The sequence below is a fragment of the Gallinula chloropus genome (assembly GCF_964237585.1).
Source record: "Gallinula chloropus genome assembly, chromosome: Z".
Classification (NCBI taxonomy): domain Eukaryota; kingdom Metazoa; phylum Chordata; class Aves; order Gruiformes; family Rallidae; genus Gallinula; species Gallinula chloropus.
Window position 1 is genome coordinate 55,678,410 of NC_140089.1, and position 129,154 is coordinate 55,807,563.

A 129,154-nucleotide genomic window follows, 5' to 3' on the forward strand; every position below is an offset into this window, starting at 1 on the left:
AGAAGTTTGCCCAGGTAACACTTTGCTATACACCGAATTCTCAACAAAAGCCAGGTGTAGTTTGCAAATGCTGCATGAAAAAGCATAAAAATAATAAGGTGAAGGAAAAAGATGAGAGATGGAAAGAGAAAATTCACAAGAGAAAAGCAAAACTATGATAGGTGTAATTGGAAGCAAATAGCTCATCATCTTGAAAGAATCTAGAACTGCTGACAATTAAAATTGATCCTACAGGACATGTGGTTAAATACTTTCATCTGAGCGGCCTATCTGAAACCACTTACACGGAAGAAAACAGAAAGCACTGGGCTGAAAGAACATGGAAGGCAAAGAACCCAACCAACCCACGGACTTTTAAACAATGTTCAGGCCTCAGCAAAGTTTCCAGTGAACGTTTCTACCTTCCCCTACGGGAGATCCAGGGAAAAAGCTCCCCAGTAAGATCAGCCTGCAAATCCTCAATGACTGATGGGTAGGGAAGTGGCTGCTCTTTTCAGTGACTTAAAAAAACCAGTAATAGATAATTCTCCACTGTCCAAGCCACAAACACAACATTTGCAGCAACTCCTGCTGAAATCCAGCCTAATTTCATAAGGAAGTGACTTCTATGTCCTCCTGCCAAGTAGAACGCTTTGTATTACTGCACTGAAAACACAAAGGAAACTCTGAGACAGCCCAGTGCAAACAGGCACTTTCGGTGACAGCAACTGCGGCACTGCCATCTAGCGATTTGTGAGCATCAGCTGATCTCACAAATTTCATCCCCCTGCCACATTTAGCTAGAAGGCAATCTCGGTTTAGGCTTACATGGAAGTAAAAAAGAAGGGATATGGAAAAAAGAAATACAGAAAACCACAAGGGGTGAGGGGGAAGGGAGGGGAGCGGGGGACACGGACGGGACGGGACACACACCACATTCCCAACACATCACGCTTAAATTTATTATCAAGTCGTTACGTTTCCGCTAATATTTTGCAATAATCTGGACAACATGACCATACTTCAAATGCATTTTTCAGGTTGTGACTCCAAAATATAGAAATTCACAGCCAACTATAACCTACAAATGCAGATGACCAAATTCCACATGGAAAAACACATTATCTAGAACGTGGTGGTATGTCAGAGTTTAGAAAAAGGAACTCTTTTCAGTCACCCTTAAATAACTGCTGCTTGTAGTGCAGTAGATGCTCCTGCTAATAAAGTCCTGTCCCCCCAATATACTTCATAACCCCAGGAGGAAAAACTGGTCTCTAAACAGAGCCTCAAACAAAACAAACAGTTGGAATATTAAATTCAAATGCCATTAAAATGCTATTCTTGCCTGTAAGCGTAATATTGACTATTCTAATTGTGTGGAACAATACTGATTACATACATTGTTAATATCTAAGCACAAGTCAACAACTGTCCAGAAGAGAGAGCTGTCATTTATTTATTTATTTAACTAAACAAATCGATTGCTTTGAGCCATTCCCAGCGCAAAAACCTCTCTAAATAAGATATTGCATCCCGGGTTGCATTACCTGATAGAGAGATTCCTAGGCACATACTTGGAGTCAACAGGAGAGAAGACAAAAGGAAAACCTTCAGTTGTTAAAGACAGAGTGAAGCTGACACAAAATAAAAAGACAACACTTCAGAAAACACCCCAAAACAACAGAGCTGAGCTGTTCCTATATCAAAGTTTCATCTGAAAAGTCCCTCACCCTACTTTATTCCATTTCAGACAGGCAGGGACAAAACTTCCTTCAGACTGGGGCCTGGTCAATACAGCCAGATCCCAGGGGACATGCAAAGCCTCGCTCTAGCCAAAGCAAGGGCACGGAGGGATCTCCAATGTAATCACCTTGGGTCAAACGACTTGTTCTAACACCTGCTGAATAGTCACAGCATAATGTTAATCACAACTCCCACATTAAAAAAGAAAAAAAAAAGGAAATGTTTACCAAGCAGAAACCACTTTGCCTCAGACCTAATGCTGTACCAATAGCTTGAAACACCAGGCATGACAGAATGGTTTAGCCTCATCCTACGACTTCTGCAGACAGTTACTGTAGTGCACAGATAGCACAAAACCCAGGCAGTTTTTCTAAGAGTTTCCTAGTGCCTGAGAATTATTTTGTTTCCCACATTCTTAGTGCCATTGTCAACCTTTGGGATTCGTTGCACACCCTTACTGTTGTTATTTTGAAATCATAGAGGGCTTACATAGCTCCACAAGCCACTGATGACCACAGAGAACTGTTGGTCTAGTATACAGTGTTATCTACATGGGACTACGTAAACCCAAAGACACAGCTACACAGAACCACATGCATTCAACCAGTTTGTACCAACTGACGTAGGGTAAATGTCATGATGCAACAGCTCCAGCACTTGCAGACGATTTTGCCCAAAAGAAACGTTTGTTTTTCACGGCACTATAAACGAACTAGAAAGGGCAAAGCACTGCAACAAGGTATCCTCCAGAAACAGACTTCCTGAAGCATCACTTCTATCCTATGCTAAGTGATCCCCAAGGGTAAGGATTTCTACTGCCAATCATGCTAATTCCAGCTAAAACCACAAGGGATCTAGCACTTCCAGCCTGAGCTGCAACGCTGGAGCACAGGGCCCTGAGAGCAGGCATCTGAACACTACCCAGTGCCGGGAGAAAGCCTGGTCACCAGGAGGGTGACTCGCAGGAGCAGATCACTATACAGGACCTAGCAAGCTATCAGGAGCTGGAAGTTCCGTGAAGTGCTGGTGGTTTCCAATACCACTGCCAGTCATCACTGAGGCCGCAAGGGGTCTTGCTCTGTAGCTTCATCTGCCTCACAACCCACAACCGTAACGCTGCAAGAAGCCCCAGAGCCTGCCAGCAAGGAGGACTGGGGCCAGTGCAGCCTTTCTTTAGAAGGACAAGACGGTTCAGAGTAAGGGCAACAAGACAGACTGCCTACACCAGAATCAGTCTGGTGAGGGGCAGACACCGTGCAGTCGCAGGTGTGCTGCCCAAGGGGGGAAAGTCGCCCCGACGGGACGGCTGCCGGAGCTCGTCCCGGGGCGGACCCCGCCGACATTCCTCACACACACAGCCCGGGCAAAGACCTCAGCGACCCTCCGCCCCACCTGGCACAACCTCCCGCGCTGCCCCCAGGACCGCGTCTTAACATCCGGACCTGCCTACAGGGCCCCAACGGCCCCAGACGGCACCCGGGACCGGGGGACACCCACCGCTCGCTCCGGGATGCCGCCCACCGCCCAGCCTCACCCGCCCAAAGCCTTCCAGACGCTCCCTCCCCGCCGCCGCCGCGGACGACGGGTGCCAAGGCGTGCCCTCCTCCCGCCGCGACACGGGGCCTCACCGAGCCCATCCTCCAGAGCCCACCGCCTCCTCCCGCTGCGCACCGCCCAGACATTCTGGCCCAGCCAGAAGGCCGCGGCCCCGAGCACCTCCGGGTGGCCCCGCCTCCCAGGAAAAGGCTCCTTCGGGCTCGGCCGCAGGAGCAGCACAGCTCCCCCGCCACGCTCGCAGCGGACCTCGCGTCACGTGGGGGTGCCGGTCCCGCAACCTGCCCCCCACCCCCCTCCCGGCCCGCTGCGTGCCGCCTCAGGCTGCGCAAGTCGGCAGCTGCCCAGCTACCCGTAACCCTCGTGCCTTCATCCTCTGCCAGCCGGAGAGAAAACATTTACTTCAGTTTTACAGCCTTTACAAAGCACCAGGCAACCCTCCCAGCTGCCCAGGGTTTCCCCCACAACTCACCTCTGCTGCTGCCAGTGCACTTCCTGGGTCCAGTGAAGGTGGTGGACAGCGCTGGGGTGGCGAGTGATGGGGGTGTGCCCCAGCTGCTGGACCGGCTCTGGTGTTGGCAGCTCCTGGGCCCAGGTCTAGTTTTCCTGGGAGGGTGGCCTCTTGGGGGGCTGGGAAGAGTCCTGGGAGCCGCTGGCCCTCCTCTTTGCTGCTCGTCTTGGTCTCCCAGGGGCACGGTCCCTGCCCTGGCTGGCACTGGAGGGACCTGCCACAGCCTGCCCCAGACCCGCCGCCGGCTCTTCACGCTCCCCGTGGATGGGAGAGGGGGCGTGGTGTGGGCTGGTGGGATGCCCAGCAAGAGCAGCGGCCGAGGTGCTGGGGCGCTCCTCTTCCCGAGCCCCTGCTGGGCTGCTGGAGGGGGCTGGTCCAGGGGCAGGAGAGCCGGCTCTGGAGGCAGCAGGATGGGGGGCAGAGGTGGGCCTGCCCTCCCGCGCCTCGGCTGCAGGGCCATCCTCCAGGCCCAGGAGACGTCGGGCCTCCCTGCGGCAGCGCCGCACGGCGACACTGATGAGCCGGCGCACGAACGACACTGCGCGCTCCTGCAGGCTGGGCTGCAGCAGCCGGACCAGCACGTCTTCATCCAGCCCGTATAAGCCCAGGACGGCCCGGATGAGGTCCTCCAACACATCTGCTGTGGAAGGCTGCCGTTGAAATGTGGCCCTCAGGTGTTGTTGTAGCCACGGCAGAAAGCGTTGGAGGAGGGCTGGGTGCTCATCGAAGAGAGATGCCCAGGTGTCTGGCTGCAGGCCACCCACTGTAGCCCTGGGCACCGTCTCCACCGCTGGCGGCTGGGCAGCTAGCGGGCGAGGGGGGCTGTCAGTCCCCGGATGTGCGGGCGCTCCTCCAGCTGCAGGTATGGCAGGCCATGTTGAGTCCTCTTGTGGTGGTCTGATGTGGACCTCTTCAAATTCATGGTCTGCCCGCACCGAGTGCAAGATGGATTGTACTCCCCTCTTGCAGAGGGGGCACTCAGGTTTGCTGTTAGCCCACCGCAGGATGCAGGCGTAGCAGAACTGGTGGAGGCATGGCATCACGAAGGCGGCGTTGTCAATGCTGTCCAGGCAGACTGGACAGCGGTGTTCCACCTCCGTGGCCATGCTGTTCTGGCTGCGGTGGGCTGGGAGGAGCTGCGGGTGGTGAACTGCTTCCTCCAAACGGCGCTGCAGCAGCTGGAAGCTGCGCTCGAAGATGCGCCGCGTGTGCCCTGGACACACCCTTCAGTATCTCTGGGATACTGCACTGGAAAACCGTCCTGGATAAGGCAGCAGCACCAAGCCTCGCTCAGCACTCCAGCCTCGCTGGCTGCTCAGCTGGAGTCTGCGCTTGAGGCCGTTGGGCACCCCTGTGTGCTGGGTTACAGGGCTGGGTGACGTCACGCTTGTCCGTTGGTGACCAGTAAACATGGCACTCAGGCAGCTTCCAGAAGCTGCCATGTCAGATGACTACTTTTTGGTGGTCTTCTGGCTTTCACAAACCTTGACGGACAATAAAACACAACAGAACAGAACTGTCCCTGGTGGAAGGAACTCCAACAATCTTCTAGTCCGACTGCCCGACCACTCCAGGGCTGACCAAAAGTTCAAGCCTGTTGTTAAGGGCATTGTCCAAATGCCTCTGAAACGGATGGGCACGGGGCATGGGCCATCCCTTGAGGAAGGCTGTTGCAGTGTTTGATCACCCTCTTGATACAGAAATTGATCCTGAGCTCAAGTCTGAACCTGCCTTGACACAGCTTTGAGCGCTCAGTCACATGCTCTGGCTTGGCCGGCCCTGTGTGGAGCCAAGAGTTGCACTTGATGATCCTTGTGCATCTCTTCCCACTCAGGATATTCTGTTATTCTGTGAATTTATACTTGTGCCTGGCACCCACCCACCCAAGGTGCAGAAGCCAATAGTTTGTCTTGTTAAATTTCATGCCCTTGATGACTGCCCCATGCTCCAGTGTATCTACAGCCCACTGCAAGGCCTGTTCTTGCTCAAGAGACTTAACAGCGGCTGCCGGTTTAGTAGCATCAGTAAACTTGCTAACGGTGCATCCAACCCCTGCCCCCGGATCACTGATAAAAGGATTGACTGGAACTGGCCCTAGAACTGAGCCCTGAGGAACAAGCCCGAAGCACTTGGCTCACTCTTGTGGGTTTTCTCCTGCCTTTCTCTCCTTCCATTATGCCAAATCTCATCCTTGATCAAACTCTAACTAAATTGGAATAATATTTAAAGCAATAAATAAATAGAACTAAAATAAATAACAATTTCCCACACATCTGCCTGTAACCAGTGTTTGAAATGAATCGTTGGCGGTCAGAGTTACAAAGGGGAAACTGCCATATGCTCTGCCCCTTTATGCTGCGTTTGTACGTTGTTACTGGCTCCTTAGTCATTAATCCAAGGCGATCATTGTTATTATTATTATTAATTTATTAAAGGGAAAATATCTTGCTTTTGTGAAGTCAACTTCCCATCTTTCTCAAGGGTAAAGGGATAAATTGAAGAGACTGGCTTGGAAGAATTTCCCTACTTCTGGACGTGGCTCCTCCAGGAACAGGCAGAACATCACAGAAGTTCAGGAGCTCAAAATCAGCCTTGATTTCTGTCAGAGTTTTGCGTGGCTGGGTCCTGGTGGAAAAGGGGGCGGGGGGCTGCAGAAAATGGCTGCTGCAAGAAGCAGCCAGAAGCTCTCTGCAGGCCCGAGAGAGTAAACATGGGCTAATTCAAGGCCAGAGTTGCTGCTGAACAAGGCCGAGCCAATCGTCCAATGTCACAGCGCCTCAGGGAATCACATTTAGGAGAATAAAAACGCAGGCAGGTGCATTTTCCCACCAAAGAGGGGAGTGAGAAGTTGTAAGGAGCTGTGCAGGCAGCAAGGCCGGGGAGGGCGGGAGAGGAGGCCTCGCCCTGCTGCTGGAGAGAATGATGCCCCTGCAGCCTGTGGAGAAAGCCATGGTGGAGCGGGTGTCCCCCCAGAGCCCATGGAAAAGGCTGAGACCCCACCTGCAGCCCCTGGAGAGGCTCCACGCTAGATGAAGCAGGTGGAGACATAGAGGAGATGCTGTGACCCACGTTAGAGCAAGCCCCTCCCTGTGCCACAATGCAGGGGAAGAAGGGAGTGAAATCATGACCAAAGTGAAGTCTGAAGTGATAGAGCGGCTTTGGTGGGCGTCTGGCCTCCAGCCAGGACCAAACCACCACAATTTATGACAAAGCATCTCAGGAATTACTTGCTGTCTCTAAGAGAGAGACTTGTATGCCATCAAATACATGACTTGGTTGTCCAGCATGGGTAAGTGTAACATGTTTTATAGTTCCTGCGCTATTTCTAGACCCACCCTCAGCAAAAGAAAGGGAAAGGAAAAAACGTCACAGCATTCACATCTTTCATTAGAAACTTTATTCCATCAGCCTCCAGGTACATGAAGTGAAATAAATGGTAGTGAAGGGCAGAAGGACCAACAGCAGTCATCTTTGGAAAACAGAAACATTTTCACAACAAAACACCTTTTTGTTACAGCGAAGAAAAAAAGCCAGGCACACTTGATAGCTTTTCTTTAAAGATGTATTACAGTTCAGTCACACCAAAGTGAAACCTTGTGGGCTAAAACTGGGAAGTTCTGTGCTTTAGCACTAGTACAAGCCTACCAAACCACACGATTTTCTGGGCAGCAATTAAGAAACATGCATCTTTCTGTCAAAATTTCTGTCCAAATGAGCTGTGTATTCTTCAGTCTGGACTTCAGAGCTTCAGTATAAGGATCATTAGTTGGATACCTACGTAAAGAAACAAATTCAATCATGGTCACGGTACTTGGAAAATCCAACAGATCTTAACTGACACCTTGGCCACTTTGGAGTTTGTTTTATTCTGTATTCCCTTCAATATGAACTCAGCTTTGCAGATTGTCTCAGCAGAAAGTATGAATGCACTGAAATCTTCTTTCCCCTAATCTGCATGCGCATCTCCAATTAAAATTTATGTGACTTCTCTGGGTACATCAAAATAAGGACAAACTTCATGTGTGACTGTGTTGTGATTAAAATCTTTGCTTAAAAGCCTTTAAGCGTTTTAAAAAGCCTTGAGGTTCATGGTGTTTCTCCATGACCACCATTAGTACACCTACATTATGGAAAACCTTAGGTTTCTACTTACTACCTCAATTAAAGTCAGCTACACACTTTGTGCATCGTTTTGCACTTCAGTAAACTGGTACTAAGTTGCTCCCTTTTCAGTGTGACATTTCTCACTCTTGTAATGTGACTGTTTAGCAGCAAAGCTTCTCTTGCCGTCCCTGTCCCTGGTGAAGGCCTTTCTCTTAGTAGACAGTACTTGCTGAAATTACTCGTCAGCTTACTCGTTAAATTCCCACCACAATATAGTATCTCTGTTTGGATTTAAATTCTCTAAAGAGCATACTGTGATCTACAGAAAGGGCTAGATGACAAGCATGAAGATTAAGTTGGGGGGGTGGTCTCTCAAATTGACAGATGAGTGTCCTTCAGTGGAAGCCTCCTGGGGCACAGAGGGGACAGTGGGATTGCCAACGCCAGTCCCACGGGCTTTTGTCCTGTGGCTGTCATTTGACAAAACTATGTGAGCCCTGCAGGTAATCTGTTCAGAGTGTCTACCAGCGATCCTTCGCTGAAATAAATTCAGGGAGGACTCGTGCTTCCCGCTGTATGCCGTACGATGCAACTGCCTACCCCTTTTACCTGGGCACAGAGCAAATGTTGGGACACGCTGCTCCCAAGAAGCTGGAGAGCTACTGCCAGAAGAGGGTGGAGGAGCCTGCTGGGGCTCCGTTACAAGCATGTTTTCCGGCACCATCACCAGCAGCAGCAGCTAGAAACAGTCCTGCCGCACCTGATGCAGGGTTCTAGAGGTAACTTGGCACTGACACAGAATGTCCGGTCTGGATCAACCATTTTATTTCCAGCTGAGATGTTTGGGGAACAATTCTGCTCCAATGCATCGCTACCTTGGCAGATTTCACAGTTCCCAACAGGCTGTTCTGGAGGGAGAGAAAGGAGCCTGTTGGAAAGGTGCTCTCCATGCAGAGCCAACAGAATAAGCTAAACTTTAAGGAGGGACTGGTTTGGACTTTCCTTCTGCTTCCTCGTTACTAGCCTTGACAACACCACCTTGATGTTTTTTCCCAATGAAGTAGGTTAAAGTGTTATGTATTAGGTAACCACCTCTGACAGACATGGTGACGACACGAATTCTGCCTTCAATCCTCTCCCTCTGCCCAGAGGTTCCTTCAGCCGGACAAAATAAAGGCCAGTTGGCCAAAATGCCAAAGAAACGCACACACGGTAGAATATTTTTGCAATTACAACTAGATGGCTAGAACACAGACACACAGCATAGAAATGGAGACAGGAGTTAATAAAGAATGGGGGGTACATGTGTCACATTATCAGCGATGCAAAAGACCAGCTTAAGCACGTGTTTCTCTACGTCAGCTATAAAAAAGAAAAGGTGCCTTTTTAGCAAGTATGCACAGAGATTGCTCAGTTATTTCTAAGAAAAAAAATACACAGAACACTTTACTATTTTTATCCTCTATTACAGACATTATTACTACCTGTTTATAAAATGTAAACCTTTCCTCGCAGTTAAGATTTACAGCAGTCATCACCTTTGTCCACTCCTTACATAATCAGTCCCTGGTGACAAAAATAAACTGATGTAGCACACACCTTTTCTGAAGTAATTACTGATATGTGATGGAGCATTAGTTGTGTAGTGGCAGAAGTAGTGGTCAGAACTGCAACGTATGGAGCTGAATGGCAGCAAAAGACTTGTTGAAGGCTGGTGCTGGGTCTGGAATACCAGGAGTTTCTCGAGGCATCCATCGTAGCATACTGAGGTACGCAATGCTTTTAACTCCCAAACTATGCAAGCAAGGTATGCCCACCACCAGTAATGGACAAGAAAAACCTGGTCATGGATTCCCCAAGCTTCCTTATCACCATCAGATCATGTCTTGAGATCAGAATGGAAGGTAAAATTTGGCCAAGCGCCTTTTCTTCTACAGAACTAGTGAATCAAATCACCTGTATAAAGTGGTATTTGGTAAACTGCACTGTCCTGGGAGGACACGAAGTCTATATTTAAAGTGTCTGAAATGGGATGTTATAAAAACTGATCTGCAAGCTAGTATTTTTAAGCCAGTATATTACAGTATAAATGTGCTGCATACCTGCGTCTATAAAATTAACTGCCATGAAAAAAGAACAACCAGGATCCCCAGAGTGTGGCATTTGTCCATCTGTCACTTGTAGACACAATACAAACCTCACATTGAGATTCTGTTTCAGGTACAGCAGCTGTCTGCTGGACAGATTTGGAACCAAATCTGATGGGAAGGAAACTAGAGGAAGGAGCACAGTCCTGCCACTTTGCCCCGGGAGAGTCCCACTGTGCTACACATCAGCTTTTGGGGTCATTCACTGCCGACCTCTTTCGGTGAGGATGTGGGGCTGTCTCGAACTGGTAGCAAGTCATAATGACATGGAATGTGGCTGTTTTTTGGCAGATCATACGGATCCTGGCTGAAACGTCCGGTGCTGCTGAGTGCTCCCTGGACAACACTCAACGTAGGTTCTGTGATAAAAGAGAGAAGATGCATTCAACACTAGAAGCAGCAAACAGAAACAAACGCGGGGTTACACTTCAGTTTGCATTACAAAAGATCCTCTCTTCTCTGCTTCAGTATTCCTTGTCACAAGGCAGGTGTGGGAACAAAGAGGGATATTATGGTGCTTTGGCTTTACACTAAGTTACACCTGTGGGTTTGCAGCAGGGCCCTGCCACAAGTACATTTCCTGACAGAAGCAAGTGTGCTTTGTCTGTGCATAAACAAAACCAACCAAACAAACCCCCCCAACAATAAACACAAAATTAAAAAACCCACCCACCAAACTAATTTTGGGATTTTAATTAGTTTCATAACGAATTTTTAATTAGTTTTTATAAAAATCCTTAGAAATGTGGGGAGAACTGGTGGGTTTTGGAGGAATGTCTAACTGGGGACAGAAAAGGCAAATGGTATCCTATGACAGAAGACATAGACTTTATTCCAGCCTAGAGAGCATTGGGATAAGGAGGATTCTACCAGACCCCCAAGTTTTCTGGAACTACACCAGCCACAGTAGCGCAGGAACTCGATAGGGCCCATGTCAGTGAAATACAGCCTCTGGGAGGGAAGATGCTGGTTTTCATGTCAAGAAGAGGAAAGATTCTTTCTATCCCTCCCATAAACTTACTCCAGCTGTGTTCAGTACTTAACTGCTGCTGTGGGTCTGCATGGCCAAACCAGCTCAAGGACCGATCCGCCGCTGACCAAGGCCGAGCCCATCAGCACCGGTCACAGCCCCTCTGTGGTCACATTTTTAAGAGGAAAAAACCCACCAGTGGAAGCTTTTGCCACCAGAGGAGGGAGTGAGAAAATGGAAGAAACTTTGCAGACACCAAGGTCAGTGAAGAAGGGGAGGAGGAGGCGCTCCGGGCACCACAGGAGAGATTCCCCTGCAGCCTGTGAAGAGCATGGGGAACAGGTTGTCCCCTTGCCACCCACTGAAGATGATGGGGAGCAGAGATGCTTCCTGCAGCCCGTGGAGAGGCCCCCAGGCTGGAGTGGGGAGACACACGTTGAAGATGTAGTGACCTGTGTTGGAGCAAGCTCCTGGCAGGACCTGCAGCCTATGCAGAGACAGGCCCCAGGCCACAGCATGTTTTCTGGGGGGACTTGTGACTCTGTGGGGGACCAGGATGGAGCAGTGTGGGCCTGAGAGACTCAGAGACATTCTATGATTTTATGACTGTACTCCATAGCAGTGACCCACACTGGGACAGCTGGTGAAGAGATGGAGCCCCGTGGGAAAAGACTGATGTTGAAGAAGTTTGTGGAGGACCCCATGCTGGAGGAGGGGAAGAGTGTAAGGAATGCCCACCCCCCCCTTTCCCGCTAAGAAGGAAGATTACTTATGAGGAACTGATGGAAACCCCCATTCCGCCACCCCCCTGTGACACCTCAGCGAGGAGGAAGGGAGAGAAATAATGAATAAAGTTGAGTCTTTGAAGAAGGGAGAGGCAGGGACAGGCCTTTTAGGATTTGGTTGCACTTCTCATTATTCTACCCTGGTTTCTGTGCATGTGAGTGTGGTAAGATGGGTTTTTTCAATTCCCTGTTGAGTCTGTTCTGCCTGTGACGCTGATTGCGGAATGATCTCTCCCTGTCCTTATCTCCACTCCTAAGCCTCTCAAGAGGTATTTTCTCCCCCAGCTGAAAAGGGGAGTGAGAAGAGTGTCTTTGCTAGGAACCCGGCCTCCAGTCAAGGTGCAACCACCACAACAGCCTAAAATAGAGTGCGATCAAATGCTTAGCTTACGCTGTTGTTTAAAGACAGGCCTTCAAACCAGGGAAATTGAGCGCTCTCTCTAGGTTAGAGATCAGAGCTGAAGGTATTTAAAGCTCTGTCCTTGTGAACTCTACCACTTCCCTGGAAAAGACGTTGTGAGATGGGTGGAGCAGAAACCAGAACCTGAACGTATCGCTTTTTTAGCTGATTTTTAATGTGTTTTGATTAACCTGGCTCAAAGGAAAAAGTCCTGTGCTCTTTGTTCTTAACCTTCAACATCGAGAAGTACATTTTGCACTTACCAACTTCATAAACGTTCCTATTGGCTGAAGCAGAGCCAGCGATCTCAGCATACGGGGAGTCCCCGCGTGCCGGGGACTTCATTTCCACATAGCCGCATTCTGAACTTCTGGGGACAAGAGCTGGTGGGTCTTTTATAGTAGCGTAGGGGTTCTCAGAACTACTTAACGAGCAATTACTTAAATTATATTCGGAGTTCTTCACTAGATCTGCAACAAGAAAAACACGTGTTTCTCTCAAGCATGCTAGTAGTATGGACATCAATGCTACACAGGGTGTTGAGTTCTAACAAGTCGCTCCCCAACAAATATTTAAATGGAAACCAGTCATAGCACTTCCAAATGGTTAGACAGTCCTTAATGAATCCACTTCTACTGCTATTCTTGTTTATGGCCCTTGGTCTTGTCATCAGCAAATTCCTGTTGCAGTCTGAGAACTGTCAATTCTGGTTAGAATAGTAGCTGGCATTCAATACAGATAATCCCAGAGTGGTTGGGGTTGGAAGGGACCTCAAAGCACATCTAGTTCCAGCGCCCTGTCGTGGACAGGGACACCCTCCACTAGACCAGGTTGCCCAAAGCCCCATCCAGCCTGGCCCTGAACAATGCCAGGGAGGGGGCAGCCACCGCTTCTCTGGGCAGCCTGTGACGGGGCCTCACCACCCCAACAGAGAAGAATTCCATCCTAACACCTGATCTAAATCTAACCTCTTTCAGGTTAAGGCCATTACATTTTGTCCTTTCACTATATGCCCTTGTAAACAGCCCCTCTCCAGATTTCTGGTAGCCCGCTCCCGGTTAGGTAGTGAAAGGCTGCTACAGAATCTCCCCAGAGCCTTCTCTTCCCCAGGTGGAACAAGCACAACTCTCTCAGCCTGTCTTTGTAGGAGAGGTGCTCCAGCCCTGCAGTGACCTTTGTAGCCCTCCCCTGGCCTCACTTCAGCTGCTCAGTGTCTTTTACTGGGGAGCTCAGAGCTGGACACTGCACTTCACGTGCTTTCACTTTCTGTGCCTTGGGCACTGTGGCTTGAGCACTTGCCAGAAAAGACTGAGGCAAAAAGTCATGAAGTACCTCAGCCTTCTCCAGATCCTGGGTAACTGCATCTCCTGTTTCCTTCTGGAGACAAGCCCAATTTTTCCTCTCACCCTCATTTTGTCACTGATGGAGCTATAGAAGCTTTTGATGTTGCCCTTGATGTCTCAGGGCAGATTTAGTTCTGTCAGCACTTTAGCTTTCTTAACCTGGTCCCTGGCTGTTGGAACAGTTTCTCGTTATTCCCCCTAGACTACCTGCCCATGCTTCTACCCTCTGTAGGCTTCCTTTCTCTGTCTGAGTTTGCCCAGGAGCGCCTTGTTCATCCAGGCAGGCCTCCTGGCACATTTGTTGGGCTGCATCTCTCCAGAGCTTGAAGGAGGCAGTCCTTGAATACTAACCATCTGTCTTGGGCCCCTGGTCCTTCCAGGGCTTCGTTCCATGGTACTCTACTGAGCAGGTCCCTGAAGAGGCCGAAGTATGTTCTGCTGCAGTCCAGGGTAGTGAGCTTGCTGTGCACCCTCCTTACTTCCCTGAGGATCTAGAACTCCAACATTTCATGGTCACTGCAACCAAGATTGCATCATGGTACTCTGTTACAAGCATTACAGCAGTCTAAAGGAACTTTCTCTAGACAGTCTCTCTCTAAACAAAATACACAGTTTCCAAGAACAAAATTAGGTTATTTGAGAAGACCTAAACCAACTAAATTTATTCCTACTCCATCTTTATTTACTAGGTCTCATGTCAGCTGTCCTGCTGTTTTTGCCAAGCCTGACACCCAGGTCACAAGCCTAGAGCTACCCAAGCAATCCCATTGCACCTTCTAGAAACCAGGCATAACATCAGCATTCCTCCAGTCTTCCAGAATCTCCCCATGCAGTGGGGTAGCCACAGCTGGGATCTCTCAGAAGTCCCAAGTGCTGGTACATCTGCTCTAAGAAAATGTAAAGCTGAACTCTGAGCGTTAAACTGTTTTCTTAAAAACCCCGCGTCTCAGCCGGAGCTGTTGTTAGACCAAGGCTGGGGATGGGCAGGGAAAAATCCTGCTGCAGACTGCTTCTGATGCTGCACCTGATCCCCAGAACCTGACAGTGAGAAGGACTAGAAATGAAGGTAATTAAATCATCTAAAGAATAATGGCACTCAGAGTCCCTTCTAAGGCTTTCACTGGGCAGAGACATGAGGAGTGTGATCCAGCCTTTTTGGGATGCTTGAGATTGGGAAAGGATGAAGCGACAACAGGATACAGAAATTCTCACCCCTTCTCAGGAATTTTCTTTTGAGGGACAATGTGCTGTGTTTCAGCAGACAGGAGGCTTAGCTGGGAAGATGCTGCTACAATTTACATCTGCAGCAGCCCAGATGATGAGAAACTACTTCAAAAAGCATTGATTCTGTGTGGTGGGGATTAAAGAAAAGGATTCACCCAACCCCACACCTATTTAATCAAAGTAATTTTGCCAAAGCAGATCCTTATTTACAACACCCATTGATTTATGAAAGTAGTTAGTATGAAAATAGTTGTATGACAATATGATGAGAGTTTTGCATATCATGTCTGCACTGGGCATCAGGTGGATTCACCGCTCCTCACAAGGAGTCACTTTTTTGTCTCCTTGAAGAAAGGTCGAACCCATAACCCTGAACCTCACGCACAGCCAGACCACCTTGGCATTACCCTGAGCGGAGAACCAGGAAAAATTCCCTGCTTCCCTCTCTATCCCAAACACAGTGAATCCCATTCACCCTCTCCTCCTCCTCCTTCTTCCTTCTTACCAAGCTCCTTGAGGTAGCCACCATGTTTCCAGTCTGCAGGCAATGTTCCCGCGTAGTCCATGACAGTTCCTCGTTTTCCAGGTTCCACGTTTTTAAGGTTCACAAACAGCTGATTGGTTTTGGCCTAATTCAAAGGAAGACAGATAACAGAAACTGAAACTGATGGGAAGTTATAGGATTTCCAGGTGCTAATCAGGCAAAGTGGTTTGGGTTTGCGTGGCCAGGTTTTGGTAGCGGTGGGGGGCCAGGAGTGGCTTCTGCAAGAAGCTCCTAGAAGCTTCCCCTACATCCAACAGAGTAAATACCCAACGGCTCAAGGATGGACCCACCGCTGGCCGGCGATGAGCCCATCAGCGATGGTGGCAGCACCTCTGTGATAGGATGTTTCAGAAGGAAAAAACCCCACAGATAGACACTTCTTGCTGCCAGAGAAGGGAGTGAGAAGATGAAGAAACTCTGCAGACACCAAGGCCAGGGAAGAAGGAGGGGGAGGAAGCGCTCCAGGCACCAGAGGGGAGATTCCCGAGCAGCCCATGGAGAAGACCATGGTGAAGCAGGCAGTCCTGCTGCAGCCCAGGAGGAAGATGATGCCGAGTAGAGATCCCAGCTGCAGCTCCATGCTGGAGCGGGTGGACACACCTGAAGGAGGCAGTGACCCCATGGGAAACCTGCATTAGAGCAAGCTCCTGGCAGGACCTGCAGCCCGTGGACAGAGGAGGCCATGCCACAGCAGGTTTCCCTGGGGCAGCCTGTGGCTCTGTGGGGAAGCAGGCTGGAGCAGTCTTCTCCTGGAGGTCTGAGCCCCACGGAAGCCACGCCGGGGCAGTTGGTGAAGAGCTGTAGCCCCCATGGTAAGGATTCATGTTGGAGAAGTTCATGGAGGATTGTCTGATGTGGGAAAGACCCCACACTGGAGCAGGGGAAGCATGTGAGGAGTCCTCTGCCCGAACAGGAAGGAGCAGCAAAGACAACGTGTGATTAACTGGCCACAGTCCCTATTCTGCCCCCTCCTGTGCCGCTCGGGGGCAGGTGGCAGAGAATTTGTGAATGAAGTTGAGGCCAGGAAGAAGGGAGAGGTGAGGGGAGGTGTTTGAACATTTGGTTTTATACTTCATTATCCCAGTCTCTTTTGATTTGGTAAGAAATTAGATGCATTTTATTCCGCATTGCGGCTGTTTTGCCCATGATGTTATCTGCAGAATGATCTCTCCCTGCTCTTATCTCAACTCATAAGCTTTTGGTTATATCTTCTCTCCCCTGTCCAGCTGTGGAGGGGAGTTATAGAGCGGCTTTGCTGGGCACCTGGCCTCCAGCCAGGGTCAACCCACCACAAAAAGAAACCAAACCTGAAACATGATGGAACCAAATGAAATAAACTAGAAGCTAATTGACAGAGGAGCACTGAGATTTTGATGCTCTACCTTTGCCAGGGTCAGTCTGTCCATGTTGTTGACATGAGGTGGGGTAGCGCACTGAGTCAGAGTATGATAACTGGGGTTAGAGAAATAGTGACTGTTGGAATTTCCACCGGTACTGTGAGGGATGGCTTCTGAAAAGAAAAGAAAATCAACAACTATCAATAACATGGCATTTCTTTCTGAGGAGATGTTTTTTACAGCTCTGCACTCATTCCAAAACCTAATGGAGAGTTTCTGGAAAATATCTACCTAGGAAATTGCCATTCATTTGACGGATTTAGGGACACAGAGCAGGAACTGACAGGTCACTTGAAGCAAGAGCATGTTACTTGCTAACTTACTTCTCTCCTGAGGTTCCTTGCTCTCTTTTGCCTCTGCAGTCACTGTCCCAATTACAGAGAATTTTAACCACCAAGTTCATAGCAACACTCTCTAGTGCCTCAAGAGCACCCCCACCTTTGCTGACAGCTCTTTCTTGGCTCTGAAAACTCTTTCTGCCACCTTCTTCACCTGCTGCCTGCCTTAACAGCTGCGTGCAGAAGACAGCAGTGCCTGAAGTTTCACGTACCCGTTGAGTCACTCCCGGGTTTGCTCTTTGCCTTCACTTGTTTCAGACTCGAGCCTCTCTGCTCCCTGCCTCTCCAGGAGATCTTGCCACAGCTCCTGTGAAATCCTGACTGGCCACAGCTACAGGAGCCGCCTTGTGCAGTCCAGCTGTTGGCACGGAACTAAATTCTCAGTAGAAACTGTATTTTGCCCGTTTCCAATCCTGTTTTTAAGTAGCCACAGAGGAATAGAAAAGTCCATGCTTCCTCTGAACTGGGCTGAACTGTCTCTGACAGCTGAAAGGTAAGCACGTACATCTGCCATCACACCCCACTGGTCCCCTGTGCCAGTTCACCGGCACGGCTACCAGGGTGGTCTCTCCCCCCCGTGAAAGGCAACTGACAGCAGTGTCTCAGGCTGCCTCTTCCCACAGGTGGAAGCCCTCCCCTGCCTCTCCTTCCAGGAAGCCTCCCATGGCAGAACTGTAGACATCCTTTTCAAAACCACGTATGCTCCTGCTCACAGCAACCCTTGCTCATCCCAAAAGGTGAAATGGGCACTGTTAGGGGCATGTGAGAACCCTTCAGAGCTCAGCTAAAAAAGCGCAAAGTGAAGAGATGGAGAAAAACCCCCACCTTCTAAATGTCACTTACCTGGAATGGTGTAATCTGCATTGATGGCCCTCAGAGCAGGGGTGTAGGTCACTGCAGGCATATTGTTGAATGATGTTTGAAACCGATGTGAAGACATTCCTGGCCTTAAGGAGAAACATTCATGTTCTTCCTAGAAAAAGGTGTTTTCATGGACTTGAGAAAGTAACAACATTTTCTAAGCAAAAGCACAAAGCAGGTCAAGCACTCGCTCCATCAGCAATTCTGCCTTTTTGGAGAGGACAGCGCTGTAAAGGCTGTCCTGTCCTGTTCCAGACTCCCCAGGGAAGTGGTCACAGCACCCAGCTTGACTGAGTTCAAGAAGCAGCTGGACGATGCGCTCGGTCCCATGCTCTGACTTGGCTGGTCCTGTGTGGAGCCAGGAGTTGGACCCTATGATCGTTCTGGGTCCCTGCCAACTCAGAACATTCTAGGAAGGACTCTGTATTTCACACAACTACACTGATTGCTTTGCTCCAGTGAACTCTTACTGAGGCATGGAATACTTACAAAATCCACAGAATATACATCACTTAACAGGATGGACTATTTAAACCTACGAGCTTTATCAGACTAATTTAGTGAGTGATACAGAGATGGAATGTAATAGGCTAATCCAAATTTCCTATCAAACAATTAAGAGAATTTGATTGCATGGAGGCTTTACCTTGATCACATCTGGCCCCCTTCCAGCCTGGGCTGCAGTAACATGTTCCCGGGATGTGGTCACACGTTGAGTTGTTCAGACAGTCACAAATCTGCCGGCATCCATACCCGTATGTACCCTGAGGGAATTCTGCACCAAGTGTGAGAGAAAAAAGGAACTCGAATCAGTCAGAGCTTCTTAACTGTGTTGGGATTACAGATCTGCAGCACCACGGACGCTACCATTCGTTCCTAGCCCCAAGCTCTGTCTGTCCACGGCCAGCAGATGGCCAGCAGATGGCAATGTGTCACCAGTGGCAGACCCCTAGGACTTGGGCTACTCCATTCTGAGCAAATAGCCACAGGTTGGGTCTTTTCTAACTAAGGACTTCTTTTACTCTAGATATGCATATGATCAGGACTGTACCTTTATCAAGTGAACTCTTGCTGCTGTGGTTGCATTGATGAATATAGCATGTCTAAAAAACAAGTAATTATCTATAAAGCTGGAGATTTCTCACAACAAGTTCAACATGTCATGAGAAAGAATTTCACTGACTGCTTTGAAAATGTCACAGTGAATGAATCTGATACTATGTACTGCCATTAGAACGGTGAAGTGGGTCCAAAATGTTAATTACTGCTCAGAGACAGGCAAGGATAGTTTTCTTCATGATAAAATATCTCTGAATGCAGAGGGTACTCTAAGAACAGCCCCTTTCTCCTGATTAGGGGTCACATCCTGAAGTTTTTATTTGTTTCTTTACCAAAAAGAGATGGGTAATTTTAAAATGCTTTTGTGGAAAGGTATTGCATGTGTGTTTCAAGGAGAGAAGAAACAGGTCAGATATAGAAGCCTTAGCTTTAATTCTGTGTAAGTTTAAAAAGACTGTTAACTGTTTGTTGCTGTGCACTGATTTGGTTGTCCAGAGACCTGTCTGAGAGCAATAAAAATTCCTGAATCCTTTAAACGCATAAGGACTCATCTATGTGTGGGCTGCATTTTTGCAAAGTGGTGGTTTTGCCCAAATTTCACTTCATTAAGAAATATACTACATTGTAGTGACAAAAAAAAAAGTACTAAGTTTGGTTTTTCTTGTTTTCGCTTCAGTTGTGCCTTTTGATTCTTTTTGTTATTGTTTTTGTTTGAAAATAGTGGTCAGCTATGAGGGAATGTAAACCCCATACAGATGAAAGGTTAAAAGTTTTAAGAAGGTTACTGGTTCCAGAAGAAATTAATGGAATCATTATCTTCCATGTGAACAAAAGGCCTGTACACAAAGCAAAGAAACTTGCTCTGTTACAGCCCATGAGCACAGTCTAAATAGATGTTTCCATTCATATTGCTGGCACCATTTTCTTGTTATTGATTTGTGAGTAAGTCTCTCCTCCTCCTAAATCCCTATTCTTCTACTCTCCAAAATACCTACTTATTTTACCATAAAACCAGACACCTTTCTTGCTACTGGCTTCCACAGGAATCGGCTCAAGATTTATCTTGCTATGATACTTAGTTGTGCATGCCAATCACTTCACAGAATTTAGACAGCAGAGGGTTTTTTTCCAAAGTCACCAGCTGCTACATTGCACTGGTACAGAGCTAGTTAACCTGGACTAGCCAAGCCATAAATGAGTTACCATAAGTGACGTGAAACCAATGCGGGATGGTATTCGGAAATGCACCTCCCTGGAAATCAGCACAGTCTCTTTGGAATGTTGACGTATCAGGCTCTGGTGTGGCTTCTTTTATTCACAGAAATGGGTTGACTGAAACTTTGGAATACAGTGTTTCGGACCGTGTGGATTTTGGTACTTCATGGAATTGGATCTATATCTCGTGAGAATTCTGCCTCAGGTATTTCTCTCCTATTATCAGTATTTTCATAGACCTGACAAGGCATCTGGAGAATGCTGAATTATTTAATAAAAGAACTCCTATGAAACATAATGAAATTAGGGCCTAGCACTCTGAGTCAGTAACAAAGTCTTCACTGGGTTAGCATACCAAGGCAATACTCCCCAAGTGAGGTAGAATGGCAGTAAAAACGGGTATCTGCGTTGTGCTTTTATGTGGCAAGGTTCTGGTGGCGAAGGGGGGAAGCAGGGGTGGCTTCTGCAAGAAGCAGCCAGAAGCTCTCTGCAGATCCTCTACAACTCTTCTTGGGCAGTGAAAGACTGAAAATCGGTCTCTTCTCTCATATGCTCCATCCCACGTCTTAGAAAAGCCAGAGTGCAATTATGTTGCTGATAGTGCTGATAAACTGAAGAAGAAAACTTTCGGATTTCTTCCTCCTATACCACACAGTCCTCATTTCTGACTTGGACAGTGGGTTTTTTACTAAATACTAGATAATGTAAATAGCCAAACCCGGATTGATTGTTGTTAAAAGAAAGGGGAACATTCCATACTTACGTTGAGAGCAGTCACTACCAATCCAGCCAGGGTAACACTGACAGGATTTATCAATAGGATTGCACGTTCCGTTACTGATGCACGTGCATATTCCAATGCAGTTCTTGCCAAATCTGCCACTGGGACATACTGGAACAAAACACAATTAGAACTCCTTAGTAATCAGAATGGGATTACCTTTTCTTTATTTCAAGAGGAATCTTGATACTAGGATCAAGACAGGTACCGCTTAGTATAATGTTCAGTAAGGCATTAGAAATTCTGGGAAGCCCTTTATACATGCTCATTATGCAAATAATACAAATAACAATACAGTGGGTTTCATACTGTAGGATCAAATGTTCAAACAATTTAAACCTGCTTAAGATTCCTAATTTATACGCTGCAAGCACTACAACAGCAACTGCTGTTGGTTTTATGGCTTCCAAGCGACGGAAGGAAAATTGCTGAAGTGCCTGGTCTCTCTGTCCCAGAGAGTCTTTACTACAACTTGTACCTTCGTTACAGAGGGCTCTTGTAAACCCAGGTAAGCAGTCACATAAGCCAGTAATATGGTGGCAGGGACCACTGCTGTGTACACACCGGGGGCATGTCTGGCTGCAGTGGTGTCCATAAATCCCAGGGGAACAGACTGGAATCAGAAAGAACAAACCGTCATTCCTTCCTACACTTTCTATACAGCCGTGAACTACTCTTCAGAGCAATTCCTGACTCTGAATTAGCGCTGCTTTCTAAATACACAAGGCTTGCAATGGCATCCTCATTATTCGTGCAGTTCAAGGCTTTACACTCACAAATGGAGATTTGCTCGTCTTCCTCTAAGGTTCACTATATCCCAGCTCTTAATGACTTAACTGACATTCTGTTACTTGTCAGGCCATGCTGACTTGGGTTGCAGGTGAAATGCATCTCTAGTTTTTATGTTATACACATTTGGCTATACATAGTATGTCCTCTCCAACAAAAACAACTCCTAAGGCATATTTGAAGAAAAGTAATTTAAAAAGATAGACTGGATAGTTTTATCTGTAGAGGAGTATGGTCATCTTAGACCTTGACTTCTTACCTGTTTCCTAACTTGGAAAACAAATAGCCATTACTTCACTGAGAAAAACTTACCAATGTTTTCCAGTGATCCTTTAAGTACTCATGACATGATACAGCCAGCTACACATCACCTAACTTTTAGAGAACCTGAGACCAGAAATAGGAATTCACTTAATTCTTACGCGAAAGGCTGCTCTAATCCCTTCCGGTATTTTTTTCCTGATAAATTAGATTATGAGGTAGCTAAGCTACTCTAACATACTTTGTCGCACTTAGTTACTTCCTCTATTGTGACAAACCCTTTGCCTGCTACTTTACTCATTATGCATATACATATGTTCCACACCACCTTTCTTAATCCTACCTTCTAATGCTCTCTCTGCAATGTAACTTTATAGAGCAGCGATTTGAGGCCCTGTTATGAAAGTATTGCTCAGGAGTATTGCTCTGACGTGTGAAGTGTGGGAGGAGGATATTTCCAGACACTGAGCAGAAAGCAAACTATGCTCTTTATGTCATGTGTGTCTAGACATCACCAACGTGTTGAAACTAGTCCGTTACACACGCTGTTGTGATGACATCATCCCGGGACAGATATTCCATTTTTTCTAGAATCAAGCACAAAGTCTCTTTCCAGCAAAATCTTTTTCTTTTCCAAAGATGAAGATTGCACTGAAGCCAAAAGCAGTGTCTCCTTTCCAATACCTGAGGTCACGCAGTCAAGGTCTGTGCTACGCCTGAAGTCGTCATCTCCACCCAGGATAGTTCTATCACACCGGCCAGCTCATTTTTAGAACCTGTTACAAAAAGATGCTACACTTTTACTACGGACTTTCAAATCATAGAATCTACCTACTTTAACCTGGCTTCATTCGTTACCATACTTTTGGTCTCTGGAGATTTGTCTGCCCTAGTGTCTCACAAACTAGTCATCAATGGCACAATGACAATACTACTATTTTCTCATCATTCACTCCAATTACTTTTATTATTTTTGCAGCCTTGCCATTTCCCAGCGGTATCTGAGTGACTGAGGGGAGGTCACACTGCGGCTTTTGGGACGACAATAAGGCCAAGAACACTCTGGGCTCAGTTAGGTGAGTGCTGGCTGTGGCAGCCTCTCTCTCTTTCTGTGAGGACTCCTGTGGAGAGAGTCCACAGAGACTACTGACCCTTGAATACAAACAGGAAAGCTGAAGCTTGCAACGCTACAGTATCGCACGGAGACACAAAACTCCAGAACCCTCTGAGAGGGGCAAACTTAGAGCGTCAACTCCATCTTACAGAAGCTGGAAGAGTTTTCCCAACACTTACATAGACATTTAGGTGAGAACTCAAATCCCTTCCTGGAGATAAAAGGTTTGTGATAGCATGCCTTTCTGCAGAGTTTCATCATGTTTTCAAATTACCTTGCTCTTCATAGACAACAGCGTCAAACACAAATTCTAATGGATAACCAAATACAAATACTTCCTAAAACCACAAGGAAAATGCCAGAGAAACCTTGCAGAAAAGTGCAACAATTTTCATGCAGAACAAAATATGTGCAGAGACACTTGAGTTCTCAAGTTTGAAAAACCTAAGTGGAAGCACAGCTTCTGCACAACTGATCCTCTTTTTGGCTGCCAGAGCCAAGCTTTCTGGGTTCCTGCACGCAAGGCTTTACGTACCAGAGCTGCCAGCACAGCCCTGCATATTTACAGCTCTTCACCACTTCCTGAGGAATGGTTCTGTGAAGGCGCGCAAGGTTTCAGATTGACCCGTCTACTCTCCTACTCCCAGTTTGCCTGTGGATCCCACACTCAACAACATTTCCATACCTGTGAATCACGGATGGAACAAAACAGCCACAGAACTGGCCCCTGTCTCCTTCCAGCCCCACACAGTCCTCCTATAGAGCAGAGAGTTTAGTTAAAAACTGGAGCTTCTAAGAATTTCCTAGAAAACCAAACTCTATCACTGGAAAAGATGGAGCCAGTTTTTCAGAGAAAGAGTTCATGTTTTGACTACAAAATGTAATAAAAAACAGTTATGGAATAAAACAAATCAGGTTTGACTTTTACCATTTTAAAAAACTTTGAAATTAGGTATTTTGATTGCTCTCCCCAAGCACAAATTCCAATGTGCAGCAGAACTGATGCAGCAGACCTGATGCAGCAATGTCATGTCAGTGCAATGAATTCTAACTTTGCAGTTCTCAATGTCAGCGTGACGGCATCAGAGCCCTAAAAGGAAGGCAAAGACCTGTCTGTCACTGCACTCTTCGGAGTGCCTTCTCACAGCTGACTAAGAATGAAGGCAACTTCTCCGTTCATATTGTACCAGAGATAGAAGATAATTTAACTAAAATTATGTTGTTTGATGTTAAGTATCTATTTCTGGCACATTCTTTCCTCTCATAGTTTTTTCTGCTTTAACAGAAGCACTCTGGAGAGCATTTGATGCCAACGGGGAAAAATTTGGGTCTGTGTTTTTCAACAAATTCTAAAGGAGCTGGAGAAAAGTCTGAGGCTCGACTTTAAAGCATGAAAGCAGGAAGAGTTTTTCATCTGTGCATCTTAACTGTGTGTTTTCTGCACTTCAGTGTGTTGCACTGCAGAGTTCTTCCCAAAGATTTGTCGTCATGTGTCACCAATCTTCAACCCAGTTGTGTATGGGCTACCAGGAGCAGTCCTCCTTGGAGACTTATCCCCCCGACAAAATTCAGTGCAAAATCTGGTGAAATTATGAAACTACCTGGCAAGGGAATTCACATTTTTCTCCTCTCCAGCCTGGAGCACAGGTACAGGTTCCATCCAGAGCTTTCCAAGCCCCTCCGTTAAGGCACTGGCAAGTTAAGTTACAGCCAAGCCCCCAGGTACTTCTGGGACAATTTATTGAGCAATCTACACCATGCCAACCTGCCAAAAAGAAGAATTTCAAGTGACAAATTAATCCAAGTTTTCCCCCATTCCTCTCTGAGGACGTGTTTCACTCTGCCTATCAGGCAGCATCTTTCGGAGATGTGCAATCCCAGGGTACCACTAGCTACAAGCTAGTAGCAGCAGTTTCAGACGAGGACTCGTCCACGTTGGAACAAGGGTGGTGAAGGGCACCTCCTGACATCTCTGCACAGCACACATTTGCAGATGGGTGCCACCGTGCAATAGCAATTCAGGGCAGATTGGCAAGGAAAACACAGACACCTTGAAATTACACTACCAACCACCAGAGGATACTGAAGGTTTAAGGCATGGGTTGAAAAAGCAAGGACTGTATTCCCTACATTCAAGCTGCTGCTTTCATCACTCTTCCGCCAGTACTGAACAGATGGAGTTCTGCAATACAGTTTAGAAACTAAAATCCTAGACACAAAACAGAAGGAAACATAGCAGCAGTGCCTAAGTTGCATTTCTCCAAGGATACATGGAAGACCTTCTAGATCATTGCTGTACTTCCCTCCAGATGCAAAAAAGACTGTAATGGGAAATGGTTCTAAAATGCACCCTTCACTGCTGATTATGCTGGGTAGCAATGATTTGCAGACTGCACGCTGGAGGCAGAGAAATGGAAATAGATTTTTAAAAATGTGACCATCTGATACAATAGAAACGGCAGGAGACAGTCTGACGTGACCATCAGCAGTGACACAAGCCAAGGTTCTAATTTTGTACCTTGTTTACAGCAAGCCAAGGGAAAAGTAATTCTGCACTGAGCCTAATCAATAGACTGTGCAAAACACATGGATTGAAACGAAGCCGCCTCGTGCCCTGGATAGAGAACTTCACATTTAGGGGTCATTTCAGGCAAAAATCAGTCCCTGACAGAGGTGGGCAGGGACGTGCAGTTTCTGAGGGGGTACAATGTCCATCAGAATTACTGCTGGGAGGTGAGAGCCAGGCAGGGAGGTCAAGGAGCGTCAGTCTAGTCACACGAATACTGGGAGACCTAGAAAGTTTCTCACAGAAGCAGGGAACAGCGCGCAAAGGCTTGGAAGGGTCTTAGGCAAGGTTTTCTCAGAGAGCTGGTGAGGAAAAGAGCATTCAAATAGAATAAATTGCCAGTAGATACTAACATCAGTGCTAAAATGGCAGGAAGAAATCGGTGCCTCTGTGTGGCTGAGAGGGGCAAGGGTTGCAGCCAAAGGTCATGCACACCCAGGCTGAGGGAAACCCGCCTATGCATTTCGACTAGGCAGGCTGCTGTCAGACACATGGCAGGCATGCCTGTGGTACATCCAGCAGATGACAGCACTGCCACCAAGAGAGAAGTGGTGGCACACCTCAGGGTAAACACCAGTAATTCACTAAGCCGCAGCAGCCTCCAGCCCACTGAGAACACAAACATGAGGCATGTGCACTCTTCTTGGGGCAGATGGTTTCCTAGTTTTCACCTCCCAGAGCAGCAGATGCATAAATCAGCTGGTGATATGGCCTTCAGCGTGGTCTGCTTTTTATTAAGTTTCTTTCTTCTTCTCTACTTCCAAAACTCAAATTCATTTTATGATTAGGGAAAAAGGAAATTAATCTGAAGGGATGCTTACCTGCTTTGCAGGCACAAGAAACATCTACTGGTGAACAGATGGCTTCGTTTTTGCAGTTGCATACAGATGAACAGTTTATTCCATACGTCCCCAGAAGACAGGCAGTACCACAAGCAGCACCCTGAATGACACAAAAACAGAGTCTAAAAACTATTCAGACAATAGAACCAGTACATTCTGTAGACTGACTCAGGTGCTACAAAAGCCAGAGAACATGCCTGTTCCAGGCTGTCACTAAGGTATCTGAAATTTCATGGCGAGGGACTCCTTCATGCTCTTTAAGTCCACAGTAAGCATTACTTTCCTGTTAGTTGTTGGGAGAGCTCAGGTCACACAGCAAACACCACTTGGTTAGATCAATGGACAGTATCTTAAGTAATAAGGAAGCCCTTCACGAAACCAAATCTCGGTAAGACAGCAGGTTCATGGAACGTGGATGTCTACAGTATTTTTAGGAATTAATTTGACTGAAGTTTTCACAGTTGTTGTTCCTACAACAGTCACCCTGTAAATATCCAAAGCACAGGTAACCGCAAATGCATGTAAAAGCTGCAGAATAATCCATCCTGAACCGCAAAAACAAGTGTCTTGCTCTAGATTTTCTCTGAATGGAACATCAGGAGCTTCTGCAGCAAGATAATGATTGAAACCATCATTCCTCCCTTTATTTACACCTCACAAGCACATCCTCCTACTTATCACTGTCTTACAAAGTCACTATCTTTTCTTTCCTGAAATGCCTTCACTTCAGTGCTGAGAACCAATCCCAGATTTGCCTCAGAATCTTATAAAATGCCCAGTATTATTTATGTACCTAAATACCGTTACCTTTCTTTTCCTGTGGTGGAGAAAGGACACTCGGGCACCATGAAGAACTTGGCACTCAACTAAAGCCAATGGAGTTGAAAATGTACTGTGAAAGAGAGACTTATTTACCTCAAATCCGGGGGCACAGGTGCATTTTCCAGTCACACTATTGCAGTCAGCACCATTTTGGCAGCTGCGGATCTGCTGACATGACTCGCCATAGAATCCTGGAGAACACGTCTCGTTGCAGTAGAGCCCCGACCAGCCAGGCTTGCAGGAGCATTTCCCAGACACAGGGTGACAGCTGCCAGGAGGGGATGGAAGGATAAGTAATTCAGGACTAAAAATGACAATCTACAACTGAACAGTTCTTGAGATCTAAATTAGAACGTATTTATAAAACTACTAGTACTGGCATTTTAAGACATACATCACTGTCCTGTAAATAGATGTAGGAAGCTGTAATACTTTTGAAGGATTTTGATGGGTTTTCATGAAGTCAGACTAATTGGCAGTAAGATTTATACATTAAGAAAGGGAGCCTATATATATATGTATGCACATATCCCTCAGAGAAAGCAAGAGACAAAAGAAATGCCACCAGAACGTGTCCTGAAAAAACCCTAATCCCAGCCTAACTATACCAAATTAGTTGGTGATGCAGAATGACCTCCCACAGTCTTATTTACAAATGTGAAGCAGGGGTGGAAGATCACCAGAAAGAGCTTACAAGACAAAAGGAAAAACCCTTCTAGAAAAGTACGTAGCTACAGTGTGCTCTTTTTACACCAGGTGTCACGTGAGTAAAGACATGCCAAAACCAGTCTGAAATGCTGCAATTCCTACATTTTGTACATTCCTGTACAAAACAAGGCGCTAATGTTGACAAAGGCAGACAGAGGCCTTTTTTGCTTCTTCCTGCAAACTGCATCTTCAGAATGACAAGTTTCTGTAAACCCCCCAACCTGTGATGGGAAGTGGCAGGGACGTATGGATCTGCTCATACCAGGTCACAGCGCTGTTGCTGTACCCCACTGAGGAAACGGGGTTTATGTGGCCTTAGTCTCAGCCAGCCAGTGCTCACTCTCTCTTTTCTCTTGACTGTTGAGTACCAAGGGAAAAATGGATACTTTCACCTGGTCACAGAGAACAGAGGGCAGGGTTCAATACACACTCTAGCTCAAATCCTTGCATATCTACCAAAAGAGGCAATGGACAAGAACCATTTCTGAAAAAACTCTTTGCATAAGAGGCTTGTTACCTGCTGCTGCTCTCTGGACCCCTGGAAAATAGTAGAACCTCCCAGGTATACCTATATCTAACCCTTCACGAAGCATAGAGGCTGACAAGCACGAGGATTGGCTGGAGCTGCCATCAACTGACCACATCTACTGATTTCAGTTATTTTGCACTTACAGCACACCAGAACGTGCAAGGGATGTATGATCTATCCTGCCTACACACAGTGAGCAATGTAATGATCTACCCACCTGGTAAACAGAGACAAAGGTCCCACTTTGTCATAATATTTATTTGGCGGGTAAGCAACCAAATAAATACAGCAATGAATATTAAGATCACATATAGCTGCAAGCACTGTCATTGGGAAGCTCTTTTGGGCTGAGAGTTTCCTGATCCAGTTAGGGAATACCAGATTCTCTCACAAGTCCTTCGCTGCTTCAGATTGCATGAAAGTACTAGAAAAATCAGGAAATCTTTCTTTTCAGATTTCTATCTTCTCTACAGAAGAACAGGTTCAAGGGTGTAAAGCCTACCTCCAGGTAGTGGGCCTGTGCCAGGGACATCTTTTATCACATTTGAGACCATAAATTCCTTCAGGACAAAGCCTTGTTTCACACTGCTCTCCAGTGTATCCTGCTTCACAGAGACAGGCACCACCAATATGGTAGCATTTCCCACCATTCATACACTTGCAGGGCTCAGCACACTGCACCCCGTACGTCCCCACTGGACACTCCTCTTGGCACATATGAGAAAAACAAAGAAAAAAGTGGGTTAGTTCCCATCAAATACAGCTTTGGGACATTCCAGGGAAATCGAGTTTATGAGCAATCTCTATACGGCTCTAAAAAGCCTCTGAAGTGGAGCAGTGATTTATAGAAATTCATGTTTCAAGTACTTTATGTCAGAATTTGTAACTTTTAGAAGTAAAGTGGATTCTCCACTTAGCAATAGCGTGAACAGCCAGCAGATTTCTGTGCCCCTGTAGATGCTCAGGGCCTGGCAGTCCTCTGGCAATCACGCTCAGCAGTCTCTGATGAGAACCTTTTCTAACTGTGTTTTCCAAACACACTATGTTTGACACAAGGCACGGCAAAATGTAATAGAAGTCACAAGAGCCTTCTGACTGAGGTCAAAGGGGTATATGTGTTCATATCATGCCTCCGCAGTACTGGCCTCAATCCCTTACTGGTATCCAAGTGTCGAGGTATTTGCAACTCTGCCCTGAGGGGAGCAATAAAATCCCCATTACTTCAAAGGTGCAGCGTAATAATAGAGCTAATAACCCCCTACAAATGTTTCCCAGTGAAGTTACACAAATCAGCTGTGAATGGATTGTCTCCCAATGACCATCTGGAATTCCAGCACTGCAACTCCACTTACTTTTTAAACATCATCTTCATGACCTTCTGAAACACTGTCTTCCTGGTGAGGACAGTGTTGTCTCAGCCAAAAGGTTTTAGGCAAAACGGGAATTTAAAGTCGATTCTCCCAAGTTAACTCCGATCACGTAGAAATTGTTACCGATGTAGGAAAAGTTAAGGGTTCAGAGTGCAAAGTACATGACACTTCACGTACCCTTCACGGTACCTTCTGAGATTACAGTAACCAGGATGGCATCTCTTCATGGACCAAGAATTTAGAAGAAGAGGACCCTGCAAAGTATTCTGCCCCTTTTGTAAGTGCATATAACACAAATCTAGCCTTGCAATAGCATCAAGAAACGACGTCTCCTTAACTCCCCTGTACTGATTTTAATGCCGAGTTGTACCCCGCTTTGTGAATCATGCGGGTGCTAATTACAAGGCCTCACCAAGTCTCTGAACCATGAGGAAAAACACGTCTTTATGGTGACGGTGAATGAAAGGCGGGTAAGGAAGTTTCACACCACCGATCGGCTACATCTGACTGTAATAAAAAAGGCACGCTTGATGTGCTGGGTGTACGTGCTGGTGTTTTAGGCCTGGCACCCTGTTCTGACCAGAACTGAAATGAACACCTCGACTCTGCGTGTGATTAGCTCTTTTCACACCAGGGGGTTTTTGATCATGGGATGGTTTATTTGGCACTGGGATTCCTGGCGGCAGATGGGGTCCACCTGTCCCAAAGGGGAACAAGGATCCTAGCCCAGCAGTTGGCAGGGCTTGTGGAGTGGGCTTTAAACTAGGTCTGAAGGGGGAAGGGAATAAAACCAGGCTAGCGGGAAAAGAGTGTCAGAGTCAGGGGTGGGAGTCTACTGTGGACTGCCCAGCCAGAACAACAACAACATTGATGAGTTATTCTTCAAGGGACTAAGAGCCACCTCTAGATCCCCTGTCCGTGTCCTTACGGGGGTTTCAACTGGCCAGATGTTAGCTGGGAACACCACCACAGCTAATACAAACAGGTCCAGGAGAGTCCGAAAGCAACTGGATGGTAACTTCCTTGTTCAGGTATTGAGGGAGCCAACGAAGAAAGGTGCCCTCCTAGATCTCTTGCTCATCCACAAAGAAGGACTTGGGGGGAAGTAGAAGTAGGTGGACTTCTTGGCCACAGAGTAGTGGAATTCAAAATCTTTGTTGAAAGAAGGGAAACTGCCTCCAAAACTTCAACACTAGATACAGGGAGAGCAGATTTTGGACTGCTCAGGAAAGTAGCTGGTAAGGTCCCCTGGGAAACTGCTTTTGAAAGTCCATCAATGCTGGCCACTTTTTAAGTACCACCTCCTAAAAGCACAGGAATAGGCAACTCCAAAACATTAGAAATCAAGCAGGTGGGGCAGGAGGCTGAGCAGGGACGTTCCTCTAGAGCTCAGCAGAAAAAGAAAGTGGAAGCAAGATCAGGAAATGTGCGGGGATTACGGGGACACTCTTCACCTTTGCAGGGAGAAAATGTGTGTGGCCAAAGCTTAGAGAGAGCCGAGGCTGGACAATACTGTGGTAGACAGTCTGGGGTCTTCAAATACAGTAACAACAAGAGGAGGACCAGAGAGAACATTGGTCTGTTGCTAGATGAGAACGGTCACATTACTAACAGGGACACAGAGAAAGAAAAGGAGTTTAACACCTTCACTGCCTCTGTCTTCAACAGAGTCGATGGGCTTTGGGACTCCAGATGCCTCAAGTTGGAGGCCCATGACTGCAGTAAACTCCTAGCGAATTCTGACCATTCAGTGACGTGCTCTGACCTGGCTGGCCCTGTGTGCAGCCAGGACTTGGAGTTGATGATCTTCATGGGTCCCTTCCAACTCAGGAGATTGTATGATTCTGTGAGTAGTTTTTGCATAAGAACTTGGTTTTGGACTGGTTTTATAGAAGCCTAAATATCTTGCATTCAAGAAAAACCCACTCTGATTCTGGAAGAGACAGGCATAATGGGAATAAGGGTAACAACTGCTGCCCAATGACTCACTGCCACACCATGCACAACTCAACTGAAAAATGTACCAGCAACACCAGGAAAATTTAACTCTGAAAAGTATGAAAGCAAGCAGTGTTTTTCTGTTGAAGTATATACAAGCACAGTTCTCTTTCAACAGGAGAGTAGAATTTGATCTAATGCAAGTTAAAAGGCTTGCAGTTGTACTGCATGCTGTCTGTTTGCTGGTGGTTAACAACATAAATATGAAGGCTCTATGAGCTTTATTAAAGACTGAGTGGCAAGATCTCAAAATAGACACTTGTTCCTAAATGACGTGCCAGATACTTTGCTCAATTGCTAACGTGCTCACACAGACACCTCACTGGTGATGCCATTTTGTTGGCATTAGATGACACTCAAACACATCTGGGAAGTAAGCTAAAGAAAGGAAACTGAGCCTTTGGACGGGTAAGAGTGCTTACTGCACCTCCTAGGTGCACTTGCTTAGTGCATTACTTGAGCCACAAGACCTCCTTCTGCACCTAAGGAAGAGTGAGGATTCTTATCTATCTAAACATTTGTGAGTCATGGAATCAGATTGATGACAACAATTCAATAATTAAAGCTGTACTTCCTTTTCTGAGGGAGTACTTTGAGGTTATTTTTTCCTTGGTTAACTTCTTCTTGGAATATTTCTTCTTCTTTAACAAGAATTAAAATCAGCGGCTCAAGTGCCATGTACTGCAGAATGAAGACTCCCAAGGAAGAACTGCTTTTCTACAAAGGCCTGAAGATTTTTAGGCAATGCATGACTCAAAAATATTTTTGATCCTCATTTTATAAACTAAGAAATTCAAGTGTAGCTACTACCAGTAAGAGCTGACATCATAAATTAAATCTTAAATCCTAAGTCTTAATCCAACATTAATAAGAAAACAGAAAACTCGCCTGCTGAACATATTGCAAAGGCACTGGTGTTGCTTGGGTAAAAGCTTCCAGATGAATTCCATGAATTGGATCCTCGATAATCAGACATCCAATGTCAAACCACCTGCAATGACAGCCAAGTTAGAGTCTGTTGAAAAGCAACATGTTAGCCCTTGAATGATGACCGTTTTACAACCTCTAATACAACTGTAGTTAAAAATTTAACAATGACTTACATCAAGGCATCCCAGCATTTTTCAAATCAAATTTGCATGTATCAACTCATGTATATATAAAAAACTGAAGTGCCTGTGTTCCCTTGTAAAAAATTCTACGGCTCCGGTTGTTTCATATATTTTATATGTGTCTACATATAAATGACATTTTATTCTTTAAAGCACTGGAAGCAAGACCCTTTGAGTCAATGAGAAACAACCCTCTCCCCACCTCAGGGATATATTTCAAGTTCTCACTTGTCAGGAAGCAATTCCTCAATGAAGTTTTCTACCGATACAGCAGGCTGTTTTTCATGGATTACTCCAGTCCGGCGCAAGCTGTCTATTCTTTCTTGGGCTCCCTACATGGGAACATGATCTGTTAGACAACATTCTCTTTCAATCACATCATACAACACTCAGAGATGAGTGCAAAAAACCCCTCTGGAGCAGAATTTTCAAGTTAAACAGAAAACAGCGATTTAAAAAAATTACTCTTTTTATTCAACAGTAGAAAAACCAAAAAAGTCATGAAAAAGCACCATAGCCTTTCCCAAACAGGAATCTCAAACAGTAACACAAGCTATGATAAAACTCATGTTTGAAAAGCTGCACAATGAATTCCTACATACTAAATGTAAGAATGGAGCTGTTCAGGAAGATCCTTGGCAAGTGTTGATCAACCTGTCTTTCACCTACAGAATTAGTTGGGAGACAACCCAGTCTCAAAGGCTCTCTTAACTTCTGATTACATTTTTCCTATTCAATTTCTCATGTTTAGTTTTCATCCCAAAGTACTGTGCTAGTGACAGACTAAGAACAAATGCCTGATACACTTTCAAACTACAGTCATATCACAATGCATGCCAGATGTGATGGCAATCAACTGCTTTAGAAGAAAACGGACATAAACGTTCTTCACTGCTGTGACCGCGTTTGCACAAGAACCCCAAAGGCTATTCCAACAAGCAGCTTCAGAATGATCTAGTTACACCAAAAACAAGAAAAGGAGAAGTCTCCCAATGCCACAGACTGACATTCCCCTTAGGGAAAATCAGATTTTTCTGGGTCAATGCCCCATCCCTGGAAGTGCTTAAGGTCAGGCTCGATGTGGCTTTGAGCAGTGTGGTCTAGTGCAGAGAGTTTCAGCCCCCTCTGCTGAGGACAATTTGTAAGGTCACTTCCAAACCAAACCACTCTCTCATCCTACGTTTCCATTGCCCTTCTCTGTGCTGGAGGTACTTTAGTACTTACTTTTAAACCTGCAGCATAGCCCACAGGTTGTGCTTTAGTAAAACGCAAAATTGTGACTACCACAATGCTGCTCCTTCCTATTCATTTTAAAGCTCTAACTGAGATACTATGCTTTTCATTCCAGGCTCAATGCTCAGCAATACTTCACAGAATCACAGAATCCTACGGCTGGAAGAGACCTTTGTAGATCATCAACCCTTTCAGTAAACATTTCTTTCTAATATCCAATCTAAACCTCTGCTGGCGCAGCTTTGTGCCATTTCCCCTTCTCCTATCTCCTCTCACCTGGCTGAAGAGACCATTGCCCACCTCCCCACAACCTCCCTTCTGGTAGTTGAGACTTTATTAGACTGTTTTAGCCTTTTCAATGTTCTTCCCAAGTGTTTCAGGAACTGCTTCAAGTTTGCTGAGCTTCCTAAAATAGTATAAATACTGTTGGGCTAGAAAAGCAGAACAGCTGAAAGTCAGAAGAAAGCCTCAAAAGCGATGTAAACACCGTTGTGAGCACGCTTACCTTTCGGCTTGTCGACCCTCAGTGCGATACCTTACACACCGGGATTTAATCACCAGATCCAACAGAACACATACAGCATATTTTAAACTCAATTCCATATCACTCCCTCAAACAGAGAAACAGGGAGGGAAAAAAGTATGTGACTTCCAGATTACAGACAAGGACTTGTCACCGTTTTGTTCTCTGTAACTTGCTCATCTCTCACAACCTGAACTGAAGGGTATTACTATGCTACTACCTAAACTACAGCAGAATACACAAGTAAATGAACCTTAAGACGCACATAAAAAAATCAGCCTGCAGAGTGAGAGTCTCACTGGACAACGCACCTGAGAAATCACCACGTAACTGTGACAGAATTAACACACTCTCCAGATAAACTTCAAGCGCTGTTACATTAATCTAACATTCTATGCATTACTTAATGGTTTGTCACAAATACTTACTGATATATGGAACCATGCCAGGGTCCAGCGGTGTAATCATGGTCTCCACTGAATGTTTGGGTTTATCAAGAACAGACTTCACCATGGGATTCTCAGCTACACCCTAAACATAAGCAAACAGACTTCCATATTATTTTCTCGTTTTTCCCCAAGAAACTCACAATAGCACAGTTAAAACCCAACCAAACAAAACCCAAGTATTAAGCTGCTTCGTGGTCTTCTTACCACATTTACACTTTGTAATGCCTGGTGCATCTCATTCCCCAGCACAAATGCTGCAAGACGTGACTAGGAGTGCGTGACTTTTCGGATACAGCAAAGGCCAAATATCATCACCGCCATCCTCTCACGCACCAATGCAGAAACAGGCCTGCCAGTGATGGTGGGCAACACACTTGATTTCCTCCTATTCTGGGACGGGAAGTCTTGAACATTTAACAAATACTAATTACAGCTATCATCAGACTCGGTAGCTAGACTCAAACTGTGACAACTCCAACTGAAGAGCCTCTTTTTTATGACCTTACAGACAAGAGGACCTATTTTTGAATGGCCCATTACTAACAAATATTTTTACAGCTGAAATTGAGCTGAAATTCCTCAATTTATAAGTAGATTCTAAACAACGCTGAAAAAACGCGCTATCTTCTCCAGCCAAATCCCAGGTGGAGCTGCTGACAGACCTAAAAGTTCATTAAATGTAAGCACAAACACTGACAGGGTCTTGCTGGCCTATTATCTACCTTGAGGGACATCTAAAAGAATGGTGTTGGATTTCTGAAGAACAGCAGAGCAAAAAAGGTAGTTCAATCGATTTCAAGAGCAGAAACAGAGATAACTGCAGCACTGCCATGTATGCACTTCAACAGAGAATCCAGCTTGCATTTCTGCAACAACTGACAGTTAAGCCTCACAGATTCTGTCTGATGTTTAAAAACCTGACTCTGACGTGTGCTTCCACACATCCAACACTTGACAGCTTCAGTACAACTAATGATTCCTCATTCTTCCACCTAGGAAATTCTCAGAGGTCATGGAAAACACAGAGCACGTACAACATTTAATACTCCAATCAAAGAATCTACATTTGGGTTGAAGTCAATCATACACATTCTCCACAAACAGACATAGGTCACTTGCTGGATCCTACTGGTATACAGGCAACAATAACGTGGATGAGATTGGCTTTTCAACTAATTCACTACTGCCCTTTCAAACGGGCTACAAAATCATGTCACAAGGAAAACCTTCTCTTCTGGAACATTACCTTCTATCGCAAAAAAGCAAGAGGAATATGGTGACTGGAAGACATTTCTACTTGAAGACCAAAGAAGCTGTCTTTTTATGATTATAAGACACGTGCCCTAGAAAAAAGCAGCACGACAACTCTGCTCTCACCATACTGATGGACGATTAATCTTGCTCTTTAAGACTGTAGCACTGTCAAGATCACTGGAGTAAAGGGGGGCTCCCTCTGCCACATCACACACAACTCATTCTTCCAGATTTTCTTCTTCAAAAGGCTTTGAAAGCCCCTCCAAAAGTCTCCAGTCCCACTGGGACGTCAATCTTGATTCTTCCTTCCGATTTACTATCGCACAGTACAGATAGTCGTGTTGCTCCTGAAGGCAGCTCAGAGCTCACACACAGTCCCTGCATCTTTCTGCCACAGCCTTCACGACGCTACTCAGATGTAGCATGTCACAGCTCCAAAAAGGTTACAGGCTCATGAGATGCTGTCAGTTGTTGCTGCTTATTTCCTCTCTACGATCAGATCGCACCACAAGGATTATCTGTTCTGCATTATACACTCCGTGCCCTCTAGCGGAATAGAAAAATCCTACAAAATACCACAGACACCTCTTAAGAAACCCCTCCTCAGTGGAAGAAACACTTATTTGCCTCTCCCTGAGGAGACTTGTTTGGTTTAGAACAGGAAGGACTTGCATCCCCTAAAAAACCAATTCAGTTCATTAGGAAATGATAAAAAACCCCAGGATGTACAAAGAATCAAAGAGGTTCTGACATTTCCCATGATTTAAGGGCATGTGACAAAACCTCTAAGGTAGAAGGATCTCCCTGTCACGAGCACCTAGACGCCTGCATTTATGTAGTCATTCCTCTTCTGGAAAGGAAAGAAGCACAGTTTCAGCAAACGCGCCTATTAAAAACAGCCACCTGCAACTGAGCACAGAGGAAAGACAGGACCTAGAGCAACATGCACTTGAAAGTTGTATCTTGTTAGAGACAACAAAAAATGGTAGTTCCTCCTGAAAGGTAACATACAAAACCACAGAGCTTTATAAACCCCCACAGCCCTCCAGCAGGTGTTCCACCTTGGGCAGTAGCTACTCTGGGGTCTTCAAGCTCCTCAGGAAAAGTGATTGCAGAACCAGTTCCAGGAGCCAAAGGGGAAGAGAAAGTTGCTTGCTGAGTAATAGGATCTGCGAAGACACCTAGGAAGAGGGAAAAACAAGACACAAGTACTGCGTTTCATTTCTTATGCCGTAGCAACATGCAATTGTTTTACAGGAAAATGAACAGGAAGAATAGAATAATACTGGGCTGATTCCTTTCATTTCTTGAAGGCCCCAGAACAATCCTGCTTGTTAGAGTTTAGCAGAGGCAACTACTGTGAATGAGTTCAACAATATCTGCTCATAGAACCGAGCCTACCTGCACCTTATGTGTAAAATTAAACAAAGACATGTTAGCTTAAGAGTGGTGCTTTTTATTGTCTTCAAATTTCCATAGGTCTTTCTGGACAGACTGCTTAAAAGACATGTCACAAACAATGGTTAAAGCCTGGCCCAACTGCAGCTGAAGAGCTAAGTTTCCATTAGGCTAGTAGAAAATCACCTCAGTTCAGCAACTACAGCACTCGCTTGCATGGCAGGCAAGTATTTTTCACTGTCCTGATGCAATTTAGTAGCCAGAAGCAAGAAAAGAGAAGCTACTCTCATGTGACGGACGACTTCTTACAGATAGCGAGCTTCTCAGAACAAAAACTTGCCCATTAGGAGATTACAGCCTGAGATACCTTACCATTCCGTGGAAATACAATGGCTGAAATTGCCTCTGAGCTGAACAGCAGCAACACAGAAATAAATGGTCAGCTGGGCTTTCCTGGGCACATTTTAAAATACTGCTCTCAAACACTTTTCTGTGAGCCTGAGTGCTAGCAGAACTCTGTGGAAGAGGACTCTTGTCCTACACCGTGATCGTACTTCAAAGGCCATTCTCCATTCCTCCAAGCGCAGCTACTCAGTAATTAAGTGTCACAAGAATACTAAAGAAGCTGAACTTGTGGGACTCTAGCAGACTGCTGAAGTAGCCACCCAGGAGACCCCTCATCCTGTCTCACAAGCACAAAGGTCTATATACAAAAGGTTACCTGTGACGGGAGGTGCAGAGAATGATGGCATCAGTGGGCTCTGTGGTGCTCGACCAGCGTGGCCTCTGGTGATATCATATGTTGAAGACATGGAAAATCCTGAAATCGGGGGACCAGCAGGAGGTGCAGGAAGACCAGAGCCAGCAGTAGAGCTTAATGAAGGAGCTGTAGAGAACTGCGACACAGAGGTACTAGAAGACGAAGGGGCAACTGGAGGTCGGGCTGGAGTTAGAGGTGGCGCCATAGTAGAAACTGTTGCAGATGGCACAAGTGGAAAAGAAGATGAAGTCATCATAGGAGGAGGAAGTGGAGATGCTCCAGCTGCCAGAGGTGCTGAGCACTCAGGAGAAGATGACAGGCTTGGTGTAGCAAGGGGACTGGACAAAGCTAGGGGAAAAAAAGACAAATGGAATTTTAGAAACACCGAGCCTTCATCTCAGAGATTCAGGTATGTAATTGTTCAGCTAGTTTACAAGTAAGTTTTGACCAAGTCTGCTTTTCTCCTTTCAAAGGAAAAAAGTTTAGTTCTGCTTGAGTTTGCAACCACCACCAATTGCCCTCAATTTCTGGAGATAGTAGCCTGGAATCTCTTTTCTTCTCTGACCCTATTTATCACAGCTAAAAAGACGAGTCAACATTTGACTACCCATTTTGTAGCAGATGAAGTGGGCCTCAGAAATTTCCAGCTAGCACGCTTCTTCCTGCTTCATCCACAGGAATAACAAAGATGCAGGAAGTGTCCCTCTTTAGATTAAGAAATGCACTCAGGGGACCTGTGAGGCTGGGACTTACTGCAGAGGTACAGGTCTATGAGATGGGCTGAGCACCAGGCAGCCCTCTCTTCCCTGGCACCCAGCTACCCAGGCTCCTAAACCCTCTGCTTTCTGTGTTTCAGTCTGGCCCCCAGCTGATCCTTGGATAAGCCAATTAACCAAATTTAGACAGAAAATTAAGCCAGAGAAACAGAAAACACTGGTTTTTACAGCACTAAGCTGTTGGATCAGCTCAGATGTGAAACTGCACTCAGCCTAAACATTGATGACAGTCAAGTGACGTGCCAAGTTACCGTAAGGAGGTCGTTTCCAAACTTTATCACGCACACCAGTCAATAAAAAACAGAACATGCACACCCCCAACATAGCTACAAAATACTTACATGGGCCACTGTCCTAGTATATTCCATAGATTTTAAAACATACAGAACAGAAATATTAAAAGGATGAGATAAAGATCAAGAAACTCTTCTGCTCCCACTGAAAATTAGTATTTGAATAGTATATTCATAAAACAATATGTTATGTTATTAACGGTTAGCACAATATAGAATACCATTAATAATATTGTAGTGTGAGCAATGTCACTACAGAAGCCTCATCATTTTTACAATCTTGGGTTATCATCAGCAATTTGGAGGTCTGGTTCTATATTCCAATCATGGCTTTAATGGTTGTCACACCTGGAAAAGATGCCTTACAAAGACACACAGACCCAAATGATAAGGTGTTGCTGGATGTTCTTACAAAACCATGCTATTTGTTTTCGTCTCCCAGCCATCAAGTATATGAAGGCTTATCTTGAAATTCAGCTAGCAAATGTTCATCTTCCTTGATGTCATTCAATTCTTCTGGAAAAATCATCAGAAGGTGTTGCACTTTGGTATTCCTAACAAATGGGCTCAAAATCCATCCAAACTAATTCATCTGGAAGATTTCTACATAGTTCAGGAAATTCTCTTTGCCAATTTACATGTACAGAGTGGAAAGGGTTTTTTGTGTGACACTTGCAATGATTTTGGCAACAGGAATGCATTGACAACGTAAACACTTTCAAATACCACTTTTCAAAACACCTTCTCAAACGCATGACTTTCTTACAAAGAAGTAGATCACTCCTCCTTAAAACACCACCTTTATCTTGAAGGGACAAACTGTAAGTGTGTTTTGGGGTTTTTTTAAATAACTACTGGGTAGCACACTGCTGATGGCCACTTGTCATCACAGAAAATGTCAGCGAGTCTGCAAGTCTGTTTTGGTACAAGAAGAAAGCTGAAGCCATATTTAAATCCCTTGCCACAAGACAACCAGCAAACCTCTGTGCGATGCACAAAAGTTTCACGGTCACTTCCTCTACCATTACAAGGTGCAGCTAAAAACAACCCCTACTATTTAAAGAGAACTTCTATAAAATTAACCACACTGCTGGCATCCTGTAGCCCTTTGTGCACCAGCTCCACTTTCACTGCTGCAGTAACTTGCCTATGAATGAGGCGGTCAATAAATGTCATGGGTGGAAATAGATCGGTAACCTTATTCGAGAATCCATTTTTAGCCTAGTCAAAGCAATCACTCCATCAATGGTTACTCTGAGGCAGTCTTAATAAAAACATGGCTTTTATTAAAGAAATCATTCACTGTTGAGGATGCAGCTTCTCCAGCACAGCCCTCCTTCAGCATTTGACAATAAAGTTGTTCTTTCTGTATTTCATTACTGAAACAGAATTTAGCAAAAACCATAAGCAGAAACACGTTAGGAACATCTGTACAGCAAACCTTCCATACTGTGATCTGTTCTCATGCTTGTTTCTTATAATCATCAGCAATGTTTTCTATGTCTCCTTCCAACAGAATTTCCTGACAAATCCATTTGTCAACATATTGTTTGCATTTAATATTACAGACATTTTTACCATGTCAGGAAAAACAAGTGATGCCCCAAAGAATATACATTTGTCTCTTCTCTGGTGGTTTCTGAAATATATGCCAAGAAGTATATTCGATATCAGTAAAGCTTGATTTTTCTGCTTTTTTTAGATAAAAGAACTATTAAGGAATGCTCTGGTATTTTCTTCCTGCACCCAATGGATCGCCCAGCACATCCTCCTGGGGCTAAGAGCGCTCCACTCGGGAGTCCATGGCACTAGTGTGACTCAAGGTAATGTTACCAGATGTGTCAGAAAACTGAGCATTCGGTAGTCAAGCACATGGGGTTCAGACTCTGGAAAAATCAGATTCAGTGCTCTGATTACCACCCACAACAGTAAAATCCAAGTGATCGTCCACGTTTCTCACTATCCCCCACAAGACTGTAGACTTGTTTGAACTCCCTTCTGTGCTGCTCATCTCACTGTGCACTGTACTGGCCAGTATTCCCTGTCCCCACGCCCCTAAAAACCCTAAGTGCATCCACATGACTTCATCAAAATGTTTCAAGAATAAAAAAAACATTTACACTACTCTCTGTCAGATGTATGCCATACTGCCATGAGAAAGAAACAAATTCTTCCCATCAGCCTGGAGAAGAGCTCTCTAGGTTGATCCCAACACCTCTGGATGAACTGCTGTGCTTTAAAAAGACATGAATAAATATCACTGAGTTTCTGAGGAAGTTTCTGTACCTAATGACCTACCTGTAGCAGCAGTGGTAGCAGCTGTAGTCTCCCCTGCTGTGTTTGGTGGGGGCGTACCGGGTGGAGTTGTCTCTATTCCACTCTCTTCCACCATTTTCCTTCAGCTACAGAAAGCTGTAAGACAAAAAGAAAGGAAAATAAAGAAAAAGCTAAAGAAACCTCCAGACACGCCACAAGAAACCAGGGAAATTTACTTCCAACCTACCTAGAAGTACAATGACATTCATTTACACTGAACAAGTTCTCCACTGCACACAATTCCTGTAAAATCCAGGTCTCGTACTGCTCTGGTGAGTATCAGAAGTGACAGTAATTGAAAACTTTGGCTTTTCTTTTGAAGGCCACATTACATTGAAAGTATCTTTCAGCATCTTTGACTACACCTGCACAGTGCACTACTTGTGGAAAAGTAAAGCGATGTGCTTATTTAAAACCCCCTAAACTAAGAGAAAGGCCTCAGGAGATGAAAAGGAGAGGATGAAAGACTAAGATTAACACCTGGAGATTTTTGGTCTTCAGTGCAGAGGAAGTCACCTAAAACCCCCTGCTTCCTCCCAAGTCTGGTAAACCAGACCGAGATTGTTTGTACCACTCCCTGAGGTAGCAATTCCATAAGGACATTTTAATAACATAAAAACCCTACAGAAAGGAATTTATGTCTGAAAAATTGGCAGGAAAATATTTTCCATCATATCCATTACCTCAGTAGCTACTGAGGACTGACAGCTTACTACATTTAACAAGTATCAGAGGAAAAGCCTTAGGTAATGTGTTGAGTAAAAGTACTCACAGGTATTTATAAAGAACTCCACTTACAAAAATACAGGGGGGGTTCCTCTAAAAAAAAAGAAAAAACCCTCACTGCTGTTTAAAATGTGTATACAGCTATGTTTAATGTAGAGGGAAAATTACTGTTATTACCAAACTGAAAAATACAAAAAGTAGGATGCCAGTGTTAGTCTGGACAGGCTAAGGAGCATCAAAAACAAATGAAAGCATTGAAATCACAAAGGAGAAAGTGTATTTCCTCTTACAACCAGTATGTGTTGTAAGAGGAAATAAAGTAACTCAAGATTCAGCATTTGAGCCCAGACTCGGAAAGCAAGTATGGTTCCTGTGCAGCACACCTCCTAAAACCTCTGATGACCCAGGGACTGTGGGTTCTGAGTACCTTTTCAATTAACTTGAAAGCTTCTCTGCAGACAGGATGAAAGGGTCAGTAACTGCCTGGTGGGGAACAGACTGACCTTGACGAATGAGCACATCTCAGCATCCCTCAGAAAGGAGCTACACAGCCCTCCCCTAAAGTTCACTAAGCAGAAGAATTTGCAGTAAGATTTTGTCTTTTCACTCACCTACGGGAGTTCACGTTCCTCCTCGCAGAAGTATTTCTAAAGACATTCTTCTTCCAATTATACACTGCAAACAAAGAGAGAATTTCCCACTGTGCAACATCTGTAATCACTGACCAAACCCTCCCAGAAACACTTTCTTTCATCAAGGCTCCTTTCAGCTGCTGCTTGATTTCACCTCTGTCGTGGTTTCACCCCGGCTGAGAGCCGAGATCCACGCAGCTGCCTGCTCCTTAAAGGAAAAGAGCAGGGAAAAGGGAAGGGGGGGAGGGGAGGGTAAGAGGTAAGGGAAGGGAAAAGGAAGGGGCAAATAACCCCAAAACCAAGAAATAAGAGGCCCGTGGGTTGGGATAAGGAGAGTTTACTAAGATAACAGAAAGATACAGTCTAACAATGCTGACAGGACTTTAGAGCAAAAATATATGAAGCTGTTGATACACAGTGCAGTTTCTCACCAAACCCACAACTCAGGCCGTGCCACCCAGAGCCGTCCCAGAACCCGACCGTCCCCCAAGAACCGCGCGTCCCGGAGCCGCCCTCGGCCTTCCTCCCGTCAGCCCCCCGATATCCTGGGCAGGAGGTAACTGGCGTGGAATACTCTCTTTGGTCAGTTAGGTCACCTGTCCTGGCCTCGCCCCTCCTTTCTCATGAAGAGCTGAGAAAGTCCTTGACTGTCTGACAGCAATTAACAACATCAGCATTCCATCTGCTGCTACAAATGAATTTAACTCCATCCTGACCAAAACCAGGACAAGAGGGAAAATTACTGTTATTACCAAACTGAAAAGTGAAGCAAGCATTGAACAGCAATAGCAAGCCCAAACCTGCAAAAATTAGAGAAGCCTGAAGCCTAAATGCTCCCTATCATCCTTCTCCCTTTAGCTTACCCAACTCCTCACACAATCAACAATCTCCTTGTGAACTCCTGACTTGGCAGGGATGAACAAGAAGTTTGCCCAGGTAACACTTTGCTATACACCGAATTCTCAACAAAAGCCAGGTGTAGTTTGCAAATGCTGCATGAAAAAGCATAAAAATAATAAGGTGAAGGAAAAAGATGAGAGATGGAAAGAGAAAATTCACAAGAGAAAAGCAAAACTATGATAGGTGTAATTGGAAGCAAATAGCTCATCATCTTGAAAGAATCTAGAACTGCTGACAATTAAAATTGATCCTACAGGACATGTGGTTAAATACTTTCATCTGAACCGCCTATCTGAAACCACTTACACGGAAGAAAACAGAAAGCACTGGGCTGAAAGAACATGGAAGGCAAAGAACCCAACCAACCCACGGACTTTTAAACAATGTTCAGGCCTCAGCAAAGTTTCCAGTGAACGTTTCTACCTTCCCCTACGGGAGATCCAGGGAAAAAGCTCCCCAGTAAGATCAGCCTGCAAATCCTCAATGACTGATGGGTAGGGAAGTGGCTGCTCTTTTCAGTGACTTAAAAAAACCAGTAATAGATAATTCTCCACTGTCCAAGCCACAAACACAACATTTGCAGCAACTCCTGCTGAAATCCAGCCTAATTTCATAAGGAAGTGACTTCTATGTCCTCCTGCCAAGTAGAACGCTTTGTATTACTGCACTGAAAACACAAAGGAAACTCTGAGACAGCCCAGTGCAAACAGGCACTTTCGGTGACAGCAACTGCGGCACTGCCATCTAGCGATATGTGAGCATCAGCTCATCTCACAAATTTCATCCCCCTGCCACATTTAGCTAGAAGGCAATCTCGGTTTAGGCTTACATGGAAGTAAAAAAGAAGGGATATGGAAAAAAGAAATACAGAAAACCACAAGGGGTGAGGGGGAAGGGAGGGGAGCGGGGGACACGGACGGGATGGGACACACACCACATTCCCAACACATCACGCTTAAATTTATTATTAAGTCGTTACGTTTCCGCTAATATTTTGCAATAATCTGGACAACATGACCAGACTTCAAATGCATTTTTCAGGTTGTGACTCCAAAATATAGAAATTCACAGCCAACTATAACCTACAAATGCAGATGACCAAATTCCACATGGAAAAACACATTATCTAGAACGTGGTGGTATGTCAGAGTTTAGAAAAAGGAACTCTTTTCAGTCACCCTTAAATAACTGCTGCTTGTAGTGCAGTAGATGCTCCTGCTAATAAAGTCCTGTCCCCCCAATATACTTCATAACCCCAGGAAGAAAAACTGGTCTCTAAGCAGAGCCTCAAACAAAACAAACAGCTGGAATACTAAATTCAAATGCCATTAAAATGCTATACTTGCCTGTAAGCGTAATATTGACTATTCTAATTGTGTGGAACAATACTGATTACATACATTGTTAATATCTAAGCACAAGTCAACAACTGTCCAGAAGAGTGAGCTGTCATTTATTTATTTATTTAACTAAACAAATCGATTGCTTTGAGCCATTCCCAGCGCAAAAACCTCTCTAAATAAGATATTGCATCCCGGGTTGCATTACCTGATAGAGAGATTCCTAGGCACATACTTGGAGTCAACAGGAGAGAAGACAAAAGGAAAACCTTCAGTTGTTAAAGACAGAGTGAAGCTGACACAAAATAAAAAGACAACACTTCAGAAAACACCCCAAAACAACAGAGCTGAGCTGTTCCTATATCAAAGTTTCATCTGAAAAGTCCCTCACCCTACTTTATTCCATTTCAGACAGGCAGGGACAAAACTTCCTTCAGACTGGGGCCTGGTCAATACAGCCAGATCCCAGGGGACACGCAAAGCCTCGCTCTAGCCAAAGCAAGGGCACGGAGGGATCTCCAATGTAATCACCTTGGGTCAAACGACTTGTTCTAACACCTGCTGAATAGTCACAGCATAATGTTAATCACAACTCCCACATTAAAAAAGAAAAAAAAAAGGAAATGTTTACCAAGCAGAAACCACTTTGCCTCAGACCTAATGCTGTACCAATAGCTTGAAACACCAGGCATGACAGAATGGTTTAGCCTCATCCTACGACTTCTGCAGACAGTTACTGTAGTGCACAGATAGCACAAAACCCAGGCAGTTTTTCTAAGAGTTTCCTAGTGCCTGAGAATTATTTTGTTTCCCACATTCTTAGTGCCATTGTCAACCTTTGGGATTCGTTGCACACCCTTACTGTTGTTATTTTGAAATCATAGAGGGCTTACATAGCTCCACAAGCCACTGATGACCACAGAGAACTGTTGGTCTAGTATACAGTGTTATCTACATGGGACTACGTAAACCCAAAGACACAGCTACACAGAACCACATGCATTCAACCAGTTTGTACCAACTGACGTAGGGTAAATGTCATGATGCAACAGCTCCAGCACTTGCAGACGATTTTGCCCAAAAGAAACGTTTGTTTTTCACGGCACTATAAACGAACTAGAAAGGGCAAAGCACTGCAACAAGGTATCCTCCAGAAACAGACTTCCTGAAGCATCACTTCTATCCTATGCTAAGAGATCCCCAAGGGTAAGGATTTCTACTGCCAATCATGCTAATTCCAGCTAAAACCACAAGGGATCTAGCACTTCCAGCCTGAGCTGCAACGCTGGAGCACAGGGCCCTGAGAGCAGGCATCTGAACACTACCCAGTGCCGGGAGAAAGCCTGGTCACCAGGAGGGTGACTCGCAGGAGCAGATCACTATACAGGACCTAGCAAGCTATCAGGAGCTGGAAGTTCCGTGAAGTGCTGGTGGTTTCCAATACCACTGCCAGTCATCACTGAGGCCGCAAGGGGTCTTGCTCTGTAGCTTCATCTGCCTCACAACCCACAACCGTAACGCTGCAAGAAGCCCCAGAGCCTGCCAGCAAGGAGGACTGGGGCCAGTGCAGCCTTTCTTTAGAAGGACAAGACGGTTCAGAGTAAGGGCAACAAGACAGACTGCCTACACCAGAATCAGTCTGGTGAGGGGCAGACACCGTGCAGTCGCAGGTGTGCTGCCCCAGGGGGGAAAGTCGCCCCGACGGGACGGCTGCCGGAGCTCGTCCCGGGGCGGACCCCGCCGACATTCCTCACACACACAGCCCGGCAAAGACCTCAGCGACCCTCCGCCCCAACTGGCACAACCTCCCGCGCTGCCCCCAGGACCGCGTCTTAACATCCGGACCTGCCTACAGGGCCCCAACGGCCCCAGACGGCACCCGGGACCGGGGGACACCCACCGCTCGCTCCGGGATGCCGCCCACCGCCCAGCCTCACCCGCCCAAAGCCTTCCAGACGCTCCCTCCCCGCCGCCGCCGCGGACGACGGGTGCCAAGGCGTGCCCTCCTCCCGCCGCGACACGGGGCCTCACCGAGCCCATCCTCCAGAGCCCACCGCCTCCTCCCGCTGCGCACCGCCCAGACATTCTGGCCCAGCCAGAAGGCCGCGGCCCAGAGCACCTCCGGGTGGCCCCGCCTCCCAGGAAAAGGCTCCTTCGGGCTCGGCCGCAGGAGCAGCACAGCTCCCCCGCCACGCTCGCAGCGGACCTCGCGTCACGTGGGGGTGCCGGTCCCGCAACCTGCCCCCCACCCCCCTCCCGGCCCGCTGCGTGCCGCCTCAGGCTGCGCAAGTCGGCAGCTGCCCAGCTACCCGTAACCCTCGTGCCTTCATCCTCTGCCAGCTGGAGAGAAAACATTTACTTCAGTTTTACAGCCTTTACAAAGCACCAGGCAACCCTCCCAGCTGCCCAGGGTTTCCCCCACAACTCACCTCTGCTGCTGCCAGTGCACTTCCTGGGTCCAGTGAAGGTGGTGGACAGCGCTGGGGTGGCGAGTGATGGGGGTGTGCCCCAGCTGCTGGACCGGCTCTGGTGTTGGCAGCTCCTGGGCCCAGGTCTAGTTTTCCTGGGAGGGTGGCCTCTTGGGGGGCTGGGAAGAGTCCTGGGAGCCGCTGGCCCTCCTCTTTGCTGCTCGTCTTGGTCTCCCAGGGGCACGGTCCCTGCCCTGGCTGGCACTGGAGGGACCTGCCACAGCCTGCCCCAGACCCGCCGCCGGCTCTTCACGCTCCCCGTGGATGGGAGAGGGGGCGTGGTGTGGGCTGGTGGGATGCCCAGCAAGAGCAGCGGCCGAGGTGCTGGGGCGCTCCTCTTCCCGAGCCCCTGCTGGGCTGCTGGAGGGGGCTGGTCCAGGGGCAGGAGAGCCGGCTCTGGAGGCAGCAGGATGGGGGGCAGAGGTGGGCCTGCCCTCCCGCGCCTCGGCTGCAGGGCCATCCTCCAGGCCCAGGAGACGTCGGGCCTCCCTGCGGCAGCGCCGCACGGCGACACTGATGAGCCGGCGCACGAACGACACTGCGCGCTCCTGCAGGCTGGGCTGCAGCAGCCGGACCAGCACGTCTTCATCCAGCCCGTATAAGCCCAGGACGGCCCGGATGAGGTCCTCCAACACATCTGCTGTGGAAGGCTGCCGTTGAAATGTGGCCCTCAGGTGTTGTTGTAGCCACGGCAGAAAGCGTTGGAGGAGGGCTGGGTGCTCATCGAAGAGAGATGCCCAGGTGTCTGGCTGCAGGCCACCCACTGTAGCCCTGGGCACCGTCTCCACCGCTGGCGGCTGGGCAGCTAGCGGGCGAGGGGGGCTGTCGGTCCCCGGGTGTGCGGGCGCTCCTCCAGCTGCAGGTATGGCAGGCCATGTTGAGTCCTCTTGTGGTGGTCTGATGTGGACCTCTTCAAATTCATGGTCTGCCCGCACCGAGTGCAAGATGGATTGTACTCCCCTCTTGCAGAGGGGGCACTCAGGTTTGCTGTTAGCCCACCGCAGGATGCAGGCGTAGCAGAACTGGTGGAGGCATGGCATCACGAAGGCGGCGTTGTCAATGCTGTCCAGGCAGACTGGACAGCGGTGTTCCACCTCCGTGGCCATGCTGTTCTGGCTGCGGTGGGCTGGGAGGAGCTGCGGGTGGTGAACTGCTTCCTCCAAACGGCGCTGCAGCAGCTGGAAGCTGCGCTCGAAGATGCGCCGCGTGTGCCCTGGACACACCCTTCAGTATCTCTGGGATACGCACTTGAAAACCGTCCTGAGTAAGGCACCAGCACCAAGCCTTCGCTCAACACTCCAGCCTCGCTGGCTGCTCAGCTGGAGTCTGCGCTTGAGGCCGTTGGGCACCCCTGTGTGCTGGGTTACAGGGCTGGGTGACGTCACGCTTGTCCGTTGGTGACCAGTAAACATGGCACTCAGGCAGCTTCCAGAAGCTGCCATGTCAGATGACTACTTTTTGGTGGTCTTCTGGCTTTCACAAACCTTGACGGACAATAAAACACAACAGAACAGAACTGTCCCTGGTGGAAGGAACTCCAACAATCTTCTAGTCCGACTGCCCGACCACTCCAGGGCTGACCAAAAGTTCAAGCCTGTTGTTAAGGGCATTGTCCAAATGCCTCTGAAACGGATGGGCACAGGGCGTGGGCCATCCCTTGAGGAAGGCTGTTGCAGTGTTTGATCACCCTCTTGATACAGAAATTGATCCTGAGCTCAAGTCTGAACCTGCCTTGACACAGCTTTGAGCGCTCAGTCACATGATCTGGCTTGGCCGGCCCTGTGTGGAGCAAAGAGTTGCACTTGATGATCCTTGTGCATCTCTTCCCACTCAGCATATTCTGTTATTCTGTGAATTTATACTTGTGCCTGGCACCCACCCACCCAAGGTGCAGAAGCCAACAGTTTGTCTTGTTAAATTTCATGCCCTTGATGACTGCCCCATGCTCCAGTGTATCTACAGCCCACTGCAAGGCCTGTTCTTGCTCAAGAGACTTAACAGCGGCTGCCGGTTTAGTAGCATCAGTAAACTTGCTAACGGTGCATCCAACCCCTGCCCCCGGATCACTGATAAAAGGATTGACTGGAACTGGCCCTAGAACTGAGCCCTGAGGAACAAGCCCGAAGCACTTGGCTCACTCTTGTGGGTTTTCTCCTGCCTTTCTCTCCTTCCATTATGCCAAATCTCATCCTTGATCAAACTCTAACTAAATTGGAAAAATAGTTAAAGCAATAAATAAGTAGAACTAAAATAAATAACAATTTCCCACACATCTGCCTGTAACCAGTGTTTGAAATGAATCGTTGGAGGTCAGAGTTACAAAGGGGAAACTGCCATATGCTCTGCCCCTTTATGCTGCGTTTGTACGTTGTTACTGGCTCCTTAGTCATTATTCCAAGGCGATCATTGTTATTATTATTATTAATTTATTAAAGGGAAAATATCTTGCTTTTGTGAAGTCAACTTCCCATCTTTCTCAAGGGTAAAGGGATAAATTGAAGAGACTGGCTTGGAAGAATTTCCCTACTTCTGGACGTGGCTCCTCCAGGAACAGGCAGAACATCACAGAAGTTCAGGAGCTCAAAATCAGCCTTGATTTCTGTCAGAGTTTTGCGTGGCTGGGTCCTGGTGGAAAAGGGGGCGGGGGGCTGCAGAAAATGGCTGCTGCAAGAAGCAGCCAGAAGCTCTCTGCAGGCCCGAGAGAGTAAACATGGGCTAATTCAAGGCCAGAGTTGCTGCTGAACAAGGCCGAGCCAATCGTCCAATGTCACAGCGCCTCAGGGAATCACATTTAGGAGAATAAAAACGCAGGCAGGTGCATTTTCCCACCAAAGAGGGGAGTGAGAAGATGTAAGGAGCTGTGCAGGCAGCAAGGCCGGGGAGGGCGGGACAGGAGGCCTCGCCCTGCTGCTGGAGAGAATGATGCCTCTGCAGCCTGTGGAGAAAGCCATGGTGGAGCGGGTGTCCCCCCAGAGCCCATGGAAAAGGCTGAGACCCCACCTGCAGCCCCTGGAGAGGCTCCATGCTAGATGAAGCAGGTGGAGACATAGAGGAGATGCTGTGACCCACGTTAGAGCAAGCCCCTCCCTGTGCCACAATGCAGGGGAAGAAGGGAGTGAAATCATGACCAAAGTGAAGTCTGAAGTGATAGAGCGGCTTTGGTGGGCGTCTGGCCTCCAGCCAGGGCCAAACCACCACAATTTATGACAAAGCATCTCAGGAATTACTTGCTGTCTCTAAGAGAGAGACTTGTATGCCATCAAATACATGACTTGGTTGTCCAGCATGGGTAAGTGTAACATGTTTTATAGTTCCTGCGCTATTTCTAGACCCACCCTCAGCAAAAGAAAGGGAAAGGAAAAAACGTCACAGCATTTCACATCTTTCATTAGAAACTTTATTCCATCAGCCTCCAGGTACATGAAGTGAAATAAATGGTAGTGAAGGGCAGAAGGACCAACAGCAGTCATCTTTGGAAAACAGAAACATTTTCACAACAAAACACCTTTTTGTTACAGCGAAGAAAAAAAGCCAGGCACACTTGATAGCTTTTCTTTAAAGATGTATTACAGTTCAGTCACACCAAAGTGAAACCTTGTGGGCTAAAACTGGGAAGTTCTGTGGTTTAGCACTAGTACAAGCCTACCAAACCACACGATTTTCTGGGCAGCAATTAAGAAACATGCATCTTTCTGTCAAAATTTCTGTCCAAATGAGCTGTGTATTCTTCAGTCTGGACTTCAGAGCTTCAGTATAAGGATCATTAGTTGGATACCTACGTAAAGAAACAAATTCAATCATGGTCACGGTACTTGGAAAATCCAACAGATCTTAACTGACACCTTGGCCACTGTGGAGTTTGTTTTATTCTGTATTCCCTTCAATATGAACTCAGCTTTGCAGATTGTCTCAGCAGAAAGTATGAATGCACTGAAATCTTCTTTCCCCTAATCTGCATGTGCATCTCCAATTAAAATTTATGTGACTTCTCTGAGTACATCAAAATAAGGACAAACTTTATGCGTGACTGTGTTGTGATTAAAATCTTTGCTTAAAAGCCTTTAAGCCTTTTAAAAAACCTTGAGGTTCATGGTGTTTCTCCATGACCACCATTAGTACACCTACATTATGGAAAACCTTAGGTTTCTACTTACTACCTCAATTAAAGTCAGCTACACACCTTGTGCATCGTTTTGCACTTTAGTAAACTGGTACCAAGTTGCTCCCTTTTCAGTGTGACATTTCTCACTCTTGTAATGTGACTGTTTAGCAGCAAAGCTTCTCTTGCCGTCCCTGTCCCTGGTGAAGGCCTTTCTCTTAGTAGACAGTACTTGCTGAAATTACTCGTCAGCTTACTCGTTAAATTCCCACCACAATATAGTATCTCTGTTTGGATTTAAATTCTCTAAAGAGCATACTGTGATCTACAGAAAGGGCTAGATGACAAGCATGAAGATTAAGTTGGGGGGGTGGTCTCTCAAATTGACAGATGAGTGTCCTTCAGTGGAAGCCTCCTGGGGCACAGAGGGGACAGTGGGATTGCCAACGCCAGTCCCACGGGCTTTTGTCCTGTGGCTGTCATTTGACAAAACTATGTGAGCCCTGCAGGTAATCTGTTCAGAGTGTCTACCAGCGATCCTTCGCTGAAATAAATTCAGGGAGGACTCGTGCTTCCCGCTGTATGCCGTACGATGCAACTGCCTACCCCTTTTACCTGGGCACAGAGCAAATGTTGGGACACGCTGCTCCCAAGAAGCTGGAGAGCTACTGCCAGAAGAGGGTGGAGGAGCCTGCTGGGTCTCCGTTACAAGCATGTTTTCCGGCACCATCACCAGCAGCAGCAGCTAGAAACAGTCCTGCCACACCTGATGCAGGGTTCTAGAGGTAACTTGGCACTGACACAGAATGTCCGGTCTGGATCAACCATTTTATTTCCAGCTGAGATGTTTGGGGAACAATTCTGCTCCAATGCATCGCTACCTTGGCAAATTTCACAGTTCCCAACAGGCTGTTCTGGAGGGAGAGAAAGGAGCCTGTTGGAAAGGTGCTCTCCATGCAGAGCCAACAGAATAAGCTAAACTTTAAGGAGGGACTGGTTTGGACTTTCCTTCTGCTTCCTCGTTACTAGCCTTGACAACACCACCTTGATGTTTTTTCCCAATGAAATAGGTTAAAGTGTTATGTATTAGGTAACCACCTCTGACAGACATGGTGACGACACGAATTCTGCCTTCAATCCTCTCCCTCTGCCCAGAGGTTCCTTCAGCCGGACAAAATAAAGGCCAGTTGGCCAAAATGCCAAAGAAACGCACACACGGTAGAATATTTTTGCAATTACAACTAGATGGCTAGAACACAGACACACAGCATAGAAATGGAGACAGGAGTTAATAAAGAATGGGGGGTACATGTGTCACATTATCAGCGATGCAAAAGACCAGCTTAAGCACGTGTTTCTCTACATCAGCTATAAAAAAGAAAAGGTGCCTTTTTAGCAAGTATGCACAGAGATTGCTCAGTTATTTCTAAGAAAAAAAACAAAACAGAATACTTGACAATTTTTATCCTCTATTACAGACATTATTACTACCTGTTTATAAAATGTAAACCTTTCCTCGCAGTTAAGATTTACAGCAGTCATCACCTTTGTCCACTCCTTACATAATCAGTCCCTGGTGGCAAAAATAATCTGATGTAGCACACACCTTTTCTGAAGTAATTACTGATATGTTATGGAGCATTAGTTGTGTAGTGGCAGAAGTAGTGGTCAGAACTGCAACGTATGGAGCTGAATGGCAGCTCCTTAGGATAAAAATCCTTAGAAATGTTGGGAGAACTGGTGCGTTTTGGAGGAATGTCTAATTGGGAACAGAAAAGGCAAATGGTATCCTATGACAGAAGACATAGACTTTATTCCAGCCTAGAGACCATTGGGATAAGGAGGATTCTACCAGAACCCCAAGTTTTCTGGAACTACACCAGCCACAGTAACGCAGGAACTCGATAGGGCACCTGTCAGTGAAATACAGCCTCTGGGGGGGAAGATGCTGGTTTTCATGTCAAGAAGAGGAAACAGATTCTTTCTATCCCTCCCATAAACTTACTCCAGCTGTGTTCAGTACTTAACTGCTGCTGTGGGTCTGCATGGCCAAACCAGCTCAAGGACCGATCCGCCACTGACCAAGGCCAAGCCCATCAGCACCAGTCACAGCCCCTCTGTGGTCACATATTTAAGGAAAAATCCCACAAGTGGACGCTTTTTGCCACCAGAGGAGGGAGTGAGAAGATGGAAGAAACTTTGCAGACACCAAGGTCAGTGAAGAAGGGGAGGAGGAGGCGCTCCAGGTGCCACAGGAGAGATTCCCCTGCAGCCCGTGGAGAAGAGCATGGGGAACAGGTTGTCCCCTTGCCACCCACTGAAGATGATGGGGAGCAGAGATGCTTCCTGCAGCCCGTGGAGAGGCCCCAGGCTGGAGCGGGGAGACAAATGTAGAAGATGCAGTGACCTGTGTTGGAGCAAGCTCCTGGCAGGACCTGCAGCCTATGCAGAGACAGGCCCCAGGCCACAGCATGTTTTCTGGGGGGACTGGGGGGCACCAGGATGGAGCAGTGTGGGCCTGAGAGACTCAGAGACGTTCTATGATTTTATGACTGTACTCCATAGCAGTGACCCACGCTGGGACAGCTGGTGAAGAGATGGAGCCCTGTGGGAAAAGACTGACGTTGAAGAAGTTTGTGGAGGACCCCATGCTGGAGGAGGGGAAGAGTGTAAGGAATGCCCACCCCCCCCTTTCCCGCTAAGAAGGAAGATTACTTATGAGGAACTGATGGAAACCCCCATTCCGCCACCCCCCTGTGACACCTCAGCGAGGAGGAAGGGAGAGAAATAATGAATAAAGTTGAGTCTTTGAAGAAGGGAGAGGCAGGGACAGGCCTTTTAGGATTTGGTTGCACTTCTCATTATTCTACCCTGGTTTCTGTGCATGTGAGTGTGGTAAGATGGGTTTTTTCAATTCCCTGTTGAGTCTGTTCTGCCTGTGACGCTGATTGCGGAATGATCTCTCCCTGTCCTATCTCCACTCCTAAGCCTCTCAAGAGGTATTTTCTCCCCCAGCTGAAAAGGGGAGTGAGAAGAGTGTCTTTGCTAGGAACCCGGCCTCCAGTCAAGGTGCAACCACCACAACAGCCTAAAATAGAGTGCGATCAAATGCTTAGCTTACGCTGTTGTTTAAAGACAGGCCTTCAAACCAGGGAAATTGAGCGCTCTCTCTAGGTTAGAGATCAGAGCTGAAGGTATTTAAAGCTCTGTCCTTGTGATCTCTACCACTTCCCTGGAAAAGACGTTGTGAGATGGGTGGAGCAGAAACCAGAACCTGAACGTATCGCTTTTTTAGCTGATTTTTAATGTGTTTTGATTAACCTGGCTCAAAGGAAAAAGTCCTGTGCTCTTTGTTCTTAACCTTCAACATCGAGAAGTACATTTTGCACTTACCAACTTCATAAACGTTCCTATTGGCTGAAGCAGAGCCAGCGATCTCAGCATACGGGGAGTCCCCGCGTGCCGGGGACTTCATTTCCACATAGCCGCATTCTGAACTTCTGGGGACAAGAGCTGGTGGGTCTTTTATAGTAGCGTAGGGGTTCTCAGAACTACTTAACGAGCAATTACTTAAATTATATTCGGAGTTCTTCACTAGATCTGCAACAACAAAAACACGTGTTTCTCTCAAGCATGCTAGTAGTATGGACATCAATGCTACACAGGGTGTTGAGTTCTAACAACTCGCTCCCCATCAAATATTTAAATAGAAACCAGTCATAGCACTTCCAAATGGTTAGACAGTCCTTAATGAATCCACTTCTACTGCTATTCTTGTTTATGGCCCTTGGTCTTGTCATCAGCAAATTCCTGTTGCAGTCTGAGAACTGTCAATTCTGGTTAGAATAGTAGCTGGCATTCAATACAGATAATCCCAGAGTGGTTGGGGTTGGAAGGGACCTCAAAGCACATGTAGTTCCAGCGCCCTGCCGTGGGCAGAGACACCCTCCACTAGACCAGGTTGCCCAAAGCCCCATCCAGCCTGGCCCTGAACAATGCCATGGAGGGGGCAGCCACCGCTTCTCTGGGCAGCCTGTGACGGGGCCTCACCACCCCAACAGAGAAAAATTCCATCCTAACACCTGATCTAAATCTAACCTCTTTCAGGTTAAGGCCATTACATTTTGTCCTTTCACTATATGCCCTTGTAAACAGCCCCTCTCCAGATTTCTGGTAGCCCCCTCCCTGTTAGGTAGTGAAAGGCTGCTACAGAATATCCAGAGCCTTCTCTTCTCAAGGCGGAACAAGCACAACTCTCTCAGCCTGTCTTTGTAGGAGAGGTGCTCCAGCCCGGCGGTGACCTTTGTAGCCCTCCCCTGGCCTCACTTCAGCAGCTCAGTGTCTTTTACTGGGGAGCTCAGAGCTGGACACTGTACTTCACGTGCTTTCACTTTCTGTGCCTTGGGCACTGTGGCTTGAGCACTTGCCAGAAAAGACTGAGGCAAAAAGTCATGAAGTACCTCAGCCTTCTCCAGATCCTGGGTAACTGCATCTCCTGTTTCCTTCTGGAGACAAGGCCAATTTTTCCTCTCACCCTCATTTTGTCACTGACGGAGCTATAGAAGCTTTTGATGTTGCCCTTGATGTCTCAGGCCAGATTTAATTCTGTCAGCACTTTAGCTTTCTTAACCTGGTCCCTGGCTGTTGGAACAGTTTCTCGTTATTCCCCCTAGACTACCTGCCCATGCTTCTACCCTCTGTAGGCTTCCTTTCCCTGTCTGAGTTTGCCCAGGAGCGCCTTGTTCATCCAGGCAGGTCTCCTGGTGCATTTGTTGGGCTGCATCTCTCCAGAGCTTGAAGGAGGCAGTCCTTGAATACTAAACAGCTGTCCTGGGCCCCTGGTCCTTCCAGGGCTTCGTTCCATGGTACTCTACTGAGCAGGTCCCTGAAGAGGCCGAAGTATGTTCTGCTGCAGTCCAGGGTAGTGAGCTTGCTGTGCACCCTCCTTACTTCCCTGAGGATCTAGAACTCCAACATTTCATGGTCACTGCAACCAAGATTGCATCATGGTACTCTGTTAAAAGCATTACAGAAGTCTAAAGGAACTTTCTCTAGACAGTCTCTCTCTAAACAAAATACACAGTTTCCAAGAACAAAATTAGGTTATTTGAGAAGACCTAAACCAACTAAATTTATTCCTACTCCATCTTTATTTACTAGGTCTCATGTCAGCTGTCCTGCTGTTTTTGCCAAGCCTGACACCCAGGTCACAAGCCTAGAGCTACCCAAGCAATCCCACTGCACCTTCTAGAAACCAGGCATAACATCAGCATTCCTCCAGTCTTCCAGAATCTCCCCATGCAGTGGGGTAGCCACAGCCGGGATCTCTCAGAAGTCCCAAGTGCTGGTACATCTGCTCTAAGAAAATGTAAAGCTGAACTCTGAGCGTTAAACTGTTTTCTTAAAAAACCCGTGTCTTGGCCGGAGCTGTTGTTAGACCAAGGCTGGGGATGGGCAGGGAAAAATCCTGCTGCAGACTGCTTCTGATGCTGCACCTGATCCCCAGAACCTGACAGTGAGAAGGACTAGAAATGAAGGTAATTAAATCATCTAAAGAATAATGGCACTCAGAGTCCCTTCTAAGGCTTTCACTGGGCAGAGACATGAGGAGTGTGATCCAGCCTTTTTGGGATGCTTGAGATTGGGAAAGGATGAAGTGTCAATAGGATACAGAAATTCTCACCCCTTCTCAGGAATTTTCTTTTGACGGACAATGTGCTGTGTTTTAGCAGACAGGAGGCTTAGCTGGGAAGATGCTGCTACAATTTACATCTGCAGCAGCCCAGATGATGAGAAACTACTTCAAAAAGCCTTGATTCTGTGTGGTGGGGATTAGAGAAAAGGATTCACCCAACCCCACACCTATTTAATCAAAGTAATTTTGCCAAAGCAGATCCTTATTTACAACACCCATTGATTTATGAAAGTAATTAGTATGAAAATAGTTGTATGACAATATGATGAGAGTTTTGCATATCATGTCTGCACTGGGCATCAGGTGGATTCACCGCTCCTCACAAGGAGTCACTTTTTTGTCTCCTTGAAGAAAGGTTGAACCCATAACCCTGAACCTCACGCACAGCCAGACCACCTTGGCATTACCCTGAGCGGAGAACCAGGAAAAATTCCCTGCTTCCCTCTCTATCCCAAACACAGTAAATACCATTCACCCTCTCCTCCTCCTCCTTCTTCCTTCTTACCAAGCTCGTTGAGGTAGCCACCATGTTTCCAGTCTGCAGGCAATGTTCCCGCGTAGTCCATGACAGTTCCTCGTTTTCCAGGTTCCACGTTTTTAAGGTTCACAAACAGCTAATTGGTTTTGGCCTAATTCAAAGGAAGACAGATAACAGAAACTGAAACTGATGGGAAGTTACAGGATTTCCAGGTGCTAATCAGGCAAAGTGGTTTGGGTTTGCGTGGCCAGGTTTTGGTAGCGGTGGGGGGCCAGGGGTGGCTTCTGCAAGAAGCTCCTAGAAGCTTCCCCTACGTCTGACAGAGTAAATACCCGACGGCTCAAGGATGGACCCACCGCTGGCCAGTGACGAGCCCATCAGCGATGGTGGCAGCACCTCTGTGATAGGATGTTTCAGAAGGAAAAAACCCCACAGATAGACACTTCTTGCTGCCAGAGAAGGGAGTGAGAAGATGAAGAAACTCTGCAGACACCAAGGCCAGGGAAGAAGGAGGGGGAGGAAGCGCTCCAGGCACCAGAGGGGAGACTCCCCAGCAGCCCATGGAGAAGACCATGGTGAAGCAGGCAGTCCTGCTGCAGCCCAGGAGGAAGATGCCGAGTAGAGATCCCAGCTGCAGCTCCATGCTGGAGCGGGTGGACACACCTGAAGGAGGCAGTGACCTCATGGGAAGCCTGCATTAGAGCAAGCTCCTGGCAGGACCTGCAGCCTGTGGACAGAGGAGCCCACACCGCAGCAGGTTTGCCTGGGGCAAGCTGTGGCTCTGTGGGGAAGCAGGCTGGAGCAGTCTGTCTCTGGAGGTCTGAGCCACATGTAAGCCACACCGGGGCAGTTGGTGAAGAGCTGTAGCCCCCATGGTAAGGATTCATGTTGGAGAAGTTCATGGAGGATTGTCTGATGTGGGAAAGACCCCACACTGGAGCGGGGGAAGCATGTGAGGAGTCCTCTGCCTGAAGAGGAAGGAGCGGCAAAGACAATGTGTGATTAACTGGCCACAATCCCCATTCTGCCCCCGTCCTGTGCCGCTCGGGGGTAGGTGGCAGAGAATTTGTGAATAAAGTTGAGGCCAGGAAGAAGGGAGGGGTGAGGGGAGGTGTTTGAAGATTTGGTTTTATACCTCATTATCTCACTCTCTTTTGATTTGGTAGGAAATTAGATGCTTTGCCCATGATGTTACCTGCGGAATGATCTCTCCCTGCTCTTATCTCAACTCATAAGCTTTTGGTTGTATCTTCTCTCCCCTGTCCAGCTGTGGAGGGGAGTTATAGAGCGGCTTTGCTGGGCACCTGGCCTCCAGCCAGGGTCAACCCACCACAAAAAGAAACCAAACCTGAAACATGATGGAACCAAATGAAATAAACTAGAAGCTAATTGACACAGGAGCACTGAGATTTTGATGCTCTACCTTTGCCAGGGTCAGTCTGTCCATGTTGTTGACATGAGGTGCGGTAGCGCACTGAGTCAGAGTATGATAACTGGGGTTAGAGAAATAGCGACTGTTGGAATTTCCACCGGTACTGTGAGGGATGGCTTCTGAAAAGAAAAGAAAATCAACAACTATCAATAGCATGGCATTTCTTTCTGAGGAGAAGTTTTTGACAGCTCTGCACTCATTCCAAAACCTAATGGGAGAGTTTCTGGAAAGAGCTACCTAGGAAATTGCCATTCATTTGACGGATTTAGGGACACAGAGCAGGAACTGACAGGTCACTTGAAGCAAGAGCATGTTACTTGCTAACTTACTTCTCTCCTGAGGTTCCTTGCTCTCTTTTGCCTCTGCAGTCACTGTCCCAATTACAGAGAATTTTAAACACCAAGTTCATAGCAACACTCTCTAGTGCCTCAAGAGCACCCCCACCTTTGCTGACAGCTCTTTCTTGGCTCTGAAAACTCTTTCTGCCACCTTCTTCACCTGCTGCCTGCCTTAACAGCTGTGGGCAGAAGACAGCAGTGCCTGAAGTTTCACGTACCCGTTGCGTCACTCCCAGGTTTGCTCTTTGCCTTCACTTGTTTCAGACTCGAGCCTTCAGATGGAGCTTCTTAACTGTATCGGGATTACAGATCTGCAGCACCACGGACGCTACCCTTTGTTCCTAGCCCTAAACTCTGTCTGTCCATGGCCAGCAGATGGCAATGTGTCACCAGTGGCAGACCCCTACGGACAAGATTTGCTTCGAGAGGATCTCTGTGTATCTGGGAGACTATGAGAAGGGAAGAGGGAAAAGGAGAAGGGAATTGTCTCTACTTGGGATTTGGCTTTACTTGTACTGGGCCTGCCACTGAGGCCGTGAAATTAGGAAGGAACGAAAACCGAAAAAGAAGAAAAGGGTAAAAGACAATGAAGAAACAGGCAAAACAGGAACCAATTGTCCTTCTCCACCAGACTGTCAGGTCTCCCAGGCTACTCAGAGCCCCGTGCTTCAAAACCCATGCAGTTGTATGAGCGGAGCCAGACATCTGGCTGGTGTCACGTCATATGACATGTGTGCCGATGTGGGAAGACAGCAAGAGATAAGGTCTTCATAACCAATTCTGCAGGTTTTCTCTGGAAAAAGCCCAGGTCCAACTCCTGAAGCATCTACCCCATTAAGACTCCCCCTGAAGCAAAGAGGATGTATCAAAACACTGGCCAAAACAGAGACTCCCCTGACGGTTGAGTAATTGCTCTTAGGCACCAACACTTGCCATTCCTACTCACTTTGCTCACAGTGCTTCCCCATGAAGCCCGTGCGGCAGGTGCACTGCCCACTGATGTGGTCGCAGTCAGCTCCGTTCTGACACTGGCATAGCAATGCACAGTCCTTCCCGTAAAAACCCAGGGGACATCCTGCAATAGAAGGAGCGGGAAGAGAACTGGAGTGAAGCAACTGCTCCAGAACTAAAATGCAAACATCCTGGGTAAGTATATTAATGGACTACAGCCAGTACTGCACATCCGCAGGGGGAGCATCTGAATGTCAGAGTCATTCATTCTGTGTGTGCACATGACAGACTCTTCCACAGGGATGCCCAGCCGCAGCCAAAAGTTGTCTTCCTCTAAAGCAAGGCTAAAGAGGAGTTCAAATGTAGTTGCCAGCACTCTGCCAGTGCTTATGCAGCTGCCTCCCCTGCTACCGCGGAGGTAACGTGTTACATCTTCTGGGCCAAAAATGCTTAGCAGCGTGGGAAGACATCAACGACTGAAATGTGAAAACACCAAAGGAAAGTTCTGTCACTCGTTTATAGACCAAGAATGGATGACAAAAGTCACTTACTCTGTGTACAGTAAAGGCCAGTCCATCCTGGGGTACATTTGCACTCCCCATCGCAGGCACTGCAGTAAGCTCCATTATGGCAATTGCACGTGTGGATGCAGTTCGGTCCCCAGTGGGAAGGTGGGCAAGCTAAAACAACCCACAGCAATTCATTAATTGATCCCAAATGACAAAGATCAGTGATATCCACAAACAGAGCTGCTTACATTCACATAGAAGCACTGCTTCACTTGGTGTTTGTTGTTTTGCTTTTAAAGCCATTTCTTGGGCTACTCCATTCTGAGCAAATCGCCACAGGTTGGGTTTTCTCTAACTAAGGACTTCTTTTACTCTACATAAAAAGTGTTGAAAAAAATTGGAAGTGTCGAAAAAGCCAGCAATTCAAACTTGATCCTCAGTAACTAGGACACTCATACCAACTTTCTCTACACAGAAAGCCAAGTAACTTTCCTCTTTTCATTATTTTTTAATCTGCAAGCAGTTACGTTGAACACAGCCAAAGGTATAAGTCTTCTAAGCCTCAAAACTGAAGGAGTACAAATAGAGAAGGTTGAAACACATCTCACAGCCTATAGATTTAGGCTAAATATGAAGCTTAATTCTTTAATTTCTAATGTTAGAGTCTAGGTAATTACCTAAATAGAGTGCAAATGATCAGGACTGTACCTTTATCAAGTGGACTCTTGCTGCTGTGGTTGCATTGATGAATATAGTATTTTTTAAAAAAAGTAATTCCTGAATCCTTTAAATGCAAAAGGACTCATCTATGTGTGGGCTGCATTTTTGCAAAGTGGTGGTTTTGCCCAAATTTCACTTCATTAAGAAATATACTACATTGTAGGGACAAAAAAATAAACACTAAGTTTGGTTTTTCTTGTTTTTGCTTCAGTTGTGCCTTATGATTCTTTTTGTTATTGTTTTTGTTTGAAAATAGTGGTCAGCTATGAGGGAATGTAAACCCCATACAGATGAAAGGTTAAAAGTTTTAAGAAGGTTACTGGTTCCAGAAGAAATTAATGGAATCATTATCTTCCATGTGAACAAAAGGCCTGTACACAAAGCAAAGAAACTTGCTCTGTTACAGCCCATGAGCACAGTCTAAATAGATGCTTCCATTCATATTGCTGGCACCATTTTCTTGTTATTGATTTGTGAGTAAGTCTCTCCTGCTCCTAAATACCCCTATTCTTCTACTCTCCAAAATACCTACTTATTTTACCATAAAACCAGACGCCTTTCTTGCTACTGGCTTCCACAGGAATCGGCTCAAGATTTATCTTGCTATGATACTTAGTTGTGCATGCCAATCACTTCACAGAATTTAGACAGCAAAGAGTTTTTTTTCCAAAGTCACCAGCTGCTACATTGCACTGGTACAGAGCTAGTTAACCTGGACTAGCCAAGCCATAAATGAGTTACCATAAGTGACGTGAAACCAATGTGGGATGGTATTCGGAAATGCACCTCCCTGGAAATCAGCACAGTCTCTTTGGAATGTTGACGTATCAGGCTTTGGTGTGGCTTCTTTTATTCACAGAAATGGGTTGACTGAAACTTTGGAATACAGTGTTTTGGACCGTGTGGATTTTGGTACTTCATGGAATTGGATCTATTTCTCGTGAGAATTCTGCCTCAGGTATTTCTCTCCTATTATCAGTATTTTCATAGACCTGACAAGGCATCTGGAGAATGCTGAATTATTTCATAAAAGAACTCCTATGAAACATAATGAAATTAGGGCCTAGCACTCTGAGTCAGTAACAAAGTCTTCACTGGGTTAGCATACCAAGGCAATACTCCCCAAGTGAGGTAGAATGGCAGTAAAAACGGGTATCTGCGTTGTGCTTTTATGTGGCAAGGTTCTGGTGGCGAAGGGGGGAAGCAGGGGTGGCTTCTGCAAGAAGCAGCCAGAAGCTCTCTGCAGATCCTCTACAACTCTTCTTGGGCAGTGAAAGACTGAAAATTGGTCTCTTCTCTCATATGCTCCATCCCACTTCTTAGAAAAGCCAGAGTGCAATTATGTTGCTGATAGTGCTGATAAACTGAAGAAGAAAACTTTCGGATTTCTTCCTCCTATACCACACAGTCCTCATTTCTGACTTGGACAGTGGGTTTTTTACTAAATACTAGATAATGTAAATAGCCAAACCCGAATTGATTGTTGTTAAAAGAAAGGGGAACATTTCATACTTACGTTGAGAGCAGTCACTACCAATCCAGCCAGGGTAACACTGACAGGATTTATCAATAGGATTGCACGTTCCGTTATTGGTGCACGTGCATATTCCAATGCAGTTCTTGCCAAATCTGCCACTGGGACATACTGGAACAAAACACAATTAGAACTCCTTAGTAATCAGAATGGGATTACCTTTTCTTTATTTCAAGAGGAATCTTGATACTAGGATCAAGACAGGTACTGCTTAGTATAATGTTCAGTAAGGCATTAGAAATTCTGGGAAGCCCTTTATACATGCTCATTATACAAATAATACAAATAACAATACAGTGGGTTTCATACTGTAGGATCAAATGTTCAAACAGTTTAAACCTGCTTAAGATTCCTAATTTATACGCTGCAAGCACTACAACAGCAACTGCTGTTGGTTTTATGGCTTCCAAGCGACGGAAGGAAAATTGCTGAAGTGCCTGGTCTCTCTGTCCCAGAGAGTCTTTACTACAACTTGTACCTTTGTTACAGAGGGCTCCTGTAAATCCAGGTAAGCAGTCATGTAAGCCATTAATATGGTGGCAGGGACCACTGCTGTGTACACACTGGGGGCATGTCTGGCTGCAGCGGTGTCCATAAAACCCAGGGGAACAGACTGGAATCAGAAAGAACAAACCGTCATTCCTTCCTACACTTTCTATACAGCCGTGAACTACTCTTCAGAGCACTTCCTGACTCTGAATTAGCGCTGCTTTCTAAAAACACAAGGCTTGCAATGGCGTCCTCATTATTTGTGCAGTTCAAGGCTTTACACTCACAAATGGAGATTTGCTCGTCTTCCTCTAAGGTTCACTACATCCCAGCTCTTAATGACTTAACTGACATTCTGTTACTTGTCAGGCCATGCTGACTTGGGTTGCAGGTGAAATGCATCTCTAGTTTTTATGTTATACACATTTGGCTATACATAGTATGTCCTCTCCAACACAAACAACTCCTAAGGCATATTTGAAGAAAAGTCATTTAAAAAGATAGACTGGATAGTTTTATCTGTAGAGGAGTATGGTCATCTTAGACCTTGACTTCTTACCTGTTTCCTAACTTGGAAAACAAATAGCCATTACTTCACTGAGAAAAACTTACCAATGTTTTCCAGTGATCCTTTAGGTACTCATGACATGATACAGCCAGCTACACATCACCTAACTTTTAGAGAACCTGAGACCAGAAATAGGAATTCACTTAATTCTTACGCGAAAGGCACAAGTTTCTTTTAAAAAAGGAGGAAAAAAAAAGGGGGGGGCGAGGAGGACAGACAGGGAGAGGCCGTTCCATAAAATCTCCTCCTTTGCTGCTCTAATCCCTTCTGGTATTTTTTTCCTGATAAATTAGAATATTAGGTAACGCATCAAGAGAAATAGCTGTTGCACAGCAGCACAATTAGCACAATGCACAATTAGCACTCACAGAACTTAACTTGGAACCTTTCCCGTATTTTAATTTCATTCAAGATTCAGTCTTTTAATTATACACTCGATACGAGTTACATGGCTCGATCTCCCTAGAGATCCTCGCTGTTTTGGTAGGTAATACTAAACACCAAAAAATACCAAGTCTGATGGTTACTTTAACAAACCTAAAAGAAAAAAAACCCAAGCTATTCTAACATACTTTGTTGAATTTAGTTCCTTCCTCTATTGTCACAAACCCTTTTCCTGCTGCTCCACTTATTATGCATATACATATGTTCCACAACACCTTTCTTAATCCTACCTTCTGATGCTATCTCTGCAGTGTAACTTTATAGAGCAGCTATTTGAGACCGTGTTATGAAAGTATTGCTCAGGAGTATTGCTCTGACATGTGAAGCGTGGGAGGAGGATATTTCCAGACACCGAACAGAAAGCAAACTATGCTCTTTATGTCATACAGTGTGTCTAGACATCACCAACGTGTTGAAACTAGTCCGTTACACACGCTGTTGTGATGACATCATTCCAGGACAGATACTCCATTTTTTCTAGAATCACGCACAAAGTCTCTTTCTAGCAAAATCTTTTTCCTTTCCATAGATGAAGATTTCACTGAAGCTAAAAGCAGTGTCTCCTTTCCAATACCTGAGGTCACGCAGTCAAGGTCTGTGCTACGCCTGAAGTCGTCATCTCCACCCAGGATAGTTCTATCACACCGGCCAGCTCATTTTTAGAACCTGTTACAAAAAGATGCTACACTTTTACTACGGACTTTCAAATCACAGAATCTACCTACTTTAACCTGGCTTCATTCGTTACCATACTTTTGGTCTCTGGTGATTTGTCTGCCCTAGTGTCTCACAAACTACTCATCGATGGCACAATGACAATACTACTATTTTCTCATCATTCACTCCAATTACTTTTATTATTTTTGCAGCCTTGCCATTTCCCAGCGGTATCTGAGTGACTGAGGGGAGGTCGCACTGCGGCTTTTGGGACGACAATAAGGCCAAGAACACTCTGGGCTCAGTTAGGTGAGTGCTGGCTGTGGCAGCCTCCCTCTCTTTCTGTGAGGACTCCTGTGGAGAGAGTCCACAGAGACTACTGACCCTTGAATACAAACAGGAAAGCTGAAGCTTGCAACGCTACAGTATCGCACGGAGACACAAAACTCCAGAACCCTCTGAGAGGGGCATACTTAAGAGTGTCAACTCCATCTTATGGAAGCTGGAAGAGTTTTCCCAACACTTACATAGACATTTAGGTGAGAACTCAAATCCCTTCCTGGAGATAAAAGGTTTGTGATAGCATGCCTTTCTGCAGAGTTTCATCATGTTTTCAAATTACCTTGCTCTCCATAGACAACAGTGCCAAACACAAATTCTAATGGATAACCAAATACAAATACTTCCTAAAACCACAAGGAAAATGCCAGAGAAACCTTGCAGAAAAGTGCAACAATTTTCATGCAGAACAAAATATGTGCAGAGACACTTGAGTTCTCAAGTTTGAAAAACCTAAGTGGAAGCACAGCTTCTGCACAACTGATCCTCTTTTTGGCTGCCAGAGCCAAGCTTTCTGGGTTCCTGCACGCAAGGCTTTACGTACCAGAGCTGCCAGCACAGCCCTGCATATTTACAGCTCTTCACCACTTCCTGAGGAATGGTTCTGTGAAGGCGCGCAAGGTTTCAGATTGACCCGTCTACTCTCCTACTCCCAGTTTGCCTGTGGATCCCACACTCAACAACATTTCCATACCTGTGAATCACAGATGGAACAAAACAGCCACAGAACTGGCCCCTGTCTCCTTCCAGCCCCACACAGTCCTCCTGTAGAGCAGAGAATTTATTTAAAAACTGGAGTTTCTAAGAATTTCCTAGAAAACCAAACATTATCACTGGAAAAGATGGAGCCAGTTTTTCAGAGAAAGAGTTCATGTTTTGACTACAAAATGTAATAAAAAACAGTTATGGAATAAAACAAATCGGTTTTGACTTTTACCATTTTAAAACCTTTGAAATTAGATATTTTGATTGCTCTCCCCAAGCACAAATTGCAAGGTGCAGCAGAACTGATGAGGCAATGTTATGGCAGTGCAATGATTTCTAACTTTGCACTTCTCAATGTCGGCGTGACAGCGTCAGAGCCCCAAGAGGAAGGCAAAGACCTGTCTGTCACTGCACTCTTCGCAGTGCCTTCTCACAGCTGACTAAGAATGAAGGCAACTTTTCCGTTCATATTGTACCAGAGATAGAAGATAATGTAATCAAAACTAGGTTGTTTGATGTTAAGTATCTATTTCTGGCACATTCTTTCCTCTCATAGTTTTTTCTGCTTTAACAGAAGCACTCTGGAGAGCATTTGATGCCAACGGGGAAAAATTTGGGTCTGTGTTTTTCAACAAATTCTAAAGGAGCTGGAGAAAAGTCTGAGGCTCGACTTTAAAGCATGAAAGCAGGAAGAGTTTTTCATCTGTGCATCTTAACTGTGTGTTTTCTGCACTTCAGTGTGTTGCACTGCAGAGTTCTTCCCAAAGATTTGTCGTCATGTGTCACCAATCTTCAACCCAGTTGTGTATGGGCTACCAGGAGCAGTCCTCCTTGGAGACTTATCCCCCCGACAAAATTCAGTGCAAAATCTGGTGAAATTATGAAACTACCTGGCAAGGGAATTCACATTTTTCTCCTCTCCAGCCTGGAGCACAGGTACAGGTTCCATCCAGAGCTTTCCAAGCCCCTCCGTTAAGGCACTGGCAAGTTAAGTTACAGCCAAGCCCCCAGGTACTTCTGGGACAATTTATTGAGCAATCTACACCATGCCAACCTGCCAAAAAGAAGAATTTCAAGTGACAAATTAATCCAAGTTTTCCCCCATTCCTCTCTGAGGACGTGTTTCACTCTGCCTATCAGGCAGCATCTTTCGGAGATGTGCAATCCCAGGGTACCACTAGCTACAAGCTAGTAGCAGCAGTTTCAGACGAGGACTCGTCCACGTTGGAACAAGGGTGGTGAAGGGCACCTCCTGACATCTCTGCACAGCACACATTTGCAGATGGGTGCCACCGTGCAATAGCAATTCAGGGCAGATTGGCAAGGAAAACACAGACACCTTGAAATTTCACTACCAACCACCAGAGGATACTGAAGGTTTAAGGCATGGGTTGAAAAAGCAAGGACTGTATTCCCTACATTCAAGCTGCTGCTTTCATCACTCTTCCGCCAGTACTGAACAGATGGAGTTCTGCAATACAGTTTAGAAACTCAAATCCTAGACACAAAACAGAAGGAAACATAGCAGCAGTGCCTAAGTTGCATTTCTCCAAGGATACATGGAAGACCTTCTAGATCATTGCTGTACTTCCCTCCAGATGCAAAAAAGACTGTAATGGGAAATGGTTCTAAAATGCACCCTTCACTGCTGATTATGCTGGGTAGCAATGATTTGCAGACTGCACGCTGGAGGCAGAGAAATGGAAATAGATTTTTAAAAATGTGACCATCTGATACAATAGAAACGGCAGGAGACAGTCTGACGTGACCATCAGCAGTGACACAAGCCAAGGTTCTAATTTTGTACCTTGTTTACAGCAAGCCAAGGGAAAAGTAATTCTGCACTGAGCCTAATCAATAGACTGTGCAAAACACATGGATTGAAACGAAGCCGCCTCGTGCCCTGGATAGAGAACTTCACATTTAGGGGTCATTTCAGGCAAAAATCAGTCCCTGACAGAGGTGGGCAGGGACGTGCAGTTTCTGAGGGGGTACAATGTCCATCAGAATTACTGCTGGGAGGTGAGAGCCAGGCAGGGAGGTCAAGGAGCGTCAGTCTAGTCACACGAATACTGGGAGACCTAGAAAGTTTCTCACAGAAGCAGGGAACAGCGCGCAAAGGCTTGGAAGGGTCTTAGGCAAGGTTTTCTCAGAGAGCTGGTGAGGAAAAGAGCATTCAAATAGAATAAATTGCCAGTAGATACTAACATCAGTGCTAAAATGGCAGGAAGAAATCGGTGCCTCTGTGTGGCTGAGAGGGACAAGGGTTGCAGCCAAAGGTCATGCACACCCAGGCTGAGGGAAACCCGCCTATGCATTTCGACCAGACAGGCTGCTGTCAGACACATGGCAGGCATGCCTGTGGTACATCCAGCAGATGACAGCACTGCCACCAAGAGAGAAGTGGTGGCACACCTCAGGGTAAACACCAGTAATTCACTAAGCCGCAGCAGCCTCCAGCCCACTGAGAACACAAACATGAGGCATGTGCACTCTTCTTGGGGCAGATGGTTTCCTAGTTTTCACCTCCCAGAGCAGCAGAAGCATAAATCAGCTGGTGATATGGCCTTCAGCGTGGTCTGCTTTTTATTAAGTTTCTTTCTTCTTCTCTACTTCCAAAACTCAAATTCATTTTATGATTAGGGAAAAAGGAAATTAATCTGAAGGGATGCTTACCTGCTTTGCAGGCACAAGAACCATCTACTGGTGAACAGATGGCTTCGTTTTTGCAGTTGCATACAGATGAACAGTTTATTCCATACGTCCCCAGAAGACAGGCAGTACCACAAGCAGCACCCTGAATGACACAAAAACAGAGTCTAAAAACTATTCAGACAATAGAACCAGTACATTCTGTAGACTGACTCAGGTGCTACAAAAGCCAGAGAACATGCCTGTTCCAGGCTGTCACTAAGGTATCTGAAATTTCATGGCGAGGGACTCCTTCATGCTCTTTAAGTCCACAGTAAGCATTACTTTCCTGTTAGTTGTTGGGAGAGCTCAGGTCACACAGCAAACACCACTTGGTTAGATCAATGGACAGTATCTTAAGTAATAAGGAAGCCCTTCACGAAACCAAATCTCGGTAAGACAGCAGGTTCATGGAACGTGGATGTCTACAGTATTTTTAGGAATTAATTTGACTGAAGTTTTCACAGTTGTTGTTCCTACAACAGTCACCCTGTAAATATCCAAAGCACAGGTAACCGCAAATGCATGTAAAAGCTGCAGAATAATCCATCCTGAACCGCAAAAACAAGTGTCTTGCTCTAGATTTTCTCTGAATGGAACATCAGGAGCTGCTGCAGCAAGATAATGATTGAAACCATCATTCCTCCCTTTATTTACACCTCACAAGCACATCCTCCTACTTATCACTGTCTTACAAAGTCACTATCTTTTCTTTCCTGAAATGCCTTCACTTCAGTGCTGAGAACCAATCCCAGATTTGCCTCAGAATCTTATAAAATGCCCAGTATTATTTATGTACCTAAATACCGTTACCTTTCTTTTCCTGTGGTGGAGAAAGGACACTCGGGCACCATGAAGAACTTGGCACTCAACTAAAGCCAATGGAGTTGAAAATGTACTGCAAAAGAGAGACTTATTTACCTCAAATCCGGGGGCACAGGTGCATTTTCCAGTCACACTATTGCAGTCAGCACCATTTTGACAGCTGCGGATCTGCTGACATGAGTCGCCATAGAATCCTGGAGAACACGTCTCGTTGCAGTAGAGCCCCGACCAGCCAGGCTTGCAGGAGCATTCCCCAGACACAGGGTGACAGCTGCCAGGAGGGGATGGAAGGATAAGTAATTCAGGACTAAAAATGACAATCTACAACTGAACAGTTCTTGAGATCTAAATTAGAACGTATTTATAAAACTACTAGTACTGGCATTTTAAGACATACATCACTGTCCTGTAAATAGATGTAGGAAGCTGTAATACTTTTGAAGGATTTTGATGGGTTTTCATGAAGTCAGACTAATTGGCAGTAAGATTTATACATTAAGAAAGGGAGCCTATATATATATGTATGCACATATCCCTCAGAGAAAGCAAGAGACAAAAGAAATGCCACCAGAACGTGTCCTGAAAAAACCCTAATCCCAGCCTAACTATACCAAATTAGTTGGTGATGCAGAATGACCTCCCACAGTCTTATTTACAAATGTGAAGCAGGGGTGGAAGATCACCAGAAAGAGCTTACAAGACAAAAGGAAAAACCCTTGTAGAAAAGTACGTAGCTACAGTGTGCTCTTTTTACACCAGGTGTCACGTGAGTAAAGACATGCCAAAACCAGTCTGAAATGCTGCAATTCCTACATTTTGTACATTCCTGTACAAAACAAGGCGCTAATGTTGACAAAGGCAGACAGAGGCCTTTTTTGCTTCTTCCTGCAAACTGCATCTTCAGAATGACAAGTTTCTGTAAACCCCCCAACCTGTGATGGGAAGTGGCAGGGACGTATGGATCTGCTCATACCAGGTCACAGCGCTGTTGCTGTACCCCACTGAGGAAACGGGGTTTATGTGGCCTTAGTCTCAGCCAGCCAGTGCTCACTCTCTCTTTTCTCTTGACTGTTGAGTACCAAGGGAAAAATGGATACTTTCACCTGGTCACGGAGAACAGAGGGCTGGGTTCAATACACACTCCAGCTCAAATCCTTGCATATCTACCAAAAGAGGCAATGGACAAGAACCTTTTCTGAAAAAACTCTTTGCATAAGAGGCTTGTTACCTGCTGCTGCTCTCTGGACCCCTGGAAAATAGTAGAACCTCCCAGGTATACCTATATCTAACCCTTCACGAAGCATAGAGGCTGACAAGCACGAGGATTGGCTGGAGCTGCCATCAACTGACCACATCTACTGATTTCAGTTATTTTGCACTTACAGCACACCAGAACGTGCAAGGGATATATGATCTATCCTGCCTACACACAGTGAGCAATGTAATGATCTACCCACCTGGTAAACAGAGACAAAGGTCCCACTTTGTCATAATATTTATTTGGCGGGTAAGCAACCAAATAAATACAGCAATGAATATTAAGATCACATATAGCTGCAAGCACTGTCATTGGGAAGCTCTTTTGGGCTGAGAGTTTCCTGATCCAGTTAGGGAATACCAGATTCTCTCACAAGTCCTTCGCTGCTTCAGATTGCATGAAAGTACTAGAAAAATCAGGAAATCTTTCTTTTCAGATTTCTATCTTCTCTACAGAAGAACAGGTTCAAGGGTGTAAAGCCTACCTCCAGGTAGTGGGCCTGTGCCAGGGACATCTTTTATCACACTTGAGACCATAAATTCCTTCAGGACAAAGCCTTGTTTCACACTGCTCTCCAGTGTATCCTGCTTCACAGAGACAGGCACCACCAATATGGTAGCATTTCCCACCATTCATACACTTGCAGGGCTCAGCACACTGCACCCCGTACGTCCCCACTGGACACTCCTCTTGGCACATATGAGAAAAACAAAGAAAAAAGTGGGTTAGTTCCCATCAAATACAGCTTTGGGACATTCCAGGGAAATTGAGTTTATGAGCAATCTCTATACGGCTCTAAAAAGCCTCTGAAGTGGAGCAGTGATTTATAGAAATTCATGTTTCAAGTACTTTATGTCAGAATTTGTAACTTTTAGAAGTAAACTGGATTCTGCACTTAGCAATAGCGTGAACAGCCAGCAGATTTCTGTGCCCCTGTAGATGCTCAGGGCCTGGCAGTCCTCTGGCAATCACGCTCAGCAGTCTCTGATGAGAACCTTTTCTAACTGTGTTTTCCAAACACACTATGTTTGACACAAGGCACGGCAAAATGTAATAGAAGTCACAAGAGCCTTCTGACTGAGGTCAAAGGGGTATATGTGTTCATATCATGCCTCCGCAGTACTGGCCTCAATCCCTTACTGGTATCCAAGTGTCGAGGTATTTGCAACTCTGCCCTGAGGGGAGCAATAAAATCCCCATTACTTCAAAGGTGCAGCGTAATAATAGAGCTAATAACCCCCTACAAATGTTTCCCAGTGAAGTTACACAAATCAGCTGTGAATGGATTGTCTCCCAATGACCATCTGGAATTCCAGCACTGCAACTCCACTTACTTTTTAAACATCATCTTCATGACCTTCTGAAACACTGTCTTCCTGGTGAGGACAGTGTTGTCTCAGCCAAAAGGTTTTAGGCAAAACGGGAATTTCAAGTCGATTCTCCCAAGTTAACTCCGATCATGTAGAAATTGTTACCGATGTAGGAAAAGTTAAGGGTTCAGAGTGCAAAGTACATGACACTTCACGTACCCTTCACGGTACCTTCTGAGATTACAGTAACCAGGATGGCATCTCTTCATGGACCAAGAATTTAGAAGAAGAGGACCCTGCAAAGTATTCTGCCCCTTTTGTAAGTGCATATAACACAAATCTAGCCTTGCAATAGCATCAAGAAACGACGTCTCCTTAACTCCCCTGTACTGATTTTAATGCCGAGTTGTACCCCGCTTTGTGAATCATGCGGGTGCTAATTACAAGGCCTCACCAAGTCTCTGAACCATGAGGAAAAACACGTCTTTATGGTGACGGTGAATGAAAGGCGGGTAAGGAAGTTTCACACCACCGATCGGCTACATCTGACTGTAATAAAAAAGGCACGCTTGATGTGCTGGGTGTACGTGCTGGTGTTTTAGGCCTGGCACCCTGTTCTGACCAGAACTGAAATGAACACCTCGACTCTGCGTGTGATTAGCTCTTTTCACACCAGGGGGTTTTTGATCATGGGATGGTTTATTTGGCACTGGGATTCCTGGCGGCAGATGGGGTCCACCTGTCCCAAAGGGGAACAAGGATCCTAGCCCAGCAGTTGGCAGGGCTTGTGGAGTGGGCTTTAAACTAGGTCTGAAGGGGGAAGGGAATAAAACCAGGCTAGCGGGAAAAGAGTGTCAGAGTCAGGGGTGGGAGTCTACTGTGGACTGCCCAGCCAGAACAACAACAACATTGATGAGTTATTCTTCAAGGGACTAAGAGCCACCTCTAGATCCCCTGTCCGTGTCCTTACGGGGGTTTCAACTGGCCAGATGTTAGCTGGGAACACCACCACAGCTAATACAAACAGGTCCAGGAGAGTCCTAAAGCAACTAGATGCGAACTTCCTTGTTCAGGTATTGAGGGAGCCAACGAAGAAAGGTGCCCTCCTAGATCTCTTGCTCATCCACAAAGAAGGACTTGGGGGGAAGTAGAAGTAGGTGGACTTCTTGGCCACAGAGTAGTGGAATTCAAAATCTTTGTTGAAAGAAGGGAAACTGCCTCCAAAACTTCAACACTAGATACAGGGAGAGCAGATTTTGGACTGCTCAGGAAAGTAGCTGGTAAGGTCCCCTGGGAAACTGCTTTTGAAAGTCCATCAATGCTGGCCACTTTTTAAGTACCACCTCCTAAAAGCACAGGAATAGGCAACTCCAAAACATTAGAAATCAAGCAGGTGGGGCAGGAGGCTGAGCAGGGACGTTCCTCTAGAGCTCAGCAGAAAAAGAAAGTGGAAGCAAGATCAGGAAATGTGCGGGGATTACGGGGACACTCTTCACCTTTGCAGGGAGAAAATGTGTGTGGCCAAAGCTTAGAGAGAGCCGAGGCTGGACAATACTGTGGTAGACAGTCTGGGGTCTTCAAATACAGTAACAACAAGAGGAGGACCAGAGAGAACATTGGTCTGTTGCTAGATGAGAACGGTCACATTACTAACAGGGACACAGACAAAGAAAAGGAGTTTAACACCTTCACTGCCTCTGTCTTCAACAGAGTCGATGGGCTTTGGGACTCCAGATGCCTCAAGTTGGAGGCCCATGACTGCAGTAAACTCCTAGCGAATTCTGACCATTCAGTGACGTGCTCTGACCTGGCTGGCCCTGTGTGGAGCCAGGACTTGGAGTTGATGATCTTCATGGGTCCCTTCCAACTCAGGAGATTGTATGATTCTGTGAGTAGTTTTTGCATAAGAACTTGGTTTTGGACTGGTTTTATAGAAGCCTAAATATCTTGCATTCAAGAAAAACCCACTCTGATTCTGGAAGAGACAGGCATAATGGGAATAAGGGTAACAACTGCTGCCCAATGACTCACTGCCACACCATGCACAACTCAACTGAAAAATGTACCAGCAACACCAGGAAAAATTTAACTCTGAAAAGTATGAAAGCAAGCAGTGTTTTTCTGTTGAAGTATATACAAGCACAGTTCTCTTTCTACAGGAGAGTAGAATTTGATCTAATGCAAGTTAAAAGGCTTGCAGTTGTACTGCATGCTGTCTGTTTGCTGGTGGTTAACAACATAAATATGAAGGCTCTATGAGCTTTATTAAAGACTGAGTGGCAAGATCTCAAAATAGACACTTGTTCCTAAATGACGTGCCAGATACTTTGCTCAATTGCTAACGTGCTCACACAGACACCTCACTGGTGATGCCATTTTGTTGGCATTAGATGACACTCAAACACATCTGGGAAGTAAGCTAAAGAAAGGAAAATGAGCCTTTGGACGGGTAAGAGTGCTTACTGCACCTCCTAGGTGCACTTGCTTAGTGCATTACTTGAGCTACAAGACCTCCTTCTGCACCTAAGGAAGAGTGAGGATTCTTATCTATCTAAACATTTGTGAGTCATGGAATCAGATTGATGACAACAATTCAATAATTAAAGCTGTACTTCCTTTTCTGAGGGAGTACTTTGAGGTTATTTTTTCCTTGGTTAACTTCTTCTTGGAATATTTCTTCTTCTTTAACAAGAATTAAAATCAGCGGCTCAAGTGCCATGTACTGCAGAATGAAGACTCCCAAGGAAGAACTGCTTTTCTACAAAGGCCTGAAGATTTTTAGGCAATGCATGACTCAAAAATATTTTTGATCCTCATTTTATAAACTAAGAAATTCAAGTGTAGCTACTACCAGTAAGAGCTGACATCATAAATTAAATCTTAAATCCTAAGTCTTAATCCAACATTAATAAGAAAACAGAAAACTCGCCTGCTGAACATATTGCAAAGGCACTGGTGTTGCTTGGGTAAAAGCTTCCAGATGAATTCCATGAATTGGATCCTCGATAATCAGACATCCAATGTCAAACCACCTGCAATGACAGCCAAGTTAGAGTCTGTTGAAAAGCAACATGTTAGCCCTTGAATGATGACCGTTTTACAACCTCTAATACAACTGTAGTTAAAAATGTAACAATGACTTACATCAAGGCATCCCAGCATTCTTCAAATCAAATTTGCATGTATCAGTTCATGTATATACGAAAAACTGTAGTGCCTGTGTTCCCATCTAAAGAATTCTATGGTTCCTGTTGTTTCATGTATTTTATATGTGTCTACATATAAATGACATTTTATTCTTTAAAGCACTGGAAGCAAGACCCTTTGAGTCAATGAGAAACAGCCCTCTCCCCACCTCAGGGATATATTTCAAGTTCTCACTTGTCAGGAAGCAATTCCTCAATGAAGTTTTCTACCGATACAGCAGGCTGTTTTTCATGGATTACTCCAGTCCGGCGCAAGCTGTCTATTCTTTCTTGGGCTCCCTACATGGGAACATGATCTGTTAGACAACATTCTCTTTCAATCACATCATACAACACTCAGAGATGAGTGCAAAAAACCCCTGTGGAGCAGAATTTTCAAGTTAAACAGAAAACAGCAATTTAAAAAAATTACTCTTTTTATTCAACAGTAGAAAAACCAAAAAAGTCATGAAAAAGCACCATAGCCTTTCCCAAACAGGAATCTCAAACAGTAACACAAGCTATGATAAAACTCATGTTTGAAAAGCTGCACAATGAATTCCTACATACTAAATGTAAGAATGGAGCTGTTCAGGAAGATCCTTGGCAAGTGTTGATCAACCTGTCTTTCACCTACAGAATTAGTTGGGAGACAACCCAGTCTCAAAGGCTCTCTTAACTTCTGATTACATTTTTCCTATTCAATTTCTCATGTTTAGTTTTCATCCCAAAGTACTGTGCTAGTGACAGACTAAGAACAAATGCCTGATACACTTTCAAACTACAGTCATATCACAATGCATGCCAGATGTGATGGCAATCAACTGCTTTAGAAGAAAACGGACATAAATGTTCTTCACTGCTGTGACCGCGTTTGCACAAGAACCCCAAAGGCTATTCCAACAAGCAGCTTCAGAATGATCTAGTTACACCAAAAACAAGAAAAGGAGAAGTCTCCCAATGCCACAGACTGACATTCCCCTCAGGGAAAATCAGATTTTTCTGGGTCAATGCCCCATCCCTGGAAGTGCTTAAGGTCAGGCTCGATGTGGCTTTGAGCAGTGTGGTCTAGTGCAGAGAGTTTCAGCCCCCTCTGCCAAGGACAATTTGTAAGGTCACTTCCAAACCAAACCACTCTCTCATCCTACGTTTCCACTGCCCTTCTCTGTGCTGGAGGTACTTTAGTACTTACTTTTAAACCTGCAGCATAGCCCACAGGTTGTACTTTAGTAAAACACAAAATTGTGACTACCACAATGCTGCTCCTTCCTGTTCATTTTAAAGCTCTAACTGAGATACTATGCTTTTCATTCCAGGCTCAATGCTCAGCAATACTTCACAAAATCACAGAATCATACGACTGGAAGAGACCTTTGTAGATCATCAACCCTTTCAGTAAACATTTCTTTCTAATATCCAATCTAAACCTCTGCTGGCGCAGCTTTGTGCCATTTCCCCTTCTCCTATCTCCTCTCACCTGGCTGAAGAGACCATTGCCCACCTCCCCACAACCTCCCTTCCTGTAGTTGAGACTTTATTAGACTGTTTTAGCCTTTTCAATGTTCTTCCCAAGTGTTTCAGGAACTGCTTCAAGTTTGCTGAGCTTCCTAAAATAGTATAAATACTGTTGGGCTAGAAAAGCAGAACAGCTGAAAGTCAGAAGAAAGCCTCAAAAGCGATGTAAACACCGTTGTGAGCACGCTTACCTTTCGGCTTGTCGACCCTCAATGCGATACCTTACACACCGGGATTTAATCACCAGATCCAACAGAACACATACAGCATATTTTAAACTCAATTCCATATCACTCCCTCAAACAGAGAAACAGGGAGGGAAAAAAGTATGTGACTTCCAGATTACAGACAAGGACTTGTCACCGTTTTGTTCTCTGTAACTTGCTCATCTCTCACAACCTGAACTGAAGGGTATTACTATGCTACTACCTAAACTACAGCAGAATACACAAGTAAATGAACCTTAAGACGCACATAAAAAAATCAGCCTGCAGAGTGAGAGTCTCACTGGACAACGCACCTGAGAAATCACCACGTAACTGTGACAGAATTAACACACTCTCCAGATAAACTTCAAGTGCTGTTACATTAATCTAACATTCTATGCATTACTTAATGGTTTGTCACAAATACTTACTGATATATGGAACCATGCCAGGGTCCAGCGGTGTAATCATGGTCTCCACTGAATGTTTGGGTTTATCAAGAACAGACTTCACCATGGGATTCTCAGCTACACCCTAAACATAAGCAAACAGACTTCCATATTATTTTCTCGTTTTTCCCCAAGAAACTCACAATAGCACAGTTAAAACCCAACCAAACAAAACCCAAGTATTAAGCTGCTTCGTGGTCTTCTTACCACATTTACACTTTGTAATGCCTGGTGCATCTCATTCCCCAGCACAAATGCTGCAAGACGTGACTAGGAGTGCGTGACTTTTCGGATACAGCAAAGGCCAAATATCATCACCGCCATCCTCTCACGCACCAATGCAGAAACAGGCCTGCCAGTGATGGTGGGCAACACACTTGATTTCCTCCTATTCTGGGACGGGAAGTCTTGAACATTTAACAAATACTAATTACAGCTATCATCAGACTCGGTAGCTAGACTCAAACTGTGACAACTCCAACTGAAGAGCCTCTTTTTTATGACCTTACAGACAAGAGGACCTATTTTTGAATGGCCCATTACTAACAAATATTTTTACAGCTGAAATTGAGCTGAAATTCCTCAATTTATAAGTAGATTCTAAACAACGCTGAAAAAACGCGCTATCTTCTCCAGCCAAATCCCAGGTGGAGCTGCTGACAGACCTAAAAGTTCATTAAATGTAAGCACAAACACTGACAGGGTCTTGCTGGCCTATTATCTACCTTGAGGGACATCTGAAAGAATGGTGTTGGATTTCTGAAGAACAGCAGAGCAAAAAAGGTAGTTCAATCGATTTCAAGAGCAGAAACAGAGATAACTGCAGCACTGCCGTGTATGCACTTCAACAGAGAATCCAGCTTGCATTTCTGCGACAACTGACAGTTAAGCCTCACAGATTCTGTCTGATGTTTAAAAACCTGACTCTGACGTGTGCTTCCACACATCCAACACTTGACAGCTTCAGTACAACTAATGATTCCTCATTCTTCCACCTAGGAAATTCTCAGAGGTCATGGAAAACACAGAGCACGTACAACATTTAATACTCCAATCAAAGAATCTACATTTGGGTTGAAGTCAATCATACACATTCTCCACAAACAGACATAGGTCACTTGCTGGATCCTACTGGTATACAGGCAACAATAACGTGGATGAGATTGGCTTTTCAACTAATTCACTACTGCCCTTTCAAACGGGCTACAAAATCATGTCACAAGGAAAACCTTCTCTTCTGGAACATTACCTTCTATCGCAAAAAAGCAAGAGGAATATGGTGACTGGAAGACGTTTCTACTTGAAGACCAAAGAAGCTGTCTTTTTATGATTATAAGACACGTGCCCTAGAAAAAAGCAGCACGACAACTCTGCTCTCACCATACTGATGGACGATTAATCTTGCTCTTTAAGACTGTAGCACTGTCAAGATGACTGGAGTAAAGGGGGGCTCACTATGCCACATCACACACAACTCATTCTTCCAGATTTTCTTTTTCAAAAGGCTTTGAAAGCCCCTCCAAAAGTCTCCAGTCCCACTGGGACGTCAATCTTGATTCTTCCTTCCGATTTACTATCGCACAGTACAGATAGTAGTGTTGCTCCTGAAGGCAGCTCAGAGCTCACACACAGTCCCTGCATCTTTCTGCCACAGCCTTCACGACGCTACTCAGATGTAGCATGTCACAGCTCCAAAAAGGTTACAGGCTCATGAGATGCTGTCAGTTGTTGCTGCTTATTTCCTCTCTACGATTAGATCGCACCACAAGGATTATCTGTTCTGCATTATACACTCCGTGCCCTCTAGCGGAATAGAAAAATCCTACAAAATACCACAGACACCTCTTAAGAAACCCCTCCTCAGTGGAAGAAACACTTATTTGCCTCTCCCTGAGGAGACTTGTTTGGTTTAGAACAGGAAGGACTTGCATCCCCTAAAAAACCAATTCAGTTCATTAGGAAATGATAAAAAAAAACAGGATGTACAAAGAATCAAAGAGGTTCTGACATTTCCCATGATTTAAGGGCATGTGACAAAACCTCTAAGGTAGAAGGATCTCCCTGTCACGAGCACCTAGACGCCTGCATTTATGTAGTCATTCCTCTTCTGGAAAGGAAAGAAGCACAGTTTCAGCAAAAAACAGCCACCTTGCAAATGAGGACAGAGGAAAGACAGGACCTAGAGCAACATGCCCTTAAAAGTTGTATCTTGTTAGAGACAACAAAAAATGGTAGTTCCTCCTGAAAGGTAACATACAAAACCACAGAGCTTTATAAACCCCCACAGCCCTCCAGCAGGTGTTCCACCTTGGGCAGTAGCTACTCTGGGGTCTTCAAGCTCCTCAGGAAAAGTGATTGCAGAACCAGTTCCAGGAGCCAAAGGGGAAGAGAAAGTTGCTTGCTGAGTAATAGGATCTGCGAAGACACCTAGGAAGAGGGAAAAACAAGACACAAGTACTGCGTTTCATTTCTTATGCCGTAGCAACATGCAATTGTTTTACAGGAAAATGAACAGGAAGAATAGAATAATACTGGGCTGATTCCTTTCATTTCTTGAAGGCCCCAGAACAATCCTGCTTGTTAGAGTTTAGCAGAGGCAACTACTGTGAATGAGTTCAACAATATCTGCTCATAGAACCGAGCCTACCTGCACCTTATGTGTAAAATTAAACAAAGACATGTTAGCTTAAGAGTGGTGCTTTTTATTGTCTTCAAATTTCCATAGGTCTTTCTGGACAGACTGCTTAAAAGACATGTCACAAACAATGGTTAAAGCCTGACTCAACTGCTGCTGAAGAGCTAAGTTTCCATTAGGCTAGTAGAAAATCACATCAGTTCAGCAACTACAGCACTCGCTTGCATGGCAGGCAAGTATTTTCCACTGTCCTGATGCAATTTAGTAGCCAGAAGCAAGAAAAGAGAAGCTACTCTCATGTGACGGACGACTTCTTACAGATAGCGAGCTTCTCAGAACAAAAACTTGCCCATTAGGAGATTACAGCCTGAGATACCTTACCATTCCGTGGAAATACAATGGCTGAAATTGCCTCTGAGCTGAACAGCAGCAACACAGAAATAAATGGTCAGCTGGGCTTTCCTGGGCACATTTTAAAATACTGCTCTCAAACACTTTTCTGTGAGCCTGAGTGCTAGCAGAACTCTGTGGAAGAGGACTCTTGTCCTACACCGTGATCGTACTTCAAAGGCCATTCTCCATTCCTCCGAGCGCAGCTACTCAGTAATTAAGTGTCACAAGAATACTAAAGAAGCTGAACTTGTGGGACTCTAGCAGACTGCTGAAGTAGCCACCCAGGAGACCCCTCATCCTGTCTCACAAGCACAAAGGTCTATATACAAAAGGTTACCTGTGACGGGAGGTGCAGAGAATGATGGCATCAGTGGGCTCTGTGGTGCTCGACCAGCGTGGCCTCTGGTGATATCATATGTTGAAGACATGGAAAATCCTGAAATCGGGGGACCAGCAGGAGGTGCAGGAAGACCAGAGCCAGCAGTAGAGCTTAATGAAGGAGCTGTAGAGAACTGCGACACAGAGGTACTAGAAGACGAAGGGGCAACTGGAGGTCGGGCTGGAGTTAGAGGTGGCGCCATAGTAGAAACTGTTGCAGATGGCACAAGTGGAAAAGAAGATGAAGTCATCATAGGAGGAGGAAGTGGAGATGCTCCAGCTGCCAGAGGTGCTGAGCACTCAGGAGAAGATGACAGGCTTGGTGTAGCAAGGGGACTGGACAAAGCTAGGGGAAAAAAAGACAAATGGAATTTTAGAAACACCGAGCCTTCATCTCAGAGATTCAGGTATGTAATTGTTCAGCTAGTTTACAAGTAAGTTTTGACCAAGTCTGCTTTTCTCCTTTCAAAGGAAAAAAGTTTAGTTCTGCTTGAGTTTGCAACCACCACCAATTGCCCTCAATTTCTGGAGATAGTAGCCTGGAATCTCTTTTCTTCTCTGACCCTATTTATCACAGCTAAAAAGACGAGTCAACATTTGACTACCCATTTTGTAGCAGATGAAGTGGGCCTCAGAAATTTCCAGCTAGCACGCTTCTTCCTGCTTCATCCACAGGAATAACAAAGATGCAGGAAGTGTCCCTCTTTAGATTAAGAAATGCACTCAGGGGACCTGTGAGGCTGGGACTTACTGCAGAGGTACAGGTCTATGAGATGGGCTGAGCACCAGGCAGCCCTCTCTTCCCTGGCACCCAGCTACCCAGGCTCCTAAACCCTCTGCTTTCTGTGTTTCAGTCTGGCCCCCAGCTGATCCTTGGATAAGCCAATTTTGTTCTCTAAACCAAATTTAGACAGAAAATTAAGCCAGAGAAACAGAAAACACTGGTTTTTACAGCACTAAGCTGTTGGATCAGCTCAGATGTGAAACTGCACTCAGCCTAAACATTGATGACAGTCAAGTGACGTGCCAAGTTACCGTAAGGAGGTCGTTTCCAAACTTTATCACGCACACCAGTCAATAAAAAATGGAACATGCACACCCCCAACATAGCTACAAAATACTTACATGGGCCACTGTCCTAGTATATTCCATAGATTTTAAAACATACAGAACAGAAATATTAAAAGGATAAGATAAAGATCAAGAAACTCTTCTGCTCCCACTGAAAATTAGTATTTGAATAGTATATTCATAAAACAATATGTTATGTTATTAACGGTTAGCACAATATAGAATACCATTAATAATATTGTAGTGTGAGCAATGTCACTACAGAAGCCTCATCATTTTTACAATCTTGGGTTATCATCAGCAATTTGGAGGTCTGGTTCTATATTCCAATCATGGCTTTAATGGTTGTCACACCTGGAAAAGATGCCTTACAAAGACACACAGACCCAAATGAAAAGGTGTTGCTGGATGTGCTTACAAAACCATGCTATTTGTTTTCGTCTCCCAGCCATCAAGTATATGAAGGCTTATCTTGAAATTCAGCTAGCAAATGTTCATCTTCCTTGATGTCATTCAATTCTTCTGGAAAAATCATCAGAAGGTGTTGCACTTTGGTATTCCTAATAAATGGGCTCAAAATCCACCCAAACTAATTCATCTGGAAGATTTCTACATAGCTCAGGAAATTCACTTTGCCAATTTACATGTACAGAGTGGAAAGGGTTTTTTGTGTGACACTTGCACTGATTTTGGCAACAGGAATGCATTGACAACGTAAACACTTTCAAATACCACTTTTCAAAACACCTTCTCAAACGCATGACTTTCTTACAAAGAAGTAGATCACTCCTCCTTAAAACACCACCTTTATCTTGAAGGGACAAACTGTAAGTGTGTTTTGGGGTTTTTTTAAATAACTACTGGGTAGCACACTGCTGATGGCCACTTGTCATCACAGAAAATGTCAGCGAGTCTGCAAGTCTGTTTTGGTACAAGAAGAAAGCTGAAGCCATATTTAAATCCCTTGCCACAAGACAACCAGCAAACCTCTGTGCGATGCACAAAAGTTTCACGGTCACTTCCTCTACCATTACAAGGTGCAGCTAAAAACAACCCCTACTATTTAAAGAGAACTTCTATAAAATTAACCACACTGCTGGCATCCTGTAGCCCTTTGTGCACCAGCTCCACTTTCACTGCTGCAGTAACTTGCCTATGAATGAGGCGGTCAATAAATGTCATGGGTGGAAATAGATCGGTAACCTTATTCGAGAATCCATTTTTAGCCTAGTCAAAGCAATCACTCCATCAATGGTTACTCTGAGGCAGTCTTAATAAAAACATGGCTTTTATTAAAGAAATCATTCACTGTTGAGGATGCAGCTTCTCCAGCACAGCCCTCCTTCAGCATTTGACAATAAAGTTGTTCTTTCTGTATTTCATTACTGAAACAGAATTTAGCAAAAACCATAAGCAGAAACACGTTAGGAACATCTGTACAGCAAACCTTCCATACTGTGATCTGTTCTCACGCTTGTTTCTTATAATCATCAGCAATGTTTTCTATGTCTCCTTCCAACAGAATTTCCTGACAAATCCATTTGTCAACATATTGTTTGCATTTAATATTACAGACATTTTTACCATGTCAGGAAAAACAAGTGATGCCCCAAAGAATATACATTTGTGTCTTCTCTGGTGGTTTCTGAAATATATGCCAAGAAGTATATTCGATATCAGTAAAGCTTGATTTTTCTGCTTTTTTTAGATAAAAGAACTATTAAGGAATGCTCTGGTATTTTCTTCCTGCACCCAATGGATCGCCCAGCACATCCTCCTGGGGCTAAGAGCGCTCCACTCGGGAGTCCACGGCACTAGTGTGACTCAAGGTAATGTTACCAGATGTGTCAGAAAACTGAGCATTCGGTAGTCAAGCACATGGGGTTCAGACTCTGGAAAAATCAGATTCAGTGCTCTGATTACCACCCACAACAGTAAAATCCAAGTGATCGTCCACGTTTCTCACTATCCCCCACAAGACTGTAGACTTGTTTTAACTCCCTTCTGTGCTGCTCATCTCACTGTGCACTGTACTGGCCAGTATTCCCTGTCCCCACGCCCCTAAAAACCCTAAGTGCATCCACATGACTTCATCAAAATGTTTCAAGAATAAAAAAAACATTTACACTACTCTCTGTCAGATGTATGCCATACTGCCATGAGAAAGAAACAAATTCTTCCCATCAGCCTGGAGAAGAGCTCTCTAGGTTGATCCCAACACCTCTGGATGAACTGCTGTGCTTTAAAAAGACATGAATAAATATCACTGAGTTTCTGAGGAAGTTTCTGTACCTAATGACCTACCTGTAGCAGCAGTGGTAGCAGCTGTAGTCTCCCCTGCTGTGTTTGGTGGGGGCGTACCGGGTGGAGTTGTCTCTATTCCACTCTCTTCCACCATTTTCCTTCAGCTACAGAAAGCTGTAAGACAAAAAGAAAGGAAAATAAAGAAAAAGCTTATCTTGAGAAATAGGGATAGTGTTTGCTGCAATACTGAGCTGTAGTAACTCCAAGGACCTGTTCTTTTCAGAGCTGATGCATGACAGGATGCAAAAGGTGGCAAGAAGCAAGACAGAGAACGAAGTCTCCCCCTTCTGCCCGTAAAGAACCACAACTACCCCTGAAGTTGGAGCCCTCTCCAGCTTAAGCACTGCCACAGATGCTCCCGACCCACCATCAAACTGACTGCAAGCACTTTCTTCAACACCAGGCATAGTGGCAGAGCTTGCAAGGGCCTAGGGCTCCAGACTCCGTGACCTGAACTCTATGACCCTGTCTGCTTAAAGGAGAAGCTAAAGAAACCTCCAGACACGCCACAAGAAACCAGGGAAATTTACTTCCAACCTACCTAGAAGTACAATGACATTCATTTACACTGAACAAGTTCTCCACTGCACACAATTCCTGTAAAATCCAGGTCTCGTACTGCTCTGGTGAGTATCAGAAGTGACAGTAATTGAAAACTTTGGCTTTTCTTTTGAAGGCCACATTACATTGAAAGTATCTTCCAGCATCTTTGACTACACCTGCACAGTGCACTACTTGTGGAAAAGTAAAGCGATGTGCTTATTTAAAACCCCCTAAACTAAGAGAAAGGCCTCAGGAGATGAAAAGGAGAGGATGAAAGACTAAGATTAACACCTGGAGATTTTTGTTCTTCAGTGCAGAGGAAGTTACTTAAAACCCCCTGCTTCCTCCCAAGTCTGGTAAACCAGACCGAGATTGTTTGTACCACTCCCTGAGGTAGCAATTCCATAAGGACATTTTAATAACATAAAAACCCTACAGAAAGGAATTTATGTCTGAAAAATTGGCAGGAAAATATTTTCCATCATATCCATTACCTCAGTAGCTACTGAGGACTGACAGCTTACTACATTTAACAAGTATCAGAGGAAAAGCCTTAGGTAATGTGTTGAGTAAAAGTACTCACAGGTATTTATAAAGAACTCCACTTACAAAAATACAGGGGGGGTTCCTCTAAAAAAAAAGAAAAAACCCTCACTGCTGTTTAAAATGTGTATACAGCTATGTTTAATGTAGAGGGAAAATTACTGTTATTACCAAACTGAAAAATACAAAAAGTAGGATGCCAGTGTTAGTCTGGACAGGCTAAGGAGCATCAAAAGCAAATGAAAGCATTGAAATCACAAAGGAGAAAGTGTATTTCCTCTTACAACCAGTATGTGTTGTAAGAGGAAATAAAGTAACTCAAGATTCAGCATTTGAGCCCAGACTCGGAAAGCAAGTATGGTTCCTGTGCAGCACACCTCCTAAAACCTCTGATGACCCAGGGACTGTGGGTTCTGAGTACCTTTTCAATTAACTTGAAAGCTTCTCTGCAGACGGGATGAAAGGGTCAGTAACTGCCTGGTGGGGAACAGACTGACCTTGACAAATGAGCACATCTCAGCATCCCTCAGAAAGGAGCTACACAGCCCTCCCCTAAAGTTCACTAAGCAGAAGAATTTGCAGTAAGATTTTGTCTTTTCACTCACCTACGGGAGTTCACGTTCCTCCTCGCAGAAGTATTTCTAAAGTCATTCTTCTTCCAATTATACACTGCAAACAAAGAGAGAATTTCCCACTGTGCAACATCTGTAATCACTGACCAAACCCTCCCAGAAACACTTTCTTTCATCAAGGCTCCTTTCAGCTGCTGCTTGATTTCACCTCTGTCGTGGTTTCACCCCGGCTGAGAGCCGAGATCCACGCAGCTGCCTGCTCCTTAAAGGAAAAGAGCAGGGAAAAGGGAAGGGGGGGAGGGGAGGGTAAGAGGTAAGGGAAGGGAAAAGGAAGGGGCAAATAACCCCAAAACCAAGAAATAAGAGGCCCGTGGGTTGGGATAAGGAGAGTTTACTAAGATAACAGAAAGATACAGTCTAACAATGCTGACAGGACTTTAGAGCAAAAATATATGAAGCTGTTGATACACAGTGCAGTTTCTCACCAAACCCACAACTCAGGCCGTGCCACCCAGAGCCGTCCCAGAACCCGACCGTCCCCCAAGAACCGCGCGTCCCGGAGCCGCCCTCGGCCTTCCTCCCGTCAGCCCCCCGATATCCTGGGCAGGACGTAACTGGCGTGGAATACTCTCTTTGGTCAGTTAGGTCACCTGTCCTGGCCTCGCCCCTCCTTTCTCATGAAGAGCTGAGAAAGTCCTTGACTGTCTGACAGCAATTAACAACATCAGCATTCCATCTGCTGCTACAAATGAATTTAACTCCATCCTGACCAAAACCAGGACAAGAGGGAAAATTACTGTTATTACCAAACTGAAAAGTGAAGCAAGCATTGAACAGCAATAGCAAGCCCAAACCTGCAAAAATTAGAGAAGCCTGAAGCCTAAATGCTCCCTATCATCCTTCTCCCTTTAGCTTACCCAACTCCTCACACAATCAACAATCTCCTTGTGAACTCCTGACTTGGCAGGGATGAACAAGAAGTTTGCCCAGGTAACACTTTGCTATACACCGAATTCTCAACAAAAGCCAGGTGTAGTTTGCAAATGCTGCATGAAAAAGCATAAAAATAATAAGGTGAAGGAAAAAGATGAGAGATGGAAAGAGAAAATTCACAAGAGAAAAGCAAAACTATGATAGGTGTAATTGGAAGCAAATAGCTCATCATCTTGAAAGAATCTAGAACTGCTGACAATTAAAATTGATCCTACAGGACATGTGGTTAAATACTTTCATCTGAACCGCCTATCTGAAACCACTTACACGGAAGAAACCAGAAAGCACTGGGCTGAAAGAACATGGAAGGCAAAGAACCCAACCAACCCACGGACTTTTAAACAATGTTCAGGCCTCAGCAAAGTTTCCAGTGAACGTTTCTACCTTCCCCTACGGGAGATCCAGGGAAAAAGCTCCCCAGTAAGATCAGCCTGCAAATCCTCAATGACTGATGGGTAGGGAAGTGGCTGCTCTTTTCAGTGACTTAAAAAAACCAGTAATAGATAATTCTCCACTGTCCAAGCCACAAACACAACATTTGCAGCAACTCCTGCTGAAATCCAGCCTAATTTCATAAGGAAGTGACTTCTATGTCCTCCTGCCAAGTAGAACGCTTTGTATTACTGCACTGAAAACACAAAGGAAACTCTGAGACAGCCCAGTGCAAACAGGCACTTTCGGTGACAGCAACTGCGGCACTGCCATCTAGCGATTTGTGAGCATCAGCTCATCTCACAAATTTCATCCCCCTGCCACATTTAGCTAGAAGGCAATCTCGGTTTAGGCTTACATGGAAGTAAAAAAGAAGGGATATGGAAAAAAGAAATACAGAAAACCACAAGGGGTGAGGGGGAAGGGAGGGGAGCGGGGGACACGGACGGGACGGGACACACACCACATTCCCAACACATCACGCTTAAATTTATTATCAAGTCGTTACGTTTCCGCTAATATTTTGCAATAATCTGGACAACATGACCATACTTCAAAAGCATTTTTCAGGTTGTGACTCCAAAATATAGAAATTCACAGCCAACTATAACCTACAAATGCAGATGACCAAATTCCACATGGAAAAACACATTATCTAGAACGTGGTGGTATGTCAGAGTTTAGAAAAAGGAACTCTTTTCAGTTACCCTTAAATAACTGCTGCTTGTAGTGCAGTAGATGCTCCTGCTAATAAAGTCCTGTCCCCCCAATATACTTCATAACCCCAGGAAGAAAAACTGGTCTCTAAGCAGAGCCTCAAACAAAACAAACAGTTGGAATACTAAATTCAAATGCCATTAAAATGCTATTCTTGCCTGTAAGCGTAATATTGACTATTCTAATTGTGTGGAGCAATACTGATTACATACATTGTTAATATCTAAGCACAAGTCAACAACTGTCCAGAAGAGTGAGCTGTCATTTATTTATTTATTTAACTAAACAAATCGATTGCTTTCAGCCATTCCCAGCGCAAAAACCTCTCTAAATAAGATATTGCATCCCGGGTTGCATTACCTGATAGAGAGATTCCTAGGCACATACTTGGAGTCAACAGGAGAGAAGACAAAAGGAAAACCTTCAGTTGTTAAAGACAGAGTGAAGCTGACACAAAATAAAAAGACAACACTTCAGAAAACACCCCAAAACAACAGAGCTGAGCTGTTCCTATATCAAAGTTTCATCTGAAAAGTCCCTCACCCTACTTTATTCCATTTCAGACAGGCAGGGACAAAACTTCCTTCAGACTGGGGCCTGGTCAATACAGCCAGATCCCAGGGGACATGCAAAGCCTCGCTCTAGCCAAAGCAAGGGCACGGAGGGATCTCCAATGTAATCACCTTGGGTCAAACGACTTGTTCTAACACCTGCTGAATAGTCACAGCATAATGTTAATCACAACTCCCACATTAAAAAAGAAAAAAAAAAGGAAATGTTTACCAAGCAGAAACCACTTAGCCTCAGACCTAATGCTGTCCCAATAGCTTGAAACACCAGGCATGACAGAATGGTTTAGCCTCATCCTACGACTTCTGCAGACAGTTACTGTAGTGCACAGATATCACAAAACCCAGGCAGTTTTTCTAAGAGTTTCCTAGTGCCTGAGAATTATTTTGTTTCCCACATTCTTAGTGCCATTGTCAACTTTTGGGATTCGTTGCACACCCTTACTGTTGTTATTTTGAAATCATAGAGGGCTTACATAGCTCCACAAGCCACTGATGACCACAGAGAACTGTTGGTCTAGTATACAGTGTTATCTACATGGGACTACGTAAACCCAAAGACACAGCTACACAGAACCACATGCATTCAACCAGTTTGTACCAACTGACGTAGGGTAAATGTCATGATGCAACAGCTCCAGCACTTGCAGACGATTTTGCCCAAAAGAAACGTTTGTTTTTCACGGCACTATAAACGAACTAGAAAGGGCAAAGCACTGCAACAAGGTATCCTCCAGAAACAGTCTTCCTGAAGCATCACTTCTATCCTATGCTAAGAGATCCTCAAGGGTAAGGATTTCTACTGCCAATCATGCTAATTCCAGCTAAAACCACAAGGGATCTAGCACTTCCAGCCTGAGCTGCAACGCTGGAGCACAGGGCCCTGAGAGCAGGCATCTGAACACTACCCAGTGCCGGGAGAAAGCCTGGTCACCAGGAGGGTGACTCGCAGGAGCAGATCACTATACAGGACCTAGCAAGCTATCAGGAGCTGGAAGTTCCGTGAAGTGCTGGTGGTTTCCAATACCACTGCCAGTCATCACTGAGGCCGCAAGGGGTCTTGCTCTGTAGCTTCATCTGCCTCACAACCCACAACCGTAACGCTGCAAGAAGCCCCAGAGCCTGCCAGCAAGGAGCACTGGGGCCAGTGCAGCCTTTCTTTAGAAGGACAAGACGGTTCAGAGTAAGGGCAACAAGACAGACTGCCTACACCAGAATCAGTCTGGTGAGGGGCAGACACCGTGCAGTCGCAGGTGTGCTGCCCAAGGGGGGAAAGTCGCCCCGACGGGACGGCTGCCGGAGCTCGTCCCGGGGCGGACCCCGCCGACATTCCTCACACACACAGCCCGGCAAAGACCTCAGCGACCCTCCGCCCCACCTGGCACAACCTCCCGCGCTGCCCCCAGGCCCGCGTCTTAACATCCGGACCTGCCTACAGGGCCCCAACGGCCCCAGACGGCACCCGGGACCGGGGGACACCCACCGCTCGCTCCGGGATGCCGCCCACCGCCCAGCCTCACCCGCCCAAAGCCTTCCAGACGCTCCCTCCCCGCCGCCGCCGCGGACGACGGGTGCCAAGGCGTGCCCTCCTCCCGCCGCGACACGGGGCCTCACCGAGCCCATCCTCCAGAGCCCACCGCCTCCTCCCGCTGCGCACCGCCCAGACATTCTGGCCCAGCCAGAAGGCCGCGGCCCCGAGCACCTCCGGGTGGCCCCGCCTCCCAGGAAAAGGCTCCTTCGGGCTCGGCCGCAGGAGCAGCACAGCTCCCCCGCCACGCTCGCAGCGGACCTCGCGTCACGTGGGGGTGCCGGTCCCGCAACCTGCCCCCCACCCCCCTCCCGGCCCGCTGCGTGCCGCCTCAGGCTGCGCAAGTCGGCAGCTGCCCAGCTGCCCGTAACCCTCGTGCCTTCATCCTCTGCCAGCCGGAGAGAAAACATTTACTTCAGTTTTACAGCCTTTACAAAGCACCAGGCAACCCTCCCAGCTGCCCAGGGTTTCCCCCACAACTCACCTCTGCTGCTGCCAGTGCACTTCCTGGGTCCAGTGAAGGTGGTGGACAGCGCTGGGGTGGCGAGTGATGGGGGTGTGCCCCAGCTGCTGGACCGGCTCTGGTGTTGGCAGCTCCTGGGCCCAGGTCTAGTTTTCCTGGGAGGGTGGCCTCTTGGGGGGCTGGGAAGAGTCCTGGGAGCCGCTGGCCCTCCTCTTTGCTGCTCGTCTTGGTCTCCCAGGGGCACGGTCCCTGCCCTGGCTGGCACTGGAGGGACCTGCCACAGCCTGCCCCAGACCCGCCGCCGGCTCTTCACGCTCCCCGTGGATGGGAGAGGGGGCGTGGTGTGGGCTGGTGGGATGCCCAGCAAGAGCAGCGGCCGAGGTGCTGGGGCGCTCCTCTTCCCGAGCCCCAGCTGGGCTGCTGGAGGGGGCTGGTCCAGGGGCAGGAGAGCCGGCTCTGGAGGCAGCAGGATGGGGGGCAGAGGTGGGCCTGCCCTCCCGCGCCTCGGCTGCAGGGCCATCCTCCAGGCCCAGGAGACGTCGGGCCTCCCTGCGGCAGCGCCGCACGGCGACACTGATGAGCCGGCGCACGAACGACACTGCGCGCTCCTGCAGGCTGGGCTGCAGCAGCCGGACCAGCACGTCTTCATCCAGCCCGTATAAGCCCAGGACGGCCCGGATGAGGTCCTCCAACACATCTGCTGTGGAAGGCTGCCGTTGAAATGTGGCCCTCAGGTGTTGTTGTAGCCACGGCAGAAAGCGTTGGAGGAGGGCTGGGTGCTCATCGAAGAGAGATGCCCAGGTGTCTGGCTGCAGGCCACCCACTGTAGCCCTGGGCACCGTCTCCACCGCTGGCGGCTGGGCAGCTAGCGGGCGAGGGGGGCTGTCAGTCCCCGGGTGTGCGGGCGCTCCTCCAGCTGCAGGTATGGCAGGCCATGTTGAGTCCTCTTGTGGTGGTCTGATGTGGACCTCTTCAAATTCATGGTCTGCCCGCACCGAGTGCAAGATGGATTGTACTCCCCTCTTGCAGAGGGGGCACTCAGGTTTGCTGTTAGCCCACCGCAGGATGCAGGCGTAGCAGAACTGGTGGAGGCATGGCATCACGAAGGCGGCGTTGTCAATGCTGTCCAGGCAGACTGGACAGCGGTGTTCCACCTCCGTGGCCATGCTGTTCTGGCTGCGGTGGGCTGGGAGGAGCTGCGGGTGGTGAACTGCTTCCTCCAAACGGCGCTGCAGCAGCTGGAAGCTGCGCTCGAAGATGGGCCGCGTGTGCCCTGGACACACCCTTCAGTATCTCTGGGATACGCACTTGAAAACCGTCCTGAGTAAGGCACCAGCACCAAGCCTTCGCTCAGCACTCCAGCCTCGCTGGCTGCTCAGCTGGAGTCTGCGCTTGAGGCCGTTGGGCACCCCTGTGTGCTGGGTTACAGGGCTGGGTGACGTCACGCTTGTCCGTTGGTGACCAGTAAACATGGCACTCAGGCAGCTTCCAGAAGCTGCCATGTCAGATGACTACTTTTTGGTGGTCTTCTGGCTTTCACAAACCTTGACGGACAATAAAACACAACAGAACAGAACTGTCCCTGGTGGAAGGAACTCCAACAATCTTCTAGTCCGACTGCCCGACCACTCCAGGGCTGACCAAAAGTTCAAGCCTGTTGTTAAGGGCATTGTCCAAATGCCTCTGAAACGGATGGGCACGGGGCGTGGGCCATCCCTTGAGGAAGGCTGTTGCAGTGTTTGATCACCCTCTTGGTACAGAAATTGATCCTGAGCTCAAGTCTGAACCTTCCTTGACACAGCTTTGAGCGCTCAGTCACATGATCTGGCTTGGCCGGCCCTGTGTGGAGCCAAGCGTTGCACTTGATGATCCTTGTGCATCTCTTCCCACTCAGGATATTCTGTTATTCTATGAATTTATACTTGTGCCTGGCACCCACCCACCCAAGGTGCAGAAGCCAACAGTTTGTGTTGTTAAATTTCATGCCCTTGATGACTGCCCCATGCTCCAGTGTATCTACAGCCCACTGCAAGGCCTGTTCTTGCTCAAGAGACTTAACAGCGGCTGCCGGTTTAGTAGCATCAGTAAACTTGCTAACGGTGCATCCAACCCCTGCCCCCGGATCACTGATAAAAGGATTGACTGGAACTGGCCCTAGAACTGAGCCCTGAGGAACAAGCCCGAAGCACTTGGCTCACTCTTGTGGGTTTTCTCCTGCCTTTCTCTCCTTCCATTATGCCAAATCTCATCCTTGATCAAACTCTAACTAAATTGGAAAAATAGTTAAAGCAATAAATAAGTAGAACTAAAATAAATAACAATTTCCCACACATCTGCCTGTAACCAGTGTTTGAAATGAATCGTTGGAGGTCAGAGTTACAAAGGGGAAACTGCCATATGCTCTGCCCCTTTATGCTGCGTTTGTACGTTGTTACTGGCTCCTTAGTCATTATTCCAAGGCGATCATTGTTATTATTATTATTAATTTATTAAAGGGAAAATATCTTGCTTTTGTGAAGTCAACTTCCCATCTTTCTCAAGGGTAAAGGGATAAATTGAAGAGACTGGCTTGGAAGAATTTCCCTACTTCTGGACGTGGCTCCTCCAGGAACAGGCAGAACATCACAGAAGTTCAGGAGCTCAAAATCAGCCTTGATTTCTGTCAGAGTTTTGCGTGGCTGGGTCCTGGTGGAAAAGGGGGCGGGGGGCTGCAGAAAATGGCTGCTGCAAGAAGCAGCCAGAAGCTCTCTGCAGGCCCGAGAGAGTAAACATGGGCTAATTCAAGGCCAGAGTTGCTGCTGAACAAGGCCGAGCCAATCGTCCAATGTCACAGCGCCTCAGGGAATCACATTTAGGAGAATAAAAACGCAGGCAGGTGCATTTTCCCACCAAAGAGGGGAGTGAGAAGATGTAAGGAGCTGTGCAGGCAGCAAGGCCGGGGAGGGCGGGAGAGGAGGCCTCGCCCTGCTGCTGGAGAGAATGATGCCCCTGCAGCCTGTGGAGAAAGCCATGGTGGAGCGGGTGTCCCCCCAGAGCCCATGGAAAAGGCTGAGACCCCACCTGCAGCCCCTGGAGAGGCTCCACGCTAGATGAAGCAGGTGGAGACATAGAGGAGATGCTGTGACCCACGTTAGAGCAAGCCCCTCCCTGTGCCACAATGCAGGGGAAGAAGGGAGTGAAATCATGACCAAAGTGAAGTCTGAAGTGATAGAGCGGCTTTGGTGGGCGTCTGGCCTCCAGCCAGGACCAAACCACCACAATTTATGACAAAGCATCTCAGGAATTACTTGCTGTCTCTAAGAGAGAGACTTGTATGCCATCAAATACATGACTTGGTTGTCCAGCATGGGTAAGTGTAACATGTTTTATAGTTCCTGCGCTATTTCTAGACCCACCCTCAGCAAAAGAAAGGGAAAGGAAAAAACGTCACAGCATTCACATCTTTCATTAGAAACTTTATTCCATCAGCCTCCAGGTACATGAAGTGAAATAAATGGTAGTGAAGGGCAGAAGGACCAACAGCAGTCATCTTTGGAAAACAGAAACATTTTCACAACAAAACACCTTTTTGTTACAGCGAAGAAAAAAAGCCAGGCACACTTGATAGCTTTTCTTTAAAGATGTATTACAGTTCAGTCACACCAAAGTGAAACCTTGTGGGCTAAAACTGGGAAGTTCTGTGCTTTAGCACTAGTACAAGCCTACCAAACCACACGATTTTCTGGGCAGCAATTAAGAAACATGCATCTTTCTGTCAAAATTTCTGTCCAAATGAGCTGTGTATTCTTCAGTCTGGACTTCAGAGCTTCAGTATAAGGATCATTAGTTGGATACCTACGTAAAGAAACAAATTCAATCATGGTCACGGTACTTGGAAAATCCAACAGATCTTAACTGACACCTTGGCCACTTTGGAGTTTGTTTTATTCTGTATTCCCTTCAATATGAACTCAGCTTTGCAGATTGTCTCAGCAGAAAGTATGAATGCACTGAAATCTTCTTTTCCCTAATCTGCATGCGCATCTCCAATTAAAATTTATGTGACTTCTCTGGGTACATCAAAATAAGGACAAACTTCATGTGTGACTGTGTTGTGATTAAAATCTTTGCTTAAAAGCCTTTAAGCGTTTTAAAAAGCCTTGAGGTTCATGGTGTTTCTCCATGACCACCATTAGTACGCCTACATTATGGAAAACCTTAGGTTTCTACTTACTACCTCAATTAAAGTCAGCTACACACTTTGTGCATCGTTTTGCACTTCAGTAAACTGGTACTAAGTTGCTCCCTTTTCAGTGTGACATTTCTCACTCTTGTAATGTGACTGTTTAGCAGCAAAGCTTCTCTTGCCGTCCCTGTCCCTGGTGAAGGCCTTTCTCTTAGTAGACAGTACTTGCTGAAATTACTCGTCAGCTTACTCGTTAAATTCCCACCACAATATAGTATCTCTGTTTGGATTTAAATTCTCTAAAGAGCATACTGGGATCTACAGAAAGGGCTAGATGACAAGCATGAAGATTAAGTTGGGGGGGTGGTCTCTCAAATTGACAGATGAGTGTCCTTCAGTGGAAGCCTCCTGGGGCACAGAGGGGACAGTGGGATTGCCAACGCCAGTCCCACGGGCTTTTGTCCTGTGGCTGTCATTTGACAAAACTATGTGAGCCCTGCAGGTAATCTGTTCAGAGTGTCTACCAGCGATCCTTCGCTGAAATAAATTCAGGGAGGACTCGTGCTTCCCGCTGTATGCCGTACGATGCAACTGCCTACCCCTTTTACCTGGGCACAGAGCAAATGTTGGGACACGCTGCTCCCAAGAAGCTGGAGAGCTACTGCCAGAAGAGGGTGGAGGAGCCTGCTGGGGCTCCGTTACAAGCATGTTTTCCAGCACCATCACCAGCAGCAGCAGCTAGAAACAGTCCTGCCGCACCTGATGCAGGGTTCTAGAGGTAACTTGGCACTGACACAGAATGTCCGGTCTGGATCAACCATTTTATTTCCAGCTGAGATGTTTGGGGAACAATTCTGCTCCAATGCATCGCTACCTTGGCAGATTTCACAGTTCCCAACAGGCTGTTCTGGAGGGAGAGAAAGGAGCCTGTTGGAAAGGTGCTCTCCATGCAGAGCCAACAGAATAAGCTAAACTTTAAGGAGGGACTGGTTTGGACTTTCCTTCTGCTTCCTCGTTACTAGCCTTGACAACACCACCTTGATGTTTTTTCCCAATGAAGTAGGTTAAAGTGTTATGTATTAGGTAACCACCTCTGACAGACATGGGGACGACACGAATTCTGCCTTCAATCCTCTCCCTCTGCCCAGAGGTTCCTTCAGCCGGACAAAATAAAGGCCAGTTGGCCAAAATGCCAAAGAAACGCACACACGGTAGAATATTTTTGCAATTACAACTAGATGGCTAGAACACAGACACACAGCATAGAAATGGAGACAGGAGTTAATAAAGAATGGGGGGTACATGTGTCACATTATCAGCGATGCAAAAGACCAGCTTAAGCACGTGTTTCTCTACGTCAGCTATAAAAAAGAAAAGGTGCCTTTTTAGCAAGTATGCACAGAGATTGCTCAGTTATTTCTAAGAATAAAAAAAAAACAGAATACTTGACAATTTTTATCCTCTATTACAGACATTATTACTACCTGTTTATAAAATGTAAACCTTTCCTCGCAGTTAAGATTTACAGCAGTCATCACCTTTGTCCACTCCTTACATAATCAGTCCCTGGTGACAAAAATAAACTGATGTAGCACACACCTTTTCTGAAGTAATTACTGATATGTGATGGAGCATTAGTTGTGTAGTGGCAGAAGTAGTGGTCAGAACTGCAACGTATGGAGCTGAATGGCAGCAAAAGACTTGTTGAAGGCTGGTGCTGGGTCTGGAATACCAGGAGTTTCTCGAGGCATCCATCGTAGCATACTGAGGTACGCAATGCTTTTAACTCCCAAACTATGCAAGCAAGGTATGCCCACCACCAGTAATGGACAAGAAAAACCTGGTCATGGATTCCCCAAGCTTCCTTATCACCATGAGATCATGTCTTGACATCAGAATGGAAGGTAAAATTTGGCCAAGCGCCTTTTCTTCTACAGAACTAGTGAATCAAATCACCTGTATAAAGTGGTATTTGGTAAACTGCACTGTCCTGGGAGGACACGAAGTCTATATTTAAAGTGTCTGAAATGGGATGTTATAAAAACTGATCTGCAAGCTAGTATTTTTAAGCCAGTATATTACAGTATAAATGTGCTGCATACCTGCGTCTATAAAATTAACTGCCATGAAAAAAGAACAACCAGGATCCCCAGAGTGTGGCATTTGTCCATCTGTCACTTGTAGACACAATACAAACCTCACATTGAGATTCTGTTTCAGGTACAGCAGCTGTCTGCTGGACAGATTTGGAACCAAATCTGATGGGAAGGAAACTAGAGGAAGGAGCACAGTCCTGCCACTTTGCCCCGGGAGAGTCCCACTGTGCTACACATCAGCTTTTGGGGTCATTCACTGCCGACCTCTTTCGGTGAGGATGTGGGGCTGTCTCGAACTGGTAGCAAGTCATAATGACATGGAATGTGGCTGTTTTTTGGCAGATCATACGGATCCTGGCTGAAACGTCCGGTGCTGCTGAGTGCTCCCTGGACAACACTCAACGTAGGTTCTGTGATAAAAGAGAGAAGATGCATTCAACACTAGAAGCAGCAAACAGAAACAAACGCGGGGTTACACTTCAGTTTGCATTACAAAAGATCCTCTCTTCTCTGCTTCAGTATTCCTTGTCACAAGGCAGGTGTGGGAACAAAGAGGGATATTATGGTGCTTTGGCTTTACACTAAGTTACACCTGTGGGTTTGCAGCAGGGCCCTGCCACAAGTACATTTCCTGACAGAAGCAAGTGTGCTTTGTCTGTGCATAAACAAAACCAACCAAACAAACCCCCCCAACAATAAACACAAAATTAAAAAACCCACCCACCAAACTAATTTGGGGATTTTAATTAGTTTCATAACGAATTTTTAATTAGTTTTTATAAAAATCCTTAGAAATGTGGGGAGAACTGGTGGGTTTTGGAGGAATGTCTAACTGGGGACAGAAAAGGCAAATGGTATCCTATGACAGAAGACATAGACTTTATTCCAGCCTAGAGAGCATTGGGATAAGGAGGATTCTACCAGACCCCCAAGTTTTCTGGAACTACACCAGCCACAGTAGCGCAGGAACTCGATAGGGCCCATGTCAGTGAAATACAGCCTCTGGGAGGGAAGATGCTGGTTTTCATGTCAAGAAGAGGAAAGATTCTTTCTATCCCTCCCATAAACTTACTCCAGCTGTGTTCAGTACTTAACTGCTGCTGTGGGTCTGCATGGCCAAACCAGCTCAAGGACCGATCCGCCGCTGACCAAGGCCGAGCCCATCAGCACCGGTCACAGCCCCTCTGTGGTCACATTTTTAAGAGGAAAAAACCCACCAGTGGAAGCTTTTGCCACCAGAGGAGGGAGTGAGAAAATGGAAGAAACTTTGCAGACACCAAGGTCAGTGAAGAAGGGGAGGAGGAGGCGCTCCGGGCACCACAGGAGAGATTCCCCTGCAGCCTGTGAAGAGCATGGGGAACAGGTTGTCCCCTTGCCACCCACTGAAGATGATGGGGAGCAGAGATGCTTCCTGCAGCCCGTGGAGAGGCCCCCAGGCTGGAGTGGGGAGACACACGTTGAAGATGTAGTGACCTGTGTTGGAGCAAGCTCCTGGCAGGACCTGCAGCCTATGCAGAGACAGGCCCCAGGCCACAGCATGTTTTCTGGGGGGACTTGTGACTCTGTGGGGGACCAGGATGGAGCAGTGTGGGCCTGAGAGACTCAGAGACATTCTATGATTTTATGACTGTACTCCATAGCAGTGACCCACACTGGGACAGCTGGTGAAGAGATGGAGCCCCGTGGGAAAAGACTGATGTTGAAGAAGTTTGTGGAGGACCCCATGCTGGAGGAGGGGAAGAGTGTAAGGAATGCCCACCCCCCCCTTTCCCGCTAAGAAGGAAGATTACTTATGAGGAACTGATGGAAACCCCCATTCCGCCACCCCCCTGTGACACCTCAGCGAGGAGGAAGGGAGAGAAATAATGAATAAAGTTGAGTCTTTGAAGAAGGGAGAGGCAGGGACAGGCCTTTTAGGATTTGGTTGCACTTCTCGTTATTCTACCCTGGTTTCTGTGCATGTGAGTGTGGTAAGATGGGTTTTTTCAATTCCCTGTTGAGTCTGTTCTGCCTGTGACGCTGATTGCGGAATGATCTCTCCCTGTCCTTATCTCCACTCCTAAGCCTCTCAAGAGGTATTTTCTCCCCCAGCTGAAAAGGGGAGTGAGAAGAGTGTCTTTGCTGGGAACCCGGCCTCCAGTCAAGGTGCAACCACCACAACAGCCTAAAATAGAGTGCGATCAAATGCTTAGCTTACGCTGTTGTTTAAAGACAGGCCTTCAAACCAGGGAAATTGAGCGCTCTCTCTAGGTTAGAGATCAGAGCTGAAGGTATTTAAAGCTCTGTCCTTGTGAACTCTACCACTTCCCTGGAAAAGACGTTGTGAGATGGGTGGAGCAGAAACCAGAACCTGAACGTATCGCTTTTTTAGCTGATTTTTTAATGTGTTTTGATTAACCTGGCTCAAAGGAAAAAGTCCTGTGCTCTTTGTTCTTAACCTTCAACATCGAGAAGTACATTTTGCACTTACCAACTTCATAAACGTTCCTATTGGCTGAAGCAGAGCCAGCGATCTCAGCATACGGGGAGTCCTCACGTGCCGGGGACTTCATTTCCACATAGCCGCATTCTGAACTTCTGGGGACAAGAGCTGGTGGGTCTTTTATAGTAGCGTAGGGGTTCTCAGAACTACTTAACGAGCAATTACTTAAATTATATTCGGAGTTCTTCACTAGATCTGCAACAAGAAAAACACGTGTTTCTCTCAAGCATGCTAGTAGTATGGACATCAATGCTACACAGGGTGTTGAGTTCTAACAAGTCGCTCCCCAACAAATATTTAAATGGAAACCAGTCATAGCACTTCCAAATGGTTAGACAGTCCTTAATGAATCCACTTCTACTGCTATTCTTGTTTATGGCCCTTGGTCTTGTCATCAGCAAATTCCTGTTGCAGTCTGAGAACTGTCAATTCTGGTTAGAATAGTAGCTGGCATTCAATACAGATAATCCCAGAGTGGTTGGGGTTGGAAGGGACCTCAAAGCACATCTAGTTCCAGCGCCCTGTCGTGGACAGGGACACCCTCCACTAGACCAGGTTGCCCAAAGCCCCATCCAGCCTGGCCCTGAACAATGCCAGGGAGGGGGCAGCCACCGCTTCTCTGGGCAGCCTGTGACGGGGCCTCACCACCCCAACAGAGAAGAATTCCATCCTAACACCTGATCTAAATCTAACCTCTTTCAGGTTAAGGCCATTACATTTTGTCCTTTCACTATATGCCCTTGTAAACAGCCCCTCTCCAGATTTCTGGTAGCCCGCTCCCGGTTAGGTAGTGAAAGGCTGCTACAGAATCTCCCCAGAGCCTTCTCTTCCCCAGGTGGAACAAGCACAACTCTCTCAGCCTGTCTTTGTAGGAGAGGTGCTCCAGCCCTGCGGTGACCTTTGTAGCCCTCCCCTGGCCTCACTTCAGCTGCTCAGTGTCTTTTACTGGGGAGCTCAGAGCTGGACACTGCACTTCACGTGCTTTCACTTTCTGTGCCTTGGGCACTGTGGCTTGAGCACTTGCCAGAAAAGACTGAGGCAAAAAGTCATGAAGTACCTCAGCCTTCTCCAGATCCTGGGTAACTGCATCTCCTGTTTCCTTCTGGAGACAAGCCCAATTTTTCCTCTCACCCTCATTTTGTCACTGATGGAGCTATAGAAGCTTTTGATGTTGCCCTTGATGTCTCAGGGCAGATTTAGTTCTGTCAGCACTTTAGCTTTCTTAACCTGGTCCCTGGCTGTTGGAACAGTTTCTCGTTATTCCCCCTAGACTACCTGCCCATGCTTCTACCCTCTGTAGGCTTCCTTTCTCTGTCTGAGTTTGCCCAGGAGCTCCTTGTTCATCCAGGCAGGCCTCGGGGCACATTTGTTGGTCTGCATCTCTCCAGAGCTTGAAGGAGGCAGTCCTTGAATACTAACCATCTGTCCTGGGCCCCTGGTCCTTCCAGGGCTTCGTTCCATGGTACTCTACTGAGCAGGTCCCTGAAGAGGCCGAAGTATGTTCTCCTGCAGTCCAGGGTAGTGAGCTTGCTGTGCACCCTCCTTACTTCCCTGAGGATCTAGAACTCCAACATTTCATGGTCACTGCAACCAAGATTGCATCATGGTACTCTGTTACAAGCATTACAGCAGTCTAAAGGAACTTTCTCTAGACAGTCTCTCTCTAAACAAAATACACAGTTTCCAAGAACAAAATTAGGTTATTTGAGAAGACCTAAACCAACTAAATTTATTCCTACTCCATCTTTATTTACTAGGTCTCATGTCAGCTGTCCTGCTGTTTTTGCCAAGCCTGACACCCAGGTCACAAGCCTAGAGCTACCCAAGCAATCCCATTGCACCTTCTAGAAACCAGGCATAACATCAGCATTCCTCCAGTCTTCCAGAATCTCCCCATGCAGTGGGGTAGCCACAGCCGGGATCTCTCAGAAGTCCCAAGTGCTGGTACGTCTGCTCTAAGAAAATGTAAAGCTGAACTCTGAGCGTTAAACTGTTTTCTTAAAAACCCCGGGTCTCGGGCGGAGCTGTTGTTAGACCAAGGCTGGGGATGGGCAGGGAAAAATCCTGCTGCAGACTGCTTCTGATGCTGCACCTGATCCCCAGAACCTGACAGTGAGAAGGACTAGAAATGAAGGTAATTAAATCATCTAAAGAATAATGGCACTCAGAGTCCCTTCTAAGGCTTTCACTGGGCAGAGACATGAGGAGTGTGATCCAGCCTTTTTGGGATGCTTGAGATTGGGAAAGGATGAAGCGACAACAGGATACAGAAATTCTCACCCCTTCTCAGGAATTTTCTTTTGAGGGACAATGTGCTGTGTTTCAGCAGACAGGAGGCTTAGCTGGGAAGATGCTGCTACAATTTACATCTGCAGCAGCCCAGATGATGAGAAACTACTTCAAAAAGCCTTGATTCTGTGTGGTGGGGATTAGAGAAAAGGATTCACCCAACCCCACACCTATTTAATCAAAGTAATTTTGCCAAAGCAGATCCTTATTTACAACACCCATTGATTTATGAAAGTAATTAGTATGAAAATAGTTGTATGACAATATGATGAGAGATTTGCATATCATGTCTGCACTGGGCATCAGGTGGATTCACCGCTCCTCACAAGGAGTCACTTTTTTGTCTCCTTGAAGAAAGGTCGAACCCATAACCCTGAACCTCACGCACAGCCAGACCACCTTGGCATTACCCTGAGCGGAGAACCAGGAAAAATTCCCTGCTTCCCTCTCTATCCCAAACACAGTGAATCCCATTCACCCTCTCCTCCTCCTCCTTCTTCCTTCTTACCAAGCTCCTTGAGGTAGCCACCATGTTTCCAGTCTGCAGGCAATGTTCCCGCGTAGTCCATGACAGTTCCTCGTTTTCCAGGTTCCACGTTTTTAAGGTTCACAAACAGCTGATTGGTTTTGGCCTAATTCAAAGGAAGACAGATAACAGAAACTGAAACTGATGGGAAGTTATAGGATTTCCAGGTGCTAATCAGGCAAAGTGGTTTGGGTTTGCGTGGCCAGGTTTTGGTAGCGGTGGGAGGCCAGGAGTGGCTTCTGCAAGAAGCTCCTAGAAGCTTCCCCTACATCCAACAGAGTAAATACCCAACGGCTCAAGGATGGACCCACCGCTGGCCGGCGATGAGCCCATCAGCGATGGTGGCAGCACCTCTGTGATAGGATGTTTCAGAAGGAAAAAACCCCACAGATAGACACTTCTTGCTGCCAGAGAAGGGAGTGAGAAGATGAAGAAACTCTGCAGACACCAAGGCCAGGGAAGAAGGAGGGGGAGGAAGCGCTCCAGGCACCAGAGGGGAGATTCCCGAGCAGCCCATGGAGAAGACCATGGTGAAGCAGGCAGTCCTGCTGCAGCCCAGGAGGAAGATGATGCCGAGTAGAGATCCCAGCTGCAGCTCCATGCTGGAGCGGGTGGACACACCTGAAGGAGGCAGTGACCCCATGGGAAACCTGCATTAGAGCAAGCTCCTGGCAGGACCTGCAGCCCGTGGACAGAGGAGGCCATGCCACAGCAGGTTTCCCTGGGGCAGCCTGTGGCTCTGTGGGGAAGCAGGCTGGAGCAGTCTTCTCCTGGAGGTCTGAGCCCCACGGAAGCCACGCCGGGGCAGTTGGTGAAGAGCTGTAGCCCCCATGGTAAGGATTCATGTTGGAGAAGTTCATGGAGGATTGTCTGATGTGGGAAAGACCCCACACTGGAGCAGGGGAAGCATGTGAGGAGTCCTCTGCCCGAACAGGAAGGAGCAGCAAAGACAACGTGTGATTAACTGGCCACAATCCCCATTCTGCCCCCTCCTGTGCCGCTCGGGGGCAGGTGGCAGAGAATTTGTGAAGTTGAGGCCAGGAAGAAGGGAGAGGTGAGGGGAGGTGTTTGAACATTTGGTTTTATACTTCATTATCCCAGTCTCTTTTGATTTGGTAAGAAATTAGATGCATTTTATTCCGCGTTGCGGCTGTTTTGCCCATGATGTTATCTGCAGAATGATCTCTCCCTGCTCTTATCTCAACTCATAAGCTTTTGGTTATATCTTCTCTCCCCTGTCCAGCTGTGGAGGGGAGTTATAGAGCGGCTTTGCTGGGCACCTGGCCTCCAGCCAGGGTCAACCCACCACAAAAAGAAACCAAACCTGAAACATGATGGAACCAAATGAAATAAACTAGAAGCTAATTGACAGAGGAGCACTGAGATTTTGATGCTCTACCTTTGCCAGGGTTGGTCTGTCCATGTTGTTGACATGAGGTGGGGTAGCGCACTGAGTCAGAGTATGATAACTGGGGTTAGAGAAATAGTGACTGTTGGAATTTCCACTGGTACTGTGAGGGATGGCTTCTGAAAAGAAAAGAAAATCAACAACTATCAATAACATGGCATTTCTTTCTGAGGAGATGTTTTTTACAGCTCTGCACTCATTCCAAAACCTAATGGAGAGTTTCTGGAAAATATCTACCTAGGAAATTGCCATTCATTTGACGGATTTAGGGACACAGAGCAGGAACTGACAGGTCACTTGAAGCAAGAGCATGTTACTTGCTAACTTACTTCTCTCCTGAGGTTCCTTGCTCTCTTTTGCCTCTGCAGTCACTGTCCCAATTACAGAGAATTTTAAACACCAAGTTCATAGCAACACTCTCTAGTGCCTCAAGAGCACCCCCACCTTTGCTGACAGCTCTTTCTTGGCTCTGAAAACTCTTTCTGCCACCTTCTTCACCTGCTGCCTGCCTTAACAGCTGCGTGCAGAAGACAGCAGTGCCTGAAGTTTCACGTACCCGTTGAGTCACTCCCGGGTTTGCTCTTTGCCTTCACTTGTTTCAGACTCGAGCCTCTCTGCTCCCTGCCTCTCCAGGAGATCTTGCCACAGCTCCTGTGAAATCCTGACTGGCCACAGCTACAGGAGCCGCCTTGTGCAGTCCAGCTGTTGGCACGGAACTAAATTCTCAGTAGAAACTGTATTTTGCCCGTTTCCAATCCTGTTTTTAAGTAGCCACAGAGGAATAGAAAAGTCCATGCTTCCTCTGAACTGGGCTGAACTGTCTCTGACAGCTGAAAGGTAAGCACGTACATCTGCCATCACACCCCACTGGTCCCCTGTGCCAGTTCACCGGCACGGCTACCAGGGTGGTCTCTCTCCCCCGTGAAAGGCAACTGACAGCAGTGTCTCAGGCTGCCTCTTCCCACAGGTGGAAGCCCTCCCCTGCCTCTCCTTCCAGGAAGCCTCCCATGGCAGAACTGTAGACATCCTTTTCAAAACCACGTATGCTCCTGCTCACAGCAACCCTTGCTCATCCCAAAAGGTGAAATGGGCACTGTTAGGGGCATGTGAGAACCCTTCAGAGCTCAGCTAAAAAAGCGCAAAGTGAAGAGATGGAGAAAACCCCCCACCTTCTAAATGTCATTTACCTGGAATGGTGTAAGCTGCATTGATGGCCCTCAGAGCAGGGGTGTAGGTCACTGCAGGCATATTGTTGAATGATGTTTGAAACCGATGTGAAGACATTCCTGGCCTTAAGGAGAAACATTCATGTTCTTCCTAGAAAAAGGTGTTTTCATGGACTTGAGAAAGTAACAACATTTTCTAAGCAAAAGCACAAAGCAGGTCAAGCACTCGCTCCATCAGCAATTCTGCCTTTTTGGAGAGGACAGCGCTGTAAAGGCTGTCCTGTCCTGTTCCAGACTCCCCAGGGAAGTGGTCACAGCACCCAGCTTGACTGAGTTCAAGAAGCAGCTGGACGATGCGCTCGGTCCCATGCTCTGACTTGGCTGGTCCTGTGTGGAGCCAGGAGTTGGACCCTATGATCGTTCTGGGTCCCTGCCAACTCAGAACATTCTAGGAAGGACTCTGTATTTCACACAACTACACTGATTGCTTTGCTCCAGTGAACTCTTACTGAGGCATGGAATACTTACAAAATCCACAGAATATACATCACTTAACAGGATGGACTATTTAAACCTACGAGCTTTATCAGACTAATTTAGTGAGTGATACAGAGATGGAATGTAATAGGCTAATCCAAATTTCCTATCAAACAATTAAGAGAATTTGATTGCATGGAGGCTTTACCTTGATCACATCTGGCCCCCTTCCAGCCTGGGCTGCAGTAACATGTTCCCGGGATGTGGTCACACGTTGAGTTGTTCAGACAGTCACAAATCTGCCGGCATCCATACCCGTATGTACCCTGAGGGAATTCTGCACCAAGTGTGAGAGAAAAAAGGAACTCGAATCAGTCAGAGCTTCTTAACTGTATTGGGATTACAGATCTGCAGCACCACGGACGCTACCATTCGTTCCTAGCCCCAAGCTCTGTCTGTCCACGGCCAGCAGATGGCCAGCAGATGGCAATGTGTCACCAGTGGCAGACCCCTAGGACTTGGGCTACTCCATTCTGAGCAAATAGCCACAGGTTGGGTCTTTTCTAACTAAGGACTTCTTTTACTCTAGATATGCATATGATCAGGACTGTACCTTTATCAAGTGAACTCTTGCTGCTGTGGTTGCATTGATGAATATAGCATGTCTAAAAAACAAGTAATTATCTATAAAGCTGGAGATTTCTCACAACAAGTTCAACATGTCATGAGAAAGAATTTCACTGACTGCTTTGAAAATGTCACAGTGAATGAATCTGATACTATGTACTGCCATTAGAACGGTGAAGTGGGTCCAAAATGTTAATTACTGCTCAGAGACAGGCAAGGATAATTTTCTTCATGATAAAATATCTCTGAATGCAGAGGGTACTCTAAGAACAGCCCCTTTCTCCTGATTAGGGGTCACATCCTGAAGTTTTTATTTGTTTCTTTACCAAAAAGAGATGGGTAATTTTAAAATGCTTTTGTGGAAAGGTATTGCATGTGTGTTTCAAGGAGAGAAGAAACAGGTCAGATATAGAAGCCTTAGCTTTAATTCTGTGTAAGTTTAAAAAGACTGTTAACTGTTTGTTGCTGTGCACTGATTTGGTTGTCCAGAGACCTGTCTGAGAGCAATAAAAATTCCTGAATCCTTTAAACGCATAAGGACTCATCTATGTGTGGGCTGCATTTTTGCAAAGTGGTGGTTTTGCCCAAATTTCACTTCATTAAGAAATATACTACATTGTAGTGACAAAAAAAAAAGTACTAAGTTTGGTTTTTCTTGTTTTCGCTTCAGTTGTGCCTTTTGATTCTTTTTGTTATTGTTTTTGTTTGAAAATAGTGGTCAGCTATGAGGGAATGTAAACCCCATACAGATGAAAGGTTAAAAGTTTTAAGAAGGTTACTGGTTCCAGAAGAAATTAATGGAATCATTATCTTCCATGTGAACAAAAGGCCTGTACACAAAGCAAAGAAACTTGCTCTGTTACAGCCCATGAGCACAGTCTAAATAGATGTTTCCATTCATATTGCTGGCACCATTTTCTTGTTATTGATTTGTGAGTAAGTCTCTCCTCCTCCTAAATCCCTATTCTTCTACTCTCCAAAATACCTACTTATTTTACCATAAAACCAGACACCTTTCTTGCTACTGGCTTCCACAGGAATCGGCTCAAGATTTATCTTGCTATGATACTTAGTTGTGCATGCCAATCACTTCACAGAATTTAGACAGCAGAGGGTTTTTTTCCAAAGTCACCAGCTGCTACATTGCACTGGTACAGAGCTAGTTAACCTGGACTAGCCAAGCCATAAATGAGTTACCATAAGTGACGTGAAACCAATGCGGGATGGTATTCGGAAATGCACCTCCCTGGAAATCAGCACAGTCTCTTTGGAATGTTGACGTATCAGGCTCTGGTGTGGCTTCTTTTATTCACAGAAATGGGTTGACTGAAACTTTGGAATACAGTGTTTCGGACCGTGTGGATTTTGGTACTTCATGGAATTGGATCTATATCTCGTGAGAATTCTGCCTCAGGTATTTCTCTCCTATTATCAGTATTTTCATAGACCTGACAAGGCATCTGGAGAATGCTGAATTATTTCATAAAAGAACTCCTATGAAACATAATGAAATTAGGGCCTAGCACTCTGAGTCAGTAACAAAGTCTTCACTGGGTTAGCATACCAAGGCAATACTCCCCAAGTGAGGTAGAATGGCAGTAAAAACGGGTATCTGCGTTGTGCTTTTATGTGGCAAGGTTCTGGTGGCGAAGGGGGGAAGCAGGGGTGGCTTCTGCAAGAAGCAGCCAGAAGCTCTCTGCAGATCCTCTACAACTCTTCTTGGGCAGTGAAAGACTGAAAATCGGTCTCTTCTCTCATATGCTCCATCCCACGTCTTAGAAAAGCCAGAGTGCAATTATGTTGCTGATAGTGCTGATAAACTGAAGAAGAAAACTTTCGGATTTCTTCCTCCTATACCACACAGTCCTCATTTCTGACTTGGACAGTGGGTTTTTTACTAAATACTAGATAATGTAAATAGCCAAACCCGGATTGATTGTTGTTAAAAGAAAGGGGAACATTCCATACTTACGTTGAGAGCAGTCACTACCAATCCAGCCAGGGTAACACTGACAGGATTTATCAATAGGATTGCACGTTCCGTTACTGATGCACGTGCATATTCCAATGCAGTTCTTGCCAAATCTGCCACTGGGACATACTGGAACAAAACACAATTAGAACTCCTTAGTAATCAGAATGGGATTACCTTTTCTTTATTTCAAGAGGAATCTTGATACTAGGATCAAGACAGGTACCGCTTAGTATAATGTTCAGTAAGGCATTAGAAATTCTGGGAAGCCCTTTATACATGCTCATTATGCAAATAATACAAATAACAATACAGTGGGTTTCATACTGTAGGATCAAATGTTCAAACAATTTAAACCTGCTTAAGATTCCTAATTTATACGCTGCAAGCACTACAACAGCAACTGCTGTTGGTTTTATGGCTTCCAAGCGACGGAAGGAAAATTGCTGAAGTGCCTGGTCTCTCTGTCCCAGAGAGTCTTTACTACAACTTGTACCTTCGTTACAGAGGGCTCTTGTAAACCCAGGTAAGCAGTCACATAAGCCAGTAATATGGTGGCAGGGACCACTGCTGTGTACACACCGGGGGCATGTCTGGCTGCAGTGGTGTCCATAAATCCCAGGGGAACAGACTGGAATCAGAAAGAACAAACCGTCATTCCTTCCTACACTTTCTATACAGCCGTGAACTACTCTTCAGAGCAATTCCTGACTCTGAATTAGCGCTGCTTTCTAAATACACAAGGCTTGCAATGGCATCCTCATTATTCGTGCAGTTCAAGGCTTTACACTCACAAATGGAGATTTGCTCGTCTTCCTCTAAGGTTCACTATATCCCAGCTCTTAATGACTTAACTGACATTCTGTTACTTGTCAGGCCATGCTGACTTGGGTTGCAGGTGAAATGCATCTCTAGTTTTTATGTTATACACATTTGGCTATACATAGTATGTCCTCTCCAACAAAAACAACTCCTAAGGCATATTTGAAGAAAAGTAATTTAAAAAGATAGACTGGATAGTTTTATCTGTAGAGGAGTATGGTCATCTTAGACCTTGACTTCTTACCTGTTTCCTAACTTGGAAAACAAATAGCCATTACTTCACTGAGAAAAACTTACCAATGTTTTCCAGTGATCCTTTAAGTACTCATGACATGATACAGCCAGCTACACATCACCTAACTTTTAGAGAACCTGAGACCAGAAATAGGAATTCACTTAATTCTTACGCGAAAGGCTGCTCTAATCCCTTCCGGTATTTTTTTCCTGATAAATTAGATTATGAGGTAGCTAAGCTACTCTAACATACTTTGTCGCACTTAGTTACTTCCTCTATTGTGACAAACCCTTTGCCTGCTACTTTACTCATTATGCATATACATATGTTCCACACCACCTTTCTTAATCCTACCTTCTAATGCTCTCTCTGCAATGTAACTTTATAGAGCAGCAATTTGAGGCCCTGTTATGAAAGTATTGCTCAGGAGTATTGCTCTGACGTGTGAAGTGTGGGAGGAGGATATTTCCAGACACTGAGCAGAAAGCAAACTATGCTCTTTATGTCATGTGTGTCTAGACATCACCAACGTGTTGAAACTAGTCCGTTACACACGCTGTTGTGATGACATCATCCCGGGACAGATATTCCATTTTTTCTAGAATCAAGCACAAAGTCTCTTTCCAGCAAAATCTTTTTCTTTTCCAAAGATGAAGATTGCACTGAAGCCAAAAGCAGTGTCTCCTTTCCAATACCTGAGGTCACGCAGTCAAGGTCTGTGCTACGCCTGAAGTCGTCATCTCCACCCAGGATAGTTCTATCACACCGGCCAGCTCATTTTTAGAACCTGTTACAAAAAGATGCTACACTTTTACTACGGACTTTCAAATCATAGAATCTACCTACTTTAACCTGGCTTCATTCGTTACCATACTTTTGGTCTCTGGAGATTTGTCTGCCCTAGTGTCTCACAAACTAGTCATCAATGGCACAATGACAATACTACTATTTTCTCATCATTCACTCCAATTACTTTTATTATTTTTGCAGCCTTGCCATTTCCCAGCAGTATCTGAGTGACTGAGGGGAGGTCACACTGCGGCTTTTGGGACGACAATAAGGCCAAGAACACTCTGGGCTCAGTTAGGTGAGTGCTGGCTGTGGCAGCCTCCCTCTCTTTCTGTGAGGACTCCTGTGGAGAGAGTCCACAGAGACTACTGACCCTTGAATACAAACAGGAAAGCTGAAGCTTGCAACGCTACAGTATCGCACGGAGACACAAAACTCCAGAACCCTCTGAGAGGGGCAAACTTAGAGCGTCAACTCCATCTTACAGAAGCTGGAAGAGTTTTCCCAACACTTACATAGACATTTAGGTGAGAACTCAAATCCCTTCCTGGAGATAAAAGGTTTGTGATAGCATGCCTTTCTGCAGAGTTTCATCATGTTTTCAAATTACCTTGCTCTTCATAGACAACAGCGTCAAACACAAATTCTAATGGATAACCAAATACAAATACTTCCTAAAACCACAAGGAAAATGCCAGAGAAACCTTGCAGAAAAGTGCAACAATTTTCATGCAGAACAAAATATGTGCAGAGACACTTGAGTTCTCAAGTTTGAAAAACCTAAGTGGAAGCACAGCTTCTGCACAACTGATCCTCTTTTTGGCTGCCAGAGCCAAGCTTTCTGGGTTCCTGCACGCAAGGCTTTACGTACCAGAGCTGCCAGCACAGCCCTGCATATTTACAGCTCTTCACCACTTCCTGAGGAATGGTTCTGTGAAGGCGCGCAAGGTTTCAGATTGACCCGTCTACTCTCCTACTCCCAGTTTGCCTGTGGATCCCACACTCAACAACATTTCCATACCTGTGAATCACGGATGGAACAAAACAGCCACAGAACTGGCCCCTGTCTCCTTCCAGCCCCACACAGTCCTCCTATAGAGCAGAGAGTTTAGTTAAAAACTGGAGCTTCTAAGAATTTCCTAGAAAACCAAACTCTATCACTGGAAAAGATGGAGCCAGTTTTTCAGAGAAAGAGTTCATGTTTTGACTACAAAATGTAATAAAAAACAGTTATGGAATAAAACAAATCAGGTTTGACTTTTACCATTTTAAAAAACTTTGAAATTAGGTATTTTGATTGCTCTCCCCAAGCACAAATTCCAATGTGCAGCAGAACTGATGCAGCAGACCTGATGCAGCAATGTCATGTCAGTGCAATGAATTCTAACTTTGCAGTTCTCAATGTCAGCGTGACGGCATCAGAGCCCTAAAAGGAAGGCAAAGACCTGTCTGTCACTGCACTCTTCGGAGTGCCTTCTCACAGCTGACTAAGAATGAAGGCAACTTCTCCGTTCATATTGTACCAGAGATAGAAGATAATTTAACTAAAATTATGTTGTTTGATGTTAAGTATCTATTTCTGGCACATTCTTTCCTCTCATAGTTTTTTCTGCTTTAACAGAAGCACTCTGGAGAGCATTTGATGCCAACGGGGAAAAATTTGGGTCTGTGTTTTTCAACAAATTCTAAAGGAGCTGGAGAAAAGTCTGAGGCTCGACTTTAAAGCATGAAAGCAGGAAGAGTTTTTCATCTGTGCATCTTAACTGTGTGTTTTCTGCACTTCAGTGTGTTGCACTGCAGAGTTCTTCCCAAAGATTTGTCGTCATGTGTCCCCAATCTTCAACCCAGTTGTGTATGGGCTACCAGGAGCAGTCCTCCTTGGAGACTTATCCCCCCGACAAAATTCAGTGCAAAATCTGGTGAAATTATGAAACTACCTGGCAAGGGAATTCACATTTTTCTCCTCTCCAGCCTGGAGCACAGGTACAGGTTCCATCCAGAGCTTTCCAAGCCCCTCCGTTAAGGCACTGGCAAGTTAAGTTACAGCCAAGCCCCCAGGTACTTCTGGGACAATTTATTGAGCAATCTACACCATGCCAACCTGCCAAAAAGAAGAATTTCAAGTGACAAATTAATCCAAGTTTTCCCCCATTCCTCTCTGAGGACGTGTTTCACTCTGCCTATCAGGCAGCATCTTTCGGAGATGTGCAATCCCAGGGTACCACTAGCTACAAGCTAGTAGCAGCAGTTTCAGACGAGGACTCGTCCACGTTGGAACAAGGGTGGTGAAGGGCACCTCCTGACATCTCTGCACAGCACACATTTGCAGATGGGTGCCACCGTGCAATAGCAATTCAGGGCAGATTGGCAAGGAAAACACAGACACCTTGAAATTACACTACCAACCACCAGAGGATACTGAAGGTTTAAGGCATGGGTTGAAAAAGCAAGGACTGTATTCCCTACATTCAAGCTGCTGCTTTCATCACTCTTCCGCCAGTACTGAACAGATGGAGTTCTGCAATACAGTTTAGAAACTAAAATCCTAGACACAAAACAGAAGGAAACATAGCAGCAGTGCCTAAGTTGCATTTCTCCAAGGATACATGGAAGACCTTCTAGATCATTGCTGTACTTCCCTCCAGATGCAAAAAACACTGTAATGGGAAATGGTTCTAAAATGCACCCTTCACTGCTGATTATGCTGGGTAGCAATGATTTGCAGACTGCACGCTGGATGGAGAGAAATGGAAATGGATTTTTAAAAATGTGACCATCTGATACAATAGAAACGGCAGGAGACAGTCCGACGTGACCATCAGCAGTGACACAAGCCAAGCTTCTAATTTTGTAGATACGGTATCAGCCCCTGACAAATTTAGTGGCTGTCTTCCGGTGTAACTAACACTTCTCTCCCACTCTCAAGCGTTGTGCATTTTTAGACAGGGAGTCCTACCACGCAGGCGTGGCATGGAATTTGCTTGGGAGCATTCAACAGTCTCCCCTCTCAGCAATCCCCCATCAGAGCTGAAGGACGCTGGACTACAAACCCTTCCTTACAGCAGAAGTGACAAAGAGAAAGGTGTATTGGAAGAGTGGATCTTTAAGGGAGGTGAGTAGCATAGTTTTGGGTTGAACGTCGACACCACGTGAAAAGATTTCTACAAAACCAGTGCTGGAGGATGTCTGAGATATCTGGTGATATGGCCTTCAGGGTGCTCTGCTTTTTATTAAGGGAGTACCACAAGCAGCACCCTGAATTACACAAAAACAGAGTCTAAAAACTATTCAGACAATAGGACTAGTACATTCTGTAGACTGACTCAGGTGCTACAAAAGCCAGAGAACATGCCTGTTCCAGGCTGTCACTAAGGTATCTGAAATTTCATGGCGAGGGATTCCTTCATGCTCTTTAAGTCCACAGTAAGCATTACTTTCCTGTTAGTTGTTGGGAGAGCTCAGGTCACACAGCAAACACCACTTGGTTAGATCAATGGACAGTATCTTAAGTAATAAGGAAGCCCTTCACGAAACCAAATCTCGGTAAGACAGCAGGTTCATGGAACGTGGATGTCTACAGTATTTTTAGGAATTAATTTGACTGAAGTTTTCACAGTTGTTGTTCCTACAACAGTCACCCTGTAAATATCCAAAGCACAGGTAACCACAAATGCATGTAAAAGCTGCAGAATAATCCATCCTGAACTGCAAAAACAAGTGTCTTGCTCTAGATTTTCTCTGGATGGAACATCAGGAGCTGCTGCAGCAAGATAATGACTGAAACCATCATTCCTCCCTTTATTTACACCTCACAAGCACATCCTCGTACTTAGCACTGTCTTATAAAGTCACTATTTTTTCTTTCCTGAAATGCCTTCACTTCAGTGCTGAGAACCAATCCCAGATTTGCCTCAGAATCTTAGACAACGCCCAGTATTATTTATGTACCTAAATACCGTTACCTTTCTTTTCCTGTGGTGGAGAAAGGACACTCGGGCACCATGAAGAACTTGGCACTCAACTAAAGCCAATGGAGTTGAAAATGTACTGCGAAAGAGAGACTTATTTACCTCAAATCCAGGGCCACAGGTGCATTTTCCAGTCACACTATTGCAGTCAGCACCATTTTGGCAGCTGCGGATCTGTTGACATGACTCGCCATAGAATCCTGGAGAACACGTCTCGTTGCAGTAGAGCCCCGACCAGCCAGGCTTGCAGGAGCATTCCCCAGACACAGGGTGACAGCTGCCAGGAGGGGATGGAAGGATAAGTAATTCAGGACTAAAAATGACAATCTACAACTGAACAGTTCTTGAGATCTAAATTAGAACGTATTTATAAAACTACTAGTACTGGCATTTTAAGACATACATCACTGTCCTGTAAATAGATGTAGGAAGCTGTAATACTTTTGAAGGATTTTGATGGGTTCTCATGAAGTCAGACTAATTGGCAGTAAGATTTATACATTAAGAAAGGGAGTCTATATATATATGTATGCACATATCCCTCAGAGAAAGCAAGAGACAAAAGAAAGGCCACCAGAACGTGTCCTGAAAAAACCCTAATCCCAGCCGAACTATACCAAATTAGTTGGTGATGCAGAATGACCTCCCACAGTCTTATTTACAAATGTGAAGCAGGGGTGGAAGATCACCAGAAAGAGCTTACAAGACAAAAGAAAAACCCTTCTAGAAAAGTACGTAGCTACAGTGTGCTCTTTTTACACCAGGTGTCACGTGAGTAAAGACATGCCAAAACCAGCCTGAAATGCTGCAATTCCTACATTTTGTACATTCCTGTACAAAACAAGGCGCTAATGTTGACAAAGGCAGACAGAGGCCTTTTTTGCTTCTTCCTGCAAACTGCATCTTCAGAATGACAAGTTTCTGTAAACCCCCCAACCTGTGATGGGAAGTGGCAGGGACGTATGGATCTGCTCATATCAGGTCACAGCGCTGTTGCTGTACCCCACTGAGGAAACGGGGTTTATGTGGCCTTAGTCTCAGCCAGCCAGTGCTCACTCTCTGTTTTCTCTTGACTGTTGAGTACCAAGGGAAAAATGGATACTTTCACCTGGTCACAGAGAACAGAGGGCTGGGTTCAATACACACTCCAGCTCAAATCCTTGCATATCTACCAAAAGAGGCAATGGACAAGAACCATTTCTGAAAAAACTCTTTGCATAAGAGGCTTGTTACCTGCTGCTGCTCTCTGGACCCCTGGAAAATAATAGAACCTCCCAGGTATACCTATATCTAACCCTTCACGAAGCATAGAGGCTGACAAGCATGAGGATTGGCTGGAGCTGCCATCAACTGACCACATCTACTGATTTCAGTTATTTTGCACTTACAGCACACCAGAATGTGCAAGGGATGTATGATCTATCCTGCCTACACACAGTGAGCAATGTAATGATCTACCCACCTGGTAAACAGAGACAAAGGTCCCACTTTGTCATAATATTTATTTGGCGGGTAAGCAACCAAATAAATACAGCAATGAATATTAAGATCACATATAGCTGCAAGCACTGTCATTGGGAAGCTCTTTTGGGCTGAGAGTTTCCTGATCCAGTTAGGGAATACCAGATTCTCTCACAAGTCCTTCGCTGCTTCAGATTGCATGAAAGTACTAGAAAAATCAGGAAATCTTTCTTTTCAGATTTCTATCTTCTCTACAGAAGAACAGGTTCAAGGGTGTAAAGCCTACCTCCAGGTAGTGGGCCTGTGCCAGGGACATCTTTTATCACACTTGAGACCATAAATTCCTTCAGGACAAAGCCTTGTTTCACACTGCTCTCCAGTGTATCCTGCTTCACAGAGACAGGCACCACCAATATGGTAGCATTTCCCACCATTCATACACTTGCAGGGCTCAGCACACTGCACCCCGTACGTCCCCACTGGACACTCCTCTTGGCACATATGAGAAAAACAAAGAAAAAAGTGGGTTAGTTCCCATCAAATACAGCTTTGGGACATTCCAGGGAAATCGAGTTTATGAGCAATCTCTATACGGCTCTAAAAAGCCTCTGAAGTGGAGCAGTGATTTATAGAAATTCATGTTTCAAGTACTTTATGTCAGAATTTGTAACTTTTAGAAGTAAAGTGGATTCTCCACTTAGCAATAGCGTGAACAGCCAGCAGATTTCTGTGCCCCTGTAGATGCTCAGGGCCTGGCAGTCCTCTGGCAATCACGCTCAGCAGTCTCTGATGAGAACCTTTTCTAACTGTGTTTTCCAAACACACTATGTTTGACACAAGGCACGGCAAAATGTAATAGAAGTCACAAGAGCCTTCTGACTGAGGTCAAAGGGGTATATGTGTTCATATCATGCCTCCGCAGTACTGGCCTCAATCCCTTACTGGTATCCAAGTGTCGAGGTATTTGCAACTCTGCCCTGAGGGGAGCAATAAAATCCCCATTACTTCAAAGGTGCAGCGTAATAATAGAGCTAATAACCCCCTACAAATGTTTCCCAGTGAAGTTACACAAATCAGCTGTGAATGGATTGTCTCCCAATGACCATCTGGAATTCCAGCACTGCAACTCCACTTACTTTTTAAACATCATCTTCATGACCTTCTGAAACACTGTCTTCCTGGTGAGGACAGTGTTGTCTCAGCCAAAAGGTTTTAGGCAAAACGGGAATTTAAAGTCGATTCTCCCAAGTTAACTCCGATCACGTAGAAATTGTTACCGATGTAGGAAAAGTTAAGGGTTCAGAGTGCAAAGTACATGACACTTCACGTACCCTTCACGGTACCTTCTGAGATTACAGTAACCAGGATGGCATCTCTTCATGGACCAAGAATTTAGAAGAAGAGGACCCTGCAAAGTATTCTGCCCCTTTTGTAAGTGCATATAACACAAATCTAGCCTTGCAATAGCATCAAGAAACGACGTCTCCTTAACTCCCCTGTACTGATTTTAATGCCGAGTTGTACCCCGCTTTGTGAATCATGCGGGTGCTAATTACAAGGCCTCACCAAGTCTCTGAACCATGAGGAAAAACACGTCTTTATGGTGACGGTGAATGAAAGGCGGGTAAGGAAGTTTCACACCACCGATCGGCTACATCTGACTGTAATAAAAAAGGCACGCTTGATGTGCTGGGTGTACGTGCTGGTGTTTTAGGCCTGGCACCCTGTTCTGACCAGAACTGAAATGAACACCTCGACTCTGCGTGTGATTAGCTCTTTTCACACCAGGGGGTTTTTGATCATGGGATGGTTTATTTGGCACTGGGATTCCTGGCGGCAGATGGGGTCCACCTGTCCCAAAGGGGAACAAGGATCCTAGCCCAGCAGTTGGCAGGGCTTGTGGAGTGGGCTTTAAACTAGGTCTGAAGGGGGAAGGGAATAAAACCAGGCTAGCGGGAAAAGAGTGTCAGAGTCAGGGGTGGGAGTCTACTGTGGACTGCCCAGCCAGAACAACAACAACATTGATGAGTTATTCTTCAAGGGACTAAGAGCCACCTCTAGATCCCCTGTCCGTGTCCTTACGGGGGTTTCAACTGGCCAGATGTTAGCTGGGAACACCACCACAGCTAATACAAACAGGTCCAGGAGAGTCCTAAAGCAACTAGATGCGAACTTCCTTGTTCAGGTATTGAGGGAGCCAACGAAGAAAGGTGCCCTCCTAGATCTCTTGCTCATCCACAAAGAAGGACTTGGGGGGAAGTAGAAGTAGGTGGACTTCTTGGCCACAGAGTAGTGGAATTCAAAATCTTTGTTGAAAGAAGGGAAACTGCCTCCAAAACTTCAACACTAGATACAGGGAGAGCAGATTTTGGACTGCTCAGGAAAGTAGCTGGTAAGGTCCCCTGGGAAGCTGCTTTTGAAAGTCCATCAATGCTGGCCACTTTTTAAGTACCACCTCCTAAAAGCACAGGAATAGGCAACTCCAAAACATTAGAAATCAAGCAGGTGGGGCAGGAGGCTGAGCAGGGACGTTCCTCTAGAGCTCAGCAGAAAAAGAAAGTGGAAGCAAGATCAGGAAATGTGCGGGGATTACGGGGACACTCTTCACCTTTGCAGGGAGAAAATGTGTGTGGCCAAAGCTTAGAGAGAGCCGAGGCTGGACAATACTGTGGTAGACAGTCTGGGGTCTTCAAATACAGTAACAACAAGAGGAAGACCAGAGAGAACATTGGTCTGTTGCTAGATGAGAACGGTCACATTACTAACAGGGACACAGAGAAAGAAAAGGAGTTTAACACCTTCACTGCCTCTGTCTTCAACAGAGTCGATGGGCTTTGGGACTCCAGATGCCTCAAGTTGGAGGCCCATGACTGCAGTAAACTCCTAGCGAATTCTGACCATTCAGTGACGTGCTCTGACCTGGCTGGCCCTGTGTGGAGCCAGGACTTGGAGTTGATGATCTTCATGGGTCCCTTCCAACTCAGGATATTGTATGATTCTGTGAGTAGTTTTTGCATAAGAACTTGGTTTTGGACTGGTTTTATAGAAGCCTAAATATCTTGCATTCAAGAAAAACCCACTCTGATTCTGGAAGAGACAGGCATAATGGGAATAAGGGTAACAACTGCTGCCCAATGACTCACTGCCACACCATGCACAACTCAACTGAAAAATGTACCAGCAACACCAGGAAAAATTTAACTCTGAAAAGTATGAAAGCAAGCAGTGTTTTTCTGTTGAAGTATATACAAGCACAGTTCTCTTTCTACAGGAGAGTAGAATTTGATCTAATGCAAGTTAAAAGGCTTGCAGTTGTACTGCATGCTGTCTGTTTGCTGGTGGTTAACAACATAAATATGAAGGCTCTATGAGCTTTATTAAAGACTGAGTGGCAAGATCTCAAAATAGACACTTGTTCCTAAATGACGTGCCAGATACTTTGCTCAATTGCTAACGTGCTCACACAGACACCTCACTGGTGATGCCATTTTGTTGGCATTAGATGACACTCAAACACATCTGGGAAGTAAGCTAAAGAAAGGAAAATGAGCCTTTGGACGGGTAAGAGTGCTTACTGCACCTCCTAGGTGCACTTGCTTAGTGCATTACTTGAGCTACAAGACCTCCTTCTGCACCTAAGGAAGAGTGAGGATTCTTATCTATCTAAACATTTGTGAGTCATGGAATCAGATTGATGACAACAATTCAATAATTAAAGCTGTACTTCCTTTTCTGAGGGAGTACTTTGAGGTTATTTTTTCCTTGGTTAACTTCTTCTTGGAATATTTCTTCTTCTTTAACAAGAATTAAAATCAGCGGCTCAAGTGCCATGTACTGCAGAATGAAGACTCCCAAGGAAGAACTGCTTTTCTACAAAGGCCTGAAGATTTTTAGGCAATGCATGACTGAAAAATATTTTTGATCCTCATTTTATAAACTAAGAAATTCAAGTGTAGCTACTACCAGTAAGAGCTGACATCATAAATTAAATCTTAAATCCTAAGTCTTAATCCAACATTAATAAGAAAACAGAAAACTCGCCTGCTGAACATATTGCAAAGGCACTGGTGTTGCTTGGGTAAAAGCTTCCAGATGAATTCCATGAATTGGATCCTCGATAATCAGACATCCAATGTCAAACCACCTGCAATGACAGCCAAGTTAGAGTCTGTTGAAAAGCAACATGTTAGCCCTTGAATGATGACCGTTTTACAACCTCTAATACAACTGTAGTTAAAAATTTAACAATGACTTACATCAAGGCATCCCAGCATTTTTCAAATCAAATTTGCATGTATCAACTCATGTATATATAAAAAACTGAAGTGCCTGTGTTCCCTTGTAAAAAATTCTACGGCTCCGGTTGTTTCATGTATTTTATATGTGTCTACATATAAATGACATTTTATTCTTTAAAGCACTGGAAGCAAGACCCTTTGAGTCAATGAGAAACAGCCCTCTCCCCACCTCAGGGATATATTTCAAGTTCTCACTTGTCAGGAAGCAATTCCTCAATGAAGTTTTCTACCGATACAGCAGGCTGTTTTTCATGGATTACTCCAGTCCGGCGCAAGCTGTCTATTCTTTCTTGGGCTCCCTACATGGGAACATGATCTGTTAGACAACATTCTCTTTCAATCACATCATACAACACTCAGAGATGAGTGCAAAAAACCCCTCTGGAGCAGAATTTTCAAGTTAAACAGAAAACAGCGATTTAAAAAAATTACTCTTTTTATTCAACAGTAGAAAAACCAAAAAAGTCATGAAAAAGCACCATAGCCTTTCCCAAACAGGAATCTCAAACAGTAACACAAGCTATGATAAAACTCATGTTTGAAAAGCTGCACAATGAATTCCTACATACTAAATGTAAGAATGGAGCTGTTCAGGAAGATCCTTGGCAAGTGTTGATCAACCTGTCTTTCACCTACAGAATTAGTTGGGAGACAACCCAGTCTCAAAGGCTCTCTTAACTTCTGATTACATTTTTCCTATTCAATTTCTCATGTTTAGTTTTCATCCCAAAGTACTGTGCTAGTGACAGACTAAGAACAAATGCCTGATACACTTTCAAACTACAGTCATATCACAATGCATGCCAGATGTGATGGCAATCAACTGCTTTAGAAGAAAACGGACATAAATGTTCTTCACTGCTGTGACCGCGTTTGCACAAGAACCCCAAAGGCTATTCCAACAAGCAGCTTCAGAATGATCTAACGGAACAGGCGGCAAGTTACACCAAAAACAAGAAAAGGAGAAGTCTCCCAATGCCACAGACTGACATTCCCCTCAGGGAAAATCAGATTTTTCTGGGTCAATGCCCCATCCCTGGAAGTGCTTAAGGTCAGGCTCGATGTGGCTTTGAGCAGTGTGGTCTAGTGCAGAGAGTTTCAGCCCCCTCTGCTGAGGACAATTTGTAAGGTCACTTCCAAACCAAACCACTCTCTCATCCTACGTTTCCATTGCCCTTCTCTGTGCTGGAGGTACTTTAGTACTTACTTTTAAACCTGCAGCATAGCCCACAGGTTGTACTTTAGTAAAACACAAAATTGTGACTACCACAATGCTGCTCCTTCCTATTCATTTTAAAGCTCTAACTGAGATACTATGCTTTTCATTCCAGGCTCAATGCTCAGCAATACTTCACAGAATCACAGAATCATACGACTGGAAGAGACCTTTGTAGATCATCAACCCTTTCAGTAAACATTTCTTTCTAATATCCAATCTAAACCTCTGCTGGCGCAGCTTTGTGCCATTTCCCCTTCTCCTATCTCCTCTCACCTGGCTGAAGAGACCATTGCCCACCTCCCCACAACCTCCCTTCTGGTAGTTGAGACTTTATTAGACTGTTTTAGCCTTTTCAATGTTCTTCCCAAGTGTTTCAGGAACTGCTTCAAGTTTGCTGAGCTTCCTAAAATAGTATAAATACTGTTGGGCTAGAAAAGCAGAACAGCTGAAAGTCAGAAGAAAGCCTCAAAAGCGATGTAAACACCGTTGTGAGCACGCTTACCTTTCGGCTTGTCGACCCTCAGTGCGATACCTTACACACCGGGATTTAATCACCAGATCCAACAGAACACATACAGCATATTTTAAACTCAATTCCATATCACTCCCTCAAACAGAGAAACAGGGAGGGAAAAAAGTATGTGACTTCCAGATTACAGACAAGGACTTGTCACCGTTTTGTTCTCTGTAACTTGCTCATCTCTCACAACCTGAACTGAAGGGTATTACTATGCTACTACCTAAACTACAGCAGAATACACAAGTAAATGAACCTTAAGACGCACATAAAAAAATCAGCCTGCAGAGTGAGAGTCTCACTGGACAACGCACCTGAGAAATCACCACGTAACTGTGACAGAATTAACACACTCTCCAGATAAACTTCAAGTGCTGTTACATTAATCTAACATTCTATGCATTACTTAATGGTTTGTCACAAATACTTACTGATATATGGAACCATGCCAGGGTCCAGCGGTGTAATCATGGTCTCCACTGAATGTTTGGGTTTATCAAGAACAGACTTCACCATGGGATTCTCAGCTACACCCTAAACATAAGCAAACAGACTTCCATATTATTTTCTCGTTTTTCCCCAAGAAACTCACAATAGCACAGTTAAAACCCAACCAAACAAAACCCAAGTATTAAGCTGCTTCGTGGTCTTCTTACCACATTTACACTTTGTAATGCCTGGTGCATCTCACTCGCCAGCACAAATGCTGCAAGACGTGACCAGGAGTGCGTGACTTTTCGGATACAGCAAAGGCCAAATATCATCACCGCCATCCTCTCACGCACCAATGCAGAAACAGGCCTGCCAGTGATGGTGGGCAACACACTTGATTTCCTCCTATTCTGGGACGGGAAGTCTTGAACATTTAACAAATACTAATTACAGCTATCATCAGACTCGGTAGCTAGACTCAAACTGTGACAACTCCAACTGAAGAGCCTCTTTGTTATGACCTTACAGACAAGAGGACCTATTTTTGAATGGCCCATTACTAACAAATATTTTTACAGCTGAAATTGAGCTGAAATTCCTCAATTTATAAGTAGATTCTAAACAACGCTGAAAAAACGCTCTATCTTCTCCAGCCAAATTCCAGGTGGAGCTGCTGACAGACCTAAAAGTTCATTAAATGTAAGCACAAACACTGACAGGGTCTTGCTGGCCTATTATCTACCTTGAGGGACATCTAAAAGAATGGTGTTGGATTTCTGAAGAACAGCAGAGCAAAAAGTAGTTCAATCGATTTCAAGAGCAGAAACAGAGATAACTGCAGCACTGCCGTGTATGCACTTCAACAGAGAATCCAGCTTGCATTTCTGCAACAACTGACAGTTAAGCCTCACAGATTCTGTCTGATGTTTAAAAACCTGACTCTGACGTGTGCTTCCACACATCCAACACTTGACAGCTTCAGTACAACTAATGATTCCTCATTCTTCCACCTAGGAAATTCTCAGAGGTCATGGAAAACACAGAGCACGTACAACATTTAATACTCCAATCAAAGAATCTACATTTGGGTTGAAGTCAATCATACACATTCTCCAGAAACAGACATAGGTCACTTGCTGGATCCTACTGGTATACAGGCAACAATAACGTGGATGAGATTGGCTTTTCAACTAATTCACTACTGCCCTTTCAAACGGGCTACAAAATCATGTCACAAGGAAAACCTTCTCTTCTGGAACATTACCTTCTATCGCAAAAAAGCAAGAGGAATATGGTGACTGGAAGACATTTCTACTTGAAGACCAAAGAAGCTGTCTTTTTATGATTATAAGACACGTGCCCTAGAAAAAAGCAGCACGACAACTCTGCTCTCACCATACTGATGGACGATTAATCTTGCTCTTTAAGACTGTAGCACTGTCAAGATGACTGGAGTAAAGGGGGGCTCACTATGCCACATCACACACAACTCATTCTTCCAGATTTTCTTTTTCAAAAGGCTTTGAAAGCCCCTCCAAAAGTCTCCAGTCCCACTGGGACGTCAATCTTGATTCTTCCTTCCGATTTACAATTGCACAGTACAGATAGTAGTGTTGCTCCTGAAGGCAGCTCAGAGCTCACACACAGTCCCTGCATCTTTCTGCCACAGCCTTCACGACGCTACTCAGATGTAGCATGTCACAGCTCCAAAAAGGTTACAGGCTCATGAGATGCTGTCAGTTGTTGCTGCTTATTTCCTCTCTACGATTAGATCGCACCACAAGGATTATCTGTTCTGCATTATACACTCCGTGCCCTCTAGCAGAATAGAAAAATCCTACAAAATACCACAGACACCTCTTAAGAAACCCCTCCTCAGTGGAAGAAACACTTATTTGCCTCTCCCTGAGGAGACTTGTTTGGTTTAGAACAGGAAGGACTTGCATCCCCTAAAAAACCAATTCAGTTCATTAGGAAATGATAAAAAAAACCAGGATGTACAAAGAATCAAAGAGGTTCTGACATTTCCCATGATTTAAGGGCATGTGACAAAACCTCTAAGGTAGAAGGATCTCCCTGTCACGAGCACCTAGACGCCAGCATTTATGTAGTCATTCCTCTTCTGGAAAGGAAAGAAGCACAGTTTCAGCAAACGCGCCTATTAAAAACAGCCACCTGCAACTGAGCACAGAGGAAAGACAGGACCTAGAGCAACATGCCCTTAAAAGTTGTATCTTGTTAGAGACAACAAAAAATGGTAGTTCCTCCTGAAAGGTAACATACAAAACCACAGAGCTTTATACACCCCCACAGCCCTCCAGCAGGTGTTCCACCTTGGGCAGTAGCTACTCTGGGGTCTTCAAGCTCCTCAGGAAAAGTGATTGCAGAACCAGTTCCAGGAGCCAAAGGGGAAGAGAAAGTTGCTTGCTGAGTAATAGGATCTGCGAAGACACCTAGGAAGAGGGAAAAACAAGACACAAGTACTGCGTTTCATTTCTTATGCCGTAGCAACATGCAATTGTTTTACAGGAAAATGAACAGGAAGAATAGAATAATACTGGGCTGATTCCTTTCATTTCTTGAAGGCCCCAGAACAATCCTGCTTGTTAGAGTTTAGCAGAGGCAACTACTGTGAATGAGTTCAACAATATCTGCTCATAGAACCGAGCCTACCTGCACCTTATGTGTAAAATTAAACAAAGACATGTTAGCTTAAGAGTGGTGCTTTTTATTGTCTTCAAATTTCCATAGGTCTTTCTGGACAGACTGCTTAAAAGACATGTCACAAACAATGGTTAAAGCCTGACTCAACTGCAGCTGAAGAGCTAAGTTTCCATTAGGCTAGTAGAAAATCACCTCAGTTCAGCAACTACAGCACTCGCTTGCATGGCAGGCAAGTATTTTTCACTGTCCTGATGCAATTTAGTAGCCAGAAGCAAGAAAAGAGAAGCTACTCTCATGTGACGGACGACTTCTTACAGATAGCGAGCTTCTCAGAACAAAAACTTGCCCATTAGGAGATTACAGCCTGAGATACCTTACCATTCCGTGGAAATACAATGGCTGAAATTGCCTCTGAGCTGAACAGCAGCAACACAGAAATAAATGGTCAGCTGGGCTTTCCTGGGCACATTTTAAAATACTGCTCTCAAACACTTTTCTGTGAGCCTGAGTGCTAGCAGAACTCTATGGAAGAGGACTCTTGTCCTACACCGTGATCGTACTTCAAAGGCCATTCTCCATTCCTCCGAGCGCAGCTACTCAGTAATTAAGTGTCACAAGAATACTAAAGAAGCTGAACTTGTGGGACTCTAGCAGACTGCTGAAGTAGCCACCCAGGAGACCCCTCATCCTGTCTCACAAGCACAAAGGTCTATATACAAAAGGTTACCTGTGACGGGAGGTGCAGAGAATGATGGCATCAGTGGGCTCTGTGGTGCTCGACCAGCGTGGCCTCTGGTGATATCATATGTTGAAGACATGGAAAATCCTGAAATCGGGGGACCAGCAGGAGGTGCAGGAAGACCAGAGCCAGCAGTAGAGCTTAATGAAGGAGCTGTAGAGAACTGCGACACAGAGGTACTAGAAGACGAAGGGGCAACTGGAGGTCGGGCTGGAGTTAGAGGTGGCGCCATAGTAGAAACTGTTGCAGATGGCACAAGTGGAAAAGAAGATGAAGTCATCATAGGAGGAGGAAGTGGAGATGCTCCAGCTGCCAGAGGTGCTGAGCACTCAGGAGAAGATGACAGGCTTGGTGTAGCAAGGGGACTGGACAAAGCTAGGGGAAAAAAAGACAAATGGAATTTTAGAAACACCGAGCCTTCATCTCAGAGATTCAGGTATGTAATTGTTCAGCTAGTTTACAAGTAAGTTTTGAGCAAGTCTGCTTTTCTCCTTTCAAAGGAAAAAAGTTTAGTACTGCTTGAGTTTGCAACCACCACCAATTGCCCTCGATTTCTGGAGATAGTAGCCTGGAATCTCTTTTCTTCTCTGACCCTATTTATCACAGCTAAAAAGACGAGTCAACATTTGACCACCCATTTTGTAGCAGATGAAGTGGGCCTCAGAAATTTCCAGCTAGCACGCTGAGCCCCAGGCAGCCCTCTCTTCCCTGGCACCCAGCTACCCAGGCTCCTAAACGCTCTGCTTTCTGTGTTTCAGTCTGGCCCCCAGCTGATCCTTGGATAAGCCAATTTTGTTCTCTAAACCAAATTTAGACAGAAAATTAAGCCAGAGAAACAGAAAACACTGGTTTTTACAGCACTAAGCTGTTGGATCAGCTCAGATGTGAAACTGCACTCAGCCTAAACATTGATGACAGTCAAGTGACGTGCCAAGTTACCGTAAGGAGGTCGTTTCCAAACCTTATCACGCACACCAGTCAATAAAAAACAGAACATGCACACCCCCAACATAGCTACAAAATACTTACATGGGCCACTGTCCTAGTATATTCCATAGATTTTAAAACATACAGAACAGAAATATCAAAAGGATGAGATAAAGATCAAGAAACTCTTCTGCTCCCACTGAAAATTAGTATTTGAATAGTATATTCATAAAACAATATGTTATGTTATTAACGGTTAGCACAATATAGAATACCATTAATAATATTGTAGTGTGAGCAATGTCACTACAGAAGCCTCATCATTTTTACAATCTTGGGTTATCATCAGCAATTTGGAGGTCTGGTTCTATATTCCAATCATGGCTTTAATGGTTGTCACACCTGGAAAAGATGCCTTACAAAGACACACAGACCCAAATGAAAAGGTGTTGCTGGATGTGCTTACAAAACCATGCTATTTGTTTTCGTCTCCCAGCCATCAAGTATATGAAGGCTTATCTTGAAATTCAGCTAGCAAATGTTCATCTTCCTTGATGTCATTCAATTCTTCTGGAAAAATCATCAGAAGGTGTTGCACCTTGGTATTCCTAATAAATGGGCTCAAAATCCACCCAAACTAATTCATCTGGAAGATTTCTACATAGTTCAGGAAATTCTCTTTGCCAATTTACATGTACAGAGTGGAAAGGTTTTTTTGTGTGACACTTGCAATGATTTTGGCAACAGGAATGCATTGACAACGTAAACACTTTCAAATAACCATTTTCAAAACACCTTCTCAAACGCATGACTTTCTTACAAAGAAGTAGATCACTCCTCCTTAAAACACCACCTTTATCTTGAAGGGACAAACTGTAAGTGTGTTTTGGGGTTTTTTTAAATAACTACTGGGTAGCACACTGCTGATGATAGAGAGCGGCTCAGCAATCACTTCTGCCAGCTCCCTCAGGACACATGGATGCATCCCATCCGGGCCCATGGATTTATGTGCATTAATTCTTTTGAGACCCTCCTGGACCACCCCCACCTCAAACAGAGGGAAGCTCTTCATTTCCCAAACTCTATTACTTACTTCCAGTGCTGGGGGTCCCGAGGGGCCTTTGAAGTGAAGACGGCAAAGAAGGCATTCAGTATCTCCACCTTCTCAGCATTCCCCATAACCAGGACACCCTTCTCATTCAGCAGTAGACTCACATTATCCCTGGTCATCTTACTATTCACATATCTAAAAAAAACCCTTTTTATTATCCTTTATGTCCCTTGCCAGTTTGATTTCCTGGTGGCCTTTAGCCTTCCTAGACGCATCCCTACAGGCCCTCACAACATTCCTATATTCTTTCCAGGTGCTCAGACCCTTTTTCCACAATTCATAGACCTTCTGCTTCCCTTTGAGGTTACTCATGAGCTCCCTGCTCATCCACACAGGTCTACTGCCATGCTTTCCTGATTTCTTGCTCAAAGGGATGTATCAAGAGGGATTATTCCCCCATCACCCTTAGCTCCGCCTCCGATGAGTCACCGCACCATGCGGTCAGGGGGTCTTGCTGTGGTGGGCGAGGGGGAAGTTGGGTGCCTCTCTCTCTCTACCTTTCTCCCTTTGCTTTTTTTACCCTCGTGGTTCTGTGCCCAGCCTTGCCGCTTTCAGGAAGGGTCCCTCAATGCGGTCTCCCACTCCAGAGCCCTTCTCCTCAGCGACTCAAGAGGAAACATCCTGCCGCTGCAGGTGCAACAGCTGGGGCACATCCAGAGATGCCTGAAGGCAACAGAAACTGGGCGGAAGGGACAGGTGGCAGGGGGAGATCACAACCACCCACCCAGCTCAAGGCCTGTGTAAACGCCCCAGTCCAGCACCTTCAAGCAGCGTGCCTGCTAATTTGACTATGCTTGATGCGTTAATTACTCACCAATTAATGGAAATTTAGGCAGGCTTTTCTAATCCTGTAACAAGAGATACAGGTTGTAAATTCTGTGTGTAGGGGGCTAGTTTGGTGGAATTGCCACCTAGCACCCGTCTCTGTAGAGACATGGAAATAATCCTAAACCTCTGCTCTTCTTTCTCACCTCTGGGTGATGACAGGTTGCTCCAACCCACCATGGCTGCGAGCAACCTCCTCTCTGAGCTGACATGGTTGCAGGCCTTTGGAGTGACTCTTCCCCTTTGTGCCCTATGTGACTGTGGCTG

The 129,154-nt window shown here is 45.7% G+C and overlaps 4 protein-coding genes across 4 annotated transcripts; all 4 read right to left on the reverse strand.

Moving 5' to 3' along the window:
* Positions 1-10,163: 10,163 nt before the first annotated feature.
* LOC311203671 (uncharacterized protein) lies at positions 10,164-72,565 on the reverse strand (the record flags this gene model as incomplete). Its single annotated transcript, XM_084278425.1, is given in 14 exon segments — positions 10,164-10,397; positions 55,627-55,869; positions 58,434-58,542; positions 58,546-58,557; positions 59,830-59,957; positions 61,123-61,251; positions 61,679-61,807; positions 63,873-64,001; positions 64,369-64,503; positions 66,671-66,734; positions 67,983-68,146; positions 69,769-69,889; positions 70,705-70,879; positions 72,351-72,565. Coding segments are annotated over 14 exon segments (1,914 nt in total). The 3' UTR covers positions 10,164-10,236.
* On the reverse strand, positions 12,285-29,303 carry LOC311203232 (uncharacterized protein; the record flags this gene model as incomplete). Its single annotated transcript, XM_084277887.1, has 10 exons — positions 12,285-12,295; positions 12,457-12,663; positions 15,266-15,389; positions 16,687-16,814; positions 17,883-17,933; positions 23,394-23,457; positions 24,721-24,884; positions 26,507-26,627; positions 27,443-27,617; positions 29,089-29,303. The coding sequence occupies 10 exons, from the start codon at positions 29,301-29,303 to the stop codon at positions 12,285-12,287; spliced, it is 1,260 nt and encodes a 419-aa protein (XP_084134013.1).
* On the reverse strand, positions 33,291-42,144 carry LOC311203233 (protein PRRC1-like; the record flags this gene model as incomplete). Its single annotated transcript, XM_084277888.1, has 6 exons — positions 33,291-33,398; positions 34,291-34,298; positions 35,251-35,353; positions 37,549-37,706; positions 38,645-39,031; positions 42,039-42,144. 6 exons carry the CDS (start codon positions 42,142-42,144, stop codon positions 33,291-33,293), a joined length of 870 nt encoding a protein of 289 aa, XP_084134014.1.
* Positions 72,566-76,081: 3,516 nt separating the features above from the next.
* On the reverse strand, positions 76,082-85,406 carry LOC311203672 (protein PRRC1-like; the record flags this gene model as incomplete). Its single annotated transcript, XM_084278426.1, has 7 exons — positions 76,082-76,208; positions 76,558-76,661; positions 77,554-77,561; positions 78,514-78,616; positions 80,801-80,958; positions 81,897-82,283; positions 85,301-85,406. The coding sequence occupies 7 exons, from the start codon at positions 85,404-85,406 to the stop codon at positions 76,082-76,084; spliced, it is 993 nt and encodes a 330-aa protein (XP_084134552.1).
* Positions 85,407-129,154: the final 43,748 nt, after the last annotated feature.